The 144,179-nt window shown below is 44.6% G+C and overlaps 4 protein-coding genes across 5 annotated transcripts; 3 read left to right on the plus strand and 1 right to left on the minus strand.

Moving 5' to 3' along the window:
* Nucleotides 1-3,473: 3,473 nt before the first annotated feature.
* On the minus strand, nt 3,474-19,370 carry P32 (complement C1q binding protein P32). Of its 2 annotated transcripts, none has more exons than XM_084599404.1 (6): nt 19,057-19,370; nt 18,503-18,650; nt 15,777-15,870; nt 9,657-9,768; nt 4,924-5,012; nt 3,474-3,838 (listed from the first exon to the last, which is right to left on the minus strand). In XM_084599404.1, exons 1-6 carry the CDS (start codon nt 19,268-19,270, stop codon nt 3,689-3,691), a joined length of 807 nt encoding a protein of 268 aa, XP_084455530.1. In that variant the 5' UTR covers nt 19,271-19,370; the 3' UTR covers nt 3,474-3,688. The 2 variants fall into 2 exon arrangements, with proteins under 2 accessions (XP_084455530.1, XP_084455531.1); XM_084599405.1 differs by having other exon boundaries at nt 4,924-5,009; nt 19,057-19,369.
* A 19,142-nt stretch (nt 19,371-38,512) lies between these two features.
* LOC146197516 (uncharacterized) lies at nt 38,513-60,652 on the plus strand (the record flags this gene model as incomplete). The annotated part of the gene is made up of 6 exons (XM_084597193.1): nt 38,513-38,647; nt 41,371-41,529; nt 57,025-57,149; nt 57,520-57,658; nt 59,036-59,171; nt 60,500-60,652. Coding segments are annotated over 6 exons (789 nt in total), but the record flags the coding sequence as incomplete, so codon positions are not given.
* Nucleotides 60,653-68,052: 7,400 nt separating this feature from the next.
* On the plus strand, nt 68,053-90,833 carry LOC146197517 (uncharacterized). Its single transcript, XM_084599407.1, has 10 exons — nt 68,053-68,278; nt 74,499-74,649; nt 78,403-78,487; nt 79,188-79,274; nt 80,305-80,352; nt 81,378-81,433; nt 81,509-81,587; nt 82,009-82,137; nt 83,133-83,210; nt 83,352-90,833. The coding sequence occupies exons 2-10, from the start codon at nt 74,546-74,548 to the stop codon at nt 83,478-83,480; spliced, it is 795 nt and encodes a 264-aa protein (XP_084455533.1). The 5' UTR covers nt 68,053-68,278; nt 74,499-74,545; the 3' UTR covers nt 83,481-90,833.
* Nucleotides 90,834-135,112: 44,279 nt separating this feature from the next.
* On the plus strand, nt 135,113-142,898 carry LOC146197518 (Na(+)/citrate cotransporter-like). Its single transcript, XM_084597194.1, has 6 exons — nt 135,113-135,199; nt 135,406-135,437; nt 137,675-137,837; nt 138,857-139,024; nt 141,977-142,111; nt 142,782-142,898. Exons 1-6 carry the CDS (start codon nt 135,113-135,115, stop codon nt 142,896-142,898), a joined length of 702 nt encoding a protein of 233 aa, XP_084453320.1.
* The last annotated feature ends 1,281 nt before the right edge of the window (nt 142,899-144,179 follow it).

Genomic DNA, 144,179 nt, shown 5'->3' on the forward strand with positions numbered 1-144,179 from the left:
AATAAACACTTCATAACTGAACGCTTCTATTCGGTTTTTATTTGAGTTTCAACTACAGCGGTGGTGTCCTGACAGACGTGTTGATGTCACATGAGGTGCACAAAATTTTGCAGTATGGTTGATTCCTTGTTCTTTTTAATTCGCACCACCCTTGCAAGCTTACCCAAGAGCTTAAATCAAAAAAATAAAAGGCAGTGATTATGCGGCAAATCCTCCCGTACGTGCGTATGTGGCCAGAACTTATCTCTGATATCTCTGAGGGCTCTGAGGTCACAGTCGCCATTTTATGCTGAAGGAAAAAAATAAAAAAGACTGCATAAGAGAAAAAATGCAATTATTAGAACGTAAGTCAACTATTTGAGGTGCAATTAACTTCGTATTTCGCCGCGCTAGTCCGAACGGCGACGTGTAGGTGTCCACCGAGAAGTGAGGAAGGTAATGCGGTTTCCAATTTGCCCAGAAACCAATTTAAGAATATTACAAAATTGCGGAACGAAAAGGCAGTGCTAAGGCTCTTCGCGTCTATACGAGGCTTGAGCATCCGTACCTTAATTCAAATCATGTGAAACCTCAATTGCTAAACCATGCGCAACGGAGATTTCGCTCATATAACTAAGTTCAAGCGCCGCGGTGGCGCAGTGATTAAGGCGCTTAATATACTGTGCCCAAAGATGCGGGATCGAATCCCAGCCTCGGCGGTCGCTTTTCGTTGCACGCGAAATGCTAGGCGCCAGTGTGCTGTGCGATGCCAGTGCACGTAAACAACCCCAGGGCCCGTATTCCGAGTTTGCGTCGTTATCAAAGTGTCGCTATCGTACGGGACCGCAAGTGATCTGATTGGTCGAAATGCCGGTACCGGGTGTGGCCACAACGGAACCGGAAGAGGTGGCAACATCATGTTCCGACGTTTCCACCAATCAGACGACTAGAGGTCACGTGAGATAGCGACACTTCGATAGGGATAACGGCACAAACTCAGAATACGGGCCCAGGTGGTCGAAATCTCCGGAGCCCTCGATCCAGTACGTCTCCCATAACCTGGGTCGCTTTGGGACGTTAAACCTTACAAACCAAACCGAAAAAGATAGAGACCCTGCGCAAGCATGTAAGTCCACCACTTGTGATGTTACAAACATGAGCGTTTGGTAAATAAAGACGGCACTTGACCTTCAGCACAACTTCTATGCTCACCTCTGAACAAATAGCGGATAGTGTTCCATGAATGATAGAGGCGAATTGATAAGCAGAGCTTTACAACAAAATAAAAAGGGTGCGCACGCATTTTATGGCAGGCATCACCTTAGATTTAGTTGCAAAAAAGTGTTACTGAAAAAAAAAAAAAAAAAAAAAAAAACATTTGATGGAAGACAAGGGCGAAAGTACAGGGACTGAGAAATATTTCATTTTATAGTTACAATTCAAACATAATTTTAAGATGTAGATTCTAATGTTCAGTCCTACCTGGTGCCAAGGAAAAGACACGCATCTTCATCGAGCTGAAAAACCGTAAACGTAACGTTGCCGTAAACAAGCTTGGTGCCAATGTAAAAGGTGTAGATCGACTTATCAAACAGCTATAGCTGCTATGTTTGCACCAAGGTACCATATTTGAGCAGTTTTACTTACCTTCAAAGAAAGCCATCACATTATTACAAGTACCATCACAAGCAAACAGGTGGCGACTTTCAAAAAATGTTTATGAATCCAAAACGTAATATTCAGGATTTATTCCTTCACAGCATATATGTGCAATAATTGACAATTTGCCTGCATATATTTATTAAAATATGTATGAAATGAGGGCTATGAAGTTAAACTTTTGCTAATATTGCCTGCCATTTACCTTTGTATGTGACCAGATGCTGGTTAGCACACGTGTAAAGTTTGATAGGAGAAGGCACCCCAGAGAAAAACAGATTAGCAACACTGCATGTGGAAGTTTTTTTATGAGACACCTTTTGCATACTGTGGTACCATTGGGTTTTCAATGTGTGTTGCAGATTGATCTGCAATGCAACACATTGGGAGCTCAGCGCATGTTCCCTTGTACGGGGCACTTTGGGCATCTTTAATGCAAACGTTGTACTGTGTCACTGTTACTGAAGTATCAAGAGTCCAAGATTCCAGCATCAGCACTGAGAGCGAAAAATCAAGGGCATGTTTCTGGCAGGCGATGACCGCCACTGATGGTCGTTGGACTGGGCGACGTCATGAGACCGTGACATGGTCAAGCCGCGCGGCAGGATCTGCCAACTTAGGTTCGAGATTGGAGGGTGATGCGGGAATCAACCAAACTCTTTGGGACCATTGGAACCCAGCGCAGACATGCCTAAGCCACCCAGGCATGTTCATATGTCTTGGGTAAAGTAGCACTTCGGCCAGGTAGGTTAATCTTCTAGTAACGTAGTAATCTAAGGCGAGTGCAAGAGAACAGATCCACAAATAAATTTGCCAATGATGATTAGGTAAATACCAAGGAGTGTGCTAAACAGCAGCTGCACAAATAAAGCCAATAATTAAGCAAGTAGCAATGTTCATGTACGTAAGAGCACTTGCAGGGCAAAAACGATCATTTTACATGCTGGTTTAGTCTGGTTGAGCAACGTTGTGGAGGACTGGATGTTTTCTACCACCTGCAGTTTCTAACCCATACAGATTGCATAGTACACGGGCATCTTACCTCCATCAAACCCACATCACCTGTTGAATAGTTGGTACCACTTAGTACCAGTATGGAATGGGTGGTGGCACCATTTGGTAGCAGTTGTAAAGAACTACCTTACAAATAGTCTTCTGAAATTTTCTCAACATACTAAGGCAGCCAGAGCGGTTCCGAGTACTTGTCATGCAATGGAGTATACACCAGCTAAATACTTGCAAGATCAGGCCTTTGGCAATCTGCTCTACAAGTGAACATCGTTTTTTTTTCCCATTTTTTTGTATGTATTCAATCAATTTAATAATGAAGCAAGTTACTTTACAATCAGCTTCAGTGCCACATCAGCATCTTTTCATTACTTCAAAGTAGACCACACTGAAATCAATATATATCAACCCAAACATTGATTTCTGAAATATATTTGCCATTGTCCTTGCAATAGCTCCAAAAAGTTCAGGTGAAAAAACGAACTTTCAAGCTAAAAAGACAAAAGAAAAAATGTATTTCTTGAAAAATCTGATATTAGTCTGCAGCCAATATTTAAAGTTCAGTAATTAAACATAATTAGCTAGGAGAAAAATAGGCATCACATCATGCATTTGGTTTAATTCGGATATGAAATGCTTATAATATTTTAAATTTTGGCTCAAATTACACAGAAATGTAGCTGTTTAATGCTAGACTTCAGCTTGAGAAATTATTTGGGCAGTCTTGAGGTTTTTTGCAATGCAATGGAAAGATTACCATTTCCAGAATCTACTACAACACCATTTGCTAAACTATAGGAGAAATTGCAAGTGTGAAAGAACATTCATTAGTGAAGGACAAATGCATATGCTGCTTTCACAGCAATATTTATTGTTACATACAAATATTTTGTGTGTGTGACGAGTTTGAAACCTGCAGTACAAGTGTAAACTAAGCAGGTTAACATTCTGCAAGCTTCCATCTTGTTTGTTATACATAAGGTATGGATATATCTACAACTATGGTCCTTGCAAGGTTGTGTCTTTGAACTTAAGCACAGGTCTACTTTTTTGAAACAAAGGCCTTGAGCTTCTCCAGGAGGCCGATGTAAAGGCTGTGCTCATATACAGTGCAGAAATTTACAAGGTTGTAGCCAAATTCACTGGAAATTCCACGTTCCTCGAGCATGTTCATCAGCAGATCGTACAAATACTGAAAAAAAAAAAAAAAGCAAAAGGATTAAACAATACTCAACAACAACTACAAAGATCACAAACTGATGAAGCAGGTGCACACTATCCCACATGAAAAAATAAAAGACAGCCAAACGCTCCCATAATTATCGAAGTGCTATCACCCGGTCACTGGCGCAGCCATTAAAGTATTGCAACCTTAGTTTGTAAACCTGTGCTCTTTCATACACTTAGTCTGCAAATCATCCACTTCCATTCAGTATGCTCCTTGAGTCCAGTGATACACACAACGTATGACTTTGCAGCTGTAGCAAGGCTACAGAAATTATGTGATGGTCACTGGAGGGAAAAACAAAAATTATACTTAAGAAGTTTAACCTAGCACCTCCACCAAAAATTTAACGAGCTGTAATGTTGGGGGAAACTGGACTGCAAGGGCTAGGAAAACCAGGAACTTTGGGCTCAGGCAGTTGGTTTTTCAGTCTCATGCCAGCACACTGGTTTCAAGTCATCTTTAAAAAAAATTGCCAAACGCAGAAAAATATGTGCGCTTCAATATGATATTGAGGGTCACACAATATAAGACAATGTACATAAATGTTAAGCTATCTGCAGTTGGTAATGCACAACACCGACTTCAACACTGTTTTGGTTTCAGTAAAAATTTGTTAATTGCGCACAAAAATTTTTCACCATTACAATTCTGAATTACAATATTAGAGCAATACAATGGCGATTTGCATTTCGCCTCCAGTGCAACGCGGCCAGCATCAAATCCAGGTCGCTGGCCTTAATCGAGCACCCCAATACCACCGAGCAATGCTTTCTTTTTTTTTTTTTTTTGCTCTGCACAGTGCACAAACTCTTCTTTACTAAGAATGCTATAAGCCTGTAAGAAGACATGCCATAAACAATGCTACATTATTATAATGCAATCACCAAATCTCATAAGGACAAACGTTATAAAAATAAGAAATTGTTTCAAAACTTCCAACAATTCCTTTCCACAGAGATAATCTAAAGCAACAACAAATTGCTGTCGCATTTTGACAAGCACATATGCACAAATTCCAGTAAGTAAGCCTAATAGATGCAACAACTTACCCCGTCCATAATGTCTCCAGACACTGTGTAGACTTCGTCTGTCCATTCTCCTTCATATATAGCAAATTCTGCCACACCGAAGCTATCTGCTGGAGCAGGAGCAATGAAAGAGGAAAAAAAAGCATACATTTCATTTAACTTCTAAAAACGAACGCGGCCTTTGTATTTTCCCAAAGAAAAGGCATTACGCATTCTAATGCAGCTTACAAGGTCTAAGTGCTGGTTGTACACAGGGCCACTTGTACACACAAGCTGGGCAATGCACTGCATGTATGACCCTTAGTGATGACACCTGGTTTAAAACACGCCACACTGATGGCATTGTATAGTCTCTCTTTGCTTCTTTGGTGGCTGTAGCTTTCACTATCAGACCTCTGTAGTGCCTACCTCAAAACAAAGCAAAACCAGTAAGTGCAAACTGCTAGACTTTTTGTCTTGGTTCCCCCATCATAAGGCTGCATCATTGTCCTGCCAATCCACTACACGAGTATCATGTACACTGCACCATAGATTTGAGAGTACAGGCCATAGCAGCAAAGCAGAAAGCTAAAGCTCTTGCACCTGAAAAAAATAAGCCACGTCCAGCTGCTGCACGCTCTTATTTAGTGGCCAGTGCTGTAGACAGGGGCCTTGACTGTGAAGACGTTTGCCAAAGTTGTGAGGACCAGCAAGGCGAGATAAGAGAGAGCATAGTGTGATCCGCCACTACGAACTGCTACTGCATTGATTGTATCCAATGAAGCAGGCCTGCGTGCCGCCATCCAGTACATGGCACCATCCGGTGCCGTCAAGGCGACCTGGGGCATACGCAGTAAAACGCACAGTGGCAGATAACAGTAAGCAATTAGGCTATGCTATAACTCCCTAAGATTAGGCAATCGAAATGAGGCCTTGCATGAACACATCCAGCTTGTCTCAAACCAAGCATTATCACTAAAATTCAGGTAAAGTCTTGGTTAAAAGTGCAGAGCCCAGGGGGAGTGCTTCCGAGACATTTCATGCAGATTGTAATGCATTTCCAGCGTTCCAAATTTCTTGAAAGTAAAAAGCATTTTTGTCCTACCGTTTCCAATGGGAAGCACCTCCACTAATGCTATATCAGTGCCACCACACAGCTCAGAAACAGACCCCCTTGGGCTCTAAACTTTTGACAAAGGCTGTACAAGGCCTCCAGTATACGTCCCTGGCATTCTAGAGAAGAATTCCACCCTTCATGATGTCTATCAAGCTGATCTTTCTTAATTCCCTGAGGTTTCCAAGATTCTCTTGGGCAGTTTTATAAAATTCAAGTGACGTAGAACTTCATAAAGGTGGGCTGACATAATGCCACTCCATGCTGTCAGGCCCGTCACACAGAAGCAAGCATGTTACGCCGCTGTCACACGGGCACTTCGGATTGTGATCAAATCGACCGAAATCGAGCTCGACGCAAATCTAGCGTTGCTACACAACGAATTAAATCGTGATCGCCCACGATCCTGCTCTACCGCCTCGACCGCGATCGAACTGTCATTGCCACCTTCATTCGCAGACAATCAAATATACCAACTAAAGGTAAGGGTTACTGAAAAGATTTACTATAGAACATTCAATTTTAAAATAAATATTCACCTAACTTGAACTGCAAAATTATGTTCAAACTCTCTACACCGCATGCATGGTAAATAAACTTGCGAGCTCGACCACGTTTGCCAGTTTCCATGTGTGCTAGTCGCCTGGTGCCCTGCCTAAGTGCGCAATTGATGACACAAATGCTACTCTTCCTCAGACGCTGTGGTCAGAAAAAGGCGTTTTACTCGGGCTTTTTATATATATATATACACAAATCACGATCATACAGTGCCATCTCTCGTGTAGCTATCTAACCTGTCGATTGGAATCGAGTGAACATGTGTAGCACTACACTTGAAACTTCAATCACGATTGTTACTTATCACGATCCAAAGTGCACTTGACAGCGGAATTAAAAAATAAAACATTTATTAGCAGAGGTGAACAAACATCAAAATTTTGTATAAAAATCCAGCAGAAATCCAAAATGCAATTTTATTAAAAAGAAAACAGAATAGAGAGGGTTGTAAGTTACAGTGCGAATAAAATATTGCTGAAAACAAATTCGTTGGTTGGTTGGTTTGTGGGGTTTAAAGTCCCAAAGCGACTCGGGCTATGAGAGACGCCGTTAGTGGAGGCCTCCAGAAATTTCGACCACCTGGGGCTCTTTAACGTGCACCGACATCGCACAGGACACGGACGCCCACTCCGTTTCGCCTCCATCGAAAGGCAGCCGCCGAGGCCGGGATTCGATCCTGCTTCCTTGGGCGCAGTAGTCGAATGCCGTAACCACTGCGCCGCCCCGGAAAACCCACTCAAGATGGAACTGAATATTTCAAATCTCAACTGTAAAATGGAGCTGCATACAGGACAAAATAATGTTTCATATAAGGTATTTATATCTACTGATAGTAAGCCTAATTGGTATGAGGCCCAAACCTTGTCATTAGTGAGACCCTCTCCTAGCAAGCATAGCAGATAATAGAAATCTGTCAGTTATTCTGCAGAATCAAATTAAGTGCAATGAACCATAAAGCAATGCTAAAGATCAAATAAAACTAAAAGAGTACTGATACGGGCTGGTTGGTTCACATCGAAGCAAAAAATGCAACAGCAATATGAAGACATAACAAGAAAGGTGCTTGAACTGTTTCACTGCTTTAGAGAGTATATTTTGGTTTGGATAAAACACCTGCATCTCTGTATCAGGCAACATGTCAATTGAGCTCAAGCTCCCTCACAGAAGTGGCAGCTTGCTTCCTTTTGCACTCATGCCTCAGTCCATAGGCCCTTCCGTTCTTTGTCCCCTTTAGCACCTCTTTCTACAGCACGTTTACCACATGGACTATTTGCAACATTTGCTTAGTCAGCCGTATGCTGGAAAACATTCCGTGCTGACAGCGAATCACAACTAAATAGATGCACATCAGTGTGAAAGAGACACAATCAGCTTGGCGAATGTAAGAAGGTCATCCAGCTGATATTTGCTTCTGTCAGAATTTTTAACACTGCTTGCGTCAGGCCTAAGGAGCATACTCTGAGTGTATCAGACGATTTCAAGAATTTTGGCAACCAGAGGTCAGACTCAGAGGTGACAATCCCCTTGTTTGAGGAGCAGTCGCTTTTCAAATCTGACAGTCGAATGTGAAAGCTTCGGAGCCTTTCGAAGGGCATTCTCAAAGATCAAGCAAAGATCAATCTTGGGCAGCAGAACTCCTCCACGATGGTCCATGTCGACCTTTGTCAACTTCAAGAGATGGGCTGTCTGCTGCTATCATCAATGACCACAGAAGTTTCCCTATGCCGTAATAAGATATGGAAACTTAGGCAAATCTATCGGGAGCAGAGCGAGAAGCATGCTCTATCTGCAATCAACTAGTGCAGCTTGCTTAAAATTTTTTACGTGTTAATTTCTTACCAGAAGTTGTCATAGCTGATTTTGCAACGTTTCTTTGTGAAAGCATCAGCCGCTACGCTGAACACTCTCTTAATGTAGGTGCTCATAGTTACATAATACTTCAATACCAGTTTCTATGTCCATTATAAAACTGTGCACTTTTTTGCTGGTACTGTGAAAAGACGCTACAGGTAAGGCCGTTGAAAAACTTTAAAAAATCACAAGTAAACGTTTTCTTGGGAACATCAGGTGTGGATTCTGGTCGGAAACCATGCAGCAAAGTCCAGTTCAATTCTTCAGCAAAAAGAAGGTCCTAACGTCATTCCTTGCAATGTGCATGGTCAGGCAGAAATGCACACAGTCATGCAGCCGAACAATTTGACACAATCACATTTTCAAAAGCCTTTCCCCTTAGCCATTTTATTTTGCAAAGTTACTGATTACTGGTACAGAAAAAATTTAATTGAATTACCCAGAACAATAGTTTAAGAAAGTAATTACAAACTTACACAAAATGTAATTAATTACAGGTAATCGATTACACACAAATTTGGAGCCCACAAACATAGCCACTTAATAACGCAGTAGGGGAAGAGTTAAGAAGACATTCACATCTAAACAACCATTATTTATACAAGAACAACACAGAGCAACAGAAAGTGCAACCAACTAACTTCTGTTTTGATATGAAAATACTTTATGTTGCAAGGAGTACACACCTCAATAGCAAGCTGCTAAATCAGCAGCACAACACTATGAATCCATAAAATAGTTTGTAGTTCCATATCTTATAATTTTCTCACCTTGGCGTTAGTAAAAGCCGCTAAGCTCAAGCAGGTTCTACCCGAATTACAACAAAAGGAATTGCACTGCACTCTCCCGGTTGCACATTTAAGCATACAGCAATAACAGAGTTAAGCAAATTGAGTGAACCATGGTCAACTAAATGCTTGTACAGAAGCTGTCAATTAGTATGCATGATGCAGGCAACTAAAAAAGTATTCAAATGATTGGCTTTCATTTGGTTTCTACTGCAGCTGTTATTGCTTCAAGAGGCGCACAGCACTAATCTTCACGGTAGCCAGCCTGTAAACAGCAAAATCATGGCGCACGCTTGCATGCAGCCGTGAGGGTCAGGCCCAACCACTTTGAGGGGCCTTCATTTACACACCCACAATCTGCGCTCTACAGATCAGCATGCTGTTCAGGCAGAAGCAAACAGGAATTTGGAAAGCGGCACAAATGGGCACAAATGGGCCCCGCAACACGCAAATTCACCACCTACCATAGTTCTCTGTCTGACCCTCTGGTTCACCGCCCTCGCTGAAAGTGCAGCTGAAGAAAAGCTTCTTCCCACCACGCTCAATCTCTACAGTGAAGTTAGGCTTGGACTTCATCTAGAAACAGAAGTAGACGAAAAAGAAAAAATCATGTCAGGGCCACTGCAATTCGAACCTGCAAGTTGAAACAAGAATGACATTTTTAACATTCAGGGAACAGACCTGCCTTGGTCAATGTATGCAGCAGGTTTGAAACAAGTAGTTGCAGAAACTTATCAGCCGGCTATCAGCACTACAAGCCAGGCTAACAATCGTGCTATGCAGTCCAATGGCTACAAGAAAGATGCAGGTGTCCTTACAGACATTTCCTAAACAATGACCTTCTAATAGACAATATGGAATCAAGATGTGTTTGGAGAGGGGCAAACAATAGTCAAGTATCAATTGAATACAGCACCTCTGATAAATGACACCAATGTATACTGATGTGATCAGTGCACACCCACACTAAGTTTTAGCCACAGAGAACTGCACTGAAGTATAACGGGCTCCATTACCTTCGACTGCTGCGTATTGAGGATGCCAATAATTAACTGTAGAGTAGTTTCATTTTTGTGCCTACTTAAATAACCAAATCACTCCTATTCATGCTGCTCTTGAGCTTGGACAAGGGACCTGCAATCATATGAAATTGACTACTTCGTAGACCAAGCGAAATACACTTTGAATAATGGCTATTACTTTACTTGTCAGATTCCTAGTCAAAAAGAAGATTATCCAGAAGTAAACCGGGAGATTTAAAGCCAGAGCCGCACACATGCACACAAAAAAGAATAAAGCTCGTCATTAAGGCCAAATTCTTACAGGAAATGTTCGTCGAAACAAACATTCCCAGCACCAGCTAGAGGACTCGGTACATCAGAAGAGTGTAACCTCAGACAGTTACAAACATTGTCCTACAACAGCCTAGCAAGACTGCACACAATTAGGGTACTTTCAAAGCTGAATCGCCGTATTGTGGCCAGAAACCAGGCCTTTACCATATGGTATGGGCTTGCCAAGAAAACCAAGCCATACCTTGTAAAGAAGATTGGGAGGTGGCCCTGCACAGCTCCAACCTTACTGTACAAAGCACCTTGCTTGTGAGAGCTCAAGTTGTGGCTGCAGCCAACAAAGTCCTGGACTGAGGACCCGACCAAACACTCCCTTAACCCTTAACCCATTTTCCCAAATAAATGTATTATACTACTACTAAAGGTGGCAAGCTGGAAACAAAATACAGATGATCCCAGATATATCGAACTATTGCTTATATCAAACTGCCAGAATATCCCGTTGAAAATCCCACCCATGTATACAAAGTTTGTCAACCCCCATTAGTAAACTGTTTGGTGTATTGAGCTGCATGCCATGCCCCTACAAGTTGCTCCTGCAATGAATTCACAGGAATTCACTTAGGCTGCAAGTTCTGGGGCCCGTGCTGGCAACATTAGTAGTGTAAGAATGCATGACAATATGAAAGTGAAGCATGCTTCAGTGTGGCCGACATTCTGGTGCACTTATTTTTAATTCGACACTGCTGCCATGCAGTAAAGCCGTACGGTGCGCCAACTGTCATGCTGTGAAGCCAGCCTTGCTGACCGAAGGCAGAAATGAAATCAGACCAACCGCTGTGGCTTCTATACGAAGTTTGGTCTAGTGACACCCAATGGAGAGCGTGTGCCAGTATGCTACTGGGCAGCACATCGCTGACGTGGGTGCGCAGTATTCACGTGTCTAGGTTGGCGTGTTTTACTTATCGAATTCTCAATATATATTAAATCATTTTGCAGCCCTCTTTAAGATCTATATATGCGGGATGGACTGTGTTCCATTTTATGATCACCATGCGCCATAATTATCTGCCTTAACACCATCAATCATCAGAAATGTTTTTGCAAAAAAGTGGGTACGCGCTAGCACGCATTCTTGCCAACGCACACACACTGACCAGTGCAGAAAAACCTGCAGAATTGTTTGTCAGCAACTGTAGATATAGCAGATAATGAAACTGACTGGGTCGCAACACTCAAATCTTAAATATCAGTAGTGTGCCCACTGCATGTGCCAAACAGATGTAACAAACATAAAAGTAAATAAATTGACCATAAATGCAAAAAGCAAGATTATAAGAAAGTAATAGTCCACTTAGCAGAAGTGAAATGAAAAGAGGATGGCTACGAAAATGCAGGTGCCAGAAACCTCAACGATGCCGCTTTATACGAATGTGAAACACAAGCCTTCACAAGACTGAAAATGCAAAGTCAATTTTAGTACTATTTAAAACATCTACACTCACAAAAAAAAAGGTAATCACTGAAATATCAGGCTGCTAATGTCACCACCTCGAGTTTCTGGGGCAATCACACAACACTGCACCAGACTTTTAAATGGTTTCTCCAAATGAAGATTGCTGTACCTCCTGGAGTAAATGTGGGCCAGCAACAGAGAGGTCAACCCACAAGAATTACAAGGAGGATGTGAGATAACCTGTCTATCTAATATATATTGACTTCTGCCTTTCACTTGGAAAAATGAAATTGTTGTAATGGCGTGTACGGGCAAAACAGCATGATGCACCATTACATACTGGGTATAGTGGAGAGGAATGCAGTTGTAAGAATGCATTAAGTTTCTGAGTAAGTGCACCTTGGAAATTTTTTCCAGGTTAATATTTCACAGGAGAAGAAGAAAAAAAAAAACATTTCCAGTCACGTGGTAGCTTTTATAATTTTTATAAGCTTTTATATAACCAGCCAAATGACAGAATTGTGATTTTATCTTGTTCAAAAAAGCGGGGATTGGGTTGTTTTGGTGCGCAAGCCAACAATGTGGCGATGAAATGTGTGTAGCCAAGTCCAATCTGCCGCCGTTCAAGATACTGATGCTGCAACTGCAAACTGTGCAAAAAGCATAATACTCAACTTTCTGCGAAGCCATAATGCACCCAAACTCAGCAGTATACTGCCTTCAGTTCAGTCGTTCAGTCGTGTCAGACTCTTTGTGACCCTATGGACCATGTCACGCCACGCTTTCCGGTCTCTCACTATCTTCCTAACATCACATAACTTCATCTGTAGTGCCTCGAGGATGCCATCTAACCATCTCGTTCGCTGCCTACCCCTTCTCCGGCAACCCTCAACCTTTCCCAACATCAAATCTTTCTCCGGCGACTCCTCTCTTCTCATCAGATGACCAAAGTAGCTGAGCTTTAACTTTAGAATTTGACCCTCCAATGAGCAGTCAGGGTTTATGGTCGACAATATCGACTGATTTGATCTTCTGGCAGTCCAAGGAACTCTCAAGAGTCTTCGCCAGCACCACAATTCAAACGCGTCAATTCTTCGGCGGTCAGCCTTTTTCGCAGTCCAACTCTCGCATCCATACATCGCAACTGGAAAGACCATAGCACGAGTTATACGGATCTTGGTTGGCAGACTAATGTCTCTGCTCTTTACTAGGCGGTCAAGGCTAACCATTGCTCTCTTTTCCAGAAGCAGGCGTCTCCTAATTTCATGGCTGCAGTCTCCTTCCGAGGTAATCTTGGAGCCCAAGAAGAGAAAATCTGTCACAGCTTCCACTTCTTGTCCCTTGATGCTCCAGGACTTGATAGGGCAAGACGCCATGATCTTTGTCTTTTTAATGTTCAGCCCAAACTTCTCACTCTTCTCTTGTACGCGCATCAGAAGTCTCTTGAGTTCCGCTTCACTTTCTGCCATTAAAGTGGTATCATCCGCATATCTAAGGTTGTTGATACGTTTTCCAGCAATCTTCACTCCAGCTGAAGACTCGTCCAGACCGGCTTTCCTCATGATGCACTCTGCATATAGGTTAAATAGGCAGGGCGACAGTATGCAGCCTTGCCTCACTCCTTTCTCAATCGGAAACCAATCAGTAAGACCATGCCCAGTTCTGACTGTGGCCTCTTGCCCTTCATACAGGTTCCTGAGGAGACCGATGAGGTGAATTGGAACTCCCATCTCTTGGAGAGCTTGCCACAATCTGCTGTGATCTACGCAGTCAAACTCTTTCGCATAATCAATAAAGCAGAAGTAGATGGGTTTCTGGAACTCTCTTGCTTTTTCCATGATCCAGCGAAGGTTGGCAACTTGGTCTCTAGTTCCTCTGCCCTTGCGAAACCCAGCTTGCACGTCCGGAAGCTCCCGATCCACATACTGCTGCAGCCTACCTTGGAGGATTTTCATCATCACCTTGCTAGCATGCGAAATAAGCGCGATCGTGTGGTAGTTGGAACAATCTTTGGCACTGCCTTTCTTTGGAATGGGGATGTAAACTGACCTCCTCTAATCCTGTGGCCACTGCAGGGTTGTCCAAATCTTCTGACATAATGTATGCAGAATGTTAACAGCGTCATGGTTGAGGTTTTGAAGCAACTCAGCTGGAATGCCATCAATTCAGCTAGCTTTGTTCTTAGCAAGGCTAGCTAAGGCCCATTCAACTTCACTCTTCAGGATGCCCGGCTTGAGATCAGTGATCACAACCGTCTTATGTTGGGTTTGCACATTCGGGTCCTTCTTGTACAGTTCTTCTGTGTATTCCTGCCACCTCTTCTTTATCTCTGCGGCTTCAGTGAGGTCCTTGCCTTGTTTGTCCTTTATCATGCCCAGCTTAGCACAGAAGCTTCCTTTGATATCTTTGATTGTCTTACACAGAGCTTTTGTGTTCCTTAATTGGCTGTTGTCCTCAACTGCTTGGCACTGTATGTTCAGGAAGGCATTCTTATCTCTCCTTGCTATTTTCTGAAAATCCGCATTGAGAACCTTGTATCTTTCTCTTTCCCCCACAACTTTTGCCATCCTCCTTTCCTCAGCTATTTGCAAAGCCTCTTCAGATAACCAGTTTGCTTTCTTGCATTTCTTTTGCTTTGGAACTACCTTAGTTGCAACTTCTTGTATTATATCACGAACATCAGTCCACATCTCTTTGGGCTCTGTCTTCTAGATCTAATTCTTGAAATCGATTCCTCACTTCCACAGCATATTCTAATGGAATTTGATCCAGATCATACCTGAAAGGCCCTCTAGTTTTCTGCGTTTTCCTCAATCGAAGCTTAATTTTGGCAACAGTAGCTGATGATCGGTGCCACAATCGGCCCCAGGCCTTGTTTTTACTGCTATACTGCCTTAGGAAAAGCCAATGACTACATTAAGGCAGCACTAGACAATGTACAACTACAACGCTTCCTACAAACTGCCGTACCTGAGCTGCCGGAGTCGAGTTAACAAAAAACAGAAGAAAACTCAAGGTTCAGCCCACAAAGGCTACCTGAAGGGTGTAAGTATAGAAACACTATAGGCTGAATCAAAGTCACTGAAACCTTAGGCAGAACCAAGCCTTAGATCCATGCTTGAGCCACTCCAGGCTGCGGCAGCACTGCAGTCACATAAACCACAAAATGAAAGTCGTACTGGCAGGTTTAACAACTGCACTTGGCCGGCTATGCTTTTTAGACTTCACTGATCACAATGTGAATTGGTGCCACATGGTAGGTAGCTTCGAAGCTATGTGGCAAGACTAGAAAAAGGATTTGGCCAAATTTGGCCAAGAATCAGAGCACTTCCGGGAGATTCCTGTTTTGGTCGTACAATCATACTAAAGCATAAAAATTCGGGAGGCTCCCAGATAATTTGGGAGACCTGGCAGGTATGTATTTTCACGTTTCAAAGGCATTGTCTTTCTGGTGCCAAACAGGAGATAAGAGTGCAAACTGATGTATCTTGCCACAAAGTGCTGGTCTGCAAATACCTAGAACCATCAGAAGAGCCCATAGCTGAGAATAACTGGCCCCTTGCTTTACACGGTGTTTTTCTTGTCTGAACCAGAAAAAAATTCAAGCCACGTGTATGTGACCTGAGAACCAATTCGAAGACTTAGAACGTCATGTCATAGTGCATATCCTGATGATGCATGGATCTTATTAGAGTAGTGTGATTGTCATACTTGGTAAAATGGTATGCCTTTAGTAGCTATTGATTCAAGTGAGCTCGCAAGCTGCTACAGCGGTCATTTTCCCAGTCATATGTAGCACAGTGAGAACTGCAGACAACCGTTAAAAAGCAACAAACCTCTCCAGGCTCCGGTGCATTGTCCTGGTTGGCAGCAAATTCATCTGCATCTTCTGCATCCACAGAGTGGTTCACATTCAGTCGTACTGTAATCCTGGGAGAGCAAATTCAAAGAGATGAGAACATGCAAGAAACACAAACTGGCACTGGCAAGCTATCCTCACATTATATGAAGGCCTTGTTAAGTAGAGCTGTTACTTTTACAATGCTTCTACAGTTAGTGACAAGTATGAAGTAGTGTACCTCGTTGAGAAGAAATAGTAGTTATTCACCAGGCAATTTTGAAACACCTAGCTACAACACACCTTTTTCAATATGGCAGTGCTTGTCAGAAAGCTCCATATTAAGTTCTGGCTGTTGCTCAACTTCAAGCATTTTTTTTTTTGTTTTATATTGACAGTTACAGCACTGATTGTGCATTAATAAGCTGTGCCATCATTTTCAAATTTGAACTTCTTATGCATATGTTTTTCAGCTTTCAAACACTGCAACATCCTAGTTAGATTGGTGGGCGACATCAACCATATACAGTTACATTAGACATTGTTTATAACTTCTCTACACTAAACTGATGTTAGGCTGCTAAGCCAAATTTTCAAGTAGTTCTGTGCACGGCGACAGGTCCAATGCTGCACTTTCTGGAAGCATTTGTTTTTACTAAACAAATGCACAATGGCACATAGCAAGATCTGCTCTCACATTATGGAAATTAGACCTCCCTTCTATGTAACATAAAAAAAAAATGCTGTATGCCACATCCATAACAAGCATATACTTGCACATCTAAATGTGTCTGCGCATAAAGTACCCCAGCATTTGCCTTCAATCAAGGACAGCAGCATTTTTCAGCCATCTTGAGACCGATGCAAGGAGGCAAGTGTCCATGAGCAATCAAAACAAGATCTCATTGTGGTTAAATCATGAAACAGCCGTCTAGATGGACCAGCAAGAGCTAGTTGGTCGCAAGTGCCTAACGCTAGCAACCCTTAATCTAAATGTCCTGAGGCAGCTTGCCACACAAACGCCAGAGAAAATGATTGCGCATCAGTGTCCTAACCATATCGATGGCTGCTTAGATGCAGCTACAATGCTGTGTCTCAACAGCTTCTGATCTTTGAGGAAGGAATAAAGCATGGCTTTATCTCTCACACACACAAAAGTGAGTAAACAGAAAATGCAATGGTGCTGGTGCAGCGTGACAATAAGCCACCTTGTATAACCGAGTAACACGCCCTCTCGCTAAAAGATGAGCTTACTTGCCATGCTCACACACGTGTTAAACAGTTACACTTTTCTAAGAGGCAAAAAAAAAAAATATTACTGCAGTGTAACTGCATCAACGCCCACCATCCAACTTGTACATGCATATCTCTGAAGCAGACTAGCAATACATAATAGGTAAGCAAGCTATCATATTACATCAACCACAAAATCCATCTGTGCACTGATGGCCCCTTATTATGCTCATTAGTGCATTCAGTGCTCATTCAACATTTCTGCAAGAGGAAAGGTGCATTCCAGAGGCAACTAAGTGCGCACAAAGTGAATTGGGGGTGCGCCTCATCCACAAGCCATTTCCATTACAATTCCCAGCTTGACGCAGAGTGTCGGCATTACCTACAACTTCAAGTAATGATATGGCTACAGGTAGCTAAACAAACAGCTCAGTGGTTCATTTTTAAAGCGCTTAGCTACTGACTGAGAGGGCCCTGGTGAAATCCCGGCCGTGGCTGTCATGTTTCTATGGAAGTGAAATGTAGGAGGCACCTGCACACTTTGCAATCTCAGCATATGACCAACAGCAGCAGATAGTCTAGATTAAACCTCTCTCATAGCCCATGCGTCGTTTCGGGAGAGTGGCCCCTATGATCACAAAAAGCATGACGACAGCCTTTCCTCTCTCTCCCTTTCTTCAATCCTTTTACCACAACTTGCTCCAAACTCTGCTGTGAAATGATATGCTTTGTGCAACATTGCATCACTATGACATTGCAGGCAGGCAATTTATTTGATGATGCCTTGAACTCTGTCATTTACTGCCTCAGATGGATGGAGTGATATTAAAGGATCTTATCACAGCACTCAGTAGACTACAGTCAAACTACTTTTTGTCAACAAGACTGTTTCTTGGGTTAGATGGCAGAGTTTGCTCATGCTGATGAAGCCTGCAAAAAAGACAGGATGTGACAGAGGAAAAGGGCAAAGCGCTTGTGGTCATTGCTTGTCAGGTTTTCCATATTGCTCATTCTGCAGAACTCACGTGCAGGGCACCCGAGCAGTGTAGATCCCATAATAAAAACAGGAATTCGAAAGCCCCCCATGCTTTGTCAGGTAAGTATTCCTGCCCATCAAAAAAGTGATCAAATTGTATCTGATGGCACAGGCTTTTATTCCAACTCCACCACTTCGACACTGCTCCTCCAAGGGGTTTTTATTAGAAAACGACTCATTCGTATACCTAGAGGATTTACTATAACAGCTAGCAGCTCGATACACATGCAAGACGAACGCAAATGAAGTGCGGAAAACATAAGATTGACCTGTCCCCACCTCGAGTTTCTGAGACAACAGGGATGCAGTACTCAGAATTTCTTCTAAGATGGTTCCTGCAGCAATATTTTGCACAAGATAATGTCCCTCGTGGAATAAGCACGAATTGGCAATCACGAGTCAAGCCGTGCGAACAAAACGAGGTTAACTGATATGACATTCAAGAGTATGCTCACGTTTCTTGATTGAATGTGCGCGTCAGTGTGACCTCGGATCCCTCCAATTTAACGTCGAAACCTTCAATCTTCGGAAGCTCCGCCGACTTCCTCGCTTTCTTCTCGGCCTCGATTTCTTCAACTAAGAAATCAGCAAGCTCCTGGTCACCTGTAATATTAACATTTTACCTCAGGCTTCCGCCAAAATGCATACGACGGGCGGACAGAAGTTGTTGCCCTCATAAACATGAAAGAAATTGAAGGCAATCTGCTAATTTTCTTCTGTCTGTGCGTCCTCTCCACATTGAAAAAACTGCACTTAACTAACCAACACATACCGCTATCCTGGTCACATATCATTTACTTCACTCAAGCATCCTTAGAAACTTCAGCCTTCAAAAAAAATAAAAACGATCCAAAGGAATCCATCACAGCCTTACGCAGGGGAAGTACGCATAGGTAACTTTGAGCATGAACGAATCTATACCCGCAGCAGTCCGACTAACTATACGGCGTTCCCTATATCCCTCAGCACAATACTAACGCCACTTAGTATAAATACACCAAATGGTCACCTTTAGTGCTTGTTTGGCTGTAGCTGCACGTGGCTGTTCGAAGGAGGCCCGACGATCTTGCCGTGTGCCGGCACGCCAGCGTGCGGGACAGAGCGGAGCTGGACATGGACCTGTAGCCATGCCCACGTGAGTTGTTTAGAGCTCTTAAAACAGCGCCAGATATGGTCGGTTTCGTTAAAGCTCGCGACACGTTACCAATAACGTTTGCCGCCATAATTTTTGCGGTTTGGTAAAATCCTAAGTGCGCCACTCAACAACCGCACGCTCGCAAACACGTAGGCCTAAAGCAGGAAACTGCAGAATGCGAGAAACGTGCTTTTTGCAAAGATGCGTCGAGGCGACTTCCTTTTCCGGTCAGGTGATTGCATATTTAGTCATCATAATTTAGTGTTTAAATAAATTTTACTAATTAACAAAATCAACCATAATTTTTTAAATCTTGAATACCGCTCTCAATGTTCGATTCTACAGAATTGCAATTATTGCTCGAATTTGGCGGTGGCTATTATCGCGGAGGCGCGCTGTTTAAAATCGAGGCCAGGCAAGCAGTTTAAGAAACAATATTCCAATTTCTCCTCAATAAAGTTTCCTCCTCCTCCTCCTTGGAATTATAAATAGTCAGTGCGCGTCTAACTGAAATGCACTTACTGACCAAAGATGATGTGCAGGCGAGGCAACCCAGCAAGTCATGTAACACTGCATCACTGCCCCTCCATTTACGATATTTATACACGCAACAAACATCGACTAGTTTTTGCCCTCCGGCCGATTAGCGCGCAGATTATAACGAGCCAGCGCGCTCTGAATACGATTCGCGGGAGGCACTTTGCAATGTTAGCTACTGGCCTGCTGTCCTCCAGAACTCAAGAAATTGGAGCTCACCATGGTTTGCCAAAGTAAAATTTCTCGCCTGAGTGAAGAGTGTGTGCGTGTGCGTGTGCGTGTGCGTGTGCGCGTGTGCGCGTGTGCGCGCGCGCGCGTGTGCGTGTGCGTGCGCGTGTGCGCGTGTGCGCGCGTGTGTGTGTGTGTGTGTGTGTGTGTGTGTGTGTGTGTGTGTGTGTGTGTGTGTGTGTGTGTGTGTGTGTGTGTGTGTGTGTGTGTGTGTGTGTGTGTGTGTGTGTGTGTGTGTGTGTGTGTGTGTGTGTGTGTGTGTGTGTGTGTGTGTGTGTGTGTCCTGTTGTAGATCTCTTGCGGATTTGTGTAATCTGTCACACTAAATGCGCTCGGAGAACACCAAGGGGAGGAGCGTTTCATTCACGGTTACCTGTCCCACAAGGGCTTGGGGAGAGAGAAAGTAAGGAAGGAAAGGAGGTGCTGTGCAACTGCCGGTGTCATATTTTTGTGTGCTATATATGGCATAGGAAATCTAGGTCACTTTCTATGTCGCAGCGATACATATGTTGCGATCTATCTCCCTTTTTTTTTTTCGTTCAGGTGACATGCGACGGATTGCGATTATATAGTGCATGCATGTAATGTTGGATAAGATCATTTTCTTGGTGAAGACTGGCGACTCAGTTCTCCGATCAATTTTTATGCTGCATAAATGGTATCTTTTAACTGCATCACTTAATAAAAGGCTACATACAGCCCTGCAAGCGGCTTCATGTAGGGAACCTGTCTCAGAAGCCGGAGACCCGGCAAACGCATTGCGGTGGTGGAATGATTCAAGGGCCGAGGGCCGCATATTCGGCTAAGAGCGAGTGCTCGCCCTCTACGGAGGCCCATATGGGAGCTCGAATCGAATTGTCTGACAGTCAAATCCTACGCTGCCCACATTCCCCTCCAACTTCCTATAACCCTATCCTAATTCCTATTTCACATTACCCTACAACCCATCCCTTCCGCTACTTCCCAGGGGAGATACGTGGGGTCTCCCCGGGCCCGCTTCCTCGGCTGTGGGTCGCTTTAGTAGCACCTCCCCCTTTTATTTAATAACTTCCAACCAAAAACTTTTGTCTCATTGACCTATTCATTTATTTTTCGAATTGCGCAACTTTCTCTCCCCGCGACACATTAGTGGTACGGGCGGAGTCTGACTTTGGACTCCATCTTACCTTATGTCAGCAATAACGCAAATCTGCTAAAACGTGAGCTGCCTAGCAGTCCGTTACAGCACTATAAACAAATCGAGAGCATGAAAAGGATTAATATGCCGAAGTGTTGCGAAGGCTCTATATCAGGCAATCCGCAAACAGGAAATAAAGAACATGAAACCGCCGGACATAGTCCGCTGATCCCTGGCAAGGCTGTTTACTGACTTCTTAATCCTCCCGCTGTGCTGCTCTCCTCGTCTTCTCTGCTCCTCTCTGCTGTCTCCATTCTTTCTCTTTCGATCGTTCGATCGGCACCACCGTCTCGCTGTACGTTCACTATTGCGCGGATGTTCGACGTGTGCGCTGCTTTAGAGGCAGCATCTCCGCTTCACAGCTGAAGTCTACAAAGTGAAGCATCGTCAGAGCCCGAATTGCCCGAGTGATCCTCATCCGGACGATCCTCACCAAAACCTCGGAAAAAACGTAACGTTGTGCGTATTATCCGATTGGCTGTTCCCTGCAAACGGCTCTCTCCAATTGGGTTCCTTCTAATGTTCCTGTAGGAGTAGTACACCATCTTCGAGCAACCGAAGATAACACGGCTGCTTGCGACCAGATCTGCTGTCTTCTTTTAGGAAAGAGGGTTCGGAAGCCGACACGCAGGACGCGTTCGCACTCACATCGGTACCTACCGTGGGCTTTATTACTCTTCACAAGTGTTCATCGCTGAATGCTACCTGCAAGAGCTGCTTACATGACTACATATCATGGGCCGCCATTCCTTTTGAAGACGACGTCTGCACGGGCTCTGGTTTGGAACTAACGGCGCGTGTTGATCTTTCGCAGAACGAAGCACGCACTGCTTTCGTTTCGTCATTTTTTCCCCGTACGGAACTCTTCAGCAAGGCAACAAACCCTTCGCGGGGCCTAAGCGCAAAGCGATGCCGTCGGACAGAGGGCCAAAGTCCGGGAATGCAGTCATGAGTGTCTCGCAGCTGGACAGAGAGCTGCTGGCCACCTGCGAGTCCTGTTTCGCGGACGGCCTAACAGAAACCGAGATCCGGCACGCGGCACGGGATTTCCTCCACTGCAGTCAGAAGAGACGCACTGCCCTGCCACGTCGTAGGCTGGTGAAGAAGGCGATCGCTTGCACAGCCATTGTGGTTTTCCTTCTTCTCATGAAGGAATCCATCGAATGGAGGCTGTGTATGTACGGCAGGCTGACCATGATCGCTGTGAGTATATATAATGTCTCTGAGCAGCCTCGAGATATAAAATATTAGAGAATGCCACGATAGACAGCGTTTTCGATGATATCTTTTTTTTTCCCCCTGAGGAAGGAAGAACTGGTCATGAGATAAGATGTAAGTTGTTCCTTTAGGCCTATAATCAGATGACCGAAGGTTGTTTTTGACATATTCGTGATAATCAGCACGTCATTAGGCTACCGCGCGTGCATCAGTGACCACTTTTAAAAAAATTCCTAAATATAGAGAGTTCACGATAAAAAAAAAAAAAAAAAAACATTTTAGGGAACAAACTCTAACATTAAACCGGTTCTAATACGTAGCTAGTTAATACAATAACAAATAATTAGCTTTGTAATTAACGCTGATAGGTGGTATTGCCAATAGGAATAATCAAAGCCGTAGACAAGGCAATCTCATATCAGTTTTTTTTTTTTTTTTTTAATACAAGTTTTCTAAAGTACGCCTTTTTTTCCTCTCTCTCTCTCTCTCTTTTTTTTTTTTTTTTCGCTAAGAAATCGATACTTTCGCGTGAGACTGGCAGGAAGCTCGGAGGAAACTGCACGCGTCCCCGCTGACGTGTTGCAACTGCCTGCTCTATTGTGCAGTGTTACTCACTTTTTACTTCTGTGCCACTCTTAAATATACCGACCAATCAGTTCGCAATGACTATTTTTCTCTAGCACAAATCGGCGAAGCAAACATTATTTTTGATGAGACCGGCACAATAGCACATGCTTTGTGAACTGGGCGCCTTATGTCACTGAAACAGGTCAGCAGCGAAGGTGCAGTTTTCAGCGCATCGCATTTCCGCCATCTCTTGCCATTCAGAACTTAGCCTGACGGGGTTGAAATAGCCATGAGGTTGCTCAGTGGGCACTCGACTGCTGAATGCCAGGACGCGTGATCGAATCTCGGCCTCGGCGGCCGCTTTTCAATGGAGGCGAAAAGCAAGGCGCCCGTGTACTGTGTGGTGTCAGTTCACATCACAGAACCCCAGGTGGTCGAAATTTTCGGAACCCTTCACTACACTACAGGATCTCTTATAGTCTGAGTCGGTTTGGAACGCTATAAACCCCATAAACCAAACCATCACTGTCATTTCATTAGTGCTCTTCCGCCCTTGCAAGACAAGAACTAGTGTAATATGTTGCATAGCCCTCTACCGTCGCCGGTTTAAACCCGCCTGCCTGTCTTATTCAGTTTCTCTTAATACATAGTTCTTCAAAGAATGCTCACATTTAATTCTCCCATTCAGCTTGCTTATTCATTTGACGAATTCTACGAGGACAACTCTAAACACTGCGAATGGAATGCTCAAAGTCGGGACTCGTTCCACTAAAATACGTGACAGACACCCGAATTTCGGAACGAGCAGGCCAACTTCTGATGGCTTCACTCGCACTTGCCCTGGCTCGCCTCGGAAAGCGAAAATTCGGCATCCAGACACTAAATGGAGATTATCTATTTCCAGTGAGCTTCCTGCCCCTCTGTTTGGCGACTTTAGGAAGGAGGCAACGAAAGTGCACGGACCTATCAACTGACCTTAGCTTAGCCACCACCAATGCCTCGCGCGTACAAAGAATTGAGAGATGAGAGAAAAGAAAGAAAGAAAGAAAGAAAGAAAGAAACAAAGAAACAAAGAAACAAAGAAACAAACAAAGAAACAAAGAAACAAACAAAGAAACAAAGAAACAAACAAAGAAACAAACAAAGAAACAAACAAAGAAACAAACAAAGAAACAAACAAAGAAACAAAGAAACAAAGAAACAAAGAAACAAAGAAACAAAGAAAGAAAGAAAGAAAGAAAGAAAGAAAGAAAGAAAGAAAGAAAGAAAGAAAGAAAGAAAGAAAGAAAGAAAGAAAGAAAGAAAGAAAGAAAGAAATAGAAAAAGAGTCCCCCGTTGCAGCAGCCGTCATTCGCCACCGCAGCGGCGGTGAGTGCAATGACGGCATGCACAACGAATACGCTGTTGGCAAGGAACTTCCTCCGCAAAGGGCTAAATCCCCCAGGTTCCCAGCTCCTGAGGGCCAGGAGCAGCCACTTCCAAAATCGCACGCCTCATGCGCTCAGTTTCAGTTTTGCGTGGAAAAACGCGTCAGATTGCTTCGCGCTGCAGGGTTTTGTAAAATAAGTTTTATTTTCGTTTCAAAAACTAATATAGATTGTTTTCCCCACAGCTTCAGTCTCTCCCTTAGCACTAACAACTCAACTGCGTTAACTGCAATGTTAATTATTGAATTTTAAAGACTCACATAAAAATTAAAGAAAATTTTTACCGTAAATTACCTCCAGCGCAGCCGAAAGCTTGGTCTTGAATATATATATTTTTTTCTATTTAGAACTTCATTTCTTTATAAATTTTTGGAAGTGTTTGCTGAAATTATATATAGTGTGCTGCCAGTTTGTGAAGAAACACGATGTGTTCATTTTTCTCGTTCTTCATGTGGCTAACGTTTCTCGGCGCTCTCATCCCGCAATTTCCGTGCTGCATGTTGCTTGTTCTAATCACCCAGTAGTAGAAAACGCTCGGGAATCCTGGCTTGTAACCATCTGATAAAATCTAAGGTGCGAGATCCCTCTTCTTGTTTTATCATTTTCATTTAGTAATATGCAACAGATTACGCTTACTGCCGCAGTTCGCCTTTCATTGTACAGGGAAGTACCATTTCAGGGGATGCAAGAGAAACGAGTAAATACTTCCGTTTTAAAGCGCTACCCTTGAAGACCCCGTGCTCTAGAAAATGTGACGTTGGCGTTGTCGTCGTAGTGAGAAAAAAAAAAATGAGAAGGGTTCAACGCTGCTGAACCGAATATGGAGCGAAAGCATTTCCTGCGGGTGACCGAGCGTTCTTCTACGTTTTCTTCGCGGCTGTTCAAGGTCATTCGTGACTGCGGCCACGAATTACGCGACGGGCCGAAACCTGGTGTATAGTATTGCTTTCGCAATAAAATCACAGTTATGTCTCTGTGAGGTGATAGTTGGCAGGTGATATGACTGGACAGTGATTGATTGGTAGTCTGTGTGACGTCACGAGACCACAGGACAATAGCCGGGCAGCTCCTTTGAGGTGGGAGGGTGATAGCTTCGTGGACACTTCGATCCCGAGTCAGACACACTTCCCACGAAGACACGTTCGGCTTTGCTAAAGCGGGGCCTTGTATCTATGTGGGGTGGTACTTCACATAAAGTGGTAGCTTACGAATTTACGCTAATTAGTATGCGTGAAATAAAAGTGGCATAAATAAGGAATTAGTGATTAAGCTAATAGCAAAATGCAGATGCGCTAACAATAATCCCAAAGGGCAGACGGCATACAGGAGACATCAGTGACGTCGCGCAATACCTTTCAAGACAGAGACTTAGCCTAGTCACTATATTTTTTAGGTCAAAGTTTTGTCGTAGCACGATACATTTTTTGGGGGCAGATCGATACTTAACCTAACTTAACTTAGCTTAACTTAACTGAAGGTGCATTTAATTAAATGCGGTGCCCATGAGCCTGCGAACGCAGACTTTCAGTCAGCGGCCGCTTTCCTTCTCACCTTCTCTCTAAATGTCGATCCTCGCCCTTTGACGGTAAGGCGCTGGCACAGTGGCCACAGCAGCCAACGTTAATCAAAGCTTACGCTCCTGGGACAAATCGTGACCGCGCTCCTTCTTCCACCCACAATACAGCAGTGATGCGGGCGGAGTTTTATCATTTGCCTCAACCTATCTGTTCTCCTACCCCTTTTCTCATCCCATTTTCTATCTATACATCTCTCTCCCTCAATGCAGGCCAGCCAACCTGATGAGATTCTGGATTTAAATTCGTCTTACGTAAAAAAATAATTCATCTTGGAAACGCCGCTGAGGAATTGAGCATGAGCCAGGAGCTGGGCAGCTTGTACAAGCTTTCTTCAAGCCATGCTGTTTGAACTATTGAGACAGTATAGGCCAGTCAAATGCTGCTTTAACGAAGCGGCTGCTTGCTGGGCGCTGACCGTATTCCTGCCGCCAATCACAGCGGCAAGGTTCACTGCAGTCAGTCGAAACCCGCCCATACAAATAAATAGAGGGGGTTAAATCATTCAACGCTGCTGAACCGAATGTCGTGCGTTAGCTCAAATCACGAGAGCGTGGGAATCACAGTATCATTTACCGGGTTTAAATCGCGCTGTAACCACAGGCGGTCGCAGTCTTGACATACGCATCCGAACATATTTTCTATCTTGGTGGAAGCAGGCGGTGGCGGTCTTGCTTACGGCAAGTTTGCGGGCGTGGGCTGTTGGGGTTCAACCTGGCGGAACCTATATATAGTTTACAGAGCGGAAGCTCAATTAAGCATGGTCAGACGCGGTTTGTAGTGGTTTAGCTTCTCGATGGCTGTCGGCCAACCTCAGGTAAACCAAAGCCGGGTCTAGACGACCCGGAGATGTCGAGGGCATTTTGAAGGGGGAGGTCCCAAAAGGTGACCCTGGTGGTCAGAGGGGGCGGGGAAGAGAAAGGGCAGGCAGAAAACTGTAAGGCTGTGTGGCATTGAGTCAGGCAATGTTGTATGTACCGGTACGAATAAAGTTTGCTAGGTGTGTTCAGAATAAAAAGCAACAGGTGTGCAAAGAGAGGAAGTGAGCGGCGCCTGCTCCTTGCGCCTTACCTGAAGTCAAACCCCGGCGTCAATCAATTCAATTAAAGTGATCTTTATTTGTAGGAAACGAAATACATAAAGAATATTTGGACCGATAGCCGGGGGGCTAGTAGACGGTCCAGTACAGAATAAACTTGGTCAGGCAGCCGTAATGAGCGCATACAAACACACACACACAAACATACAAAAAAAAAAAAACGACTCAAACAGACAAGCAAAAAGAATCAACAGGCACGGAGAAAAATACTTTTCAGCAAGCAATTCATAGGTAATTAATACAAAACGCAAGCGCACACACACAAAAAAAAAAATGGGGGGGGGGGGGGGGGGGGGAGGGGATCATAACTCTCCTTGGCTGTTAATAAAGAACATTTTACAACTCATTTTAAAGTTACCTGCAAGTTTTACATTAATAGGCAACGTGTTCCAATGTTTTGCTCCAGAAAATTGTACTAAACGTTCTCCGTACACATTGTGGCAGGCAGGGAGGTTGAAATTGCCATTTAATGCGTGTCTTGTATTGCGAGATGGCAACAAGAAAATATCAAGTGGCAGAGGAATACTAGTATTAATGATGTTATTTACCAATACACAGATTTTGTATTTAAGCATTGATTCTAAAGAAAGTACTCGATTTTCTAGAAATAAATTATTGTTGCTGCAGTCGAAAGATACGCGGTATATTATACGCAATGCTCTCTTCTGCAGTCTCTGTAAGGGAAGTAGATAAGTTTTGTACGTTTGTCCCCAAGACTCACAGCAGTAGCTGATGTGGCAGTGAAACAACGAAAAATACAGGGAACGTAGTATGGTGTACGGGAAATACCTTTTCGCCTTGGTAAGCGCGTAGCAACTGAAAGCTAGCTTTTTAGATAGCTTATCTATCTGCTCTTGCCAGTGCAAGTGTTGGTCAAAGATGATACCAAGGTATTTGAAAGAACAAACTTGCTGAATACAATCGTTGTTTAGAGATATGTGAATCATACTAGGGTCAATGTTTCTTCTCTTGGAGTGGAATACTACATATTTAGTTTTATCTACATTTATTGTTAGTTTATTAGCACGAAACCATTCTGAAACATTAAACAGTTCGGACGTTATCGTATTTTCTAGGCCCAAGAGTGACTTAGATGTGAACAAAAGAGCAGTGTCATCTGCATACATAAAGACTTTTGAAAATTGAACGGCCTGCGGTAGGTCGTTCACGAAAATGGAAAACAAAACAGGACCCAATACAGATCCTTGCGGGACCCCGCAAGTCACAGGTAGTAGTGTGGAGTGTCTGTCACTCAGCACTACTTTTTGTTTTCTAGCGGAAAGGTAGCTATCAAAAAACTGGAGAGAGGCATTAGTAATACCACACGATTTTAATTTTTCCAATAACTCTGAGTGACAGACGCACTCAAATGCCTTTTTTATGTCGAGGAATATTACTATTGCAATTTGATTTTTGTGAAGAGCAGTGTTAATATGGTGAGAAAGTGATGTGACAGCAGTGGTTGTTGATTTGGCTGAGATAAAGCCATGCTGCTCAGCACAGATTACATTATTATCAAGCAGAAACTTGTTCAATTGTAAGGATATTAATTTTTCAAAAACAGTATTGATTATACTAAGCACAGATATGGGTCTGTAACTACTGGGGTCATTGGGATCTCCTGTCTTGTAGACTGGCACAACTTTCGCAATCTTCAAGCTTATTGGATACTGAGAGCTAACCATCGCATGGTTAATTATGTTGCATAAGGGGGTGCAAAGAATGTCGATATTGTCTTTTAGCACCTTCGATGGTATTCCGTCATAACCACAAGCTTTGTTTTCTCGCAGATTTTTAACTACTGACCTCATTTCTTCTTCAGTTATCTCCCGGAAAGCAAAGGTATTATTTGTTGCAATAGGTCTTCCTAGGTGAGGCGTTGTTGAAGGAAAGCCATTAACCAGTTTTTTTCCTCGATCGACGAAATTATTATTGAAGGTATCAGCCATCTCCTCTGAGATTAAGTCTGGAAGGAGATGTTCTTTTTTCTTTAATCCAACAACATCGCTCACAATTCCCCATATCTTTTTGGAATTTCCTTCCTGTCTCATAATTAGATTAGTGTAGTATTGTTTCTTTGAGTTCCTCATCATGGCGACCGATTTGTTTCTGTAGCATCGAAACTGTTCCCGGTAATACCTATTAGTTCGATTGTTTTTCCACTTATGATAGTATGAATCTTTCTTTTTCAAGACTTCAAGTATAGCTTTTGTCATCCAAGGGCATATACCATGGTCGTAGTTACGCCTAGTGTATGTGTAAGTGGATCGGTCAATGACGTCTGTGATTTTCCTTATCAGGTATTGATATTCAATATCTATGTCATCATCATGCACGCCTTCGAAATCTGTGCACTGAAGCAGCGATCGCACTTGAGCGTAATCGATTCGGGTGGTACGTTTTTTAAACTGCTTGGGAGGATAAAGCAAAGGGTCACAGGGATAAAGAATAAAGATGGGATTGTGGTCTGAGATGGCAATGTCGCACACACCAGCAAACACATTTATGTCCTTGTTGCAAAGCACATGGTCAATCAGAGAGGCGGATTGGTTAGTGACTCGAGTTGGCTCATCTATAACATTTGTCAAGTTAAAGGACTGTATCAGCAAGAGGTAATCACGGCAATCATCTTTCAACAAATCAATGTTGAAATCACCACAGACAATCAAAGACGATTTACCCGTCGCAAGTGATAATAGCGTAGTTTCCATTACGGAATAGAATTTGTTTAGACAAGCGCTAGGTGGGCGGTAAACAACACCTATAATGATGCCACACTTCATTTCAATGAACAGTGTTTCAACTACACCTGCTTCATAACTAGCATTGCATTTACAGCAGTAGTCGATCCCTTTTCGAACAAAAAGTGCGAGGCCACCACCACGTGATACACTATCCCGCGGTCGCGAGAGGAAATTGTACCCAGGAATTTCAACAGTTTCACCTTGCTTGAGCCATGTTTCTGTCAGCGCAATAACATCAAAACGATACGAGTAATGTGACAGATAAGCAACCAAATGATCGAGGTTTTTCCTAGCACTCCGGATGTTGCAGTGTAACACAGATACCTGACCGCGCCCAAGCCATTTGTTTTCGATTTGAGCAGAAGTGTAAGTCATTCGGAGATACAGCGATTACAGGGTAGCCTATTTATTACTGTACCTGGGCGAGGTCAGCCATTCGCGTCACCTGCAGTACGTGCGAGTTGTCTGTCTTGCGCATCAAGATTTTACCTTCTATGACCCAGGCATACTTCCAACCCTTCTCTTTTTTTGCCTTCAAAGCGTGGCCCAGCAGCACTTTTTTTGCCGGGCACAAATGCTCGTTAACATAGACTGGTGAACTCTTTTCTTCTGAGCTGTTGAAACCCAGGTGAAATGTGTTTAGTCTTTGTTTTTTGGCAGCTTTCAGCATTTTGTCTCTAGCGGCACGGGAATGAAATTTGACCACCACATTTGACTCTTTTTTGTTCATCGATGGCACTCGGTGAACGACATCAATGTCACTCTCACTGATTTCAATTTGCAAATGGCGTGATATATCTGTCAAAGTAGCGACAAGGTTTTCACCCTGGACTACAGGAAGCCCCTTGATTTCCAGATTACTTCTCCTGCTGTACTGCTGCAAGTCAATCACCTCTTTCTTCACGTCTTCTAGTTCTTTTGAGAGGCGATCGTTGTCTTTTTTTATTTCTACGCTTTCAGCTTTCACATATTTCAGTTCCTTTTTCATTTCAGCTATTTCTGCCTTAAGCTCCTCAAAAATTGTGTTAATGAACTCCATGGATTTCCGCACTGGCTCAAGCTCATCTTCAATTACCTTTTTGAGGGCCTCTTTCAGCTCTAGCTGATTTGTCTCAAAGTGTGCTGACATGTCAGCAAGTGCTTTCACGACTTCCTTTATAGTCGAAGGTGCCTTGTCTCCCATAATATCATGTACAGACGGACGGAGCAGTCCAAGAGCCGCTATATAGCAACAGGCACCTTAAGTAAAAGAAGGCTCGCACACGTACCTGCACAGAATGAAGCAGGCAGTTAGTTGCAGTTCAACGTTACGGCGTCCTGGACTGCTCCGGAATGGTGCTGAGGATGGGCTAGACAGCGGATTTTATAGCCTTCCTGTGACGTCGATGGCCCTTCGAGCTGCGCAAGCGCAGCTGACTGCCGGATGATAAAGTGTCGCCGACGGCCCTCCAACAGTCCAACAGCAAAGCGCAGGCACAACAGGTATCTGGCGGACGCAGCACGTGGACGCTCGGTGTAGGCAATAAGCAGGATTTCAGGCGATGGCTTGAGGACTTTTTTCCCGATGACAGGCTGCACAGAATGAAGCAGGCAGTTAGTTGCAGCTCAACGTTACGGCGTCCTGGACTGCTCCGGAATGGTGCTGAGGATGGGCTAGACAGCGGATTTTATAGCCTTCCTGTGACGTCGATGGCCCTTCGAGCTGCGCAAGCGCAGCTGACTGCCGGATGATAAAGTGTCGCCGACGGCCCTCCAACAGTCCAACAGCAAAGCGCAGGCACAACAGGTATCTGGCGGACGCAGCACGTGGACGCTCGGTGTAGGCAATAAGCAGGATTTCAGGCGATGGCTTGAGGATTTTTTTCCCGATGACAGGCTGCACAGAATGAAGCAGGCAGTTAGTTGCAGCTCAACGTTACGGCGTCCTGGACTGCTCCGGAATGACCTTCACGAATGACAGCAGTAATTTAACTCCCTAAAAAAATCTGCTATGGTGATACCACTCTTCGTTAGTTAGGCAATGTTTCAATGTGGAATAGAGATGTTCGTTTTGATTCATTTCCCCCTTCCCTTCTTTTCTTCAATTTCTTCCTCTCCCTTTTTATCCTCCTTTTCTTTCTCTCGCCCTAAAACGAACGCGAATAATCTCATAGCAACCGTAAGTTACTTAAGTAGGCTCAGAACATCTTTCTCATAGCGAGCTGCTACGCGGCCCCACTCGCACGACGGCGGCAGGGCCGTATGCGAGTCCCTATCTCGGTCAGCACAGAAGCGTCGGCGCGGACGCGCACTGTTTGCAGAAAGCATTACGGGCCGCTGAGCCAAGCGGTCGGCTTATGGTCCTGTGGGTTGGCTATGGGTGGGGGTTGGCTGTCAGTCCACTTCCACGCGTGCGCCGGCCTGTAAACATAAATAATAGCCGAGAACCACAATTCTCAGGAGATGGGCCTCGAAAGTACCAACATAGGCTGACGCCGCTCCCCTCAACTGTCTTCGAGCACGAGGCGGATGTTCTTGGTTATTATATTTTCAATTGTGAAACCCCACTGTTACCTAGGCCAGCACAGTTTTTTATATCGAAGTGTCTAAAGGTACGTCCGACGGATCCATTCGATTCTCGTAAAGATACGGCGGACGTCGATATACAGGCTCATGGCTATATGCACGTCGAACGCGGCCCCATTCCGCTTGCTACGCGTGAATGGATCTCATCCTCTATGATATCAGCTAGCCGCGACTCTCGATGAGGTGCTACGAAGAGTGCATCCGTTCTAACATAGATCACGGTCTTCACTTAGGGTTGTGTACGGCAAACATCGCTGTCAAGCACATAGCTGCAGGCGATATGCTACGTACTGCACCAGCTCCACCAGCTGGCATCGAGATACGCACATTCACGAGCAGCTTTCGCTTCGCACTAAACTATCACCTCGATCTGCCCGTAATGTGAGCGAGCTATTCCTAGCATTTACGCTGTCTTAGGTCCTGCATCGACCTCTGAAGATCTAGCGCCGGCACAACACACACACACCTCGTCGTGCAGCTGAACATTCGGCAGTCCAAAGTATGTATGTGAAATGGCATTATGCTCGTTCCTCACATGCAGACCGAGGAAACAGGATGTTTTTAGCTAAATTCTTCGTTTAAATTCTACCTCAGAGCCGTGGCAGAAGACATGCCGAATCTACTAGAGGCCTGCACATCGACTCGTCGAGGCGAAGACCTACTGCACCGCACCGCAAGAGTGCACAACCGGAAAGCCGGAAGCGTGAATGATCCCAATTCCCTGTGAACAGCAATGTTCTTTGGTATATAGGGGATTACTAGACTAAAGTGCTTAGGCTGCATCTTTTTCTTGTCGTTGAAGTTTGCGTACATGTAGTTTAAACCCCCGCATGCTCGAGGTTAGCGTGACCCGAGTGAACGGCCGCGCAGCTTTGAAACGATCGGGATCGATATGCATGCATCGCCGGGCTTAGGTACGCGGTAGAAAATGTGCGCTGCACATTTCGTTGAAGAAGCTGACTCTTGGAATTTTGCAGAGTGTGCCATGCAAGCGATCGTTGCTACAACCACGCATCCATGTTCCCACGGCTGGCCTACCCCGAGGCGCATAAATGTTCAACCGTGGACGTATCAATGATCGAAGAGAGGACAGATTTTCACAATATTGGGCGCGAAATCGATAGCTACCAGTGCTCAGTGTTAGAGAAATTCTGCCTTGATCATGCGCAATTCAGTGTTTCAGGTGTGGTCAGTAGCTATATAAGTTTGAACAGTTCGCCTTTCAAGTCAGCGGCGCAAGCGATGGATCAGCGGAACGATTTTCCACGCTACACCGCTGTCTTGCTAGAAAGCCTATCTAGGCGGCGTTTGACATTCACCTGCTTTTTGTTGGCCCCGTAATTGAAAGCAACGCCTTCAGAAACGCGTTAAATGTTCAAAAATGTATTCTCTTCAACAGTTTCACTCCAGGCTGTCAAAGCAGGCGGACGTTGATAAAACAGTTGAGCACTCCAGTCTTTAGAAATCTGTACAATCACCTTCAGTTTGTAAAATTATTGGAATAGGTCACTTTCCGATCGCTGGGACATAGACCCTCATGACAGCGCTGTCACGTGAATAAGGACCACACCAGGCCGAAAGCTTGTCTCATATAACATAGCTAACCAAGGTATACCTTACAGCATTGTGTTGATTTTTATGGTGCCTAAGCGACTAATGCTGCCATGCACCAAGAACAAGGTTTAATGTATTTATTTTGTGTGTAATGACTAAAATGTTCTTTAGGATGTAGCTTGTTTAGGAACATTTTAGGAAACCAAAAATGCAGGAAATTTGCACGTCTCTCCTAGGATCATGCTGGGATGGAAATGGATCTGTTGGAAATTGTACAAAATGTTTCCTCTTTTCTCGACTCTGGCGCATGTGTAAGATATGGTTTATTGTTAGTTCATCTCCACACTCCTTGCATATTGGTTTGTCCTCTTTCATAAGTATGAAGCTGTGTGTGAGGTTTGGGTATGTGTTTTGTGAAGATGACCTAAAATGTCCTCCATGTTGTGTTTTTGATTACTGCATGATTTCCATTCCTTAATGACAGGTTTGACAAGTATAGTTTGTAGTTTATTTCAATGTTTCAAAAATCCTGCCATTTCACTCACTTTTCTTTGTACAAGCTTCTTGGTATCTTCATGTAGCATATTCACCCTCTGTAATTTAGCATTGCGTCAAGGTAACCTGGTTACTTCTTTTCATCACCTTTCAAGACTACTGTCCCGATTTCATAAAGTTTCTGACGACAGGAACTCCTTGGAAGTCATAGAAATAAATGAGATCCACAATCATGAGCTATCTAGGGTATGCATATACATGTCCATCGCTCAGTGGAATGGCGTCAGTATGCTGTTAGAACAGGTCTTGAGATAACAACAACCATTGTCTGAGGTGGTCCTTTAATGGGCATTGAAATGCTATGTAACTCCAGGTACTGATAGAACTCTTGATCATGTTATGTGATGATGCAATCCTTGCATGAATATAGGTATACATTTCAGAATCTGCAGTGCACCACTTGACCATTTGCCACCAGTTTGTGTGAAAATGTATTTTTCATGCATGTTAACCAGTGTTTAACAGATGACCCCTGTGCACAAGCCAAAAGTGCCACGAGCCAAATGTCACGAGGCCACACGACATGGCAGGAGCTGTTAAGCCAAGCTTACAAAGTTATATTTGAAATATTTCAGCTTCAACGTTTCAGCTCCAATTAAGAAAGGTTGAGGCTTACAGAGTTCTATGCCAGGTTGTCTATCACCTAACAGGGCAGCCTACGACCGTATGCTAATGAGTATATCTGAGATAACAGAGACATGAATTAAGGAATTAGTAGTAATGTTTGCAGCAAAGGGCATGTAAATTAACGAGAATCCACAGTGGGATCTGCAGACAAGAACCATTAACGCTGGCACACCATACCCTTACAGGTGGAGATTAGGAGTCTCCCTAATTTTTTGTCTGCTCAAAGCTTGTCATTTCCTTCGTTCTTCCAGATGAGGAAGATGTGAAAATGATAGCATCTAAAATGCCAGAGACCATCGTTAACAAGGATGCTGATCCCAACAGCGTAAAAAGGAATTTCAGAAAAGATAGGTGACTAGTAATGCTGGCAACAGTTGAAACTAAGTGGAAAGGCATGAAATTGAAATGCAACATATGCAGAGATATGTTGCGAGACGACCAGTCTGTGGTGTGCGACATCTGTCTCCGTTAGTTCCATCAAGTGATTGGCCAAAGCAGATGGGGCTTGTGGTTTTGTGATAAGCGCAGTGTAGTAGCATAGATGCAACCTTGCCCATTAATAATTCGAGTGGAGTAAGTGCATTGTTTTGTTTTGTTCATGGTTTCCATGAAAACATTATGAGAAATATTTTCCTAGAGAATGTTTGCTGAAATGTGAATATAATGTGCAATAAAACTAGTGTTTTCTTGCTGTTTACTTTTCCTTGTATACATTAGTTCTGTGAAGAAAACCACAGGCTAGAAAGAAATGTAATGGCATGCATTTTGATACTTGGCCCCGTTGTGCTGGCTCAGTAGTTAGAGTGCTTGGCTGCTGAACCCAAAGATGCAGATTTGGTTCCAGCCACAGCAGGGACATTTTAATAGAGGCGAAACAATAGGCCGTCATGCACCGTGCGGTGTCAGTGCATGTAAAAGAACCCCAGATGGTCGAAATTATACCGGAGCCCTCAACTATTGTGTTCCTCATAGCCGTAGTTATTTTGGGATGCTAAACCAGATATATATCACATCATACTCTGAGTAAGATGCTATTCATGGTCAGTTAATCATACACTAAATGATCAATTTTTTTTCTGCATGGTACAGCAGCTGTTGTACAATTTTACTTTAGCCTTCATGAAGAATATCACACTGGCTCCACATGGCCTTCTGTTGACCCTTGATATGCGTCACAATCACACACCCGAGTATGTATTTGTCTAAAGGCACCTATGCATGCAAGGAGGGGACCGTTACTTTCCACTTGTCAGAACTGAAATGCATGATCCACATCATTTCTGTAATTCAACTGCTTGCTATTTGAACTGTCCAGCATTGATGCAAGTTTCATGGATGGAATGGATGGAAAAACTTTATTTTCGTCAGAGAGCATGTATGGATGGTTCCGTGTTAGATGGCCATCAACCCATGGCTGACGGCGACCTGGGTGGCCCACTCCACGGCCCTGGTCTGGACGACCGGGTCTGAGCTGGCCAACACGGCCTCAAGTTTCAAAGAACTGCAATTAGCAAATTAATCTAAGCAGCAAACCATGCCAAGAACTGCTTCGGTTTCATCTTTAGCAACTGTTTGGGAACTAAAATTAGCCAAATGTTGCAAAACATAGATGAGAGGTTACAAAATCTAAAAAACAATGCAGCCTACCTGTGGCATGTAGGGTTTCACATCCTAAAGTGACATATGTAGCTATGAAGAATACCGTAGTGGAGAGCTCCAGACTAATTTGACTGCCTGGGCTTTGTACTTTGAATTGACATCTTGCAGAAAACAGAAGCATTTGCATTTCACCTGCACCAAAGTGCGACTGCCATCACTGGTATTAAACATCACGACCTTGGGGCAAGTAGCCTAACGTGCCACTAAGATGTGCAGCGTGTACGTACATGCTATACATGTCAACCTTTCTAGCATTAAAGCTGTCACATGCATGGCAGATATTCATGTTCAGCTTTGGACTGACAAGTTTAAAAGTGTACTATTTGTGTTTGTCTAGCATGAAAAACAAAGGAAACTAAGGAAAAACGAAAAAAAAAAAATGAACATAATATGTTGAAAAAGCATTAGTCATTAACACATAAAGCATATTCGTTCCTTTATTAATGATAAAGTGGCCTTCAACAATAGTACAAAGCCTGAACATTTAGAAAGGTGCTGTGCCAGGCAGCTATTTTACAGAAACCTGAACCATTTCACCTGTAGTAATACGCATCCCGGCGGTGTGGGCTGGGCACTTATTTTTCGGTCCACTCCAACATGCGAAAACTGCATCGTGCATTCCCATTTTCCGAGTTTTGAGCTCTGTAGTACAGGCTAACAAATTGTCGATGACTTATTTTCGTCTGATTGTTGCACAGCGCGTGTAAATAAATTACCACTGCACCTAATAAACACTGACATGCACGTGCAACATCGCCGATCATAAACGGACACACTGATGTCAGTCCGGACATCGGCGCATTCATCACAGCACTCTTCGTAGTCTCACACAGCTAGCACTCTAGTAGGACGTAATCCGTACATCACAGCATCTCACGGTAAGCCCAAACCACACCTCCAACAAACACGAATTACGCGATGCTTGGGCTAGAGACACGCCGGCGGCACCCAGCTTTTTCAGCGCCGCTTGTATATGCACTACGTAGCACCAAACCTGAATGCGAGCAGAAAGCGATGCGTTACGTGACGCATCTCATCACAGATGGAAGTGACGAAACTTTGAAGAATCAAAACTACATAACTACATAACGACCGTCGTAGACGTTAATCCACATAACAACGAGGACCAAATGAGCGGGCGTGCGGGCCGCGGGCTGGCCATCAACACCGCGATTACATGCGCTTGCGCTCTGGTCGTGCTTGCCACCCTGCCGCGGTCCAACTCACGTAAGCCTATCATCATGCCACCACGTAGTATATCACCCATTCTAGGCACTATTCTTGCCACTGTACTATTCTTTGTAATTTCACATTTCACGCATGCAGTATGTAGTACATACTTCTTACACCTCGCAGGTACACCTCATACCAACTTCGATTTGGCTACATATGGCTACCATGTTGTTGCTACAACCACATCTGAATCCGGCTTTCCCGACGGATCCCAAGGCCCATATCGGAGAAAAATGCGTTGGGTCCGTCGGAAGAACCCTACCGATCGGGTCCGTCCGCCGTACCTCTGAAAAATATTTCCCGGATCCGTCGGACGGATCCCGAAAAAAAACGCACCGGGTCCGTCGGACGTACCTTTAAGACCATTGATCGGGTCCGTCCGACGTACCTTTAGCCACAGCCTTTTTATATTAAAGGTTTCAGTTTTAACAAGCCCGAGAAAGGAAACGTCCTGCGTCGCTTAGAGTGACTTGATACCAGCTGTTTCATTTGATTGAAAGCTGGGCCAGTTGGATGGCATTCATATTAGAGACGTGCAAACCACAACTACATTACAGGAGCCATGATCAACGTCTGATGACTCACGCCACGCGCTCTTGCAGCTGCTGCCTTATTGGGACTGGACGCCGTACCACTACGCATCCTGCTTGGTCACCAATCCGTTTTACAAACCAAAGACGGTCACCGCTGCTGACTGCCAGGTGAGTTGGATTTGTGACCGTCAGTTCTAAGCAGCGCCAATTTGCTTCTCCTGACTATGGATCAAATTACGGGCGGCAGCATATATGCCGATTACGCCACGCAATACCGCACGCTCGTAGAGTGGCGATGCTGCCACCAGAGGCCGTAATATATAGTATCGCGAAGCTACTCTCTTTCGTACGGGAAAAAGTTCAATGCACGGTTCGCAGCATTGAACGTGTGATGTAAGAGTAATTAAAGCCTCTCTTGACTCTTTTATTTGCTCCCTCTTCTGTCTCTGCATGCACCATCTATTATTAAATATGTTATTTAGAAAGCGCAAAATATTGATACTTGTACAGGGAGAGATAAAAAGATGAGCGCTTCCGAAATGGAATTAAAGCACCAGCTAGCCCAATACACTATCAACTGTGACCTTTTCACATCGAGCATAGGCGTGCACAGGTCTTTCCGCTATGTTGAAATAGGGGGGGGGGGGGGGGGGGGGGCGTGGTGCAGAGCTCGTTCTAATGCCGATTCCTGCTTCGCAGTAGCAGGAACAATATGATACGAAATTTAAGCCCCAGCCCTTATGTCCTTGAGAGCCATTGCTTCGTTTCCTTCGTACGCATATCATGTCGAGTTGTTTAGTTTAGGTCCGAAGAAACCCAGTCACCTTCAAAGCCTAACAGTTCAAGTTCGCTTCACTGCAAACACAGTTATTCAGTGGAGAAGACAGCTCTTCAGGGCTCCCTCTCTGCTTGCTCTCTTCGTGACCAGCACATACCCGATTCAGAAATGGAACAGAATTTTGCGCCAATAATTTAACAGCAACTTTATTTATTGCCTGATTCACCCAAGTCCGGAAAACCAGCGTCGGAGGCGGCTCTGCACGCTTGGACTGTCAGCGGCCGCCGACAATGAAGTCGCAAGGATATAAGCAAGGATATAAGCTCACGTCGAAACACTAAGTTTAAGAAATGTTTCCTCATTTGCAAGGGTTTTTCCAATCCATTTTTGCGGAGCTGAAGGGTTGAGAATGCGCTTGGGAATGAGTTGAAAGGGTAAGAGCGCATTTTTTTTTTTTCGTACATACGATGTCTCAGCCGCGGTGGTTCAGAGGTTAGGAAGTAAAAAAAAAAAAAAAAAAAAAAAAAAAAAAAAAAGTGTCCGAATATTATCTGATGTTGATAAGACCACGTCCTCTAAACGCGCCTTTTGAGCGCATAACATCGTCCGAGTTGATAACTTACACATTTTTTAAGATATTGCAAAGAATTAACTTTAATTCAGCTTCCGTCTATGAGTTTTATTCCACTGTCGCATATCTGGACATGCGTCGTGCTAACATAAACACAAGATGTTCCAATACAAGGAATATACCACGTTTTCGCACTAAATATAAACTACAAATGCTGTCCTGAAACCTGCCCAATATCTTAAACGTGCATAAAAACGCAATAGGATATATTAAAGCTGAGCTTCGGAAATATTTTGCTGAAGTGTGATTTTTTGCTGTACGTTGTTAAATGTTCATCTGGTTTTCTGTAATATTTCTGATAAGCATGTATATGATCATATTTTTGTCTATTTCCCAATTCTGCGATTGATATTTCAGATAGTTTTTTTTTTTTTTTTTGTCGCATTCTATGTGTCTATATGTACATGTGATTGATGTGCTCATTTCCTTTTTCATTTGCATTTCTATTTATCTATTGTACGTGTGACTGATGTTCACGCTTCCTTACCACTCGTATGCTATTGTGTGCAAGGGAGCCAGGGTCCGGTCAGCTGTTTGCCACAGTTTTTAGTCCTGGCTCCTCCATTTCTTATGGGAAAGAAAAAAAGTACCTGACTTGACTTGGCTCGCCTAGTGATCCCGAGGACACGGGTTTGATCCCGGCGTGCGTTTCGATGGAGGCTCCTTGCTACTTTTTTTTTTTTATCTTCAGGGCGAACAGAGCACGATAAGAAGCAACTTTATTATATTAATCAACACATGAGAAGCAGAATAATTAAAAGTTGAGTTTCAACCAACGTATGCAGGGTACCACCACCGCCTACCGCAGTAACTCTTTTCTCAACAAAGTTGAAATTAATTTTGTTTTATATACTTAGTCTATAAAACGCACACAAATCTCAGTGCATGAACATTTCGGTTCTTTCACCGCCGTCGAAATGCGGCTGTAGCAGCCGGGTACCGAATTTGTTACTATACTTAATGCCAAACATACGGAGAGAGTCAACGGCCATTGACCCAAAAGAAAGCATATGATACATTTTATCACTGTAAAGTATTAATTAAACGTGTATATTGCTACGCGTTACGCCATTACCCGGGCGATGCCGATATAGCTACGCTACAGACGTCGCTGATTTCCTCCTCCACGACGTGATACTACAACACGGTGCCTCTCGTGAACTACTCACGGATCGGGGTCGCTGCTTCCTCTCCAGAGTGGTTGACGAGCTACTTCGTGTGTGCACCGTCCGCCACAACAGTATGATTGACTAGAAATGAGAAGAGAAAACAACCACATGCCACCGACGGTATCCAAACCCATGACCTCCGAATGATTTCCTTTGTGTCAATGGTTGCTAGCGGCTCCCTTCTTATGTGTGTCATAAAGAAGCCCATAATTTTTCCTGTACTTGTTTACTTCATGCCAAGCAGCAGAAAGCCACAGCCGCTGGGCCGCCGCGGCAAGCTTTTTCACTCTAAAACAGCAAGAGCATATCGCAGGTGTGCGAGGACCTCCGGGGTGCAGTGCGCGCGGATGGCCTGGACCCAAAGGTCCTTCTAGAAGGTTACGTGGAGAACTTGGTTCCTGTCGTGGTCCGGGAGAATATGGGTGACTGGGTCGCCCTGCAGCCCTCATTCGCCCTTACCAACGTCACACAGGTACGCCATGGACGCCAGTTGCTTAGCTGACGTCACCGCTGCAATGAAAGCCAAAATGCGAAGCGTCTAATTAAACGAACTCAAGGGCGATCTGTTTTTATATTATAGTATAATTGGCTTAAGCTTCAACGTATCATGGAGGTTTCAGTAACGTATACTATGTCGCACCGACACACATTCTGCGTCAGTTATTATTATTATTATTATTGTTCTATCTGTGTGTGTAAAACTTGTGTGTGCATTTTCATTTTTTGTGTGTGTGTGCTGCAGCACGAAGACCATGGTTGTTCCTGCTCACATTAAATAAAGCTTGATTGATAACTATTATTATTATTATTATTATTATTATTATTATTATTATTATTATTATTATTATTATTATTATTATTATTATTATTATTATTATTATTATTATTATTATTAGTAGTAGTAGTAGTAGTAGTAGTAGTAGTAGTAGTAGTAGTAGTAGTAGTAGTAGTAGTAGTAGTAGTAGTAGTAGTAGTAGTGGTAGTAGTAGTAGTAGTGGTAGTAGTAGTAGTAGTAGTAGTAGTAGTAGTAGTAGTAGTGGTAGTAGTAGTGGTAGTAGTAGTAGTGGTAGTAGTAGTGGTAGTAGTAGTGGTAGTAGTAGTAGTGGTAGTAGTAGTAGTAGTAGTAGTAGTAGTAGTAGTAGTGGTAGTGGTAGTAGTTAGTAGTAGTGGTGGTAGTGGTAGTGGTAGTGGTAGTGGTAGTGGTAGTAGTAGTAGTAGTAATGCAGTGCGGATTCTCCCACCGTCCTCCGAGGGATTGGGCCAGAACATCAAAAGTACCCAACGGAAAGTATTGCAGGCTAATTGCTGGACCAGCTCATTACCGTCAATCCCTGAATTCCCAGAAACTCAATGCGGGAAAACAGTGGATGGATGCATTAGTCGCAGTTGGTACATGTTGTAATGAATATGAAGCGCGAACTGACGAGCTCAAAGAGAAAGCAAACTACTAACTTTCAGTTAGTACATGATGCATGTAAATTCTTGGCAAGCCTAACTCATGGAAAGCATATCTCAGACAAATAAAGTAAAATAAAATAGTTTATTTTCCAGGTGGAATGAGACAAGATGTACTGCATGATTTTGTCTAATGAGGCTCTCTTCGACAGATGATCACCAAGAACACTGCTGGTGTCAGAACCGAGCCTGCTCTGTGAGAACGAAACAGAAAAATCCTTGCTGTCTGCAACGAGATGGCGGATCTTGGCCACCACGTCTGCTGTAAGAGTCACAGATCCCAATGATCCAGTCTCGTCGTAGGGCAGCAGCTTCTCTAGGAATGCCGCCAGCTTCTCCAGCCGGCACAGCAGCACTGTTGACACCTCCTGCATCTTCTCCTGCAGGGCAGCATTCTTGGTCTCCAGTGCCTGAACAATTGCCTGACCTGGCTGCTCACTCAAAGACGATTCATTCTTGTGCTTGGAAGGCACCTGAGCTTTTGCATCGCTCAGCTCATTCTTCAAAGTCTCTAGCTCGTCACACGGCTCCTCCGTCTGTAAAGACACATCTTTTGCAAAGTGGCCAGCATGCTCCGAAGTCACTGGTACCAGCTGACCTGAAGAGTCAACAGCAAAGATCAACTCATCTGTGCTTCCCGATGCCTTTCTAGGCACCACTGAGGCTGGTGTAAGTGGCAAAGCATTCATCTCACTATGAATACAAGAAAACAAACTGCCCATGCTGTTGCTTCTTCTTCTTTTCGTCTTCTTCTTCTTCTCCTTCTTCTGCGCGGCTGTTCAAGGTCAAACGGGGCCCTTCCCGGGACGACGTGACTGGCCGAAACCTGGCGCAGTATTGCTATCGCAGTAGAAGCACTGAAATACCCAAACATTCAAGGATAATATAAAAAGAGATTTATTATACTACGTCAATTGATGCGTTATCTTACGGTCATACCAAAGAACAGGCAATTCAGAGCGAAGGAATTTTCGAAATATATAAATGCTACATGTCCTATACATTTGTGCAATGCATAATTTTCCTTGTACGTGCATGAAAATATGTCAAAGCTATTCCATTCATAGTCGTTTAGTAAGGACGGATGTAAATAATGGCGTCCTTTTTCTCCGTAATACAGGAGGTTATAGTATGGAGTATGGACACAAGCACCCTTTCTGCCACCGTAAGCACGAGCCATATGTTTCTTAATGTGTTATCGTATAAGCGCATTCTTTTATTTTTTGCATTCAGGCGACACTAGATGTGTATTAAATATTCTTCTTGTTTCTGCTGTACCTTTATAGCTAACTGATATTTACTTTGTGAAGAGGAGGAAGTGCATGGGGAAGAAGTGCATGCATGGGGAAGAAGAAGAAGAAGAAGAAGAAGAAGAAGAAGAAGAAGAAGAAGAAGAAGAAGAAGAAGAAGAAGAAGAAGAAGAAGAAGAAGAAGAAGAAAAAATTAGTGTTTTAAATATCCAACTCAGGTCCAACTCGCTGCGCGTGTTGGACCTGACCGACCGGACTGTTTTCGATGTCGCTGTGTTCGCCGCTGATCTGCCCAGTCCGAGTACCTGAATAAACCCCCATCTTACAATTTATTTATTTATCGAAGTACCTACATTCGCCCGCAGAGGTTGTAAAGTAAAGAGGTGGAGCAATATGTTGGACGTAGCTTGAGCGCCGTGGAAAACAGTACATAAAATAAAATAATGCAATCAACAACAGTTCAGTTCAGTTCAGTCGTTCAGTCGTGTCCGACTCTTCGTGACCCTATGGACCATGTCACGCCACGCTTTCCGGTCTCTCACTATCTTCCTAACATCACACAACTAGTGCCTCGAGGATGCCATCTAACCATCGCGTTCGCTGCCTACCCCTTCTCCGGCGACCCTCAACCTTTCCCAACATCAAATCTTTCTCCAGCGACTCCTCTCTTCTCATCAGGTGACCAAAGTAGCTGAGCTTTAACTTTAGAATTTGACCCCCAGTTGAGCAGTCAGGGTTTATGGTCGACAATATCGACTGATTTGATCTTCTGGCAGTCCAAGGAACTCTCAAGAGTCTTCGCCAGCACCACAATTCAAACGCGTCAATTCTTCGGCGGTCAGCCTTCTTCACAGTCCAACTCTCGCATCCATACATCCCAACTGGAAAGACCATAGCACGAGTTATACGGATCTTGGTTGGCAGACTAATGTCTCTGCTCTTTACTAGGCGGTCAAGGCTAACCATTGCTCTCTTTCCCAGAAGCAGGCGTCTCCTAATTTCATGGCTGCAGTCTCCTTCCGAGGTAATCTTGGAGCCCAAGAACAGAAAATCTGTCACAGCTTCCACTTCTTGTCCATTGATGCTCCAGGATTTGATATGGCGTCTAGGAATGCAAACAATTGAACAAGAACAGCATGCGCTCAGAATGGTGATGTAAATGTACACTAGAAATGAAATGCATGGTCATATGTAGACATATAACCCCAGGTGGTCGAAATTTCCGGAACCCTCCACTACGGCGTCTCTCATAGCCTTAGTCGCTTTTAGACGTTAAACCCAATAAACCAACCAACTAATATCTAGGCATATTCAACAATTACAGAAGGTTTAAAACATGGCAAGTAAAAGGAAAGTTTCCGAAGAAGGTTGACATACATACCAAGAACATCACCATCATGCTCGTGCTGCCTTTAAAGGGCAACTCCAGTGGTCTTTTCATCATTTTGTGTTTTTAGTTGAATTACATTCCTCGGCATGTCCTGACTACAACACAAAAAGCCGTTTTTCGAAATTCCGATTAGAAGTATTTTAAAAAAAGAAAAACAACAAATCGAAACCGAAACTACTTTCGCGGCCAGAAACGACGTCCTAGGTGACGAAATAGTGACGTCACACTCAGTATTAGAAAAACACTCGTACGTGCGTTGCATGGTGAGAATAAAGTATGAAAATCATGACGCACTGCATAAAATGTCTTAGGTACTTCAATATAAGGCTCACAATTTCATAATCACTCGGGAAGTGGACAGTAACGCCGGTATACTGTTTGTGACGTCAGAGACTCTCTGTTGCCCGCAGAAATACTCTCAACTTAAGCCATGAAACAGCATATTTTAAAGCCGTGTTGCGCGTGACCAGATTATCGTACGGCGCCCAAATTTTATAGATTGCTTCAGGACGGAGATGAGAACCTATAGTAAAATTTTTACTAGAATATTAGAATGTCAAAAAACCTCCGGAGTTGGCCTTTAACTGCTTTAACGCTCCGGTAAATTCGGAATCTGATGCAACCATAGCTATTTCACCTAGGAGTAGGTTTCAAGATGTGATCGTGCGTGGAAAATATGATTGTGCCATGAATGAGGTATGCGCACATCTCGACGCTGTGTAATATGTGTAGGTCTGGGGCACTTACGCCGCAAAATTCCATTCATCCGGGGCAAAGCAGTGTTTTAATAGACCGCGGATGCGCCTCTCGTCGGTCGAGAAAATCGCTCGCGGACCCGTTCTCTCGAAGGCGATGCCTTCAAAAGAATGTGTTTTAAAGTTTGCACTAGGCGCTGCATAAGCGGCGATGCATACATACGATATGATGCGGTTACCAAAAAGAATAAAAAATAAAATACATTTCCATACAGCGCGTTTCACGTAGCTTGAACCAAGAATTTTATGCGTGTGCAGCTCGTCCGGTCGAAAAACCGTTGCCGTTGCCGTACCCTAGATTGAAAAGAAATAAATAAAAGACGTGCTGGAAAATTTTGCACATGATTTCGTATCAATACAGTGGCACAACCGTTTTTGCTCAGCGTTCAGGGTGATATGTTAACATTTCGCTACTCATTTAGCATCCATCTGCTAGTGGAGTAGGCTACGTTTATTTTTAATATCAATTCGAACCAACGACATATGCACATTTTTTTTTTGTTTATTCAAATACCTCACGGGCTCCGATTGGAGTATTATGTGAGGGAGGTTACATAACTGGGGTGCGAAACAGAAGCATGTAGAATATGGTTATTTTAACATCGTTATTTTCAAGACGTTAACATTATACAATGGCAAACACAAGAAAAGAGAACAAAATTTGAAAAGCACATTATAGAACACAATTCAGTAACAGCACACTTCAGAACAAAATGTTGCTCTAGACCTCTCCCGCCCTGTGTCACAGATGACGCATTGAATGCTCGTACGAAGGCCTGGGTTCGGCCTGTTGAGCAAAACTTTCGGTGCGGGAGGCGACGAGCTGCCGAGGTTATAGGCCTCGTCTGGGGGCAGTTTCTCCGGTATTTTTTAATGCTGCCCAGCTGTCGCATGGCGGATTGCTATAATCGATCTAAGAAGACGAACGGGCATTTCTTCAGTTTTGAAAGCTGCACTGCATGAGTTTTGGAGGATCGCAAAGGATGAATTAAGCGAAGATGTCATGCGTTGGGGACTTTATAGTACTATACTGTATACTATATTGTATACTCTTGAATTCACGTATTTTTGGGTGAACGAACAATCACTTCGTTTGCTTCATTGCCCTTCCAAACGAATCGCATTCTAATGATGACCGTATGATGACCGGTATGCAATTACTAGCAGACGTCTAGTAAGAATATCTTGTTTGGCAGTTAGCGCAGCAAATTTTGTTAAATAAGTCGGCTTCTGTCTCAAAACAGCGCATAAAGACATGACAGCAGCATGATCGCTGAAGTACAACAGCGTTGGAAGGAAGAGAAGACATTATATTGCGTCCGAGTGCCTTCCTTTTCTCCCAAAATCAAATAATTATAATAGTAATAATATAATTGGTTCACAATTTCACATCAGGAAAGGCGCAGTATCTGTCACACTTTTTTTGTGACACCTGAATCGCGCCGTAAGGGAAGGGAGGAAGTTGGGAGGGAAAACGGAAAGAGAGAAAGTGGTGCCATAGTGGAGGGCTCCTTGAGTAATTTGGACCACCTGAGTAAGGATCTTTAACGTGCACTGGCATCGTACAGCACACGGACGCCTCTGCGTTTCGCCTCCATCGAAGCGCAGCCGCTGGCACTGCATCCCCGCGGCGGGGCCAAAACCAAATCAGAGCGCCAATCCCACACTTGAATGAGCACTGCAACGAATGCGCGCCAAGGAACGCAAAGGCGAAAGCCTTTATAGGCTCATGAGTGTATGTCTGTGCGTGCGTCCGTGCGCAGAAAGTGTTACATGCACAAATAAACTTTATAGACCTCTAATGTCACACTTTGTCAAATTATTTAACAGGAGCTAAAAAGTCAGTAAGCAGTGAGTCACAGTTCAGTAATGACTGCGCAAAAGACTCAACAACTACCGCGCTATAAAGGTTTTCGCCTCATCCCACTTCAGTGGTCCAAACTGTCCCTCGAATTTTTGAGAAATGTAGGCGAGCTGTCTTATTTCAAGACAAGATACAATAATACATAACTATTGTCTTAGGGGGACGTGACTAAAGGCAGGGAAAAAACTGCCTGACGAGGTCACGCCACCCTGAGGCAAGCAGTGGTCGACACTCAAGCACAGGTCAAAGACAGATAAAATTTGTTCTTTTACAGGACAGAAGTTTCTACATGCACACAAATGTTGAGTAACAAGTTTACAGCCAAGCGACATGGGGAGCCGGATGCGCAGCTGGACAAGAGCGCTGACGTTAGCGATTTGTGGCCGGTGAAGATGTGAAAACCACGGTCCCTCGAGAGAATGTCGTAAGTGCTTCAAGGCCAAATATATTGCGAGCAGAATTATCTTCCAAATGTGCTGTAGCGGCGACGCCAGCTTCTTGGAGAAAGAGATCGGCTGCAAAGTGCACCGTCGACGAACTGGCTCAAGACCGCGCCGACGGCGGTGTCCGATGCGTCAACCTTGACGGATGTTGGGGCGTCAGCTTTGGGATGGACGAAGTGTTGCGCTGGCGATGGTTTCTTTGATATCTCTAAACGCTGTGTATGCAGTGGGGTTCATGCTTATAGGATACTTCGATGACGTGTGGTCCGAGAGAAGGTCGTGTAGAGAAGTATGTGGGCACAGCGAGGAATTAAGAGGCGATACAAGTTGGCGAGGCCAACAGCAGAGTATAAAACATTTATTTGGGAAAATGGGTTATGGGTTAAGGGCAGGGTTGTCCGAGTCCTCAGTTCGGAACTCCGTTGACTGATGCCACTGCCCGAGCTCTCGCAAGCAAGGTCCTTTGTGCCGCTAATCGGAGCTGGACGGGACCACCTTCCAGTCCGTCCACGTTTGGTTTTCTTTACGAGGTATGACTTGGTTTTCTTGGCAAGTCCATACCATATGGTAAAGGACTGCTATCAGGCCGCAAAATGTGCATTTAGGTTAGAAAATAGCCAGAATAATTTTGTGTAGTCTAGCTGGCTTTTGTAGGACAATGTTTGTAAACGCCTGAGATGACACTCCTCTGATTTTTTTAGTCCTTTAGCCGGTGCTGGGAATGTTTGTCTCACTAACTTTGGCATGTCATAATATCTCGCGATATGTAGTGAGGAGCTGGGGTGGTAATGAGAGGTCCTGGGAGAGGAATGCTCGTGCTGCGGCATGTGAGGGGAGTGATGAGAGGTCCCGGGAGAGGAATGCTCGGGCTGCGGCGTGCTCATTTACCTCTACCCTTTGATGACCAGGTACCCATATTACTTCTTTGTGTGAGAGCTGGTGTCTGGCTTGCGATAAGATTTTACATGCCAAGGGAGGAACCCGGCCTCGCATGTAGTTTCTGTAGGTTATTTGGGAGTCGGTGACGACGTACGTATATGGAATCGGTATGTGTCGCGGCTAATGCGTTCGCTGCCTCCTCAATTTGTGCGACGTCTGCATTTCTAACCGTCAGCCCCGCCACCGTATGGCCTAGACGAGTGACTGCTACTGTTGTGATGCCGTCGCAGGGACTCGCAGCATTCTCGAAGAAGGCTCCTTTGTCCTTGGAGTAGTTTTATCTATCATCCTGGCTCGTGGTTTGCGTCGTGCCTCGTGATATGCTGGATGCATATTGTGTGGTAGGGGCATGGTGTGCCAAGAAAATCGCGGTTTCCTTGTGGTGCCTGCTTGAGGAAGCACGTGTGGCTATGACACAGGTCGGTAGTGGGCGAATACCACAGTCGTTGACGTGATGGCCGAGGAAATCCAGTTCCGCGAACTCGCTCTTGATGGCGTTGACAAGACCGCATTTTCTGAGGCGTGCGAACACTTGACGCAGTTGGAGCTTGCGGTCCACAGTGGTGGGGATGAAGACGAGGATGTCGTCCAGATAAGCTAAGCAGCACATCAAACTTCCTAAGACCTTGTCAACGAAGCGCTGAAAGATCTGTGCCGCATTCCAAAGACCGAAAGACATGCTGAGGTATTCGAAGAGACCGAAGGTTGTAATAATGGCGGTCTTTGGAATATCCGAGAGCTACACAGGAATCTAGTGGTACGCTTGTTGAAGATGGTGCAGCCATGTAGCGCCGACGTAAAATCCTGGATGTAGGGAGTTGGATAAATGTCCAGTATGGTGCCCTTATTAAGAGCATGGTAATCGTCGCATGGTCGCCAGTCGCTGTTCTTGGGCACCTGGAGTGGCGAGGCCCATGGGACTAGAGGATGGGGGGATGAATTCAAGGTCGAGCATGTGCTCAAACTCTTGTTTGGCGACATCCAGACGATCGGGTGCAAGGCGACGAGCCGTCGGATACGGGATGTCAGTCGTAACGATATGATGTGGCACGCTCTGAGCGACCGGCGACTGAGGAGATGGTGGTCGGAAATTGTCCGGGAAGTCGGCAAGTACACATGATCAAGCGTTGGGAATGGTGGTGCGCACCTGGAGTAGCCGGAGAAGTGGAGCGCGACAGGAGATGCCTTGGACTCAGAGTCCAAGATGCGACTATGCCGTACGTCAACGACGAGCTTGTGGTGCCACAAAAAATCAGCCCCAATAATTCTCTTGCGCACGTCCACGATTACAAAACCCAGCGAAAGCTACGTCGGGAGCCGATGTCGAGAGTCACCGACTTTCTACCGTATGTCCGTACAGTACATCCGCTTACCGCGGTGAGAGGAGGCGAGTCGGGAGGACGGTGCCGCTCAGCCAACGTAGGGGGAAGGACACATATCTCGGCACCGTTGCCAATGAGGTAGCGAAATTTTGTGATGCGGTTGGCGACGTGCAAAAACGGTTCTTTGTCAGACGAGGCAGCCTATCTCACTGGAGTCTTCAGAGGTGCCGTCTGCATCGCTGTTCGAACAGAGGACGACGTGTCTCTGTGCTAGGAGGTGATCTGGACACTACGATCACGCGATTTGATATGTGGCAGAAGTGCCTCGCAGACGTCTTGCAAATAACGATAAAAATTATTGACATGGACGACTCGTGTGCAAAAAAGATTCAGCTTCGTTATTGACTTCCTTACTTCGTGCGATAACAAAGCTCTAACTGCCTTTCCCGTCAACATATAATATTTGTTTATTCATTGCCACATGACGGTCTGTTGTCCTTTGCTGTGGCTGTAATTGGAGAGTATGGCGGTGTTAATTTTCAAAACGGCTGTTGTGTGAGTGTGAATTGTTTTTTAGAACTTTTATCTCGCGTCTTGACGTCTACTTTTGTTGCCTTAGACAATGACATTTACCTGCAAAAACAGGGTGTTGGCATTGGGCCGTACACTGCACCTATTTTAAGGGCTTTGTTCCTTGCTCGGTATGACAAGGCTCTTTGTGAGCGGTTGAGAGAACTTAGGATTTGAAATATTTCTGCGATATATGTTGATATTTTTTTTAATTGTTTTAGGTACGTCTTTTTTATTGACCCTTTTGTCAACAGTCATTTAGACGAGTCTCTTGCTATTGTCTCGTCTCGCGTATTTTAACCTCTTTCAATGAATGTTATAAGCCTTTCCAATTCACCACCGAATTTCCCGAGCAGAGTAGCATCAAGTTTTTGGATTTGCGGCTGCGTTTTAAAGATCACGAGTGTTGGATGTATGAGCCAGAAGCGAACAAGCCACATATTTCAGCGCACTCAAAGCTTGTTAAGGGGCATATCCTGCTGTACTCGGCGAGTCCTATCAGCAAGTGATGCGACCCCCCCCCCCCCCCCCCCCCCCCGAAGGAAGTCTTCAATCGCAGGTGGCTCATTTGGAGGCGGCGGATTACCGTGATCGTTTCCGTTACCGATGGACTGCATCGCAAACGGCAATATAAAGCTAGCGTGTTTTTTTTTTTTTTTTTCCTGTTCATGTACCTTAAAGGCCGTTTACGGGAATTACATAGGGGTCTGAAAAACCCATAAATTCATTGCAGTACACAACAGTGAAATATAGAAACTAAAAGGCATAAACAAACATGCTCTGCGAGAAACAAAGAACATATAAGTGGATAAAAAAGTCCTTGAAACACATACACACGTGGACCACAATGCTGGATGCAAAGTTTAAAATAATACTATTCTGACAACAATCTGTTACGTATAACCATAGAGTAAGCACTTCAGTTTGGTAACGAATGCGTTGTAATTTTTTTCGAAAACGATTTCTGCTGGTAGTTTATTCCAATGGTAAATGCCCAAGAACGTGACAAGCACAGAGCAAAAAAAAAAATTTAAAAAAAAGGAGACGATAGCTTTCATCCCCTGTGTGCACGAGTTCTAGCACAATCTTACAAGGTGGAGCAACGCTCCGACGTTTAAGTCCTCTTCATCGCGCCGAAGAAACTCATGGGCCTGTATAGGTTAAGTTGTCCAGTGAAATCGCGAAAACCGGTGTACACTATCAAAAGCAGGAATGACTTAGTACGTTGCCAGAGGGGAGTCGTGTGCAAAATTTCAGTTTTATGCGGTAGGCTCTACATTGACCAAACTGGAAGATGCTTGAAAGTCCGGCCACGCCCATCCACCCTGGTGTTTCTTGTATGTACATCTTTTATGTACATACAAGTATGTATGTACATCAGATGGAGACCGGTATCACGTTTTTTATAGGCATCACTTTTTGGTTATTGGTGTTGCCTGAGAGTGTTCTGGTACATTCTCAATGTTCGGTTACATGCAACTTAACTACCCCACAAAAAAGTAGAAAGTTGGACAGCCGTGAATGTAGCTCAGTAGGTAAGAGCACCGGACGCGATATTCGGAAGTCATGGGTCATCAAATAACGCGCCACAATTTGGCGCGTTATTTTTCCTTCTTCTACTTTGAATTTACTCCGTAAGGAAGAGTACAGTACAAATTCACGTCAGTATCAAACCATAAATAAAAAAAACATCTACGCTTTTCTTGGCTTAGCCGAATGTCGGCTTTCTTCCTTTATGTATCATAACGAGCCCCTCATTTTCCTTTTCATATGGTTCTTACTAGCTTGCTAGCGTCTCGGTTCTGGCAGTCTTGAAGCCATATAGGTAGCGCATGAGGGTTCTCGCACAGCTGCCGCCCTGCCTGTCGGTCACGTTCCACGTGCCACTTACGGCAGCACAAGACGTTCCGCGTCCGCTGCTATGAATGAGGGTGGCACTGGTGAACACTCTCAAAGTTCGGTTACAGGCAATGTTAATACCAAAAAAGCAGAAGATTGGACAGCCTTCGATATAGCTCAGTTGATAAGGGCACCGGACGCGATACTCGGAAGTACAGGTTCGATTCCCACCATCGACGCACCGTTTTTCCTTCTACTTTGTATTGAATTATCTTTCTTCCTAAAATTATTATAGTACTAATTCAGATCAATAGCAAAAGAAAAAAAAAACAAAATACGCTTTCCTTGGCCTCACCGGCTGTCTGCTTCTTTCCTTCGTGTATTTATATATACCGCTCTTTCATCGACGCCATGAATATCATTTGAGTTGGCTACAGAAAAACAAAAAAGAAACAAAAACAAGGCATATTTGGAGGCCAAGTGGCCTCCAAATATGTCTTCTTTGACCAGCTGCAAGAAATGTCTAAGACATTCCAAGGTATTTCTCAAATTTGCCGCCCCAGCCAATCTTCGGCTGTATCCAACTATACTTAAAAAAGGGAATTGCGCTAAAAAACACACGAACGAGAAGAGGACATGCACGGGCGCAACCATACGGGCGCTACCGTCCATGTCCTCTTCTCGTCCGTGTCATTTTTAGCGCAATTCCCTTTTTTAAGTATGTATGACCGACTAGCCCAACAACGTGCTCTGTTAAATTACGTATCCAACTATGCTTTCTTCGTCCAGATATCCACTCTGGTTGCTTATTACAGCATGTTTCCATTATTATTGTACTGCTTTCTTCACAGCGTATGGTAGTACTTAATTTCGTGGCCCGTGTGTCGTATATAAGGCGAAATCGCTAAACATGAGCAGAAAGGACTCCGACATGAGTCTCAAGGATAACCGAGAATTTTCCGCACACCCGTCAGCAACCCTAAATTTGGGCCAACAAAGAAAACCGTCAAAATCATCTACCATCAATAATACGAGCGAACGTCTGCCTCAACTACTTGCAGTGTTATTTCCTCTACCAGCTTTGAATGGAAGACGTAGTTGAAATGATGAAACAGCTGAAGCAGGGATGTTTACGACAGCTATAAATTCTGCCTTGGCACCGTCTGCTGTTGACGCACAGAAAGCAACGTTAACTCAGGCGAAGATTTCTGTATACCTCAACACATTTATTGTTGTTTTCTTCCTCGACAAGTTCATTTTCCCGCCTATTTTCTTGTTTTTCTCGCATTCAAAAGCAGCGGCAGTCGGCTTACTGGAACTGACATTTTCGGACGTTTGTTTTAAGCAGCCTTTATAACTAGAATGAAAGAAGGAAAAGCACGTGAACAGTGTGAGGCCATATGTCGTCGCTAAATTTACATTTTAAAATCTACAAAGGCCGTCGCCGCACGATTCATATATTCCTTGCAGCTGTCACATAGACTGCGCATCAGCTTATTTGTGTTTGTAAAACAGCGTGTCCAGTTCGCTGAGCCTATTCTGATTTTCTTTTTGCTCCTATCAAAGCGCCACAGTCTGGAAAACTTTGCCTGTTCGTGCCTGTATACGCCTCTCAAGGCCAGACGAAATCGATGGGGGGAGCGTGCCGCGAGCTGAATGAAAACGACCCGATAATGAGACAAAAAAGAAAACGACAAATAACTCAGATTCAACGCCTGCGCGCAGCTAGCCTCTTCTAATTAGATATGGGTACAGCAGCTCGCGATTGGTCCCTCTCGGCAGAAACCAAGTCCATTCGGAAAGTTAATAAGTACCAGAACGATGATTAGCCGGGGCATATTCTGATAGCTTTGATGGTGCAGGTCCCCGATGAGAAAATTGGTTCCGCGTACCCTGCAAATCGTACTCCCGACGCAGATTAGGTCGAAAAGTGTACGCCGGATCAGTGTGATGCAGATGTTTTTTTAGAAGCACCCGAATATGACGCCCGAACGAGCATGGTTTAGCAAAAGTTTGATCATCTGAAGCGAATTAATTCCGGATGATGAGCTTATTTGAGAGTCTGCCGTCTTTCATTCCCCTGTAATGATCTCTGCGTCCCTATTAATTCGCAGCATAAAGACCCCGCTCTACTAAAAGTCCGGCGTCGGCATTGTCATAGAAAAATCACGAGCCTGCTTTTGGCATGGTGGTATAGCCACAAGTACATATGACCAGGTACTGATTGGTTGGCGGATTGTGTGACGTCACATAACAGTTAATGACACCACATGCTGGCTCGAAGGAAGGGAAGCGCGAATTGAGGCAGGGCGTATAGGAAAAGAGGTAAACGGGATCAGCACTGCTAGTAACTGTGAAGTTTATTAAAGTTACTTAAAAATTATTAGATATATTGCTGTCCTAAATTTAGTTTTTAGACTGTACTAGGTAATGACCACGCAAATAAAGGCTATCGAAACCGTTTCCTTCGATAAAAAAAAAAAGAAAAAACTTACAATACCGTGCAACTCGGAGTCAAACAATAATTCATGACCATTCCCTACATCATACACGAAATTAAGAGCCATTCGTAAAGTAGCTGAGACTGAATTTACTTAGATTAAAAAATTGTTGCGGAAACGACGGGGCATATGACGGACAGGTCTTTTTACACAACAAATCGTGGTATTACACAGGTTAGGGCAGAAAAGATTGGACAAAAACTGCGTGGAGAGGGATCTCTTGCCGTATGATTTTGCCCGCTCAAAGGTATATGAAAAGGGCCATCGCAACCCTGTGCTTGGAGTCGTCACTCCGGAAGTCGTGCATACATGAGATGTTTGCCAGATTTTATAACCAATTGGACAGACTTGTTGAAGCCGGCTTCCCTGAGTCGGTCCTTTAGATGCCAGTGGCGGAAACACTTCTGAAGAAGATGAAGGCTGGTGCAAGCAGGAATCAACTGGCGGGAAAAGAAAAGCCTGTTGTGGTTCCATGCGTTCAAAAAGTTTCTCACGGCCTGAAAAAAAGTGGCAAACCGGTTTAATGTACCAGTGGCATTTTCTGCGCCCGCAAGCTTGCCCAGCTAAGCAGTCGCATAACGAGCGAAAGCCAAAAGATTGGCTGTCAGAATAATAATTTCCAGCAGTTCGCTAAGTGCGCCACCAGTGTCGTCTATGAAATTCCATTGTCTTGTGGAAGATCTTACATTGGACAGACGGGACGTTGCGTGAATGACCGACTTAGAGAACATGCAAAAGACATTGAAAACAATAAAGGTGAGCGACTTGTTTTGCACTGTTGGACTCGCACCAATTGCGTACCACGGTTCCGCGACGTGGGAATTCTGGGTAGAGGCAGACATCGGACGTCTCTTGAAACTCTATAAGCTTTTTATATAAAAAAGCAGGTTCGAATTGTATCAGCGACATTTCGGCCTTTCTTTATGAAGCTGAGCAAACATTTCTGTCACGCCTGCTTTGATAAGATTGATGCCTTTTCTTTGATACCTTGTACGCGAATGCATTAGTTGCGAAGGCTATATATGTTAGTTGCTTTCACCTGATTAAACAGCTGGAGTAAGCGCCCGTGGTGTCCTCTTTCTTGTGTCTGTGTAGCGCTTAATACCCTGTAATTATGTTTGTGTGCCTATAGTGCGCAGTTTAAACGATGCCCGGGGCAGTCAGTGGCTAGCTAAACAGTTCGCGTAAGAAAAGACAAAATAAGAGCCATTAGAGCAACGGGCACTGTAGACCTCAGTTTGTCCTCGCTCATTTCGTTGCTGCGACGGGGACGCGTGCAGCAAGCCATGACGAGACCGCTCAAGGAATGCGACAAGGTAAAAGGCAGACGATGCTTCTTGCATTTTTCTTGCGTATTTGGGATATGCTCTCGTCGCACGTCACCGGCAACCTCATTCGTATGTACGAACAGCTGACTGAGCTAACCGCTGTGGTCTTCACCGAGTAAATTTGATGAACGCGTCAACTTGAAACACATGCAGTTTTCCGAACGTGGGCGCTCAGCAGCGTATTCACGTGAAACGAGTGCATGTTGAAGCCGGAATGGTCTTTGGCATGCAGAACAAAGCAGCAATTATTTTTAATTTCTTTCTTCAGGGAATTCTTTCTTTTAATGGTACGTGTTCCTTGGCGCGAACAGGCGTACCTGGATGACGAGGAGCTAAAGGAGGCGGCCATATGCAACTTCCGCAGCAACCTGCGGCAGCTCGGCTTCGACGCCTTCCTGCGCACGTTCCCGACCATGAACGGCTGGTTTGCCCATTGGTGAGCTCCTGCATCACGCATGCGCAGAAGAGCCAGAGAGTCCAACTGTATGCTGCTTGGGCCGTATCGTTCGCCCAACTGTTAGAAGGCTTCACCATATGTGACGTGTAAAGCGAGAGGAAAAAAACATCGGGACATGGGTGAAACTTCCGACTTTAATCACGACGCATGAAGGAAGCTTGGGGAGTAAGCGCATGCATATTCCATCGATTATCAACCAGCTACTTCGAGTGGGTGCGTGGGTGCATGAGTGCGTATAGTCCAGACTGTATTCTGTCTGAAGTCTCAAATCTCAAATCTCAGCAATTTTCGACTATGTTTAGTGAGGCACTTCACGCGCGTGACACTGTATACCATTGCGCTTGCGCAGGGAGAACTGCGACCGCGCCGGCCAGAAGCATCTTCGTCAGTTTTACCGACGGCCCTCTTTTCTGCCTCTAGCCGTGGAGCTGACGCGCCCCAACTGGGTCGTCGCCTCACGCGGGTTCAGCGGGCGCCGCTTCAAGCAGGTGCGCCTTCATTATTGTTCTGCCCACGCGAGAGACGAGGCCATCTGCCGACCAAGCAGGGGCCTGACAGCTGCTGTCCTGCTAAGAGTACTGCGCGGATGCTCAATTACTGCAGACAAAGAAGAGACCGGAATGAGTTCTCACTGGAGCGTCGATGAGACGATGTTTGAAAACGTTTCCCAGTATTTTATTGACGAGAAATCAAATGCCAGTCTCGTGACAGACAACATGTCTGAAAACATGTCCGTGGCGCCTGAGATCGTCTGAAGAAAGTGTGACGTTCAAAAATGCGGCATGATATATTGCTGCAGTCACTAAAGATGTGAGGGGGGGGGGGGGGGGGGGGGGTCGTCAATGAGTTGTGCATGTTGGTGTCACTCTCATCTCTAACCTGTGCATGTGTCTTTACCTGTATGGATGCTTTCAACAAGTGCTACGCGCATAGTTCGAAGCACGTTTTCATTTAGGTTTCCACGAAGCGCTTAACAGAAAATCTCGACGCTGCCAACGCGAATTGGAAGTAAAATGCAGTCTCGTTGCATGCTTGTGGAAGATTTCATCTCACGGTGACGGATATGCAGTTGAGTGTTCCTTTAATACAGCTTAGAAAATATCCAGCGACAATAAGAGTATCATGTCGCAGATAAGAATGGTGAAATGCTTTGCTGCAGGACTGGCTATTCTTTATGTTCTGTAAGGCCGTTAAAATCGATTGTCCCCGATGTCAGGTCTAACTGACCAGTTCGTGAACCAAGACATTTGTCAATAACTCCTCCGAAAATTACTGCAGCGCCATCCTCTCAGCCCCGTAACCTTAACCTTTTTTAACAGCACGTGATATATGACAAGTTCAGCTTCCATTACCGGTTGACGCAGAGCCGTGCTCGCTCACCTCCAGATAGAAAATCCTAGAGCGGCCTTAACTCAAGTGAACGAGAGCGGGCCAAGAAGTGCGGGCTAATTTTGTAATCTTCAGAAATTTCTGTCCTTCATCGATGATCGTCCTCTATTAATTCCGGCTAGCTAAACACCGTCGCTACCCCCATATGGTTTAAATTACGTTTTATTCTAGAGTTCTTCTGTTACTCCGGCCACTGGCTGGCCCGTTGTTGTTGAAAGGCGCTTCTCACGCCATGCCTTGCATTCCATCTCTCCCGCCAGCCCCCTCTCCAATCGATTCTTTAAACTACTTTGCAGACCGGCTGTGGATGACCACTTGAGAAAAAATAACAATTGCGCATGTGTTTTGCATGTCCTGTCGGGTATATGTGCTGTTTTTATTATTATTTTTTTTTCAGCTTCACCTTCTCCGAGCTATGCACTAACTTCCGTCACAGCGTGTTTTACTATAATGGACAACGCCTCTCTTTCGCCCAGCTCGACATCGAGGGAGGGAGCACCCTTGTGTGGATTGCGCAAGTAAGAGGTCTCAACTACATACGCCTCGTGCCCGAAGCCGTCTGCTCAGACATCTGCCAAGAGCTGGAGCTCCTCCTCGAAGCACACGAAATACGTAAGGGCTGCAAATGTCCGCCCAGGAGCCAGGCGCGGCGTCCCGTTATAGTACACTTCAATCATACTAGTATATAGAAACCCTGCCCGTGGGGTCTGTTACTGTAAATTGGTGCTCTGAAGTATGTAAGCCACCGTGTTTCCTCTGGGACTCTATATTTAACTGTTCAAACAAGGTCACAAAAAGCAGCCGAAGGCTGACTCCAAAGTTTGCAATTACCGTTTGCACCGCCGTTTACTTCTCCAATGATCCGCCGCCATGATATATGGGAGCGACGAACGCAGTTACTTGTCGTGAGCAGTCACGTGATTTAGTTGCCATGATAACTGACGTCCGTGGCCGCTCGTTGCTGGCCCGAGGTGAGTAGGTGCGTTACCTCGTGGTTCACGGGTTGGGGGTCGCGTGCGCAGATTTTGTGAATTGAATGCATGCTTGCGCAGAATCATGCCTCCAAATAATTGGGTGTTTTTTCTCTCTAAATTGGAAATAGAAGAAATCGAAAACTGCAACAACGCGATTTCGAAACAATGTGATTCCACTATGTATATGGACGATTTTACAGGAAGGCGATGGGCGCTGCCATGTTGGGGCGCTGGGCTGCTCCCGTAGCACAGGAAAAAGTTGACGAAACCCCCGTTAACAGCCCAGTCACTCCGGTTTCTCCGAGGGTCGTAAAATGGTCTATAGCATCTGCCTGCATAAAACCTGTCTTAGAGAAAACAATTTTTATTGTGTTAGCAATACCACTCCAGGTTTCGCCTCGTCGCGTAGCACCGGCCGTAGCCACGGTTGAGCTGAGCAGGTGGTGCGCCATTGCCTAGCAACCGAAGAAGAAGAAGCAGGAACAGAAGAAGAAGAAGAAAAAAAAAAAGGAAAAGGAGAAGAAGAACGCTCGGTCACCGGCAGCTAATGATTTCGCTCCACATTCGGTTCAGCAGCATTGAACCCTTCTTATTTATATGTGGGCAGGTAGCTTACACTCCCGCGTCATACTCTTAAATGATGAGCTTAAGTGTCCCCAATAATGTAGCACCTTACACTGATAGGGTGTGATAGGGGAATAATGTAGCAGGTAAAACAAGCTTCCGCCGTTGCCATCGCAATTCAACTAGGGTTAACCAGAGTTAAACCACAATTAATGTGCAAGAGTGGAAGCGTGGGCGAGTTGGTGATGGTTCGATTGGTGCATAGCGCTAGAAAGACACAATTAATGTTTTTTCTCTATATTGGAGCTTTCAGTTCTGTCGAGCGATATCCTATAGTGCATGCAGTGTCATTGTGTGCGTTTCATGTTACATACTTATTTAGGACCTTTTTATTCATTTCAGTGCTCGTGCATACGACGCTGTGGAAGGTGCATTATCTTCCCGGAGAAGAATCGGAAAACATCGCATTTGCGGCTGGTGGCTTTATCTCAGATTGAAGTTCCTCTCAAATTGCATGTAAATTACAATGGAGATGACTGTACGAATAAAGGTGCTGATCTGACCTCTACCGTTCGTGCTACTCGATGAAACGACCACGATTTCATATTCATACGCACCTGTTTGTGTACGTGTTCACTCATCAGTGCACTTTCGATTAGTGATGTGCGAATATTCGAACATCATAATGTATAGCTTGAGAATTGTGTTAGCTATTCCATTCGATTGGCATCTTAAGTTTAGTATTCGAACGCCTAAACAATAAAAAATGACGGAATTTTTCACTCTTCTGAACCGCTATAGTCAAGCATCATATAATTTTCAAACGACGCTCACTATAGTTACATTACTTCCAGCCGGTCCTGTCAGTTAACTTGTTCCTCCTTCGAAGAATTGACTGCAGATGCATGTTTTGGTTATGCGCTCCTATCATTTTCGATCTCCACGGTGAAAGCCGCGGCGGGCATGGAAAAGAGGCATACATGCATATATATATGGAGGAACGGGTGAAACTGCGGCCGATGGCCGTTGTTTCGCGGTGAGCAGTTTACTACTTCAAAGTCTTCGTCTATTAGAACTTACAAATTGCGTGTTTTAAGCCACAGGGAGAAGCAAAAAAATGAACGATGAAAACAAAAGCATGTTAGCCAGCTTGCGGCTATATCGCGCAAAGAGCGACTGCGCGCCGTTGCCCGTGTCCTATAGCTTCGCTTTCGCGCCTCCTTTTTTGAGCTCATTGCGGTGCTTTGCCCTGCAGCCGAGCCTAAATACATGGGCTAAGCAGGCTACATGTAATCAAGAAAGCAGGTTTATAAGTGGGTCTTTATAGCCAGCACTTTGTCTTTGGGACATAGCTTTAAAAAAATTAACACAGCGCGAAGAAACCGGACACAAGAAGAAGACACCACAAGACGGGACGGGCGCTGACTGTAGAAGAAATAAGTTCAATTGGGATCTTAGTCTAGGCTGTTTGGTTCGTATCTTTCAAAAAGTTACAATTAGAAAACAATGAAGCTTCTGCCTACTGCCCTTTACCTCCATCCATGGCCATGAGCCTTCCTATTCAATAAAGGACGTTCAATCAATCAATCAATCAATCAATCAATCAATCAATCAATCAATCAATCAATCAATCAATCAAAAAAGTGTGAAGAAACCGGACACAAGAAGGCACACACAAGACTGGGCGGGCGCTGCCTGTACAAGAAATACATTCAATACGTGAAAGAGCTTGGCCGAATTACCGCTTTTCCTTTTGTCGGCAACGTGCTCAGCCGCTCCTTTCCTATAGCAACATGTCATGTGGCCGCCTTACACTTAATAACAGACCATGACAGCAGTAGCTAGGTTATATTTCATGAAAAACATTTTTTTAGAATCTGATAACAGATTTTTACGGAATGCAGTTATATTACTTAAAAAACAACTACACACAGTAATTAATTTATTGATCTGTAAGGCAAGTTTGCTACTATTTTTACTACATGACTCATCTTCATCTATGTAACGCCATAACAAACACTAAATACATATGAAATTATGCTCATGATGGGTAAGATGGAATTGGCGTGCTATGAATTTTTTTCTCTTGAGGTCTTTCGTTCAAATGCACTTTTTTATATACTTGTTCTTTCAATAAATCATGCAGTTGATAGTCAGCGCTGCTCTCGTCTACTCGCTTGTCCTATGTTTGTTGCGCTGTGTATTAAAAAAAAAATGATGCACCAACTAGCTCAACTCTCAGTTCTATTACCCTTTCTTTATTGCACAGAGGAACATATCATCATCATCATCATCATCATCATCATCATCATCATCATCATTTATTAACCCTTAAAGGTCCCGTTCGGGACATTACATAAGGGGGGGGGGGGTACAGGGTTGTTCAGCAGTCATACATGATCATAAATATAAAAGTAATGTAGAAGTATAGAAAAAAAAAAAAATATATATATATATAAAATAACAAGATAAGATAAAGACACAAAATAGAAACAGCAGGTAAAACAGGGTGAAAACATGTTACATTGCAGCAGCGAATGTATATTGTGCAGAAATTATTCGGTTTCGTACACGACGGTTTTCACAACGCTAAGGCGGTGTATGGTTGCGGATGCTTCCATGGTTTTAAATGTTTCTTAAAGGAGGGATCCAGAATCAAATACAGAATTTGTTTGAAGGGTTTCCGTAAATTAGGAGAAGGTGATATACATCAGAAGCTACCTTTGCAGGTGTACAAAAAAAAAAACATGCACAAGAATAGTTAAACAGCAAATAAAAAGAATATAAAAACTATAAAGCATATTGCGAACAAGTTCGTGTAGATTTTTTTTTTTAAATTTTACTCAGGGTTCAAGTGTTCGGCGTACTTGTTTGAATGAAATGACGCGTCTAATGAAACAGCATCGTGATAGCTCGCTCCAAATCTGCGATGTAAAAAACGAAAGTCAGCGTGATCCGTACTTGTTCGGAAAGAAGGGGTGAAAAAAAAAATCAAATGTCTAAATAAAGAAACTTGTAACAGAACCAATCAAATAGAAGCCGTTGTCAGGGCAGTGATCATAGTGTGAGTTTTGTGGGTCCTCTTCCTCGCATTTCCAGCTATATGCAGACTGTCGGAATCGCATTTGCATGAGGACAAAAGCGGGTGAAGAAATGGAAATGACTAAACAAACGGGGCCACAGGCGAGAACACGGAGAGCTGCGCTGACTAGCAGCCAAATGACCTGTTGCTACAGGGAGGGCAGCAATATAAATGGAGCATTGCGAGCCGATACTAAAGATCAAACATCAATCGAAGAATGCCAGCAGTCAGACAGTATCAAATGGTGTCAACGAAAAAGGAAAGCAAACTCTTGTGGCATAATGAACTACCGACGCCTGGCTGATATAAGTGTCGCTGTAGTTGTGTTTGTTAAAAGCCTCGCAGATTATCCGAAGTTCTGGTGTCTATATTCGGCTAACCTTATTAAACATTTAACACTCTTTGCAGTCTACACAACGCAGTTTACTGCATGTCCTACATATTTGCAGTGAAGGAAAACGGCAACCTTCTGAAATATTGAATGCGCACGTTAAATATCTGCCGCAGGAATGGTGAGTGCTGTGTACGCAGTCCGCTGGACATCGGGAGGTTGTGTAGTACGGCTGTTTATAAAACTGCTGAAGAGCATTTGCTCGGCCTAATGCGATAACATGGTATGCGGGTGTGTCATCAATGACGCGAATTATTTCAGATAGAACTGCACTAATACGACAGGCTTTAAGTAACAGGCGGTGTTAAACCAGCCGCGGACTGCACAAACCGACACTCAGTGCACGTCAGATCCAACAAAGTAGCCTAAGCCGATTTTTAATTTTTATTGTGTCACCGGAGTTCTTTGTGCATTGTTGTGGTAGTATGTAAGTATTGTATCTTACTCCAGCGTACTTGGCACGTAAAATGTATATTTCAAAATTCGTGTATACTGCAAATGACAGATGGTTTAAAACAACCTTGTACGCCGAGAATTCAGTGGTTTGAAATCAGTCTTCGTATTCTCTCACAGCCACTTCGCACTCATCCAACGTCGCTGAACACTGCTTAATTTGGCGAGAAGCAGTTAGTATCGTTGGTGGTGATTGTGAGAATTACGGAGAGTTTTTTTGTTTGTTTGTTTCCCAGGTGACTACTTATACCGCATGACTAACTTTTGATATCCGTGGATACTAAATCTTCAACAGAGTAGGAGAACATTCCGAGGGAACGAAAGCGTAGGGGCGGCAGGAAATCAGATGGGACGATGAGGTCAGAAAGTTTGCAGAGGTCTAGTGGATACAGCTAGCACATCCTAGTTAACTGGAGCAATATGGGAAAGGATTTCGCCTTGTAGTAGATGTAGTACGGCTGATGATGATGATGATGATAGTATAGCGCGTCCAAAAGCGACATGTGGACTGTGAAGAACACAAGAGTGAAGGGCTGCGGAATGAATAGCTTAGACCACTCGGTTCTTTAATGTGCGCTGTCAGTGCAGGATACAAGGGGCGCCTCCATCGAAATGCGCCCGTCGAAGCCGAGATCGAACCCGCGTTCACGGGTTCTAGCCTTGATTAGGGCAGCAGAGCGGCCTTAACCAAAACACACACACACACACACACACACACACACACACACACACACACACACACACACACACACACACACACACACACACACACACACACACACACACACACACACACACACACACACACACACACACACACACACACACACACACACACACACACACACACACACACACACACACACACACACACACACACACACACACACACACACACACACACACACACACACACACACACACACACACACACACACACACACACACACACACACACCGCGGCATAAGGCTGGTGTTACGTCAGATTCGTAGCTGCATTTCATCAGCACTTCACCCGACACCGAATATGGCTCCTATGAGTGGTGCTCTGCGTCTGGCGCTTCGTGGTCACATAACATCCATGTCATCATCACTGCCTCGACCAATGAGAAATTTTGGCACAGACGACGGCGCGAGATTTCGGCACGATGCGAATTGCATGCAATGTTCAAACACGACGAATGTCAAACCAAGTATACATCACCGAGACTCATTTGTTGAGGTATAAAGTGGATGAGGATGCAGTAGCATGTCGTAACGAGAGCTAATGAAGATCGGATATCCCGTCGTGCCTAGCTCCACACCCGTCGGGGCTACCGTTGTCAGATGGGAAGGGTACTTGACACCCGAAAGTGCCATGCCGTCACAAATAATTTATCGACCCATCATCATCCATACAGCACCTCCGGCATTCTTCATCCCCCCTCCTCCTCCCCTTCCGATAGTACCTGGGAGGACGTTTTCCGTTTGAAGTGAGGGCCCTACCTGGGCACTGGGGCCGCCGCGTGGTGCCACCGCAGGAGTGGGCTGCAGCAAGCGCGAAAAGGGCCTGATTCGCCAACGAGGCGCCAGACCCTAGTAAGAACTCGAAAGTTGTCACAAAGCGCAACCATTGCCTGCAATCGAGCCATATCGAAATAGGAAGTGTCATTCTACCCGGACGGCCGACGCCAAAGTTCCGAGAACCTCTGCTCATAAGGAGGTGACGTTCCCGCCGTGGCTCGCTAGCGTCACATTTTCTAGCCGTTGTGAGTCACCGAAGCGGCGACTGGGATAACAGCATGCTGCACAACAAATACAGGTACTCACGCGATTTGCTCTTAGGGAACCCGTATATGGCGCCAGATTTGTCTTTTTTTTTTATTGCCAAACTTTAACAAACATCAAAATACATTGCAAAAATAAATAAATAAATAAAACCCGCCAACTCCTCCGAGTACGGCTTTGACACAGTAAAACTCTTTAAGCGCTACCAAGGGTTCTAGCCTTAGTAACCAGTCCGGGGTACATTTTTTAGATTTCAATACCCCAATAAACTGATTGTACACGCATGCCAGATTTGTCCTAACAGCAGGCGTTTCGGACCGGGCATAGCTGCGTGAGCGAGCGAGCGATGCATTGAATGCCATCTTCATCAACTTCCATTCGTGCGCGATGGATACCGAAGACATCGTTATCGGATTTCCCTCGGTGCCGTGCGTAGCCAAACAGTTTCTCTCTTTTTTGGATGCTATCTGGACATGCAGGGGAGGCTAACGTTCGAGAATATGGCTTCTTGTGATAATACATATAAAAAAAGTTACGGAGGAAGCTTAATACTTTCTAAGAATGGTAAAGGCGAAAGCCTAGATAAACATTCTGTGATCTGCTGCTAATGTTTATGTCGCATTTTCTACTGATCTGCTGTTGAACATTGTGATCAACGCCCTGCTGATCTACAGTTGAACTTTCTGCTGATCCGGTGTTGAAATTTCTGTTAAACGGTCTGCTGATGTTTTGAATTTTCTGTTGGCCTGCTGTCGAACTTTGTGCCGTTCTTATCTCAGACTTCGTATTGGCATTTCGTTTTAACTTTTTGAATCTTTTATTGACGCTTTATGACGTCAAAATCTCCCTGTACACACTTCAATCACCACAGCACATATATTCCATATGCACATTTCCAACGAATTATTTCTCTTCATAAAGAGAACAAGTCCACACGCTATGCCCAGCAACTGTAGGCAGGTGCTCGGTCCGCGACGGTCAACGGGGGACTAGACTGGGCAACAGCATGGTAGAAAACCTGTACGTTGTGCATTGCCATATGTTTCTCCATGGACGGCTGCATGGACGTGCCGCAATGACAGAGGAAATGGCAAGCTTTACGAAGCTTTCGGCGTAGTCCAATTAAAGAGTAAGTGTTATGATTCTGTTGCATGCGATGGAACAATCTTTCTCTCCGCCCACGTACTTTTCTCTTTTCTGGACTGTCGCGCCGCAAACTACCGTGAATGCGTAACTCGTGAGCGCGTTCATTGTGGCTGCAAATTTCACGTGTACACATATATAATTTATAGACCGTTTTCACTTGGACGCTGTCATGCATATTGCCACTCGACTTCCTCATCAGCAAGAGAGGAGGAAAACAGGACGTGGCGCAAGATTAAGTACTAAGAGTTCCTCTGAATTAAACTACTAATGTAAACGTTTGAATTCTTCAAGTAACCCCTGCATGATTTTTTTTGTTCCTCTTAGATGGATAATCATTAGCCGACGTTAACTATTTAACTTTTTCGATATCGCTCTAAACACTCAGGTGTGAATGAAAAAGTTGTCGAACTCTACGAAAATGGTCCGACACGAATGCTTTTGACGAGGTTGGTTGATTGGTTGCACAACTTATTTCCATCGGAAATGGGTGTCCTCATCCCCGTCGCCGGCACGCGTGCCGGGGAAGCCACGTTGCTGACGTAGCCTTAGGAGCCCACGAAGTTAAAATAAAAAAATAAAAAAAAAAATCACGTGAAAGCGCGCTCCGTGCGCGCGAATGCTTCTCATTGGGTGAACCATCCGCATAATTACATCATGTAAATAAAGTTTGCTCTCTTTCTCTTATTGTTACAGTGCTCTCATCCGTGACTTGGTAAAACCAGCCAAACGCTGCCCCATATTTGAGCCTTCTGCGTTGCTCACGACAGAGCTTAACTTTGACGCTGACCGCTTTACAAGCCCTTTTTGTTGTCGCAGCTTCTATTGTAGATGATTCTATGCCACTCATAGCTCAGATTATCGCTGTTCTGCTGTTCTAATTAAGGTGGTTATATAAATATATATAACCTCCTTGGTTCTACTACGGCTGGTCTCGAGGGAGAGCGCGCTTCTCTTCTCGCGCGCTGGGAGCACACAGAGAACCAAAATGGTGGAGCTGGTTTCTATCACGTTGCTCTCTCCATATGACCTGTTCGTATATGAGAGAGCAGAAAGCAGAAGCAGGAAGCCGCGTTCTGTCGCCTAGCAACGAGGAGATTTTTCTTCTCTCTCTTTGTCTTGTTCGCAGTTGTCTCCTCTCTGTGCGTGCGAACGTCGTGACCCTCCGGGCTCCGTATTTATCATCCGGCTCAGGCGGCCCAGGTGCTTCTTGATTTTGACGGGCGCCAGCATACGTGATTTCCTAGCAGTTGATCGCAAGCGGGCTCTGTGTAAACATATGTTATTCGCGCATCCTGCAGCTTGGAGTTGCTTCTGATCGCTTTGGATCCGCGCTTTCGCCGTGGTAAGCAGACCTGTTGCAAGCGATCTCTGCCATGCTGACGCGTCAAGCTTGGTTGAATTTGTGACTCCGCATTTTCAAGCGGCATATCTTGATGAACTGGTCTTTGTGGTCGAGATTACCGCTTAATTGATCGCTTTTCACGTGAAATCACGTGCTAACTTGTCGTTTCTGTGTCCCTGTCAGCAGCTCCGCTTCCATGCGCGCGCATATGCCTGCCTTTTGCTTTAAAAACAGGACCTTTGCAAACGTGAGCAGTCTCGGTAGTGTATTCGCGATTGCAGTGCCGTTTGTATTAGTTTGATACGTAGACGTGAAAGGTCTTCTAAAATAATGTGCCATATCAATTCACTATGAGACACACCTTTCGTTGCGTGGATGTATGAACTTTCGTATGACTAACACATACCCTGGATAAGATCAATCCTTCCGGATAGTATGAATACCATAGTATGAAGATATTTCCTGTGCTCGATAGAAAACCAACGCTTGCACATACAGTAATGTGTTCCGTAAGTGAGATCGATTCTCAGGACACGTGATTTAACAAGTATTAAATTACGGGTGCTGGCGAGGGGTCTCTTGAGAATGCACGTCCGCGAAAATAAAAAGCGTTAATGAGCGACATCTGGACACGTCGACTAAAATAGCGCGCATTCACTTCGGTCCATTTTACGCTTCTCTGGTGTTGTTGTTTTTTGCTTTTTTTTTTTTTTGTTTTTCTTTGTGGTAGTTTCAGTTTGATTTGGTTTGCTTCTATAGGGTTTAACGTCCGGCCCAGAAAAACGGCTAAAGTTAGCTGCCGCAGTTGGAGAGTTTTTTTTTTTTTTTTTTTTTTTTTTTTTTTTTTTTTTTTTTTTGCCGTGCTTAGATATAGCACAGTAGGGACCATAGTACAGGAGGCATTTGTGCTTCGCCTTCACTGAAACGCGGCCGGTGTCGATCCCGGATCTCCCATGAGCGGGCTGGCTGAGCTCCGTGGCTGAGCTCGTGACAGCTTCGTTCGTCATCATGGGCGCAGCATCTGTAGAAGCTTGTGCTGAAATACAGTAGCCTTGATTGGAATGAAGTGATGCCTGCTAATATATGGCTTGCAACGTGCTGAGCGCTGTCGCGTACAGATCTAGGCTGACAACTCATAGCAATTTGATGCACTTTCATGCCCAATTCCAAGCGTGGCGCACAGCTGCAGCAATCCCTTTTACTTCTGTTGTCACTGTAGTGTGTTGGCAGCGAGCTAGACCACATATTCCCAGACAACTGTTTTACATCCTTTATATGCACAACCACAAAATGTACCTCTCAAAATATTTGATAGACAGATGATGTCTCGCAATGACCACATGCAGACTATTCTATGTTTAGCAGATGTCCTTAATGCCTTGGAAGAGGACTTTCTTACATAATATTTGAATCAGCAGATGGACAACACACACGCACATGAGAAAAATTTAAAAATTTTGTGGCGTACTCCTTTACGTGTATTGAAGGGGTGAAGCAAAAAAAAATTTCAGGCAGTAAATTGATCATAAAGGAGATGATTCACCAGGACAGGTAGCAATGCTTCCAGAGTGGAATAATCTAATATTATTCCTACGGCACTCAAGCCAAACAATCAGTTATATATGAAACAATAAGTGACAACAGAAAATGTTACATTTAGAATGGAATAATGTAATTAATATTTATTATTCCTACAGCACTCAAGCCAAACAATCAGTTATATATAAAACAATAACTGACAACAGAAAATGTTGTAGGATATCATCACGCTGCAAACATGTACTCATTCATACATGATTTTAAATTATTTCTAAATGTATATATAATTTATTGTTAAGTTGTCACATGCTATGCAGTGACTGATTTGAAAGAAGTGGGAGGGACTATATATAGCAAAAAGCTGTTCTTTAACCCCACGCATCAGGTGGCGCAGCTTTCTGTCTTCAGACATGTTGGGATCCGCACGTCGAAATAGTTTCATCACGTCCTCAACATACATCATGACGGACTCGTTTGGCATCTGTTTCCGAGATTGTAGAGCACGTTCTGCTCGTTCGAGCCTATCCAGGCTGACATACACCTCTATGATAAGACGGCGGAACTGAGGCCATGATGTTAATGTGCCTTCTCGGTTCTCATACCATGTCAAAGCATGGTCTTCCAGGCAGAAAATGGCATTCCGTAGCTTTAAGTTGTCATCCCACTGATTAAAGGATGCGACTCGTTCGAACTGAGTAAGCCAATCCTCAACGTCTTCATGCGCAGTGCCATGGAACGATTTCGGCACTCGGGGGTTTTGAAGGTAAACAGGAGTACCTTGCATGACCGATGTAGTGCTTTGCGTGGCTGGCCGGAGGCTCGTTGTTGAAGTGGGCTCCAAGGGCCCGTGTTCCGGAGGAAGGCCCAGGCTCCTCCGGCTGACGCGATGAACTGGCGTGTCCACAGGCAAAAGCTCGGTGTCGTTGGTTCGCGGAGGGGTGTGCGACATTGAGAGGACAATTACTCCGCACCTCCACAAAAACTGTCACGAAGACAGGGATTTATGGGAATGGGCAACAGGGGCAGAGACACACAGTCAAAACAGAGGTTCACGGGAAACGGTAACACAAAGACACAGGCTCAAGAGTCCACAGTCCTAGCTAGCCGAAGCGCGCGAGAGTCTCCAACTTCGTCTTTCAACCGCTACCTCAAACCGTCAGGTGGCAATATTGCAGGAATGTCTTTGCAGGCTACTTTGTTTATTACTGAACTTGATTTTAGTGCAGCACAGGAAGGAACAAAGTTGGCAGGACAAAGTGCTAATACCCTGCAAGTTTGTTTCTTTGTGTCAGCTTTCTGCTCTAAAAACCAAATCTGAGCTTATACATCTCCCTCATAAGGACATCTATTTGAGCCAGTGACACTAGCCGGTTGAATGTAGCTCTTTCACACGATTATGATCTCTTGACAGCAAAAATGAGAAATCCAAGTAATCACATCATGTTGCTAATATTCTGTATTTAAAAAAATTGTTAGTTTACTTTGCGATTTTTGTGTGAACATTATGCAAACTTATTCGGTAGGACTGCAAGTGCTTCTAAAAAAAACCTCCTTTTTGAGCCCTTTTTATGGGGCTTCATTGGTGCATACTCTAAGGTCTATACCATTTGAAAGATTTACAAGGCATGGCTGTATCGTTGTGATGGCACAGGGAGCCTGTCTGATCATTGCCTGTGAATGTTTGCAGAAAGCCACTTGTTAGTGTCTCAGCGATGTGCATAAAGTGATAGCCTGATCATATCTCGAAATCCATGAAGTGGTTGTCTGATAATTGGCAATCTCCTGAGACTGGTCATACAGATATTTTGTGAATGTCTCAAAATGATGTTTGATATGGAGACCATTTGTGGACCTCCTCTAAATATTTGTGGTTCTCTGGGGTGTATGGTCATAGTAAGTGTGATAGCATAATCTAGGAGGACTCGGTAACACTTCATTCCTTCCAGCCATTTGAGTGGAATCAAGAAGGCATAAAAGGAAAATTCTGTGCTCCTCATATTCACTACACATTTTCAGACACTAACATCCCTGGTTTTGCAATTCGGTGGCATATACCAACTTGTAGTTTCTGAATAAAAAGTTTTATTTTGTATTTTTCTCTGCCAAGAAAGTTGGCACTGTTTGTTGTAAATGCTGAATGTCTAGAATGTGTTAAATGTAATTTTTTAGATGGTGCTACACATCTACTTTTGATGTCATTATACATATGTCACGATGATGACAATCCCTGCCAGGCAGATAACAATAAGCATTACTCATGAGCATAAAATATTGTAAGTAATTGCCAGATGTAATATTAAAATGATCCTGCAGAAAGTGACGCTATTTTTGGAATAAAAGCTGAAAAAGTATCTATAAACTCATATGCCAGCACATAAGCAAAGAGTATACATTGGTCATAAGTGTCTTTAAAAATTGCAATTTTGGGGTGAAATTACAGGACTGACGGCTGTGAATAAAACATTTGCTACTAAGTTGGAGGTTGCTTCTTATGGTCCTGCATCATTTTCTGCAGGAGAAATGGGAACCTGAGTATGCGTTTCTCGGGCAAGCGAGTTGTATTGAACTCAGCTGTCTGCGAATATATGTAGTAAGGCTAATGCCATAAAATCTGTATGTGCGACACTACTTGAATGGCATTAAAGCTTGAGGCATTAGGTGCTCAATTCTACTAAATGCACACATGTGGCACGGGTATAACTCAACCTAGTATAATAGCATCATTCTATATGTTAATAAATTTAAATTTATTATTGACACAGAATGAATGTATAGTGCCCAGCACTACTACTACTACTGCTTATCGCACTATTTGCATTATATATGTATGTTACAATACTGCTTTTAATGGAAAGCATGCAATAAAATAAATATCAAACTAGCTGATGTGTGCTGGTGTGTAGAAAGTTTTACTTGGAGACGCAAATAAAATTACCCAGCCATGTATCCAATATGTGCTTCCAATTTATTGCTGGCGAGGTTGCTTGTTTGCATGTGTTGGTTATCATTTTATTTTCTACGCCCATATTATTGCTCAACTAAATGCTATATAATTATATGTGTATCATGTTATGTGAGCTCAATTTGGTCATGGCAGCCTTGGTAGGCCCTCAATGCTGTTGCAATTTGTACTGAAAAGTTACGTGATGATTCAAAAAGATTTTCTCAAATTCTGTGTATTGTCGGTCAGTCTTTGCACTTGAAAGGCCTGAAAAATTATATCAGCTTCATCATTGAGTGACCTACTTTATGCTATTATTTAACATATCTTTTATTTGTGTTAAGAAAATATAAAAAATACCACTTATGTACTTCATACAGCACATATAATGCTTCGAAAATTCAGCAAAGACACCTAAGACTCCTTTATGTATGAATGCAAAAGCATTATAGTCCTGATGGGTGAAATGTTCTAAAGTAAGGTTTTCAGTATCTATTGAAGTTTTTGCTGGTAGTATTATATTCAGTGTGTGTGCATGTGTGTGTTTGTGTGTGCATGTGTGTGTCTGTGTATTCCATCTAGACCCATGTAGACTGCCATGCTTTATGTAGCGTCTGGGATCTGTATTGCCTCAAACCTCAGCTTGAAAGCATAAAATTAGAGGTACATGTTTAATTTGTTTGAATCCTGGTCACAAGCTAGCCTCCAACTTGGCTAGCATGTGTATGCTATATGTAACGAGGAATTGTATTGCACCACACGGAGTGCTGTACAGTAAACAGTTGCATCACAATTTTAATATGTATGTCAATATGTATGTCAAGAAAACTGGCACCATAGGGTGGTCGCCCAGTAGCGAGTATACATAGACAAACGACACGTGCAGGATCTTCTGAAGTGGTGGTGCTCTCGGTCACAGATAATCTGGATGCATTCAATGATATCATGGTTTCTTGGCTTGCTGTAAGTGTCATATGGCCGCTTGATGACATCATTCATTTTTCTTACCATTGCTGTGTGTTTTAGGACTATCTCTTGGGCACGAACAGTTCTGGCTTTTCTCGTAATGAGACATATATGATGCTTTTGCATTAATATATCAACTACTGGTGTTACTATGAATTGAACTGCAATTTGGAAATGCCTTGCAATCATTAGTCAGACAGGTATTTTTTAATTTCCATGGGCCAAGAAAGAAAAGATCATCTTATTCTCCTTGTATTACTTGCCTTACTAACTAGAAGCGCGTAAGATCACTGTTGTTGGACCAGTGCAGTACCTGAAGGTTGAAAGGTTCAGAGGCTTGATAATGTTAAAGAGTATACTTTTCAACATTATTTGCCAACTGACTCAGTCAGAATGTTTGAATTTTACCCTTCTTCAGGTACTGCAGTGACCCAACAACAGTGTGACCGTACAAACTTGGGATTTTTATTCATTTCTTGCAAGTTTGTTGACTACTTGCTATAATGAGCTTAATTAAGTGGTCAGTACAGAAAAAAAAAAAGTAAACGACAAGGGCAGGCAGTTAGTCCAGAATTAGTCTTTTACAGCTACTGCTTGCTGCTGGAAATAGAGTTAAAAAAGGATGATTAAAAGAGGATTTATTAAAGCAAAAAAAAAAAGCAAGACATTTGCTGCAATTGCACTGAACACAAAAACATTAAGAACATTTCAGGGTCACAGCTTGGTGTAGTCACAATTTGCATGCACTACATTGCCACAAACTCAACTGTGCAGGTGGTGCTCGCAGCACTGCAAGAGGACATCTTTATTTCAGCTGTGGAATGAAAACGGATCGAGGAGTGCCTCCACTGCTTTTTGCTTTATTTGTACTCATCAGTCAAACCAGCCATGGCAATGAAGTGGGAGAACCAGTTGATCCACAAAAGTAAGAAAAATGAAATCAATGCCTTCTGTAATGTAACTATGAATGAGAGGGCATGCCCTCTTGCCTAATGCAGCTTTGATATTGATAAGTGCTTCTGACAAATTCACAGCGTCTCAGCAGCACTCTCACTTTGAGTTGTGGTGAGCTCTTTGGACAAAGACTTTGACAAAGACCGCACATTTCTGGCCTTTGATTGCCCAAACGAGAGATGCGTATTAGAGGTCATAAAAATCTAAATTAGTAACCACTTCATACCAGAGTAACGCTTCATTCAATTGTGCCTTCTGTCAAGAAACTGTTGTGTGACATTGTCTTCGCAAAGTCCACCAAGAGCTAAGAACATATCAGAGGTTCATCCACAGAAACTTTATTGCTAGTAATTGAGACTACTTTTTTGAGATTTGATACTATTACTGAATATGAATACATACTTGTGTACACCAATGACACTTTATTAGAGATCAGATTTCATCAAACACATATTTTTTTGCTATGTGCACACCACTTTTGCATGTGAGCATGGATTAGGTGGTGACAATATGGTTTTAACACTATTTTTATCATGTATATAAATGCCTATTCTTAGTGTCAGTGCCTGTATATGGCTATTTCCAGTGTTTGTTCCATAAATACCCTATTTTTTTTGCCTTAAAAGACACTCGAAATACAACTCTGGCACACATTCAGATTCTGTTCGGTTTTGGATCAATTTTGGATTTCAGTAGCTATATGTGGCAACATTCGATGGCTTCATGAATTTTCTGTGACATTGATGCCAGCTTAGTGCCAATATCATGAGCCAAACTTTGTGAAACAACTGTTTTTTGCTACTATCTCTCCTGATATTCTACTGTGTCAGCTTGCAGTGTTTCGCTGGTAAAGTGGTAACGAGTTGAATGGTGGCACATTTCGGAAACTACACTGCATAAAATTCTCTCAATACAACCTCCAAGACCTTATGTACTTGTGCACCACCAGCTTCACCTTCTCATGAGCACTATAAGCAAACTGTCACTTGTGGGGTGAAACCAACACTACTAACATCGGACTAGTCCAGATTGTACAGCTGCGTATCGCAGCTTTTCCTCATGAGAAAGTTGCTGGAAAGATTCGGTTGAAGTTGCAGCCCATCTTGAACGGAAACTTAGATTTTTCAGACCTGAAGCACATTTTGAGAGTATCTGCTGGCAGACATTCTTGAATGCAAAAGAGTGTAAAGCTCTTGAATGTTTATGTTGAGCATCCCTCTTCAGCCTACAAGCTTGTTCAGAGTGTACAGTTGGTAACCCTGAGGCAATCAAAATTGAGGTGGTACTTGTATAGTGCTGCCTCTATAGTTTTCAGTGATTCCTAGATGGCCAGTATTTCTGGTGTTCAGACCCTTTGAAAAGTAAGCATCGTTGCAAGGCTGTGTGGCTCTAGACAACAAAGCATTGTCTATATAAGTTGCTGCACATTTAATTATGTTGAAGCATCATGCATGTGCAAAATAGATAAGTTTAATTCCTGTGTGAATGAATGCTTTGAGCTCATTTACATGATTCTTAGAAAATAACGATAGTTTTATCCATGCTTAAATAAGATTTCTGCTCATGACTGGCCTATTTTCTGATGCACAACATAAAACAGATAGTCTTTTAATAAGTACCTCAAGTGTTTTCAATAGTTGCATTTGCGATTGACTGCTTGTTGCTAGTCATGCCAAACGTGTTTACAAAAGGGCTGGTAGCATCATTTCCTGTCGGCACCATATCGCATTGTGAGCTAAAAATCACGGGCATGGCACTGGCAGGTGGCACCTTGCAGCTGACATGGCCGAACACTAATTCTTCGATGGTTTGTGCAACTTAATGAGACCACATCATATCAGAAAGTTGGGAGGAGCTGCCAGCTCAGGTTGCTCATGTGAGGTGGGAAGGTGGGAGAAGAATCAACCTTATTCCAATTCTCTTGGATACAGAGACAGGCATGCTACTCCTAGGCCATGCAGGCACATTCATATGGCTTGATTAAGGTGGGGCTTTACATGTCTGGTGGTTGCGCAAGCTATTGCGTCATACCCTTAAATGCGGGGCGTAAATGGCCCCATAATTTTTTAATATGCGTGCACTTGACTCAATGCATGGACGCTATAGACCTCTGTATGGACTTTGTTGGGATTTCAACTCATTATGGCAGGCAGAACCTGTAGCTTTACTTCTATCTGAAGTTTTAACTTCATGTACTGGTGATGACCTTAAAAGGCGCAGCTCTTTGGCACCCGTTTCTGTTTCATGGTGTCGTTGTCGGCGTTGTCCCTCGTAACCAGCTCCATAAATCAATTAAATAAATATATAAATCGTCTCCACCGGGAATCGAACCTCCATCCCTTGAATCCCTCGCCAAGCGCTTTAACCAACTGAGCCACGCCCAGGATCGTGAAACGTGTATCATAATTCTAGTCTACCGTGAGGATGATAGCAGTGATGACAATGATGCTGCAGTTAGTGATAATGACAATGATGACATTAGCAATGATAATGATGGTGCATTTAGTTTGTAATAATAATGACAGCAAACGCGATGCACGTGTGCACCAGTAACGCTTAGGCTTTTGCATTTCTGCAGTATAGATTCCACAGTGCTCTCTAAATTTTAGAGCGCAACACTTTGGCACCAGTTTCTGCATTTAGTAATGTAATCATCGGCATCACCGTTGTTCCTTGTAACCACTTTCGCAGCCAAAAAAGAAATGTACCATAGGATAGAGCATCAAGGAAAAGCCCACTATATGTCACTCGCAGAAGGGGAACTAGTTGTTATATAAAAAAAAAGAATGGTACCATCAGACAGAGCATCAAGGAAAGGCGTGCAATTGACAAAATAGCTTGTGGTTTAATTAGGTAATTGCTTAGAGCCAATAACAATAATAATTGGTTCACAGAAAAGGAAAAGTGCAATGTCTGTTGCAGCTGTTCTGTGGGCACCTTAACAGCGCAGGAAAGGAAAGGGGGAAGGTAGGAGTGAAAGCAGAAAGAGTGAAAGCGGTGCCATAATGGAGGGCTCCGGAGTAATTGACCATCTGGGGACATTTAACAGTGCACACGGATGCCTCTTCCTTTCGCCTCCATCGAAACTTAATTAGAGCCAATTAAGTAGTCTACAGGTATCTGTCACTCGCGGAAGAGGAACTAGTTAGTATGGAATATGTGCAAAAAATAAAAGGTTGTCTCTAACTTTATATACATGTCTTGCTCGAATTCTTTGCCTCAATTTATCGAAAAGCTGATACAGCTGATGAGCTTCACTCAAATTTCGCATTAGGAAGTAGTAACATAATCGTCGACAAATGTTTTGGGACTGATGTTTGAACGAATATTTAGGGGAAACTCCCCAAGGTGGTGTCATTTTGTAATAAGGGAGCAATTACTCATTGGCATCCAACCAAGCGCTGCTGTACGGCTACAAAGGAAAGCTGTACCCTTTGTAGCAGTATGACTGCGCTTGGGTGGATGCCAATGGGTAATTACTCCCTTATTACTGATGTTTGAAGAATGCTATCTTGATTGAGTACTTCAAAGTTTCCTTAACGTATCAGGTTACAGAATGTTGCCAATCTGCTCTGGACACCAAGTTTAATTAGAACTTTCTATGTAGTTTAGCTCTTCGTATATCAGTTTTGACTGGTTTATATTTGCAACAAATTTTGATATCTGTCGAATAAGGGTAATATGGAAATGGAACAAACATGTGATTTCAACTCATCTTTTACAGTCCAGGGGAGGTACCGGAGAGGCTGCAGGATACTGTCCATGGTGTCAAAATGGGAGTGGTGAACCCTGATTGTGATGATGCAAAGGTTAGTATAGCCTGAATTTGATGCTTGAGCTAGCCAGCATTCGTTTTTACTTTTAGAAGAACTCATAATAAAATAATACTCATCAAAAAGAAATTTAGTTTTTGACATAATAACGATCCATTTGAGATGTTTGCACTCAGTGAGTAATTTCACTGTAAAAAAATTTACTTCCTCCTGGATGCCATTTTATCTTGACCTAAAATATTCTGAACCTAAAAATAATTGCGGGCTTTAGAATTGTCTCCTTCATGCAACCTGGCATCACTTTAGATGTGCAGACCTCTATTTATTTTTTATTTGCTGAGAGGCAATAAAGTTGGCCTTTTCTTTTTTATCAGAATTTTGCTGCCTGCAACATTTACCATTTAACAGCCTAGTAGGCAATTAACATGTCTTCAAATTGATCTTAGTTGCATTTTGCTTTCAATGTAATTTTTATTAGCCTAGATGTGGGCAATTTATTGGAATGTAATTTTGTTAGACGGCTGCTGTGTTGAAAACTTGCTCAGCATGGCAACCAGTGTACACATGGAACTTTAGTCAGCCTTTTTCTACTACATGCTTAACCGTAATAGAATGCCCTCATGTCTTGTAAAGCAGTAACAGTTTTTTATCTTTACATGAATATAAGCGTAAAATCTTTTTGATTATCGAGTACAAAACTGACTAAATTTGTGTCCTTTCAATCGCCTTTCTCTAGGTCAACATCTCTGTTGACTTCTTTGATGACCCAACAGCATATGTATGCTACCACCCAAAGGCGATGTATCCACTCGGAACAGTCGCTGTAAGTTGATGTGTTTATATTTTTATCTATGCTGCACTCACACAGAACAAAACACAGTTAAACAAAGTACAAGTTAAAGTTTCAATTGCCTTTTCACTATAAAAATAGCCAAGACTCATGTCATGTGGTTCTGCGGTGCATAATTTCATGTCAAGATATTCGTGAGTCTTATTGGTGTCACATCACAGGGGTGTGCTTGTGTATATTTGATACAAGTAATGTAAAATGTAATTTTGGGCATGTTTAAATCACCTGTGCCATGGCATATGCAGGTGGTAGTTATTGCATGAGGCCTGCTGAAGGCAGTGAACAAATTATTGTTTATAGCTGATGTTAATCTTATAAAAGAGTTGACAGAACTGAATGAACACATGAACACAGAACACACAGACGAAACAGAAGAGGACGCAGACACATATGCTGACTAGCAACCAAAAGGTTTATTATGAAGAAGGCAGCAAAACAAATGCTGTCTTCTCTGTCACAATAAATCAGCCACAGAGGTGGCTGTAGGCACTTGCAAGAAGGGAGGCAGCAATGAAGATGCTGCCTTCCTAGTCGCAATGAGCTATTTGGTCGCTAGTTAATGTCCGTGTTCTCTTCCATCCTGTTTAACTGTTAGCACAGTTCAGTCATTTTCTTCAATACGCACCTATCAGGCCAACTTAGCGCCTGTCCTGTTACTTTGGTGTTCCTTCCTTGTCCTCGTCACTTTCGCGCCGTCTTCATAATCCACTTCAACCATGAACCAACTAGCCCAAAGCAAAGTACTTCTTTAGCCCTCTCCTTGAACTTGCAGTTTTTGCTGAAATTATTTGTGCATCACATTTTCACCATTTTAGATTTGATCGTAGTTTGATTTAGTGAGACTGCAGGTAAACTGATCATTTGTTGATTGAGCTGTGGGGGAAGCCTTGTATTCTTGCTTATGAGCATGGGTTTGGAGAAAATATGAACGGGAACACATAGCTCATTCTGAATATGGCGCCAGGGGCTGTTTCATTGATCAATCTTGTTTTATTCTTTGCAGCATGGTCACTCGAAGCAGAGTTGTGATACAGTTCCTAATGATTACCGCGTAAGTAAATAATGCACTTAAGTTCATCAAATGATGGTGTTGGTATTGAAACATATTGCTTTTATATGTGTGCTTGGTATGTGCTAGTTAGGAGTAAACAGCTATTTCTTGTGGCTGCTATAAGGTGCAATTGGTGCGTCCCTGGGATGTTGTGTATAAGAAATTTGATTTAAAGTTGGTGTGTCCATGCGTCATGTGCACTTGTGTGCGTGTGTGCACATGTGTTCACGTATGTGTTGTACTTCATTTGCTTTACTATTTTTATGGTTAGGACTCGCCACTAGTAACAGAAAATTGTTGGCCATTAGTATGTCGAGGTTTTCTATTTTCTATGCCCTCTACTTGACATGATACGAAAACCATTTTAAATGTGTTTTTGCTATTGCATCAAAGTAAATTAGCTGGGGTTTAACACCACTTAAACCAATTAAGCCGTACAAAAGCACTGTTTGGCATGGTTTCGCTTGGCGGTTTAACATTGAGAGACTGGCACAGAGTTTGGCAAAGTGTTAAACATCGTTAGTTGGTTTGGTTTTTGGGGGAAAGGAAAAGCACAGTATCTGTCTCGCTTCCCGATGGACACATTTTGGACACATTTAGAATTAACAGCATGCAATTGAAGGTACATATGTAGTCAGTTCGAGTCCGTCTCACAAACTAGCCTTCAACTTGACTAGCAGATGGATGCTAAATAAGATGACAGCGAAGAAAAATGATATGACACCAATCTGAATGCTGCACAAACAACATTTGCATCACAATTTTAATCTGAAATCACGTTATATTTTTGTGGCCACTTCTTGCCCACTCTTTCTTTAAAACTTCTTGCTCACACCACTTATGAGGGAAGTAGAGCTTTTGCCTTAAAATCTTTCGAGCTAGCAAGTAGTACATGTGTACGATTGCTGTCTGTATGAACACGCAGTCCAAAAAAACTAGTGTTTTCAGTCTCGCTTCTATGCATTTGAAACCATTGCTTTTGAGTGCACCTGTGTCATTTTTACATTTTGGTTTCTTTGTTGCAGCCTAGACACTACTGTATGAATTATAAAATCAAGTATGACTCATACTTGCCAACACAGTAAGTGCTAATCTTGTTGTGGTCAACATTTTCTGCACCTTGGAATCCCTTTTCATAATACATTGCACATTTCAGTGAAGGGCATCGACCTCTTTGGCCTGTGTTTGGAGAGTACAAATATGTTCCACCTCAGCGTTGGCTTCACAATATCGAGGTTAGGAGCTACTTTTGATTGCCTTTCATGTTGGTGCTTGTGAGTGGGGTGTGCCCCATAGTTTTTGACAAAATATGACAAAGCCTAGCCTTCTTGAGGCAGTCAGTCAGTCAATTATTAAACTAAACTGTGGTCAGTAAGCTTTTGGTCACTCAGTGTTCTCTGCATGGGGCCATACAATGCATGAGTCTCCATGCGTTGCCTCACTATTATTCTTATTCCTTTTTTATATTGATACTTATAATTTATTATGATGTTATTATTTTTATTATGCACTGCAGCCTCATAAAGTCCTTTCATCTGCATCCATCCTTAATTTTTTTGTGCATTTGAAGATTGTTGTGACCTTTAAGACAAAAGGGATATGTTTAAAATGTTTCTTTTTTAATTGCATTATTCTTTCATTATTCTTCACTTTCAGCATGGTGGGATCGTCATGTTATACCACCCGTGCACACACCCTTACTATGTAAATGCACTTCGCAGCATAGTCGTAGGGTGCATCCGCAAGCATGTCATCACACCTTATGTGCATCTCAGCCCGGAAAGAGTAAGTGCATATTTTTGGTCCTGTTCATGCTTCATAAATCCACAAACGTTTAGTGACTAAATATTTCAGCCTTTTTTATGATGGTGTGGCAGAAGTAATAACTAATAAACATGTGCGTTGCTAAACACTATGGCTCTCGAGTGTGAGTGTCACCAGCTCCTAGACTGATTTTTAACATGGCATTTTTATTAATGGAATTGTAGAATACGAAAAGGTCAGTTAGAAAGAAATTGACCGACAATCACGATACATGGGAATGCAAAAGTTGAGCTGTGCTCTGCAAGTATTTTAGCTTTGCGATATATTGTTTTTTCATATTGCTTGTGGTCATTACTGCAGAATTTGGCTATGCACACTGCTTTTTATCATGGTGAAAAGAAGCTGATTGCAGTTAATACTGCAGCCAAATGACAAGTGTCAGAATGAAATTTATTGAGTCAAACTCATGTTGCATGGTTGAAAAAAAAAAAAGAGGATGTAAGAATTACTTACACGTAAAATGGATGAGCTTTTAGCTGCTGCACTGAGTGAGTGTGAAGCAGTATTGCGTGCTACTTCATGACAGGTGTACCTTGAAAAGTGGCAAGCTGGAAAGGAAATCATATTTCACTTTTCCCAAAAAATATGTAGGTTTGTAACCAGAAAGCTTACAATGAATTTTGTTTCATTTGAAGTCACTTAATTTAACCTTCCGACTTATTCATACTGACATTCTTGTCTGGCTAAACATCAATTTTGTATTGAAAAGTCTCTTTATTTAGACCTACTTGATTTAAACCTATTGCTTTGTTTCATTATTTTATAATTAAAATTTTACTTATCACAGCCCAGTTGTTTTACTAAATCTAAAGCTGTTAGTTGCGTGATGCATATTGGTGTACTCTTACATGAAGTTGCTGTTTATCTCAGCCATTTAATGTAAAAGTATTTTTACTGTGTGAAATTGTGCAGAGTGCTGTGCTTCAAGTGTTGCTGCCATTTTGAATATTTTCCAGCCTTTGGCTTTAGTAGCCTGGGGATGCCGCTATGAAATGAGCACCGTTGATCAGGAAGAGGTCGTTGCATTTATCAAAGTGAGTAAGATGGCTGTGTTTCACACATGAATTTAGAAATGCGCAAGATTGGTTGCTTTGTTATTTTTACCCTAATGAGGTTATACATTCATGAAGAGAGCCTGATGAGCCATGAGATATAATTTCCTTTCTTGACTTCAGGAAAAAGCTCTGAAGGGACCCGAGGCTTTGTATCCAAAGGAAGGGCAGTATACCCATATGCTCGTCAAGACATCAGTGCCCCCTGTTGGATCTGACATGAATGATACAGTTATCTGCCCTGGCCTGTGATGAGGTCTCCGAGCCATGCGTGAAGATGGCGAAGCTTTGCTTCATCAACCTGGGCCCAGAACTTCACTCCAACATTATCATCTTCAGGGAAGCACGGCGGTTGTTGCCACAGAGGTGGGCCATGGTGGTATTTAATATGGGGCATCTTTATGAGACACAATGTAGGTAGAGGGTTACCCTCTGGCCGCAAGCTAGCAAGCTGTTAAAAGATAAGCGCACATATTTGTAAGGGAGTACTTAATGTCCTCATGAATGCCTCTATATGGCAGCAAGAAAAGCCTGTTTTGAGTCGGAGGAGGTAGCAGGTTATTTGCGCTGACTTGTACTGTGAATTAATTTTAAAGCTGTTATAATGTGAATGCTTGAAATGTTGGGCTACTGTGGCATCTTAATTGTTGATGAAAAATTTGGCTTCATTTTCTCTGCTTAGAGCAGAGTATACTGGCTGCGTTGTTACTACAATGGCTTGAGCTTCAATATCTGGTGCAAAAGCTATTTATAATTTGGCAGGAAAGGTTCAGGTTGGTGACGTGATGGCATGCTTTTTAATTCCGTAATTGCTTGAAACTCACACTTAAGAATTTTAACAAATGTGTAGTGCTTCTTGCCAAAATTGCATTTGGACCAAAGGTCATAAAGCAACCTATTACACTAATATGCAAGCAGTAAGAGAGAAAGGCAGATAGCCATCGCCACAGGTGAAGTCCCAAAATCTGTTATTTGCAAATTTTACTCAGTTGTTAGTACCAAAGAGTCATTTTTCTCTTTTCTCAAAAGGTCTGCCTCTACTGATGTGTTGGTTGCGCCGCACTCAAGTAACCAGGCACAAAAGTTGTGTAAGCAGCTTTCTAGTCCTGCTGCATTAATGTCTAAGATAGTGGCCACATACATAAGCGGCTTTCACCATTAAACAAAACCAACTGCACAAGCCTTAGTATATGTCATCGTTATCAAGGTCTGCTCGATTTGCCATCTTGAAGCAGCAAGACATAATTTAATTTTATCTGCTTTTAGCAAATGTGAAACTGCAGATCTGATATAGCAAATTGCTATAGCAGTTGCTTGATATACAACTGATATATGTTGCCACACTACAGTTTTGGAGCACTCAAATGTAGAAAGGAGGAAGACATTACGTTACTACTTCTGCTTTTTCCAGCATAGCAAAGCAATGGCAAGTGAGGCATCTTTGGAAATATCCAATTCTGATATTTAGAGGTGTTATCTTAGCCTCTATAATAACCTCTTACACAGGCCCCGAATACTCCCTCGTCTGCACACATAACAGAAATCTAGGCTACATGAATATTCTTTGGCCTTGAATCTTCTCTAAATATGCAGAGAGTGAAGAAGTTAGGTTACAGTTGTGAGCATTTTACATTTTATCTCAACTTGAGACTCTAGCAGCAATGCCCTGCTTACAATGGCTGCAGCCAGTGCCCATGAAAACCCAACACCACTGTCTGTTACCTTAGGTATGGATGAATTCAGGTACTGACTTCCACTATGTTGGATGCAGTATTTGTGATGACGCTCTAGGCTTTAGCGGAAGAAAGCTTTGCATCCGTGCTTTGTTTTTGACTCCTACACGCTAAAGTCGACTGATGTGTTGACTGAGGTGTACAGAGGGGCAGTCTGCCAAGGCCATGGAGGTGTTCAGAGCCTGAAGCAATCTTTGACATTTATAGTGAGATTTTAAAAAGCGGAGCAGTACTTGCTTAACAAAGTATACAAAGTAACTTGCCACTGGTGACCAATGCATACTATAACCACAGTCCTAGCATTCCTGTTTGCTCTTGTCATATACTGAGAACACATGCATTGCACCTCAAGGAATTGTTTTACAAGTTCCAAAATACTTCAGGTTTGGCCGTTCTTAGGTAAAAAAAATTGCTGCTGCATAGATTCTGCATCTCTGATAATGTAAAGGGAGGTACTGGATGTATCTGTGTTGTTATTATTACAGAGTAGGCTTTATCAGTTAGCCCAAAAACATTTATTGCACTATACCGAAGTCATGTTAGGTAGATATATCAAGTTCATTTGAAATATAATAGGTTGCCATCACCCAAGGTACCAAATAATTTCATTTCTTAATGCTCTAGTTCAGAAAATTTTATTTCATGATATGGTGTACTATTATAGGTTATTAGCCTATGAGGTGTTGTGTCAAGATTATGCTGCAATTTCAATCAGGCTGTGAAAACTTGTGCCTGAAGAAAAGTGAGTCTTAATCTCATCACTCCACCTGATTCTTTGCTGCCAATAAGGGGGTAATAACCAGATTTGTCAACAATTAGTATTCATAGAATGGTGGGCCATGCTTTGCAGTGTGAAAGGGGCACATCTTAAACCATTGGTAAGATTCAAGGTTGTGACTGTTTAGTAATTTCATAAAGAATGGCTTTTTGTCATCGTGTATATGTCATGCACAGGCTTTTAGGTGTCTGAATATGTACCTGCAGCTGGACACATCAGTGTTGTTTGGGCTATAGTGGTAACTGTCCATAACAAAACCCTTCCTGTCTATTCTGAGCTACAGTTAGGGAGGCTTCGTCTGGCAAGAGGGCATTTATTATGATGACAGCAGTGTTGTACCTTGCATACTCTTACACTGTCAATTTACTCTCACTGCATGTCCTTTACCTCACATTCTGACATACTTCTTTCTTTTGTGGATAGGGTACCGATATTAATGGAGCTGGACTGTTATCAATATAAGCTGAAATAGGAATAGACAAAATGTAAACATGCTTTGTTCATGACTACTTGAATTGACAGTGTGGCATTGTTAGGTGATAACCTGATTATTGAGCTCTAGTCATGAGTCTTCATGTCAAAACACAGATGATGTCAATTTTTTCCTGGGTTTGACTTCAGAAGTTCATAAACGCATGTGTTTTATTTGACATTCACATTTTATTTATACTGATTAATAATGTTAAAATTCATCCATATTTCTTGCTTGGACAAAGTTTATGAAGAATGACAATGAAAAAGTTTGTTGGATTGAAGCTGTGGAATCTGAAATTGCCAGTTTATGTATAACAGTTTACATGTTATTTATATACTAATTTGTTTAGTCATAATTATGGCATGAAATATTACCTGTGCTTTGACCAGGGTTTCTCAGAGTGTCAATCTGATCTCGTGTTTTTGAAGCAACCAGCTCAGGGAAAACACATCTGTGATGCCTTTTATTAGGCAAAAGAAAGAAGGGATCATCGCATAAATTTTCTAGCTAGATGCTCATTTTGTTGTAGTTATTTTATCTGGATTACAGCAAGTGAAGAAGTTATACTCTGTCTAGTGCTAGGTTTTTTTATACACACGAATAGCACTTTACTTGCTCACTGCAAGAAAAGGGAGTTTCCTGTGACTATATATACATGTTAGAATCTGTACCCTAAACTTCTCTCCTTATTACTATATCTTACTACATTTTTTTCTGTTGGGACCTAATTGGAATTTAGTTACTCTTAAATACCTGACGTTTGTTCTCATCAGTATACTTGTACTTATTACACCTTGGTGATTAGAAGTGCCATGCATATAATGAAGGTATATTTAGAAAAGCTTCAAACCTTGATTGGACAAGGCCCAAATATACAGATTCCACTGCTTCCTCCTTTAGGAAAAATGGCTAAAAATTTTTGCTCCTACATCCAATGGCAACATGTTTCTATGCACATGAGAGCTGTGGTACTGGTACATTTATTTCGTGTATGTTTGCATTCCAATTTGCATGTTCTTGAACATGTTTTTCAAAGCCCAATTTATATTCTTTTTAGAATTCGCTTAGAGAACTTCTATACCTGATTAATTGCAACACCTTTTTTTCAATGCAGATTGTAAGCGGGTGTGAATCATGCTGATGTTGCTGAAATATTGCTTTTCAAATTTCAAATTTGCACTTGCAACTTGGGGCAAGACCAAGTTATTTGTTGTGTGTTTAAGAAGATTTATTTGCCAGAGTTCATTGCCCAAACTATACTCTTTGTTTTAGCTGTCTCAGTGTTAATGTCATTTAATCTTAATCATAGCTTCAATAGGGATGTTAACTGTTTTATGAGGTTAGCAAGTTTGTCTGCTTTGCAGTTTTATCGCTACACATTTCTCCATCCAAGACAAGTTTAATCATTCCTTTCATAAGGCTCCTCCCATAGTGAGTGAATTTTTTCTTACTTTCTCATTGATTGGCGTGGTATCAGGTGCCAGCACTTAGCCAGCTTTATCCAAGAAATTTGTTTCTTTTGTCAAATGTTAATATAATTGTCACATGTATTATGCTGCTGAAATGGTAATATGTTGGGCTAACCACTTAAGATGCTTTTAATCAGTATGCATTTTGCTTAGCTAACAACTGACAGCATGCCTCTGCAAGTACAAATTTCCATATTATAGTTGGTTCAAGTCTTTTTTGTCCTGAAGGATTTTCAAGCTACTGATGCCTCTGAAATATTGTCGTTTATACTGTTGTTTGATAGTTTTTTGGGGACCATTTTCTGATACTTTATTAAGAGGAATTCTCAGATAAGAACAATACAACAACATATGTTTGGTTTTCCATAGGATTCATTGCAAGCTAAATTTGCTTAATACGAGCTGTTTCGCATGTCATTCAGAGAAGACAAACTTTTGCAGCAACTGCGAACCACAGTGACCTCATGCAACAGTACTCAGTTTCCATGCAATTGAAAAAATAAAAAGAAATTTGATGGACAATCTAGCATATAGTTAGGCACGGACTATTGTGTGGAGCACCACTTTTTCTAGTTTAGCACTGCTTTGATCAGCTGAGCCACAACTTTATTATCCGCCGACTTGCTCACTATTGTTTTTGTCATCTAGCTTGGCAATACTCTGCATCAGACAGTCTGAACAAGCCCAGTTTAATCTCTGTGTGAAACAGTGAAAGCAAGCACAACCTGTTCTGACACGTGCTAGGCTTCGCTATGACACGATTTGTTCAAGACAGCCATCAGTTGGGTTGGAAAACAAGGCGTTGGCAGAGAAAACACATGTGAGGCACCCAACATCATCCTCTTCATGGGCCACTTGGAGGCCAGGTGTCAAAATACAGCAGCACATTAAATATGGATCGCACCCATTCTGGTCTTTAATGTAACTTTGTCATAGGAGGTGGAGGCGGTAAAGACGACAACTGTAGCGCAGCATGAAGGACTGGCATATGTATAGAAACCGGTTGCTGAGATGGTGCAGTGGTCTAGCATAGTGGCTAGCAAAGCTTATTTATTTGCCTCGTCCTTTTATGTACTGCATTTGTGAGCAAACGTGTTTAGAGCACTTGGGCAGTGTGCTCCGGAATAAATCATAGCTCATTAAGGGCAATTTGCTTGTTACTTGCTTTTACTTTTTTTTGTAGCTTTGCTTCAGTGCAAACACTAAATGTGAAATGCAGTACTCGTTGTAAAATTTCACTTCATTTGCTCTGCTCTGTGATTATTGGCCAGTCTAGAAGAGAGAGAAAAGGAGGTGGTGAAAGACGAAAACTCTACCAATGCTGTTATTAAATTGTATAACATGAGCTTGTTTCATGCCCATTCTCCATCTTCGGTTCACTTCATGCATAGCACAATATACGTTCTATTTGCGACTATACTGTCATTGTAAGGTCATTTTTTTTTTTTTTTTCATGTAAAATATATTTGTAAACACTTGTGCTCATATATATTTTCTGATGGACACTTTTGTGCAATCAACAAGTGATAATATGAACCAGTTCTTATGGTCCCTTCAAATTCGCCTTTAAGGGAGTTTACTGGTATGAACTAGCCGAAGGCTTTGTCTGTGGGTGTCGTCTAAAGACACATCTGGTACTGGTCATAGTTGTTTAGTCTGTGAACTGTAGTGTCTTTTACACGGCATGTGCATATGTTGATGTCTGTAAATGGAAATGCTTGCAACTCAAGCAAAGAATCAGTGCAGCTCTCCAGTCTCCTGTTATGAATGGCTAGTTAGGCACTTAATGGGTCACTATCACTTTGGCAGGCCACTCATATTTCCCTCTGTAGAATGGCATGTATGTTATGGAACTAAATGCTCTTTGTTTGGAAAAGCCAGATAAATTAGTCATGTATAAACATGTATAATAGAAAATCCCTATGAAATGGTAGTGATCTACAGCCCTTTTGACATGAACATGTGATGAAAATGAATACCTAGAGAAACATAGCCATTTGCTTTCCACTTTCAATTGCAAGAATACAAATGTGAGAAGGAAGTGCTGAATATTTTTTATTTGCATTCACTAGCTAATGAGGTAGGTTGCTTGAACCAAGCCACAAGCCAAGGTGGAAACTATGGGCCTTTGGTCTTATGGGCTTTTGGTCTTGTATACTGTCAGCAAATATTGCTCGCTTCTGTGTGTTCTGTGGCTACTGCAAGCATTCCTCTCTCTTTCATTCCAACAGCTGATGCCAGTGCAATCTGATACTGCTGCACAATTTGCTAGTCATAGCGTGTTCTTTCTATAGTGGATTTTTACAAGCTTCTGTGAAACTTGTTTTGCTTGAAGCAGCTGAGATCTACATGCCACCCTGTCAACGAAGTATTGTGCATTGTATGTCATTGCGGTTAACAGTCAGTGTTCGTCACTGTAGTTGCAAGCCAGTGGTATTTCAAACTGGACTCTACTATGTTTCATAAGCTGTTTGCAGCACTACAAAGCTAAGGCCAACTTGAGCTAAACGTGGTGTTGCGCACTACATATTGGGTTTCTACGTGCCTGTCACCAACAGTGGCACAGGAGCCTAGGAGCCCCATCTTGTTATGTGCGTCATCCTGATTGGCCCAAGTCACTCTTGCCTTTAGTAGTGCCACAACAGCTTGTGAAATGGAGTATAGGCATTCCAATGTCATGTTGTTTCACGAGCATGCACATTTTCGGAGCATGTTTGTATGGTGCTAGCACATTGTCAAAATGATAAGCAAGTTTTCATTGCTTCTTTTACCTGCGAAATCTTACAAAGTTTGTTGTGCACTGGTCGCATGCAGATAATTTCTCTGGAAGTTAAATTTAATTTTTGTATTCTGAGAGAGATATTCAGTTCAGCCTTTTTGGAAGAACAAATATCACAGTAACGAGATTTTTATCCTGGATTGCATTTACAGTCCTGGTGAGGCGTTGTGTCAGTCCAACTCTATGAGCACAATCTATAGCTGTTCAGCGTGCCAAAGGGTAAGACGTACTTCTACAATGTAAATCTATTTTTCATACGTCTTTATTTTTTAAGAGTGTATACAAGCACATATATGCATGTATGTTAAATGTACGCAGCAGCATATATTGTTAGTGTGCACAAAATATTAAATCGAACAATCTCAGTCTCATTTCATTGTCTGTCTTAATATATCACCAATACTGCTTGCTTGTTGGGAAGGCCCTGCAGGCCGGGACATATTCAAGGGATGTGCAGTACATGCAAAAACTTATCGCCTAATGCATATTCAAAACCACAGTGTACTGCAAGTCCATTTCTGATCAACTCTACATTTGGTGTACTTACCTAGGCATGGGAATGAGGCAGCGGGATGCACTTGCTAGGAGAAAGGTAAGCAGAGTGTCTTGTCATTTCCCTGAAGGAGGATCTAGCACATGGCTTTTAAACATGTTTACGGAAATTAGCTGATCGCATCCCCAAGCATTTCTTCGTGACCTGCATGATTGCCTCTCGTGTCGTGGTGCAAGCCTTTGACTTCTGGCTGTGTACCTCGCTTCATTTCTTTCTAGTCTTTTGTGCATGAAAAGTCACTTGCTCAACAACCTACACACTTTATTTAAAATTTCAGGCCCTCCTTCTATCCTTATTATCTGCAAGAGCAATGGGTGGGATCTAGTACACCACCCAGCCAACCACCAACGTTCATCATATGTACCACTGCGTTAAAAGGTCTGTCCAGCAGCGATATCCATGTAATGTCACATGGATAAAATTTGAATGAAGACTAGTGCAGACATCATGAATACATATGCAGCTGAACCCTGCAATAACGAAAGCCACAAATGTGAATGCCTCAGTGGAACAAAATATTTTGCAGTTCCTGGCCAATGTTCGTAACGCTCAATTATTTAATTTCTCTCAGCTACTAAATGCTGTAAGACTTAATCTCACAACATTGAATGGTTATGAATTAGCAGTCCACAAGCTTTCTTAGTGTGTAAGCCATAACAATAAAATAAAAAATTAGAGAGAAACAACTTTATTTCACCCAGATGTCGTGAATTGGGGCGGGTGGGTCCTCTGCGGCCCCCAGGTGGGGGCGAAATCCTGGGCCCACGAAATAAGTGCAAGTTTTGTGTTCTTGTCTGGCTTGGCAAGGAGTTGGTCTCAGCTTTCTGTAGAGGGAGCTGGCAGGAGGGCCCTTGGGGGCGGGTTATTTTCGCATCCCCAAACCTAGAGGAATTAGCTGTGGTTTGAACCACAGGTTGAACCTTGAGTTATGCAAGAGCTATTTGCATAGCTATGCTTAGGTTCGGCTGGAAAGTAAAGACATGGCTTTTGCACATAGTAGCTTACTCTATGGTTTCAGCTTTATTTATGCCATAGGGGGCACTTTTGACCACTAAATTCCAATGGGACGAAAGCGTCTGTTCCACGGTGACCTTAAGCCCTCCATTATGGCATCTCTTTCTCTCTATTTTCACTCCCACCTTCCTCCTTTTCCTTATGACTCGGTTAAGGTGTCCGTGGAGAATTGTGACATATACTGAGCCTTTTCTTTCCTGCAAACCAATTTAAAATGCCGCTAACGCCTGCTGCACTTAGCTGCTGTGTGATGCAGTGTTCTAGGGAGCGCCAAATGAATGGCGCCGCACGGACGCCTGGATCGAACGCTCGGTGGGGTTAACTACGCCTGGTAACGTCATTATGACGTCACTTCTGGTTCCTAGACATGACCGAATGGGCCGCCACGATGACGTCACAGCCGACAACGTCACCATGTGATGACGTCATAGCCAGTCATTGTCATTACTCATGAATATTTAGTCATTACTAATAAGTACTATTTAGTGACTAGTTAGTCCCAATTCAATCCAAACCTGTTCAATGCTGAGTATACGCTCGCCCGAAATGCGCCGCTGACTAGCCTATCATCATCACTACTGTCATCCTTGCGCTAGAGAAAGATGCGCCACTCACGTTCCCGGGCTTGGCATAGTTGGTAAAGAGCTCGGCTGGGGATCTGAGGGATGGAGGTTCGATTGCCGGTGGACGTTTTCTGTAGCGAGAGCTAGACTGCGAGATAAAAGAACTTGCGCCTCAACCACGCATTTTAGGGAAATTAAAGGAATTTTCGGTTCAGAATCTTGGAGTTTGGCAGTGCTGGCATGTCTCCAACGCATTGCGCACGCCCCTATACTCGTTCGCAACTTTCGCGGACCTGACATTTGTACGCAGCTGTCCCCTAGCACAATGGCTTAGCGCTGCGCAAGTGTTGGGTAGCGACTATATATCGACCACAACGTCCTTAATTATACCATCGTCCATCGCACCAAGAACAAAAGGACTTTCGGCAAAGCAAGGGACTGGACCGAGCGGAGAGAAGAATCGGGCCACCTCTCGTCAAACCCCATTGACAGCATGGAAGTCCAGGTCAATGCGCATGTTACCCTAGCTAGCAAACATATATCGATCATTACCACAATAAACGGTTTACCTGCGATAGACAACTACCTGATCTTCATTTGGACTGCACGAAAAGCCCTCACCATGCGATGGGAGTCACAAATTAAATCGTAAATTGAAGCTGCAAATTGCCGAAATCACTGCGTGCGCCGAAAAAGTATGCCAAATACTGACAAAAATTTACAAACCTTTGCAACCGACTCGGTAGAAATAAAACTTTTTGTTGGGTTAGTTGGCCAATGATAAAAAAGAATGGTAAAAAAAGTTACGTTGGTATGGACGAAATATATATATCAAGAAAAGGAAAATGGACAATGATTCAAACAGTCATGCGCGGAAGCAGTGGCAGGAAAAATCGTATGTAGTCAACCTGTTTTTGTTTTTTGTTAGTTTTTTTTCCACCTTGTTTTGGGTTTTTTTATCGATCTTATGGCCCCTAACACGTTTGAGGGAACATGAGCGCCTGCTCGGAAACGGCACGGGATCCGATCTAGCGGTTCATTGCAGCAAATGTAAATCCATGTCTCGCTTACTTGAAGCCGTGATTCTATATAGAATTCGAGACAGCGTAGCCCGCGTATTGAAGGAAGCCTTTTTTTTATAAAAAGAAAGGGCTCAGAGTGTGTGAGTGACACGTTGAAATTGCTGCATGAGAGTGAGCTTCCCTTTTTAAAAGCACATCGTTAACCTTTATTTATTGACTGCCCATGCGTGATTCATTCATTGGTCATGTTCGTTTTTGTTATACACCATCCTCTTTTAGCCTTTTCACCGTTTTGTTGTTTTTTTATCGCTCGGCCCTTAGACGTTGATTGCATCCGATTTTCCCTGCCACTGCTTCCGTGCATCATTCATTATCCATGTTGCTTTTCTTCATGTATAATTCATCCGTACCAACGTAACTGTTTTTACCGTTCTTTTGAACTGCCTTCATCTTTTACCTTGGTTTTATCGCTCTTATGGACCTTTACACCATGTGATGTTGACTACATGCATCTGATTGTTCCTGCCACTGCTTTCGTATATTGTGCACGTTTTGCTCAATAAAGATTAGTTTTGCAGTCAGTGCTGTTTCCTGTCACATCATTGTTTCGCCTTCGGGCAACTTGATTCGCGCTGCTATTTTCATGACACGATAAAAAACGGAGCACCTGCTGCGTCTGGCGAGTCCTCAGAACCCTCATAGACCCCATAAAAACATGCCTTCACCAGTACTCTGCATGGTTTCTAATAAGAAAGAATAGGAGCTCGCCAGGGATTCATTACAGTGTGCTTGCAGTGCACAGATCCCCCAGTATGTACGCGGACTACGAACGTGACTACGACTGAAGAGAAAATCAGAAGTTGAATACCCTCAGTGCGATAGCCGAGGTCCAGTCAGCAATATCAGCCACGAACAACAATTTTGCAGTGCCCCGTGCCCAGACCACATCATCGACAAACTATTTTTCTCAACTCGGATACGAAGCATTTAAAAAAGGGCTAGCCACTTCAAGGAGGGAGAGCAGGATAAACTTTATTTTCGTCGATAGCAAGTAGCGGACTAGAATGTGGGTGTATCATGTGGTCATGAGCTCGTGGTGCCCGGCGACTTCTAGGGCTTTTGTCGCGTGAACAATGCGGCCTCCCATTGGTCTAGATTCGACAAGAGGAGGGGAGTAGGCCTAGTGGTGTAGGGTTGGAGAAAGTGTTTGGAGTTGCCTCCATGCAACCTCCCAGGACATGGTGGGAGAAATATGTGCGGGGAGATAGGGAAATCTACCTGAGCAGTAGTACATGGTGCTATCATGAAACAATCATACGATACCTCGCTGTCAGCAGAACGGGCGATGCCACAGCTCTGTCGACGAATCCTCGGGTATAATTGTGGGCTTTCTTATTCCCTGGGTGGGATGAGTGAGCAGGGACCCAGAACAATTGTATCTCGCGGAGTTGTAGATTGGTGAAGTGAAGGAGGGACAGAGTGGCAGGAGAGACCCGATCTTATGCGAAATTACGAGCCGCAGATTTAGAATCGCTGAAGATGGTTTCTGCAGAGGTAGAGGCCATATCCAGGGCTATGGCCGCCTTCTCGTCCTCTCCAGATGATCTGATGGGGATGGATCATGCAACCAACGGCCGTCCGCAGTGGTTTACTACCGCGAGCGAAAAAGCATTGCAATTGGCGTATTCGGCTGCGTCGACGTAGACCGCTGTCCGATCTGACAAGTACTTTGTGTGCAGGGACTTAGCCCTGTCCTTGCGGCAAGCGTGACATGATACTCTGAGTGCATGATTTTAGGGGGCGGTTTAACGGTGAGGTTACCTTGAAGTGAGGCGGAAACTGGGTCTTGTCGGCGACGGTCGCTTCGAAGCTTATTCCTTCGCTACTATCGAGTATGTGGCGTCCTGAGGGAGTGTGGGTGAAGCGACTGGGAGGTAAGATGAGCTTCTACGAGCTCAGTTGCAGTATTGTAGACATTTAATACCAGGTGCTTGTCGGTGGTGGTTCGGTAAGAACGTGGTCCCGCTTCTGGCAGCTAAGATAGAAGAGACGGTATAGGTGAGGCGATTTGTAGGTGTCAGATCAGATGACACCCCACAGTTATGTTACGCCGACGCCATGTTGCCGCTGGCCTCCTAGCTCCTTATTCTTCTCATTCAAGCACGCGTGATGTCTTACGCAACATGCATGTGACCGAAACTGAAACTAGGAGGAAGCGAAACTGAAACTTCCACAGTTACTTGAGCGACACAACATGACTGATAACAAATGTCGGAACCAGGCGTCGTAAGTCAGTGAGTCAGCCTCCCTCATGCCTCTGTGTTTGTTACAGCAATGCACCGAATGAGACGAAGCCTTAGCCTTAGTATAACCTTTGTGCCCGCTCTGGTAGAGGGGCAAAGTATCTCGACAGCGGGATTATAATGTCTTGTGTGGAGAGATTTGCGTGGAAGCTAATCAATGTGGGAGGTAGAAGGTGATTATCTTCATTATAAATGCTAAGCCAGTTGTGAATGACGTGTTCCATCAGTTTCCCAGCTCAGAAAGTGGGAGAGGTGGGACGGAGGTGTTAGAGAGCCTAGTTTGCCGGGCTTCGATATGAGAGTCACCCGTGCATGTTTCAATGCTGCAGCGATTTCACCTTCTGAGCAATTATTCATAAAGGCGGTGAGGGCCTCAATGGACGGGTCATCCAAATTACGGAGAGCTTTGCTGGAAATGCCGTCCGGTCTCGGATCAGAGTTTGAGCGGAGTTGAGAGCGAGGCCTCCGAAATCTCCGCATCAAGGGGAAGGTACTGAGATATTGCACATGAAGTTAGTCGAGATCTAGTTTAGAGCAGGGTGTTCATGAACAATGTAGAAAATGCTGTCTCGTTGAGCTTCCAGGAGCATTGCTGGTGGAAAAGGAACCCTCCCCGACTCCTGCAAAGCAGTAGACGTCAGATCTATTCCCAAACTGAACAAGCCTTAAGGAAACAAGTGTCGCCTCATCTCCCTCACCTCGCGCATAGAAAACGTTTAAGCGAGTCATGAACTCATTAAGGCTGACTAGACACATGGAAAGCATACGGGCGTATGGGCCCTCACAGCATATATTCTGATTCAAGGATCACCTACCCAGGCGAAAATCCTAACTGGTCCAACTGGTTTAAGGAGCAAATTTCCAGTTCATCCCAGTTGGTTCGCAGTGGGATAACAATGGATCCCCAACTGGTATTCAACTGGGAATTTGTTCCTTAAACCAGTTAGACCAGTTAAGATTTTCACCTGGGTAACCATGCAAGATGTTCTCCTTCAACTCCACCATTACATACTAAACCACCAGGACCCCACATCTTGTTAGCCTGATAGACCTTGTGAGGTGTAGGGACAGCAGGTAGGGTATTGCATACCATATCGTGGAAACATTAACATACGATCGGCGGCACGTGAGAAAAAACACTAATTTAACAATGAAAATCGGAACGTAACACATACAAGCACAAAGAAAAAAAAAGGCGCGGAAGATAAAGATAGAGTAAAGAGAGAAGAAAGGTTCACTCAGATTTTTGTGTGCCAGTGTTCATGCCTGTGAATGGTGGTGCGTCCAGCCAAGAGGTGTGGCTGGGCTTCGGCGGTGTCGGTGATTCTGGCTGCGGCCAGAATGGAGGTGTGGATTGACGGTGGTGTGTGCAGTAGGCCTCAGCGCTGCCATATGGTCCGTCAGTCACGCGACTCGTTCGTATAACTCGGGTAGCCGCAGCAGCCTCGGTGGAGACGCGGGCAGTATGAATTCGGTCACCTTGGTGGCGGCCTCGGTACCAGAGCTGCAAGCCATGAGAGGTGCAAGAGAAAAGCTGCACCTGAGTCTGAAGGCTCAGGATGACGGTCGGTCCAGGTTTGGAGGCTTGGACGTCTGTGGCAGAGGCCCAAGCCTGGGAACTAGGGGCGCCAACAGAGACGCACAGTAAAACCTTCTGTCGCCTACCGCTTTCTTCCTAATTCTTTTTACAGGAATATCTTACAGGAATACGTCTTCGATTGTTGATGAAATTCAAAAGCTTCAAGGAACTTTGCAGCTAATTATGTGACTCATTTTCGGCATTAGTAACCGCCAATCCGGTTTGAGGGAAGAGAACACTCTCCCCTGAGTAGAAGTCTGTGATCAGTCACATAGCCTACATGTGCCCTTACCAACATCTGAAGTATGCTAAAAAAGAGAAAAGGGGGGCCGTAATCAGGAAATGCATCGAACAATCAGTTGAACTACCCATTCGCACAGCGACTGAGAGAGTCTTAGGCCTCCGTTTTCATATACAACACCCTAAGTGAGATTATTGAAGTGATCACCATCTCAAAATACGAACGGCTGTCGGGCACACCAACTGGCAGACACATTCTGTCCACACTCTGCATAAATTGCGAACGACAACTGACTTTCCCAAACATATACAAGATCTTTTGGTCATCACACCGATACCTTGGAACATGCACTCAGATTTCCACACTGCAGTGCAGAAAGAGCCAAATCTGTGGCCAAACGTTTTCCTTAGTGATACGTCTGCAGTGTACAGGTGCGGACATAATAAACGGAGCACGCTTTTTAGTTCAAATTAAGATCACGCCTTCTGCACTGAAGATAGAAAACAAGATTTGTACAATGAAAGGGCACTGGCGTGTACTATCGGTTCGCACGCACCACGACGTACTGCGAGTTTCAATTATGCAACGCGTGAAAAAATAAAATATTTTGGCTGCGGTTGGACCATTGTCCATCCCGAGTAGAACTGGAAAAGCAACGAATTACGAAGATTTGCTCGCCTAAGGCGATCAGCCTCTGCTCGGCTCAACTTGTCCATGGCTGACTGCGCCGGTACCGGCGCGGTCCAGCGTATCTGAAGAGCAATGACGTCACTGCGCATGCGCAGCGCGGCGAACGCGGTGGCGGAGTCACCTCGCAGGGGAGGAGTTGGCTGTGCTCCGTGTGACGTCACTCGCTAATGCGCAGCTTGCCTCATCGGGGGCTCCGCGAAATGGCTCACCGACTAGCGTGGTGTTGCTTTCGCAACAAAATTGTTGAACGAAAAAAAGTGCTCCAATTACTTTTGTCCGCACTCGTAAGTATGTCAATGCAGCAGATTCCTCGGCTGCAAAGATGGTAGCTGTGGTCTCCACAGAAAATGGTATACATGCATTCATAACTGGGGACAGTATACATACTCAGCACACACATAAAGGAGAGAAAATAGCTATTGTTCTAGGCATTTCTGGATCCTGGGCAGAAACCATACAGTAATCGACTCAAAACTGGCGATGCGTATACAATTACATAGTGGGAAGGATCTCTTCACAAGCAGCGCGTATATTCTGCAAAATTCACAGCCCCCCCCGGCACATTCGTTTAACCTGGACGCCTGCTCATGCCTCCCTTGCTGGTGATGAAGGTCTATATACTCCGTCAATGACAGATTGTCTTTTTATAGAGATATTCTGCAGCATTACAAACTTGTCAAATTCAGATTCCCCCTGCAGACAAAACGCTCTCCAAACGCCAGGCCAAAGCATGGCGTAAGCTTGAAACTAGTACCTATCCAAATCCCCAGTTATATAGCATATATTTGGAAGGACTCTATTCAGACAAATGCAAAAAACTAAAATTGTGAAACCAAAGTCGATCTAAATCATATGATCTAGAACTGCCCACAGTCCCTACCCGCGAACCACTTCATACGCGACTACGATCCCGACCTGGGGACAAAGATCAAGCTCTTCCAGCTGGTTAAAAACGCCGCTGTCCAAGGGATAGCGGCCGTCGTTTAAGCTGGGGGCGGCCATTCGGGTCGCTCCTCTGTATCCGCTGGCAATAAAGTTTCACCACCACCACCTGCATCCCCGCCAAGTTCTCCACGCGCTACCTTCTGCATGCGGTACGTTATCCACGTGAGATGTTTATTTACCGCTCTTTCTTTTCGTCTCCTTTCGTGCTCATTGGTCCAAAATAATCATTGTGTGGCGCTGGCTCTTTACAGACCGGAAGAGTGCATATATTCTACAATGTTACCCACGAAAGCATTCTTAGCAGGCTGGCAAGTACGTGGCATGGCAGACAAACATGCAACCAAGTCCGGACCTTCCTCTTGAACAGAAAGGCTGTTCTGAACATTGAGGGCACAAAACTGTGTTAATTGAATTATGCCCCAGAGCACTCCGCAAGGAGCAGTCCTCTGCCCTCTCCTCTTCAGCATCGCCTTCATCGATCTTTCGAACATATTAAAAGACCTAGAAGGCACCTTCCACGAATTGTATTCCGATTACATGTTTCTCTAGAGCCCATCCTGCAAGCCGAAGCAAACAGTATCCTTTATTTGCTTTCATTTATGAAGCGGCAAATAGTGTTCCAATCTACGAAGCAAGATGCGGCTCACCTGCGTTCTAGGAAAATCAAAACTTTCATACATATAAACTGACACATACGCAGGCAGCGATCACAATGCCCAGTTGCCCCAATGTAGATCTTATACGCAAAATAATTAACGCAATTATCGCTACGGCAGAGATTAACAAGGCAGCAACGCAGATCACAGTAGAACATGCAAAAAAGCATTATCCGAAAATGTCAGAGGATAAGTCAAGCACTGGTCACCTCTCGATCCCCCCCCCCCCCCCCCCTCTCTTTCTCTCTCTAGCCAATATGGAACACAAAAGAATTGACACAGCAATCGGGAAGGCTTATATGACGGTATTCTACCCTTGTGCACATCACTGGACAGACCATTTAGAGTGCACAACACCGCGGGGCCAACACCCTGTAAGCATTAACCATCTAGCTCGCAAAGAAAAGTCCAGCACTACTAACAGAGTAGACGATTGCTATTCTCGCATAGATATCGGATTCAATTAACAACCTACTGACAGCGGACGGACATACTAGGGAAGATTAAATCCCGCATCCATGTCCCGAGTCCAAACGCCAAATGCCTTCCAAATAATAGGACGAACACCCGGACATCGATGCAGCAGGAGTGACAAACGAGTGTATATGCTATCACAATAATCATGCCCTACGGCAAGGTGGTCAACTGCATCTACTTCTAGATTACCAACCTAATGGCAATGGAAGAAGCGATTATAGCTCTCGCAGCCAGCATCAATCACAAAGCACACTCAAAAACACTCAAAATACTCAGAAAAAGCCTGCCGAAGCTACATCATATATACCGCTACTGCACCGATAGCCTCCTTTTACTGCTAAGGTAAAACATCTAAACGGCACACGCTCAAATCGTCCACACTCCAGGACACCAATCGGTCATAAGCAAAGAATCTGTCCGCCAGCGTGATCAGGTGACATTCGACTACCCAGCACCCGAGCCTATATCTTCAATGAACCGCTTCCATACCACGAACTCACCGCGAAGTACCGCACACCCGACCACTTCACCAAGCACGATGAACACGCTCCGTAGACTACAAGCCCACTCACCACACTGAAACTCATACACAAGTGGTATCCAATGACTTGATCAGAAAATGATTTCACTGCGAGGACATATTTTATCAGTTGGCATGGGCTTGCTAAATCAACTCCAATATCCCACTCATCTCCAACCCACCGATGGAGGCTGCCCTGTCCGACCGTGGCGCCAACCAGTCAAGTGGCTGATCGGCCCGGCCACGAGAGTAGCCCCGGGCAACGGGTTCCTGAAACTGGTTAGCCCGGTGACTACGTCCAGCATAAGTGCTGTTGTCCTCATATCAGATGGCACGTACCCACACAGGAGGATCGGCCAAGAATGATACAGATTTTTTAGATGTATATTTATATGGCCACAAATAAAATGATTAGAAGTAAACAAAAATATAAATTATCTAAACAAAAAAAAAAGAAGATGAATCATCTAAACAAACAACAGAAACTACAACGTACGCAGGAAATGAACACTGTGATTCGTAGTCAAATGATTAAAGAATATTAGCACTGCAGACGTTTAGAATCCGATAAGAAATTTGGAATGGCGGTGAAAACAGACTTGTAGATGTACCCTCACGTGGTGGTGCCAAACTACAACAAAAGTGGGCTGCTCGAACTAAGGCCAAGCTGTTGCAATCGACTTTTCCAAAAACCGTATTCTGGTCATGGTCAAGCGGCGGCAAACCAAGCCACTACGTATGGCTTATCTTCCTTAATCTAATCACTGAATTCAGACCGCATCTCATGTTTACAACTCTAGGTACAAGACTACTCTCCGTGAACCATGATGCCACTTGGAATCAAACTCCGTTTTAACAAAATTTCTTCAAACCGGCATTTACGTTGAAAATCTGCTCTTCTCGAAAACCGTATTTAGCGTCTCGTGCACTTATCTTCTTGTGCTACCCCTGCAGCGCTTATTTTTTGCAATAAAACTACACTTTTCGATAGACGACGAGAACGAGTACAAGCAGGACCATTCGCGCGCACTGCCCCTTTCACGCGGTCGCACGTGTCTCCGCCATAATCCAACGAACGGTCCACCTCGCAGACGCTGAGCAATGAATCCCGACGCGGAAGTCGCCGGCAGTAAGTACTTGAGCCTGTAAGCGTTCCGCCCTCAAGCTTCTGCTGCTGTTGCCAGCATGTGAGGAGAGATGGTAATGAGATATGTATGTTAAGAGATCCCAAACTGGGTTCCTTGAGCACCCACACCGGCTTGTCTCTATTTTCTGCTATATCTATAGCTTCTTAATTGCGAGCGCATGTGGACTAGAGTACCTGATTTCCTGAAAATGTGTACCTAAGAGTACACATTTTTAAGCGTTAGCTCTTGTTCATGCTCTTGTCAGTTTCGCACTGTTGGCGTCGGCGCCGTCCTCAGCACCAACCGGTACAATTGAAGGCTGTTGGGGGAGGGTTCAGTGAGGAATATATTTTGGCGACCTTCTGGTGTACAGTGTGAAAGAGTGAAAGAAGCGTGCAGCGCCTAGCATTTCTATTTACAGTCGGTTACGAGTAAAAAATGCAGCGGCGAATTCCTCTCAAAGGGGGCCCCTCAGTGGCGTCGACAGGTTGGTTGGGGTCTTTGGGTTATTCTCGGGGGAGGGGGGGGGATACCGGACACGGGTTATGCTGGCCTTAATTCGCGGCGGCACTCTTGGTGTCCGAGGGGAAGGGGAGAAGGGATGTTGGGAGGGGAGGGGGGGGGGGGTCATCATCGTGGAGTCGCTCTCGTCGTCGTCCTCGTCATCGGCTCCGTCGCCAGCGCTGTGGCCAGCAGGTCAGCAGGCCCGGTGGTAGGCTACAGTTGTGCAGCCAGGCCGGACTCCTCCAGGAAGGCCAGCAGGAGCCGGTGGGCTGCCAGGGGGCTCCTGGCCGGGAAGAGCAGGTGGTCCTCGGTGGCAGCAGGAAGTCCGAGGGCCCGGTAGCCTGCCTCCATCTTGCGACGGTGGTGGGCGTGTGCCGGGCACACACAGAGGAGGTGCCCCAGCGTTCCTGCATCACCGCAGGAGGGGCATGCTGGGAGGGGGCCCGGCCACGGACATACAGCTCCGTGGGCGTCCAGGAACCTCCGGTGCGGAGGCGTAGGAGGAGAGCTCGCTCCCTGCGGGCGAGCTTGTCAGACAGGCGGTGGAATGTCCTCCCTCGGCGATGCGCCGATCGGGATGCCGGGCCCTCACCGCCTTCTTGAGGGGGAGCCTGGAAAAGTCAAAGGCAGATACATGGTTAGTCATACTTACCTGGTCGGAGTGGGCCGCTTTGGCAAGTGCGTCGGCCTCATCGTTGCCCTGGATGCCCGCATGGCCTGGGATCCAGTGCAGTGAGATGACGAAGCCGGCATCCTCCAGGGCCTGGAGGCGCGCTCGTAGGTGGCAAGCCGATAGCTGGAAGCAGGACGGCTTGCGCATGAGCTGCAGTGCCGGCCTCGAGTCGCACAGGATGGTGTAGAAGCCTGGGGGCTGACCAGTCTCCAGGAAGTCCGCTGCCAGGTGGAGGCCCGCCAGCTCGGCTGCAGTAGAGCTACCTGGAAAGGAGAGCCTGCAAGAGCTGGACACCCCCACCTGTGGGGCCGTCGTAGCCGCTGCAGCCTGGCCCGTGGAAGGCAGGACCGAGCCGTCGGTGAAGAGGAGGGCGCTCCCTTTGCACTCTTCAATCAGGGCTGCGGCAGCCTCCTCCCTGCAAGTGAAGCAAGAAATGATTTTTCCCCTCTCATGCCAGTAGGCAATGCAAAGGGCGTTGTGTTCGCAACCGGTGTCCAGGCCCAGAAGAAAGAAAAGTATGCAGCTGCCCTACAAGGGAGACGTACAGGCAAAGGCTGGTGTCCCTATAGGGGAATTTCCCATTTTTAGTAAAATGCATGCAAAATGTTCGAGCCTCTTTTCTTTGTGGAATCGTTTTATGACAATTACTGCTTATAACTGCGCTATTTCTTTGGTTTGGTTTGGTTCGTGGGTTTAACGTCCCAAAGCGACTCAGGCTATGAGAGACGTCGTAGTGGATGACTCCGGGAATTTGGACCACCTGGGGTTCTTTAACGTGCACTGACATCGCACAGCACACGGACGCCTTGCTTATCGCCTCCTTCGAAAGCGGCCGCCGAGGCCCAGATTCGATCCCGCATCCTTGGCAACAGTAGTCAAGCGCCGTAACCACTGGGCCACCCCGGCAGGGCTTATTTCTTTCATACTTCAATGTTGTGCTAAGGTTGGATGATATATGCTCCCACTTACGGAATACATGGCGTGTCTACGAGTTACGTCTTCATGTCTTTCCCCTGGCATTAGATGAGGAAGCAATCCAGCAAGTTCTTCAATTGTTTTACTATGGCGACACTTTATTTTAAGCAAACAGACGGCGAAAAATTGTCTAAAATCACTGTATACTAGAGATGAAGTTCGGGTTCTTTTTTTCCTTCTTGCTTCTTCGTGGTGCACGTATATTTGACGTAGGACGAGTAGCAAACATGAGGTGGCATGCAATGACACATGGAGGAGCAGAGTAACTTGCTTTAATCTAACCCCTTAACAGAAACAGAAACGTATACATACCAAATTAACCAACTTCTCCGGCATTACTTTCACTAGAAGATAGCTTCAGGCGAAGATAACAATACTTGAACTCTATACGCACGGATAAATAAATATCATCAGAGTTTTCTTGATTCAGCGGTTATTCATCGGGAGAGAGCCCTGATGTTTACTGTAGAGGCGTTTACCTATAGAAGCGTTAAGCCTAACGTGAAACTCGCAGCTCAGAATCCCTTTCCAAAGACTCATCCGTACTGGTAACCGCCGTCCAAATTATTGGACTGCGCCCTGGAAATGAGTACGGAGATGCGCAGAGCATTCTTGAGCGCTGTGATGGCTTCAAGGCTGCCGTTTCATCCATGCCGCGATTGCTTGCAGGCGCCTCTATGCTTCCGGAACAGCCGGCAGCGTCGGGGCAAGCTATGCAGCCCAAGAGGAGGGATTCTTTGTACTCGCTTCGTAACTGGACACCTATAGATGACAACCGGTGTCATAGCGTGTCGCACATGAGCCTACTGATGCCGCTCTACCTGTCACCTATGCTGTACTACAGGAATGCGGTACGCATTTCTTATTTGTAGCGATAAGCGAGCACAACCACCGTGCCTTAGTCAGCTTGCCTGATGTGCACGGGTATATACAGTTACAAGCAGTATAAATGCAAAAAGTAACATTGTTTGCTACCTTGAATACATTTGCCCGAAGAACTACCATTCCGCTAGACAAAAGTAAATCTGCACTTTTCGCGGACTATTCCCAAGCAAGCGGCGTAGGAACTATATTTGCCCTGGACCTTATATGCATGCCATAAACATGTTTGCGACAACGCTTGCACCAAATTATCCGAAGTAACAGAAGAGTTAACCATAGGCCGAGTTTTATTACCACCAAGATATAAATTCGTAAGCTATATACTGCAGCCTATAGTAACTACAACTAAATCGAACATCACCAAACTAAAATGTCTGCCTTCAGAAAAAAAGAAAGCCAGGCAGTTGGAAAACGTAGAATAACTTTCTTCGACGCAAATTGTATTCAAAAAGCATAATATTGTCAAACTTCAAAACTAGTTTGATTTTAGAATCCACAGCTTCAAGATAACATATTTAATGTCAAATCAAGAGACCAGCTAGGAGCGCCTAGTGATTACTGAGACGAAAAGAGCTCGAGTAGAGCCAAAATGTATACATGGTACAAATGTAAGACAAAGAGAAATGCCCCCCTTCATGGGATTGAAACACCGAGTTTTACTCGACTCAATGTCCCCAGGTCCCTTGGCAGGAATTGCATGGTCATTGGGCATTGAGTCGGAGTAAGTCAATAGCAATATTCTGTGTACGGTCATGCACATACCGGCCTTCAAAATTCTTTCACCTGTGTACACAGACATACACATAATTCTTACGTCCATCATTAATCTTCCACGGCTGATGCTGCGAGAATTTTTGAAGATAATGTTGCCTTGACGTTCAGGCATCCCAGTCCGCGCCTTGCAGATCTCATTCCAAGCGGCTTGAAACTGTTGGTCTATCTTCAAGCAGTATATGCAGTAAAACAGTATATCAGCAGTAAAGTGAATGCCGCGCGAAGTCGCCGATGGTTTCACCACAGCTCTCAGACAACGCGCGCTGTACCTATGCTTTCCACGGTCGCTGGGGATAGGATACGGCGGGAACCTACCATAAGAGAGGAAAGCCCTCGTGGTTGGTGGTACGTTCACACAACTACCCGAAGGCGCTTTTGGCGCCAGATAGAAAACCGGAGGGCTTCAGTGTCCATCCTAAAGTTCCAAGGTAAATAAAAATTTCAAACATTCAAGTACAACACTTTGCCCTATATCCTTCACAAATGAAACAATGACCCAAAGCCTACATTAAATTTCGATCCTTTTTCTAATTATCAGTAGGCTGCAAAAATCGCGCATAGCTGCAATTTTTTGTGCATCCCGTGTTTATAATTAAGCCTGATTTTTTATTTCCCTGTTAACCTGTGGAGCTTAGCTACATTTTGCAAATGCATTCTTGAATTGTCTGTGCGAGTTTCTATGCCGGACCTTCATGCATATGTTAGAGTATATGTATATTTGTGTTTTGAGAGAAATTGTTAGCAGGGTGTCATTATTCTGTTTTCTTTAAGGGAGCGTCTAATGGAGATGGGAGAAGCGCCCCTCTTGCCTCGACTCGGAACCTTATTAGCGCGGTTTCCCGCTGTCCCCTTGCCCGAGTGGGAGCGGCCGGAGGTCACAAGACTCGCGAGAGAGAGAATAGGCTTTCGCCGCGCTGGATAACGTGTAGCGCACATCTGGTGCACTTTGCGAAGGGTTCGCACTAGAGAAGATGCAGTGATTGTGTTATTATTTTGACTTGGGGAAATGGGCGCGCTCGTGAATCGATCGGCCTAGCGCGTACTGAGCCCGAGCGTCTGGTGCTGTTTTGGAGCTGGTGCAAGAGGCACCAGCTCGACCGTGTGGACGCGGAGTGCCTTGTCGCTCTGTTTAGCAGTCAACGCGGCCTATCGCAACTAATTGTCATTCGAGTCTGACTGTTGCTCCCTTGGGAAAGCAAAAAACGTTATTTTTGTATTGTGCAAAATGATTACTAGATTAGTTAGGTGAATTATTATTTGACGATCTTCGAACACGTTTTCGTACAGCGTCTTTAGTCTTGCAACTTGGCTCAGCTACAGAAAGAATATCAGTAATAGGGTGTAAAGAAATCACATTCTGCAAATCATCCCTTTAATATTGCATTTGTCTGAGCCGATTCGTACAGTGAAAGCGCCAAATAATTTACGGTTTTCATCAGCTGCGTGACAAGTAACAGTTTCTTAGGGAATCTATACGGGCTGCCGTAAACAAAAGAAGAAACATTATTGCTGATACTAGCCAGCTCTACTGGATGTAGTATCAGGATAATACGAGCCTGACACAAGAGAAGTATAGATAATACAATTAATCATTCATCAATGATCCCGCCATCGATTCGCTTCAGGGCCGCGTGCTTCCGATAGTTCGACAAATGCTTCCTACAAAGGTTATTTTTCAACAGTATATTTGGTGGAGACGGGGAGCGTCAAAATCGCTACTTTTCCATGGTCGAGGACACCCAAAAAAGCGGCAAATGTGGTTTAATTGCTAACCTACAATCCCGAGATTCGAAGCTAACATCGTCTGATCCTGAACCATTTTGCCCCCTGCGAACAAACTATAGATCTTTCTGGCGCGGCCCGGACCTGCAGGTGGCTGGGGAAGCCGCGCTATATTTCGTCTCTAAACGATTCCGGCGCGCTGTCGCAGGCAAGGAGAGGGCATAGTGACAATTGAGCCTTGCCACATTTCATCTATTTTGGTACGCGTAAAGAGGAGAGAGCTGCAAAGACGAGCATCTTCGTCTCCTCTTTAGTAAGCTTCTTTACTAGCACCCTCTTCTAGATGAGAGTTAGGGGTGGCTTTCAGCATGCACCGCCGAAATGGACTTTTCCTAAGCACAGTCGGCCGGGCAGAGTTTTGACGCGCCGTGTGACTATGCAGTTCATTTCATGCCTGTACTGCCTGCTGCTGGTGCTGATCATGTGGGCGCTAAATGCGGCGCCCAAGCCGATCGTCGCCGTCCTGTACTTGGTAAACCTGCCCATGATGAACCTCATGTCTGCCGAGGAGCTCGCCACCCAGTACCTCACTGTAAGTACTACAGCCCGAACTTCCGAATGATGGTATGTAAGGTAGTACCGCTACTGGATATCTTCGGGACTCTATGAGCTGGCTGCAGCTCTGCGGTTGGGCGATTTACTGGCTTCGATACTAGAAGGGTACGCTTGTCTCTGAATTTCACTGTTTAACCCTACCCTAATTAACGGTACGGTGTGACATGCATGGTAAGGTAAGGTTTTAATGCACCTCAGCGCCTCGGGATATGAAGACTATATTGAGGACTGGATAAATTTAGAACGCCTTTAGATATCAACGCACACTGGCATCGCAAGCACACGTGGGCCTTATACGTTTCGCCTCTATCGAAATGCAGCTGCCGCGTCTGGTATCAAAACCGACTCCCCCGGCTCCGTAGCCGAGCGCCGTAACCGCTCAGCAGCCCTGGGGAGTTGTCCAGACAACTGCACCCAGTGCTATGGTTCGGAGTGTCACATGAATAATAAATAGTAATTGGTTCACAGCAAATTAAAGGTGCAGCATCTTTCACACTTGTTCTTTGGACACCTGAACCAATGCTGAATCTGTTATCAGAGCGCATACTAGGTGTTAGAGAGAGGCTACGAATTCACAGCTAAAGATGCATGCCTTAGTGGTCTAAAGCGTGGGGACGTGCCCTCTCCGTGCCGTTTTGTCTTTCATTCGCACAATCGTTACATCTCTTTTATTGCGAAAGAATTACTGCTCCAGGTTTCGGCCCTTCGCGTAGTCCGTGGCCGCAGTCACGGATGCCCTTGAACATCCGCGAAGAAGAACGCTCGGTCGCCCGCAGCTAATGCTTTCGCTCCATATTCGGTTCAGCAGCGTTGAACCCTTCTCATTTTTTTGTGTTGATAAATGAAAAATCATAAAATTGTAAATCGTAGGGCTCAACGTCCTGAACTGACACTCGGAATATGAGGGCCAGCGTAGTGGAGGGCTCCTCATTAGTTGCCACCGCCTGGATTTATTTTATGTTCAGAGACTTCGCACAGCGCACGGAAGCTTTTTACTTTTCGCCGCCATTGCAACGTGGCTGACGTAGTCGGGATATGTTCTGTGCTTAGTAGCCGAAAGCGTTCTAGTTGGTTTTATGAGGTTTAAAGCCCCAGAGAAACAAAGCCAGGCAATGAGGGACACCGCATAATAAAGGACTGCGGATAATTTCTACAGCCTGGGATGTTTCAACGTGCACTGACACCGCACAGTACATGGCTGTCCTGCGTTTCGCCTCCATCGAAAAGTGGTAGCTGCAGCCGAGATCGCGCACAAGTCCCTTGTCTGAGTAGTGGAGCACCTATAAATACTGAGCCACCGCGGTAGGCTTAACGCGTTAAAGTGAAAGCTCGCTAATTGGAACCTCGATAATTCGAATATTTGTTTAATCCGCTCCACTCCTCGGTCCGTCCAATCTCCTTAAAAGTCGATGCATAAAAAGCTCGTTAATTGGAACGCGATTCGGTTGCACCCTAGATAATTCGAAGTACGTACGCACTGCCGCATCTGGACAGCCTGGTGCCCACAACACACGGACATAGAAACGCCTCCGCGATAGGGCTGCACAGTTGCCAATCTGCGTGCCTCCAAAATGAGAAGAGAAGGTCAAACCAGGTGAAAACATGAAAGAATGGATAAAGCCAAACTACCACCATGACCGGCGCGGCGCCGGAGGGTAGGAGTTGTCTGCCCTGGCGGCGGCAGCGACTTGCTCTGTGTTCCGCCTGACGTCTGAGACTCGGAAGTCTTACTGATGGCGTGGTCACAGCAACGCTCCTGTGGCTATGTCGTCAGGCGGGCGTACGGTGTCGCACCGGTTAGGCCGCGTCCAAGTACGATTGCCATTAAAAACAATCCTTAAACCTGAACTGCGTGTTGTAGAGTTGACCGCGCACATCTGACATGCCTGAAAAATAGGGTGTGACGAAACGACCTCGTCTCAGATAATAGGAGACTACTTAGTTTCGGTTTTAGAAGGTTTTCGCCATTCGTGCTACATATGCAGCAATTCTAGTCCGCACCTGCCCGCAGCGACAGTGGTGGTGGTTGCAAAAACATTTATTATCAATACCTCCAGTCCTGGGCAGTAAACGGCAGCTATCGGCCGCGCATCAGCCAGCTGATGGATCGAAGTTACGCGGCGTTTCGGAAGCTTGTTTGCGGTACTCGATATTTTCCAGGCTTCCATCCGCGCGGTTCGTCCACTGCCCACGAAAATGTGGGCCCGTCAAGTTCTGATCCGTGTCATTATCATCATCATCATCATCAGCAGCCTGACTATACCCACTGCAGGGCGAAGGCCTCTCCCATATTTCACCACTTCACCCGGTTCCGTGCTAGCTGATCGGTGTGTCGTGCGGTAAAACCTCGCTCGCGACTCCGGCTTCTTGTGAGGGGGCGCCACTGCTATCGCGTCACACGTATACTGTGGAGGATGTCGGGGAAGCCCTTACGAGCAGTTCTGCTCTGATGCTCTCGACAGCGTGCAGTCAATAAAGCCTTAACGGGAGTGGGAAAAATAATCACAGCCGCGCTAATTTCGTCTAAAAAGCAAGTGACCATTGCCCAATTTTTTGCCAATACGTTTACAGTAATGCAAGAAGTTCTTGTCAGTTTTTTCGAGGCCATTCGATAATTCGACCTTCGGATATTTCGAAATTTTTTCAAGTCCCGTGAAGTTCGGATTGACAAGTTTTTACTGTATTCGGCGTCGTCGTCAACTATGCCGGTGGAGTGAGGGTAATATGTGCTATAGACATAACATTTAACGGATGCTCAGGGATACCTGCTAATATTGCCGAGGTACGTCGAAGCACATGCTTCGATTCGGATTAGGCGGTAGCTTTTACTTCTCTTTTATTTTTTTGCGAGCCCGGTCTGATTGCTCGATGATCGCAGCTGGACGCGCTGCTGCTGGTGATCCTGCTCTACCTCGTCGTTCTTGTGGACTCACTGTCGGACCTGGTGAAGCGCATCGCGTACGTGACCTGCAGCCGCTACGGCTTGCGGCGCCACGGTGTCTTCCTGTCGCTGTGTGGCGCCACCTTCTTCGCGGCTATGGTGATCTCAACGGTGGTGCTGTGCGTTCCGCTACTGTACATAGTGGACCGGGTCTTTTCAGTCATCTACAAGGAGAGCATGGACCAGCAGCTGACCACCGACTCGCCGGCAAGCCGACGCAGCTCCGGCTCGATGGCATCGAACGTCGCCGGGCCGGTCAAGCAGGACGTCGAGAACCTTTTCGAGAAGCTCGCCAAGTACGCACACCAGCTTCCTAAGAGATCATCTGAAGACAAGGTGAGCGAAGGAAATTTTCATCTCTTGTCCACTGAATTGGTCTACTGCCAAGTGCACTTGAGGACCGCTATATAACGTAACGTTCTATACACGTAACGACGTTAAATTACGCTTAGTTCAGGAAAATTCTTAGGCGAATTCAGGATAGACGGGACGCACACACGAGTGTTTTTCTTTGTTGTGTGTTCCCTCTTGTTAACTTTTAAGGCGAAAGAATTTAATAGCTCACACTGTTGGCGTTCGTTCCTCCGGACATACTATAACTGTCAATCAAATGACGTCAGGATGACGTCATAATAAAAATAATATACTGTCTCTACCGGGAATCGACTCACCATCACTTGCATCCCTAGCCGAGCGCTTTAACCAACTGCGCCACGCCTAGGATCATGAAATGCACATCATAATTTTCTTTGTCTACCGTGAGGATGATAGTAGCCATGACAGTGACGCCGCAATTAGTGACAATGAGGACATTAGCAATGATAATGACGGTGCACTTTGTTGATAATGATAATTAGAGAAAACGTGATGCAGCGTGTGCACAAGCAGAATTTTGGCGCGACAAGGAATGGGCGCCACGTTGTACGACTGCGTGACGGCCGCGTTCACCGTAGTCCATAGTAGACCAACAGCGACACATGCGCGCTCAACATTCACATATTTCCGTAGTCTGACATATTTTTCAGACCGACTATACATCGACATGGTCGCCCTTCTTGTCCTCGGTAGGTCGACGGCTGCGCAAAAACTCGGTCTCTATATCGTATCCACTAGCCATAAGCAAAATGATCGGCTTCATTTAACATATGAGCACTTCAATGTTCGTCAGCAAAAAACGTTTGCAGTGTTCTTAAATCTTAATCGCCGAAAACAGTCATCCGCCATGATGTAGGCCTAGCGAGTACTCAGTGTTCATGCTTGTAAATCACGATGCGGTACAGGTCCTCACGGAGAACGTGTAGCAGATACTGTTTCACGCTTGGGGTTTCAACATTTGTGGAGAGCTAATTCCCAAGCTTTAGCGAATCCAGTGTAGTTTGAACAATGAGTTGAAAGCGACTATTGCTAACGTCGTAGAACGCGCGTACAGTTAACGAGAAGCACCGGTGTTACCCAGACCGCATATATGGTACAAAACATGCCTGAATATGTTTTAGGTGGCCAGTAGCAGCCGTTTCCGTCGCTTGTGGGCAACAATTAGACTGTTTCAGTTAATTTAACCGATTAACGCACATACTGCAGGGCCCCATAAGAGGGATTCACAGCAGACATGTTAAGGTTGATCGTGGAGATAAACTAGCGCATTTTTTTTTAAATGACAGACTGGTCTTAACGATAAGAAAAACCTTTTTTAAGCTAAAAAACAACAACTGAAATGCAGGTGTCGCCGCCCCCGGTCATTCTCTTTATAGCGAACTGCGGAGTGTCAAGACAACTGCTCTTTCTTTTTTAACGCTTACCTCAGAGGCTAGCCGGGTACTACCACCATTTTACAAGCTGCGATCACAGTCCTCATTCAATCTTCGCTTCGGGAGATCGAATCAAGTGGCGGGAGTGGCAGCGAAGATGGGTCGGAGTCACCCTCAGCGTCTCTTTAACGTTACCCCTTCATTTTTTTTTCTCACCGTGGTCTGCATGTTTTCATAGCTTGGCAGTAATCACATTACCACACAATGAGGCTGTTCTCGCCAAGCATGATTGCAACGACGGTGTGCATACGCCATAATGCAGGCTTCGCTCGCGGGACATCACAAACAGAAGCAGCAAAAACACCAGGAGAAACAGGACCAGCAGCAACCGGAGAGCAGCCCAGAAGGAGTCCCTCAGGGAGAACCGTCCGACGCAGGTCAACCGGGTGATGATGCAGCAGCGGCTGTCGGTGGGGGGAGGTGTCCTGGCTTGGAGGCAGGCGCCGACGGTAAAGAAGCGCTCGGTACGACCAAATCCTCTTCCATATACTTGTGTGCGCGGCTGCCGGGGCTTATTGACGACAGCAATGGCGTCTCTGTGCCGTGGTTGTAATGCGCGCTAAAGAAAATTCATAGTCAGAATTAACTCCACGCTCTTCGCTTCGCCGTAGACCACAAGTGCGGGGTTGCGCATACAAAAATGGTCTATGTACTTCAATGGAAAAGTTTATGGTCAGCTATGTCTATCTACGGACTTTTATAGTAGGCTATAAAGTGCCATTGCAATATCTATAGGCAGCTATAAAAAAATCTATACCACTTTGTAGCTTCTGGACCATAAAAAATTTCTTTAGCCAACTATAGAAAACCATATGTCATTAGTCATACAGTAATCTTTAGCTGCCTATAGAAATTTGTATGGCTCTAAAGCTACAGATTGAAGGCCAACGAATCAGTTTTAGCAAGCTATAGAAACGTTTATGCTGCTGGAGCTATAGATTATTAGTTATACAGTTATCTTTAGCTGTCTATAGAAATTTGAATGCCTCTAAAACTACAGACTGCAAACCATATAATCAGTTTTAGCAAGCTATAGAAAGGTTGATGCTCCAGAAGCAACATAATATTAGTAATACATATATCTTTAGCTGTCTATAGAATTTTGAATATCTATAAAGCTACAGACTACAAGCCACATAAGCTGATTTAGCTGGCTATGGAACAGTGTATGCTCCTAAAGCTATATACTATTAGTCATGCAGTTATCTTTAGCTGTCTATAGAAATTTGAATGGCTCTAAAGCTAGAGACTGATAGCCATATAAGCTGCTTTAGCTGGCTATAGAAAAGTGTATGCTCCTGAAGCTACAGACTTGTAGTCATACAGTTATCTTTAGCTGTCTATAGAAATTGTAATGGCTCTAAAGATACAGACTGATAGCCATATAAACTGCTGTACCTGGCTATAGAAAAGTGTATATATGCTCCTAAAGCTATAGACTAGTAGACATACAGTTATCTTTAACTATCTATAGAAATGTCAATGCCTCTAAAGCTACAGACTGCAAGCCATATGAGCTACTTTAACTGGCTATAGAAAAGTGTATGCTCTCGAAGCTATAGACTAGTAGCCATACAGTTATCTTTAGCCGTCTATAGAAATTTCAATGCCTCTAAAGCTACAGACTGCAAGCCATATAACCTGTTTTAGCTGGCTATAGAATATTGTATATACCAAAAGCTATAGACCAGTAGGCGTACACCCTTATATGAAAGAACATATATCGTTGGTTCGAATCCCTCGTGCGACTTGTACTCTAGCTTGATTAAGAGTTCTGTGTTGTATGCAACGAGAAACCGTATGTCATCAACTACAACGCTGCACGATAAATGGATTGCGTCACAATCTTGGTATAACTGGTGGGAGCACTGTCGCCGCATGGAGGTACGCCTGTGGTGAGTACCTCCGACGCATGATGGTTTTAGTCGTGGGGACTGCTGTCCAATTTTCAGTTGTTCAGGCATCGAATTGAAAATAAACGTCCGAAGATATAGAACATGACACACATGCACATACACACTTGCGCATGCACAAACACACGCATGCGCGAGTGTTTCTATAGCTGACCATAGAAAATGCTAGACTGCAATACTTAACCTTAGGACGCCAAAATTAGTCCATAGGTTATAGACTTCTGTGGCAAGCTATAACTTTTTGGGCCAAACGTCTATAGCCGGCCATACATGGGATTTTCTATAGCTGGCCATAAAAGTTTGTACGCAACCATAGAAAATGCTAAGGACTGCAATACATAGGGAGCCATAAGTCTATAGAATACGTTAAAGACTTCTATAGAACAGTCTCTAAAAAAACTTAGACTACCATAGGAACGGCTATAGCTTTTTGGGCCAAATATCTATAGCCGATAATACAAATAATTTTCTATAGCTGACCATAAACGTTTATACCTGACCATAGAAAATGCTAAAGACTGCAGTAAATAGGGAGCCATAAGTCCATAGAACAGGTTAGACTTCTATAGAACAGACTATAGAAAAATCTAAAGACAGCCATAGAAGCGGCAGATATTTGGGTCAAATTTCTATAGCCGACCATATAAAGGATTTTCTATAGCTGACCATAGGAAATTTTTGTATGGAGTAGAAACTCACAAGACTATTCTGATGGTTCTCTATAAACTGTATAGCTTCCAAGATTCGTAAGTGACGTCTAGCAGAATGAACATGCTATATCAGGGAGTCATTCTTTTTCTAAGTCGGAAACAATTACGTGAAGTACACTTGGATTCTCTTTCATATTGTCATCCTTTTTATTGTCGATATTGGGTTGGCCACTGAAACCTATGAATAACTGGTTCAGAGACCATTTTTTCGACTAATGAATAACGTTTGTTTATCTTTGTCATTCATTGTACTTGCGTAATTTGTCTTAATAATTGTTTCTCACTTTTTTTTGTAACATTTGTATATTTATGCTGTGTAGTTTCACTGCTAGTCGAACATACATTCTAGATAATGAAAGCGAGGAAATTCAAACTCAGGTAAGCAAGAGACTAATGCTTGTTATTTATAGATTCGTTTCTATATTTCACCCTTTAGCGTCGGGACAAATAAATAAGCAACGCCTCTCCCGCAATACTAGAATAGAAGTATGCATTTATAAATGGGTGAATTAACTGCGTAGCAAACGGATGCTAAAAATTGGAAGTGCCGCCAGAAATACGCATGCGTCATTTGAGCTTGTAGGACAGATCGGAGACTCAATCGTGCAGCACTCTGGCTTCGCCTACTACGCTACTATAGGAAACTGTGCGCGGGCTCGGGCCGTCCCGAAAGCTCGTATCCGGCACGGCCCCCGCGGACTGGGCTCAGGCTGCACGAAAGTCATTTGCCTGCAGCCGGGCCCGGGTATATTTGTCTCGGGCAGGTCGGACTGGGCTGCCCAATGCCGTGTACACGCAACGCATGCCAAAGCGCGAATATCGCCGTAGTGGGCTAGGCGTTTCGAATGCACCACCATCGTATGGTGGTGGTGGTGGGGGTGGGGCGCAGTTTCTCCGGAAGTCGATCCCTCTTCCCAGGTCTAACCGCTCGTTGCTGTGTGCCGTGTTCGTGTCCGTATTCCCCTGGCAGAAGCTGCCAACTTGGGTCTCTCGTTTCACATGGGACGGTTATGTCAGAATCAGCCTGCTAGGCCTGGCATTCACGTTACCTCTATAGGCCACTAAGGCACGTTCATACGGCTTGGTTAAAGCGCGGATTTATATATGGGGAAAAAGAGAAGAAGAACGCTCGGTCACCCGCAGCTAATGCTTTCGCTAAATATTCGGTTCAGCAGCGTTGAACCCTTTCACTTTTTTTTGTTATGAGTGGCGTGAACAGGAGAGGTGAACAGAGCGTGTCCACACAAACTCTCAATAGAGAGAGAAAAAAAAAAAAAAACATTGCCGTGACTGGGTTTTGAAGTTGGGCCAGAACAAACAGATTAGCTTCCTTGGCCCAGGCGCGGGAACACTGTACGATCGCCGCTTTTTTGTCTCTATTGCCTTGATTTCACAAAAATACAGATTGGCTGAAAGGTCAAAAGCGATCCAATTTACAAGCAATACACTTCATTACAAAATGTTTTAATTGGTCACTCTCTGCAATACACTGACAAACTCAAGTACACATGCCTGAGTTCTCAACACTCATTATCGCCCTGAGCAATAAAACTCGTCTTCATCAAGTTTCACCTGCAACACACATTCGTGCTGTGCAGTGGACATCGTCGCCTTCATGGAGTTCCATCTGCGCCACTTTTTCATTTAACCTAGGCTGACAGACTGACTTTTTTGAAAAAACGTTATTGAGATATAATGGAGGGGTGTGTGTAGGTGGGGTCTCTAGTTAAATACGCCATACACATACGCCATCTGACCGAGTGCGGCCGAGGTCCGTAACGTAGTGTCGGACGAATCCACCAGGCGTCTTGACAGAACTAGCAATGGTTTCACTTTACTGCACCTAAGCAGACTTAAACAAGCGCCTGGAATATTTTAGCTATCCGATTGGAGATAAGTGCCATGCTGTTGCGTCTCAAGCGTCTTTGTTGGAGCGACGACGTCTTGTCGGCGCCCTGAAAGGCACTTGTGAAAGTACGCGTGAAAGGCACACAGTGAACGAGACGAGGTGACCGAGTGCGCAGTTTTGGAGAAGCAAAGAAGTCGCGAACTCAAAACATACTTCTTGCTAAGAAAGTATTAATCATTCCAACAGCCAGTTAGAACAGCGAAAGAAACTTCAGCGCTACCGAATTATAATGCAGGAGTGCTGCACATGCACAGTTTTCACCAGTGCATAGCTTGTTCTTCTTGCATAATAACTTAGAATGATAATTTTATGTATACGCCCTGCTTATATATGAACCCGTTTACAGGCCTTAAACAGTTATCTCGCTGAAAATATATCTTTAATTCATTCATCTCAAGCCGGACTGAGCCCGCGCCTTAAACCTGCGCACAGGGCCGGGTCGGGCTCAGGCTCTTCCAGTGTCCGGCCAAGCCGGGCCTCCGATCGGTAGCTTAAGGCCCGAGCCTGGCGCGGGCTCAGAATTTCGGCCCGTGCCCATTTCCACTAAGAAGACATTTGTTGGCGCATGCTTCGTTCTAGCGGCAGCGCAGTTCTCGTGGGTCACCAGGTGGCACCACGAAAGTTTGTTCCAGTTCGTCTGTGTTTTCTCTCGCTTCACTACCCGCGTTGGCAACGAGAGCTAAGAGCAGTTCATGCTTAATAATCTCCTCGATATCACAAAAAGCAGCTCGATTGTGTGTGCTTGACACACAAGCTGTACAAGTGAAAGTCGTTTGAATGCCGCTCTTTCGTGTACTATAAAACGTTTCCTTTTTTGTGATGGTGCTTAAAATCTAGTGGCATGGAATCAATGTTGGTTGCCATTTGGTTAATCCGATGAATATTCCGTATCAAGGCTTCTTCTGTAGACGACACAGAGGCCGCCGTAGTGTGCAAACTTAGTTTCTTGACGAAACAAGGATCTAGATATGACCAAACAAGAATCGATGGGGTGTAATTTCTCTCAACAGTCGCCAATGGCAGCGGATTGTTCACAGCTCCGCAACCATATCTCTATTAGACAAAAATCTACTGCGCGATATTCAAGATTCGCCATTGGCCTTATCATTAGAGATTTTTAGCGTAGGGTTACAGCACTATTGCGAATGCCAGCCGCCAAATTGCGCATACGAATATGATGTAGAGGGGCCATTTGCACCTGCAGTTGGTCCGGACCTGACATGTCGAGACCCCCTCCGTATATGTGCAGCTTGCGGATGGCGGCGTAAGTTATGCTAAATCTCTATATTGCTACAACAGCTTTGATACGTTTTGTTTTCAGCAGCTCCAAAAGAAAAGGAGCTGTCCGCACAGCCTTCCAGTCATGTTAATGACACGTCACATCCTCAAGGTGAAACCAAATCCCCTGCGCCCGCTGCCGAGGAAGACCAACCTCCGTCCAACAGGCCGCCCCACGGGCGCGGTGACAAACCTAACCCCGGGAACAATAACGAGAATAACGGTGAAGCAAACGAGCATCACGCCGCCGGTGTTCACGCACATCAAGCAATCTCGGACGACAAACACGCTGTCGCCACTGCCGATGATCGTGGAAATGAAGATGCTGCAGTCACAAAACATGGCGGCAAGAAGGATAGTCCTCACGGTGGCCATTCGAAGCACGGTGGCAGGGCTGGAGGCAAAGATGGCCCAAAGGAGCCTGGCTCGCATCTCGTGAGCAAGAAAAAGTCCAAAAGGATGAGAGGCCTGTACAATGCGTTCACTGCCGGCAAAACAGTATCGCCTGCGCAGGCCAACCAGTGTAAAAACACAGAAGGTGAAATAATGAGTCCCTTTAGTGTCGAAGAGGCTGTGAGCGGCGAATTACAGCTTGGTCCCGAAACAGGACTGAGTCCAACGGGGATTTTGAGCCTAGAACCTGAAGCATCGGTGCTGACTGGGCCAGGGGGCCAGCCGCAGCACCTTAGTGAAGCATTCGAGTCGCGCCGCCATGGTAAGAAAAGGTTCAAGGGTCATAAAGGTCATAAAAAGGCCCACCATAAGTCAGAGGTCGGGAAAGGTGCTGCAGTGGCTGCAGAAGCCGTACAGGCCGTGGAAGCGACCGAGAACTGCAAAGCACCAGGTACTCATAGCTCCTCTGTGGGCTCTTCCGTGCCCGGAGATGGCACGCGCGGAATCGTGAAGTCCTCGGCGCTAGACGGTGCTGACGTCACGAGCCCCATTGTCGCTTCCAGCGACACTGATCCAGAGTCGGTGCCTGAGCCGGCCGCCTTCGCGTCCCCGGCTGGACAGGGTCCTGGAGACCAGCAGATCAAGACGCTTTCGGATAAGACATCCAGCGCCACCGAGAAGCTCGCGCTTGTCATTAACGAGAAAACTTCTGCCTTGGCGGCTGCTAAGGAGGTAAGCAATGAGGGCATTGATTAGACCAGCAATTATTCTAATTTCTCGAGACAGTTGCACGTAACAATGCGAACCAAGAATATGGTTTATAATTGCCAGTGTTACAGGCTGAAATTCGAGTAACGCAATAAATGAGGGAAAGAGTAGGGAATTAAAACTAAAAGAGATGACGGAGTCGAGTTTATCTTTTACTCTCTTCCTCTGACGCTCTACACGTCTATTCTGCATCGCACGTGCTTTTTCTATGCCCAGAAGGAAGGCTCCCCTGAAGAACGGTCGCTGACTCCTGCCGAAGCGCCTCCGCCTGCGCTTATGCAGCGACGAGCCTCCATCCTGAGGCAGCCAGGTACCGTGCCTCGCTTCGGGCCCACACCCGGCGGGGGAACCCTGACCAGGAGGAGGACCTCAGTTGTCGACTTCGGTGCCCACGAATACGCCGCATATGTGTGAGTGTACATCCTTCTCGATAATGCTTGCGGTGCGAGCACCACGGGGGGAGGGGGGGGGGGGGGGCATATCACTAGCGCAGTGAAAACAATATACAAGTTATCTCGTCGAGACGTGTTTGTGTGGCCGTTTAATGCTAATCGTTCCTCCCCCATGTCGGGACCGTGGGTTTGGCAGAAACTCTACGTGAAGAGTGAGAGAGTATCCCGTGCGTTGATCTCCGGCCCTTCCAGGTCGTGTTATGGAAGCGCCCCGGTTCAAATAAGGCCTTCCAGGAATCCGCTGACCATGCGCAGCTGCAACTGCGACCCTGGAGTTTTCTGCGGGCTGGTACTGAGTGAAGGCGAGGGCGAGGGGGACGCCGCGGCCACAAGACATCATAGTTTAGGATAACCCGGCCGTTTCGGGAAATCTGTATATGATCGTGGAAAAACTAGGCGATTGTCTTGTGGGTCTTGGATCATCGTATTTAAAATCGCCACAATTTAGATAAGTGCAAAGAGTGGCTTTTCTCCCTTCCCGCTTCCCGTGTCCTGCCCGCGTTCTTTATTGGCGTCGAAAAGGAACACGCATCTCCATGCACCTGGTGCTCGCGCGATCCACTTCTCGCGTGCAATTGCGCTCTCCTTCTGGGTGCTTGCGCTCTTTCTTCCGGCGCTGGAGTGACTTCAGTGCTTCATTACTTCACCGTTCTCCTACGAGACCCCCCTTGGTTGAGGAGAGAGAATAAACCATTTGTTTTTGAAGGGGAATCCTCCTTTCAGGTTAGGTAAGCTGTTGTGGCTTGACGGCTCTGACCTCTTGGATCTGGGCGAACTGGTAAGCTCTCTCCGTGAGTAACTTTTGTTGCCATAGGTCCGAAGTGCACATCGCACGTTCCACTAGAAAGAGGCAGTTCACGCTGTAGATAGGTTACCGACGATTAATTCGATTCATGCGGTGTGTACACGTTAGAATTAGAGAGAGAGAGAAATAACATTTATTGCACCCGTCAAAAGGCTGGTGAGGATCCGAGGCGAAGCTCTGTCCCAACCATGTCCTCCCCCTCAGCCGTCGACCTGGATCCCTTGGATCTTAGCAGCGGCCAGGGCAAGACGGATGACTTCTCGTTGCCCTTTTTCGTCCTGCTTGAGAAGTAGTGCCTCCCAGGACTCATCTGTTCGGTCAGGTTCTAAAAATCTAGGACACGTCCATATCATATGGATCATGTCCGCTATGCCATTGCAACGTTTGCACCTGGGGCTAAAAATTTCCAGGTGCCACTTGCTGTAAAGCTGGGGGTTCGGGAATACTCCAGTCTGTAGCTTACGCCACATAACCTCCTCGCTTTTGGTGAGTTGCTTACACGCTTTCGGTAGTACTAATCTGCCTAATTTGTAATGATTTAGGATATCTTGGTAGGTGTTAAGGTCATCGTCGAGCTGCAGGGGCTGTACTGCCGTTTACGTCTGCTGCACGCAGCTACAGCTGATATCGACGACCCATTTTAGTGTTTGAATTCGCTTTCACCATGAGTTTGTGGCATATTGAATATGATGGAGGTGGCCTTTGGAGAGTGGACGTTGGTGTGCGGATGTGGAAGGGCGCTGAGAGATGATCTTTCCTGATTGTGCCCAGAAGTTTGAGATTTCGCGCTGGACAGCTTTTGCAATAATGCACGTACTAAAACACAGTACAAAGAGTCGCAATAATTGCAGTTTATGTGAAAGCTTCACATCAGAGAATTACAAACACGTAGCGAAGGGGGACAAGAGAACTCGAAAGATGAGATATGAAAATGGGGTGGACTAACCACTATTTTTTCTGACTTACGAAGTATGTTAGATTTGGCGCAGCCATATGTAAAGTACGTTTCGATCCTGTCAGACATAGATACTGTCAGCTAAATATATTGATCGTGTCCTGATAGTGCTTGTTGATTCTGTCAATGACCTTCAACGGTACTATCTTATGACCTTTTGTTCCATTAAATAAAACGATCTTAAGCAGTGTTCAGTCCCTCAAAATGCTATGGTGCATCATGTTTTGGGTTTGCTCTCAACATGCAAGGCGTCCGTTTATCGCAATCGAGTATGGACAACCGTGCCGTCCACAACTGTGCACGCGCGTGCAGGCCGGGTGACGTGGTGACTAAGCCTCGCATCTTGTCGGACACAAGCCAGTCGAACCAGAGCGCCGCCTCAGCGCTGGTGATGTCCGACAACAGGGGGATGCAGGCTCGCAAAAGCATCTCCCTGCGCAAGACGTTACGTGATGACTCGCGCGGCATTCGGATCTCTATCGTCCAGAGTGAGTCCCGCTATGTTGTCATGTATACTACATAAGTATGGTTAATCACGGCCGGTTTCGGGGGGGGGGGGGGGGGGGGGGGGTGGGGGTGCGCGCTACAGTATTCAGACCTTCTTTGATTTAATGGTGTGACAGGCTGCGGTATAATTAGCTTTCCTAACAAGTATTGCTTGCTCAGACAACGGGTCAGTTTCCCCGTCGGTCGTTTTCAGTTTCTTTCAGTCTAGTGCAGGCAACCGTGTACGGTTGGTCTGGTTTGGTCGGGTTAAATCAATGAAACTGATCAATTAAGCAGAGAGAAAAAATGAGCGGTGGTAATTTGCGAGTAAATAATCAAAATGTGTTGCAATGCAACATGTCATTCAATGTGCAGTCTCTTTTTATGCAGAATAGAAAAGTGGTTTAGTGACTCATAATTTGCATTTACTGCTCGTCCAACTGGCTAAAGAGGCTGCTGGGATCCAAGACCTCCCAGCCTGCATCTGATGCGGTGGCACCCGCCCCCTGAACTGCGTGTCAAAGAGGGGGGAGGAGATCGCCTTATTCGTTGGATATTAGACTTTATTTTATCCATCTATCTTACTGAGGCAGCCACAGCTAACAATCTTATGCACACTGTGAGCACACTGCAGGGTTCGCCAAAAGTTCTCAGGCTACGTGGTTTTTAATCGGCATATATATTATAGTACTTAATACGCCTATGAAGCTTGCAGTTTCCCAGAGCTAACAGTGACACTTCTACCATGAGAGAAGTTTTGGGGATGCTGTAGATGGACCCACTACAGGGCTTAAAAGCAGACCATGGTGCTGGGAACTTTTGATGGGGAATGTGGTACATTTGTGCTGTGTTTGAATTGATTTTTTGTGCGTTTTTCCTGCAGCTGCTTTAAACGAGGAGTCCTCGAGAAAGAAACGACAAATGAAGTAAGTGTTTTAAGCTTTTTCTAAGTAGCTTACACCTAAATTACAAAAAAAAAAAAAAGTGTGGGAGGGATGTCGATGACTGATATTGCGCCACGTCAAAATACAGCTCTAGCTGTCATACAGCGAAAAAAGAAACGCCCATAGACTTTCCGTGCGAACCTCTGATAACATGGGACAATTCTGTCCAACCGGAGCAAGGTCGTTGAAAGCCTTTAGCTTATGATTGGTTTCAAGCATCGCCTCCTCCTTGACCACGTAGAGGAACTTTAGGCTGGGCTGGGCTTAAGCTCAGTCGTGGCCTTTTATCGCTGCCACAGTATTAAACAGGGCATGTAGTACTTGCGAGCAGGCTAGTTGGATAGACGACTCCGAAGACCTCTGGCGCTGCATAGTTATACACAAACACAACACACACACACAGACAAGAGATTAAAGTAAGACGTTCACACCGATGATGCGCTCGCTACCAACTGGCTGTTATTTGTGATACGAAGAAGAATGCATCGCAAAAACGTAGGGTTACAATAAGAAGACACAAATAACAGCCAGTTGGTAGCGAGCGCATCGTCGGTGTGAACGTCTTACTTTAATCTCTTTGTGTGTGTGTGTGTGTGTGTGTGTGTGTGTGTGTGTGTGTGTGTGTGTGTGTGTGTGTGTGTGTGTGTGTGTGTGTGTGTGTGTGTGTGTGTGTGTGTGTGTGTGTGTGTGTGTGTGTGTGTGTGTGTGTGTGTGTGTGTGTGTGTGTGTGTGTGTGTGTGTGTGTGTGTGTGTGTGTGTGTGTGTGTGTGTGTGTGTGTGTGTGTGTGTGTGTGTGTGTGTGTGTGTGTGTGTGTGTGTGTGTGTGTGTGTGTGTGTGTGTGTGTGTGTGTGTGTGTGTGTGTGTGTGTGTGTGTGTGTGTGTGTGTGTGTGTGTGTGTGTGTGTGTGTGTGTGTGTGTGTGTGTGTGTGTGTAACAATGCACCTTTCCTTCAGAGACAGGATATAGAATCAGTTCTGAGATGTCGCACGTGACTGCAGCTGATGTCTGCAGGCAGTTTTCCTCTAGGCTTTCCACTGAAGTGGCGATGTATAAAAGCCCGTCTAAAAGCTGCCCACAAATGCTCGCTTCAGCACGTTTTCGCTCAACCTTTCTTTAAAGTGCTCCTGTTAGCGGAAGTAAAAAAGTTGGCTGTTTGGACCCAATGGAAAGATAATATATATTATGGTGCTTAGAGTCACAATTTAATAGACGCGTACCTCATTTGCGGATATCTCTTTTTGAGTGCAAGAAACAGAGCTTCGCGCCATCACAACGCTTGGCCCCTTAATGTTCTACGCCACGTTTAGCGATATTTTTGGGACTGGCCATGATTGCACTAATGCCATGAAGTGCGGCGTGTTGCGTAGTAATTTCTACACCCTGGCAATCTTTAACGTGCACTGACATCACACAGCACACGGACGCCTCTCCGTTTCGACTCCAGCAAAACGCAGTCGGCTCCAGTTCGAACCCGGGTACTCCAAATAATAGTTGGGCATCTTAACCACTGCGCCATCTCAGCTGGGCCTTTTATTCGAACCCACTTTAGTTTTGGTAGAAAACAAGGCGCCTTATTTATCTCGCTTCTCGAAGGACACCTACACTATATTGAACGGCACACTATTGCAGGCTTCCAGGTTCATATGTCGTCACTTAAAATCCATATCGCGAATTAGCTATCAACTTGCAAATGGATACAAATGGGAAACGAAATGGTTTGACACCACCCTGAATACTGCGTTAAAAACAGGTTCGTCACAATTTGTATACGCAATCGTGCGCGTATTTTCTCCAATACCGTTTTGCTCAATTCTTGGTTACGGCGACGGAGACGCCTGTACACGATTTCCAATTGCAAACATTTCGCCTGCAGGTAGATAAGTTTTTCGCTGCTGTTGAAAGCTTTCGCAGTGACTCTTTCCGATGGAGGCGAAAAGCAAGGCGCTCGTATACTGTGTTCTTATTAACAGCTGCTCTGGAACTCCCTCGCAGTCGTAAATCTTTGTCGCAGTGAACTTGAGGACAACTTCACCCAATTATCATTCCGCAAGAATTTATTCTGGAGCTCTTTTGGGGTACTGTGCCTACTGAGATGCGCATTTCTTCCTGAGAAAATTGCACCTAATTTTTTTTTCTCGCCATTAAACTCGAGCTAGTGATCTCTGCACCCGGAAAAAGACAGCGTAACAGCCGATTTACGAGAACTGCAGTTTAGCCTATAGCGTCTGAGATCTTCGAAAAAAAAAAAAAAAAAAAAAACTGGATCCAGGAAACAGTAGGCTTTGCGGCTGCCTCGCTATGTTTAACGTTTGTAAAGTGAATGTGGTTTTGATAAGAAAGGGTTACAAGAATTGGTTAAGCTAGGCAACGGCTAAGTTAAACAGTTCGCGTGAGCCGGCTGTTTGGCGTAAACTGCGGGATCTGTAGCGCACTGACGCATCCTACGCTCTCGCTGCCGCGTGGCCCTCATAGGACGAGCTTCGTCCGACGCGGCATCTTCGAAAGTTGAAGGCCCACCTTGACTCCGGTGTCGCTGTCGTCGTTGCGAGGCCTTCGTCGCCTGTCGCATCTCAGCACCGATCGGTTTCTCACTCGGCGGTGAGCGCAACTTCGTCTTGTCTACTCCCGTGTCGGGCCTCTCGACCGCGACGACTAAGGGTATAACTCCGTGTAAGGGCTCATGCTGTAAAGGTTTCTTGGCTCATTTCGTTTCCTATTGCATCGCCCGCTAGAGTGCAGTCTTGTTACGTCACCTATAAACTTCTCGCTAGGCGATCAACATAACTTAGTCTTGCATACTCGGATGTAACGCCTCACGAAGGCTACTGGTGTCCTCCGTATGATTGGAGACGGCAGCTGCTGCGAAATCCACGGCATTGGATTTTCAGGTTTTTCTCGTTTCTCCGGTCACCCGCTCTGAGGGAATCGATTTAGCTTCCTCGGCGAAAAATTGAGTTGAGCCATTCGCTCGACTAATGAGGTCTAAGACCCAAAGCTATGAGATAACGTGGCCTCGGGCCACAAGTGACTGGCGGCAGTCGTGTCAGCGATAACATCCCTCGGAAGCCTATGCAGCATCGATAGTGATGGGCGACAGCGATAAAGGCGAAATGAATACCGAACACGCGGGTTCTTTGTTTTCTTTTCTCTCTATCTTTGTCTATGAAATCATCCCTCTGGTTTCTCCCCTTTTTTCCTTCCCTTTTTCGCTTATCGCCATTCATCTCCCTTGTCTTAGCTTGCTTTCCTGACTGCTTCGATCGGTGATCATGGACGGACTTCATCCACGTGACGGCCTAAGGGTGTGTTGTGTGTAAAGGCTCACGCCGTAAAATGGTCGTGTCTACGGGTATAGCGCACGTAACAGCGTACTACACGTATTGATTGACATAATATTAGTCAATACACGCGCCACATAAAGTGCCACTAGCGGTTCCAAAATCAAAGTCAGATTTACACCCTATATCCAGATTACATAGAGCCGTCTACAAAGACAGGATGAATCAGTGTCAAAGGCGAAATCAAAAAGTATAAATGGAAGAGAAGCTTAGAAATGGCATACAATGACATGGAGTGCAGCAACAGTTCATTCACCGACGACGAGCAGCTCTCGAAGACGAGGGTCCTTCTGAAACAATAGCGGGCTGTCGCGTGATCCAGTGTCGCCGGCGGCTTTAGGTCCGTGCATGAGCGCTTGACGGAGGTTTGATCTTCTAAGAGCGGACTGAAGACGTCTCGTCGGCTCCTTTTAATGCGAAAGCACTTCTTCACTCATTAGTGACATGGGCAGGAATTGTGGACATGATTTAGGAGCAGTATCTGTGGATAGCGTGTGTCCGAACAAACTGTGAGTAGACAAAAACATCGCCGCCACTCGTTTCGAACCCACGCCAGAACGAACAAATATCAGATTCCCTGGCCCAGATACGAGAGCACTATACCATTGCCGCAGCCGATCAGGCCTCGTGTAAAACTGCAACCCACTCTCGCGCTGTGCAGTAAACGTCGTCGTCTTCATTAAGTTCCAAATGTAACGCACTCAATATTGTCGGCTTCACGAAATTCCATCTGCGCCACTCCTTCATTTAACCTAGGTAAATACCTCATCTGCCCGAGTGCGGCCGAAGTCCGCTAGCGTAATGTGGGCCGAACCCACCAGGCGGTGAGACAGAATTCGAACTATACTTTCGCATTAGCGTACCTAACCAGTCTTAAGTGCGCCCCTGAATTTTTTAATAATATGCGGAGCTAACAAGGACGCGCGTGGGCGCTGCGTTGTGCGGATTTGGGGTCCAAAGTAAAAGCACGCTCAAAAATAGCACCACTTAGTTCATAGACAAAGAAGGGATGGCATAGACACGGCGCGTTTCGACACCGCATGACCTTCATGTTGAGCTAAAAAGAAAATCGAATACAAAAAAAAAAAAAAACAGGAATGCACGCCACAACTCTGGTCCTGCTGGGGGTTAGCTAGCAAGGGATAAAAAGTAGAAAGCAAATCAAAACAGGCAGCACGTACACCCTCACTCGCGCACTGCGAGGGAGCTTGCTAACTGGCAGAAACTGCCCGAACTAAAGTAATGTGCACGTACGCAATTTTGCACGCCCAATCCATAAACACAGATGCTACACGGCCATAGCATAGGTTGAACACTTTGGGAGTCTGACGGGTATTTATGTTCACAAGGCTTATTATACATGCATAATTGCTGCCACTTTTTTGGCACACCGGCGAGACGCTAGGTCTAATAGAACGACCGACACAGCTACTCGCCTTTCGAAAGCAGTGACCGCGGAATACACCCACGGTTGTGACCCAGTCAGACTTCGTCAGCTTTCATAAGCAGTCAACAATAACTCCAACTCGATAATAACTGGAAGACGAGCTACCTGAAAGACGGCGGTTTTCAGGTTTAGGAAACCACAGGAACTACAAAGATTGCCGCGAAACAAAATGTTCATGCTGTCTTTTCGTTACGTGACTAGTAAACGCCGACGCAGTAGAAGCGATGGTATTGCGTCTACTTTAAATCCTCGCTTGTTCTCGGCATTTTTGCTCAAGCATGCATTTGTTTTTGACTGCATGCATTTACGTTATGCGTTCCATGTGGGTCGGTGAGGAAAATACAAGGGAAGCAAACACTCGCGTTGGTATAGTTGCAGGAATCCCATGCTTGGTTGATGAAGAAGGCGGCCAGATAGCCACGGCTGCTCAGTCGGCGTAGCGGACTGATGTGATACTGCTTCCCTGGCCAAGCGCTGGGCTGTTCTAAATTGCGCGAGCATTCGCGCCTGCTCTTTTGGGCCTCGCCGTCGGCAGCACCAGCATGGACAGCAGGCACAACATGCCGCGTATGCTGAAGGAAGTTGAAAGCGATAGACAGCTCTGCGTTCAGCTCGAACCAACGAATTTTCATGACATATGGGTAGCACGCCCCTCTCTCAGTCCCAGAGTACTGTGTTCTAATTCCAGCCACCCCCAAAGCAATCGGGTTTTATTTTTGGCACAATTACTTTCCCTTGGTTACGGGACCTTCCTGGGCAACATGACGTAAATCTGAATTCGTTTTATTTGTTCTGTGGCCTACATTCCACTACAACCCACGTACTCTGGGTTTGCCCTCAGTACTTCCCTCCTCCAAGTTTGCAGCTCTCGAATCAACATTAATGGGATACCGCATTTCGGACGCGAAGTCTGGGTCGTGACAAAAAAGAACCTTCGAAGTCGCCGAGCACCACGTTTTCATGACTGATAGAGCTGTACCCACTACACCAGTATACTACGTTTTGTCGCGCCATACACTTTAAGGGTAGGCGACAGCTTCACGGCTCCTGTTCGCGGCTCCCTTTGAGGATTATCGTTTGCTTACATACACTTTACTACTATTCGTATATCACTGATCCCTTAATCTCTGCCTCTGTTATCTCGCACATAATATTTCGCATACAATCGCAAGCTACTTCGCTGTGTGGAAGACCACCCGACATAAATGTAAAGTACTGTTTAACCAAGCCGTACACAAACGTGCCTATATATACGTGGCCTAGGTGTAGCATGTCTGACATGAGAATACAAGGGTCCTGGAAGAGTGCACTTCGAAATCACACTTACATCTGAATTGAGAAGTTGGCGGTTCCTGCCAAATCGGCCGTGTCAGGTAATCGCGTGACGTCGAGCAACCCGAAGACCATCCATAGCAACCTGTCATGGTCATTCCCGTGTTTTTTCACTTAAAATGCCGACGCCGGATTTTCTGGAGAACGGGCCCTTTAACGCTCTCTTGTTAAAACCCATATTTATATGTAAGTAGCGCCTTTGTCGTGAGAAGGTGGTAGCCGACATGAGCCAAGTTTAATTTATCAGCATCTCTTTGAGCAAACGTCAATTCAGTCGGTGCGCCGGCCGCCTCCACTGCGTATCACTGCTTATGCGCAGGCGCCGTGCGGACATTCACAACGCGTTCCTGGTGGGACCATCATTGATGACGGTGCTGGGCAGCCTGTGCAGCTACTGGACCGGACCGGCCGCCACCGCGCTCGCGATGCTCTCCAAGTATGCCACAGAGTGCTCCTTTGGCCCACGCAGAGCGGCGCTGCATGCTCGGATGGATTATTTCAGCAAATATAGTTTCACATCTAAGCGCACAATTTTCGAGCTAAAATTTAGAAGACTGTTCATGGTTCTATAGAATTTCTAGTCTCAGCGGAGCTAGACGTTAGAAAACGAAAACCGTGTTTACAGTAGACTGATGATCTAGCTCCATGCGGACGCGTCACGCATCACAAGGTATGGCGCGAGCACAGACTACATTAACGACTGAAGATGACGATGAACACGGCGCCGGCTCAGAACGCTGTTCGGTGGGTCTCCCAGGGAGGTGTGGTGGCGCGGTAATTCCTCGAACACCTGCCAGTCGCTGGCTCTTGTTCGGCACGCCACATTTGCCATTTCGTTCCACTCCAAAGCACAGCTATCCGCTTACACAAGCTGCACTCACCAGGAAAACTGAAATCTGGTTTGTGGGGAAATTAAAGGCGCAGCAACTGTGCGCGTATCGATGTACATTTATATAGCTCTGGGATGGAAAGGAGGACGGTGGGAGTGAAAAAGGAAGAGGGAAGGGGTTCTGTATTGGAGGCGTTAGATTTCGGTCACTTCAAGATCCACTGACATAGAGCAATATGTATATATGCCTTTTGAATTTCGCCTCCGGCTGCTTAATAGCTAATATCCTCGCTATTTTAATTGTGCCTCTATTGTGTGACATATTGTCACGTAGTGGTGACAAGGCCGTTGACACCAAAAGAAGACACAGGCTTGATGGTACTGAAATTAACTCTTTATTGGGCTGACTTGCGCCCGCAAAAGAACTAAGCAACTCGGCGGCGGCAATAGCAACAAACATGCTCGTCGATCGTCGAACAAAGAATGCTCGTTACACTCGTCAACGCTCAATTTAAAGGCCGCTCAGAACAATCTAGATAACGTCACAAACTGCTACTAGCATAACATGATGAAAAAAACAGCGCTACAGACGTGGACGGAGGTGAAGAACAAACAGGACGGGCACTGCCCTTCACCTCCGTCCACGTCTGTAGCGCTGTTTTTTTCATCATGTCACCGTACCAACTCGCCCAGATGTCTCTTCTATTACTAGCATAACCTGGAACATTGTAGAAACATACGCAAGTGATCAGAATCTTCGAGACAGATCTCGGCGCATCTTTCGCGACAAAGAAAATGATAACGCGTCGTATCGCGACAACGAACATGAACAAACACGGGATACAGAATTGATACGCGTGCCAGGATCACAATGATAAGCCCGCATGCCGGCGGCTGTTAAAAAAACAACAAATACAGTTTTGAAGGTTTCGCGGCAATGTATTGATTAGTGTGCACAGTCGCAAGTTACCACGTTGCATTCCGACATAGATATAGACCCTCATTTAATCAGGCCGTACGAGCGTGACTGCATGGCCCTAGGAGTATGGCTCGGGATCCAACTATCGCGGAGGGTTACATTCACAGCCCACACTCCTATTCTGGAAAGAGAAGCCCTATAGGTGGCAGCGCCAGATGGCTCGACCGTGCGATCACGTGACATCACACAACCCACCGACCAATGATTGCCATGTCACCTGCCAATAGCATGTGCCAGTTGCATCTTCGTTCGTGTCTTACAACGCCGACGCTGGATTTTCTTCAGAGTGGAGCCTTTAACGCTATCGCGTCAAAAAGCATACGTGTGCTGTGTGATATCAGTGCACGCTAAAATTTTCCAGGAAATAGGTTTTGAGAAAAGCAAGTGTTAACCGGCTCCCTTCTCGGTGGACACCTTAACCACGTCGTAAAGAAAGAGATAAAGGGGGGATTGAAAGAAAGCAGAGTGTTGTGTTAGGCTCCGGAATAAAGCAGACTAGCTGGCCATTCGGCTCACGGGCTGAGAGTCTACCCCTAAGCCACCGCTGTAGGTTTGCAGGTTTTTTTATTTTGCTTCAAGGAAATGTCTCTCTTCCCGGCGTACACTTAAACGGCGGTGCAAGGGAAGGGAACAAGAATGGGTGAAAGACGAAATAAAGAAGTGCAGCAATGCGGGATTCCGGAAGAATTAACTTTGAAGGAGGAAGTCGAGATTCAAAAGGCGCCCGTGTTCTGTGTAATGCCGGCACAAATTAAAGGCATGCAGCTAGTCGAAATTTATTTATTTATTTTATTTATTTATTTGAACATACTGTTCGTCTCCTCTTGGGACTGTTACGGGAGTGTATTTATAGACAACAAGATGCAAGTTAACAACACAATAATACAAAAGCCAGCAATCAGGTTTAAAAGACAAGAAATCAGCATTCATATGCGGACACATCGAGTGAGAAGCAGAAGACGGAAGATAGCCGACTCTGGCCTTCAAAGCATGCGTTCAGACACGTCTCAAAGTATTCCTTAATATAGTCATACTACACTGGGTACATGACAGAGTGAGCAAAAACATAAGACCAATACAGAATGTGGATGGTCATCAAATCTGGCTTGATGACCAAACTGATGAGGCTGCAAGCTCCATGAATTTTTCTAAGGAATGCTGCGCAGTTATACATTTATCTAGGGCGTTCCATTCCCTTACTGCTCGCGGAAAGAAAGAAAAAGCTAATATTTGTTGTTAGCACAAGAGTATTCATTAATCGTAAAATCATGCTTGTGACGTGTTTCTCTAGAACGGTTAAAGCGAATGTAAGTAGCAGCTCCATGTAGGATCCATGTAGAATGCATTATCAATTAATTGATAAAAACTTGAGTCTGTGGAGTGTTACGCGACTTGTTAATTGTGTCTAGGCCTGCGCGAGAAAGCAGCTCCGTGGAAGAGTCAGTGCGCCGGTATCTGTGGTAGACAAAGCGAACCGCTTTTCGTTGAACTGATTCGAGCATGTGTACATCTTTTGCATATACGGAAACCAGACGACGTTTGCATATTCTAAAATTGGACGGATAAGGACCTTATACGCGAGTAACTTCGTATCTGAGGTTGCAAAGCGCAAGGCGCGTTTAAAGAAGTATAAACTACTCATGGCTTTTTTGGTAATGTTTTGTACTTTAGTTTTGGAGATGAGATCATTAGAAATAATCACGCCAAGGTACCTATTTCTTTTCAGTTACTGTTTTAAGAACTTCGTTGCCTGCTCCTTAAGGGAAGCTAAGTTTTGTTTTTTTATTTGTGAATGACATCACTGCCGTCTTTTCCATATTAATCACCATTTGCCATGTATTACACCACTGTGTGACGTTGCTTAGAGCTGTGTTTAGCCCTTTTTGGTCTGCTTGAGTGCTTTTCTTTTTTTTATATAGCACGCAATAATCAGTAAAGAGACGCACCTTTACATACACGTGATATGTTATGTCATTTATGTATAGAATAAATAAAAATGGTGCAAGCACAGAGCCCTGTGGCACGCCAGAAATAACCGGAACAATATCAGAGACATGGTCATTGTATTGCACGTATTGTTAGCGTTACGATAAGTAGCTGGCTATCTACCTCGTAACGAGACTGTCGCCAAGTATCTCATTTAGTTTGAAGTTCAGTTTAACATGGTGTTACACGATCAAAAGCTTTCGAGTAATCGAGGAATATTATATGGGTTTGGTTTTGGTCGTTGATTCCCTGCGCGAGGACATGAAAAATTTCTTTGAGCTGGGTAACAGTGGACAAGCCTGCTCTGAAGTCATGCTGGTTATGATGAATGATGTTGTTGGTCTCGGTATGTTCTTTAAGAAATTTTAATGAAATATGCTCAAGTATTTTGCAACAGGTATATGTAGGCCGATAATTAGACGATGCTTCTCTATACTATTTCTCATTTCGCTTTTTTCTTTATCCCGTCCTTCACGGTGCACTAGAGTTGTCCACCGGATACTGTGTCATTTATTTCCTCAAAACAGTTTTTTTTTTTTTTTTTTTTTTGGGGGGGGGGGGGGGGTCAGCTTATTTTCGTTCTTCCTCAGATGCGTCAGCAGTGGGCTGCTACTATCCCGAATGCGCCACAAGTACTACTAGATTACTACTCGATTCTAACACGCCCTTAAATCTAACGGGAACCCATTTTAAGGCAAAAGCCGTTCTGCCTCATGGGGCGAAAATCTATGCGCGTGAGCTGTGCGTCGCATCTGTGCGCTCATGCGTCACTCGCAAAAAGCGGACGTGTGAGGAGGGAGATGAAGAATGAAAACAATTGATGGTGATAGGTAATGAATAAAGGTTATAAGCATCGATATATTTACTCATGCTAATCACTAGTAATGGTGACTAATAATAACCAAAATGACTTGTAATGACCGTAACTTATCGGAAATGAATAAAAATGCTTAGCGATGACTGGTAAAGACTGCAATGACTAGGCATGATTCATCATTACTGCTACCGAGTGACGTATGATCTTGGTCATTGCTTCGCGGTGCTCTTCAGTTGCTCGACTTTGATCTACCGCGCATGGAGGAGTCGTATCTGGCTGCGCAACTGGACGAGAATTATTATTATATTGAGGCGGCTGTCTGTGACGGCTGTTACTGAGCGGCGATAACCAGCTAGAAGAAAGAATTTGCGTACTAAACACGTAAGACGTTTTTTGTCGGCACACGGTGAAGAACTCTAAGTAGCCTAAATAAATATGGAACTCTGTTTTAACTACGGCGTCCATAATTGCCCAGCGTCACTTCGGGATGTTGAGACCTACAATTTAATTTCAATGTTCCTTTTCTTTTGAGATAACCGTCATTGCTGACTCTATAACAGCATTTTTATACATCACTGAATCTTCTTCCAAGCGCTGACTACACCGTATTCGCGCATATAGACTGGGGCCTGTGTAAGTGTAGCGTGTATTGGCTCTCACACAGCAAGTAGTTAATTGCACGGGGTGTATGATGTGCAGAAATGTGCCCTCCCCGGAACCGGACATGACGGCCTCTTCCTGGTGCGTGATGACACTGCCTGGCTGTGTGGCAGCTCTGCTCGTCGGATACTGCTACCTCTCGTGGGCGCAGGTGCTCCCTTAGTGAGTATATTTATGTTACAACCGGGAGCGATCGTATGGGGACCATTTGTTGATGTCATCTGCCTGGATCAGAAGGGTCGATGTAAGTCCAAGGCGATGCGTGGTAAAAATAAAAATCGCCGAGTACGTACACGGCGAACGGGCTCATTTCAAGGTCTAAGAGATTTTGCGAGACTTTTTTTGCATCTTGTGCAGGCCCGATTGCGGCATGCACGCACGACGACATGGTGCTTTGTTGTACACGAATATATGTGATGTAATGGTATTATGCAAATTCCACATCAGTTCGGATTATCACAGCACTTCTACTGTCCATCACAGCACTTCTACTGTCCAGTGCGCTTCCTTCCGCTGGAATCAGGCACGTGGCAGAAATCGTATATAACCGAACTTAGCGACTTAATTGGTCTCACTTTCTACTTGTACCTGCGATTGGAAATCTTCGTGCATTTAATATAGCACATAAAAGTATGAACATTAAAAAACACAAAATGCCGCAATTTTATTATTCAAACCTCTAACGACACATGTCTGCCAAATCTATCTAGTTTGTCGCTTGAAGTAAATAGCAGATTGACAAAAGGTGGGTTTTGCCAACTTAGATCTCCTGTTTTTGTAATTGGCCTGCTGCACAAAATTCTTCATCGTTTATACCGTTTATATCAATTATTTTAAATTTTCTCCAAAGCGCGCTTTGGCCACTGAACTAATTTTGAACTTCGCAGAGTAATTTTGTTTTTGCTCAGCCACCCAAATTTTGGGGGTAGGCCAAGTCCTTTACTCAAACCGTCTCCAGGTGGTCGAAATTTCCGGAGTCCTCCACTACGGCGTCTCTCATAGCCTCAGTCGCTTTGGGACGTTAAACCCCACAAACCAAACCAAACCAAACCGTCTCCGCTTCAACTCAAGAGAGCAGTGCGATAGCAGAGTATTTGGATCCTTTGCAAGCGGACGAAATTTGACGAAGGCGACCTGCAATCCACAGCGTGAGAGAGATGTCAGTAAAACAAGCGGTTCGATCGGCTCCTGCGATAGCTAAGATGTTCCGTACTCCCTTACGATCGTGTACTAGGGTTCCAATCTATCCCTCTGCGACAGTTTTCTTTTCGTTGTTGTTTCTTGTGGTTCGTGGTTGGATCTGACAGTGTTAAGATGTGATTTGCACTCAAAAACTGATCTGGCTATTACTAATGGTCAGCTACCAGTCTCCTAAGTATAATAAATAAAAAAATAACCATTCGTATTGTCACGCATCTAACCCGCTTACTAGTTATCATGATTGTTTAGATAATAGCCTTGCCGATGTTCCCAGCACTTGTCTTACAAAACCGCAGAAGACATCCATAGGAGCCTATTTTTAAGAATCATGAGCCAACTTCGCTTAAACAGCCTCTATGTGAAACTGCCAGCTGCCCGTGCTGTACAGTTTCATTCCTGTAGCTTCTGAGTGCGCTGCCAGCAGCGATGAAAGAAGGGGAAGAAATCGGACGGTTAACTCAGTTAATCACGGAATATCGTGCAGCAGTAGGGCATTTTGACAGGATTGTGTTTGCTGTGTCTTAACTGTTGAATGTTATTTTGCTGTCTTAATCTGACGGCCATGCTTCCAGACCATACATTGCATGTGCTGCAGCACTAAAAGTTCAGAAAGCATTGCAGAATTTGCAGTTGAGAAATGCGAAAGCCTGAGCGTTGGTGCTGCACACGGTACATCGCGCGCCCCTTGACGAACACAATCAGCGTTTCGTTGAATGCACCAAAGTTCACAGGCGTTCTATAATTGGTTTACAGGAAAGGAAAGGCGCAGTATCTGTCACACTTGTTTCTGTGGACACCTGAAATCACTCGGAAAGGTGAAATGTCAAATCGGCTTCAGACATCGAGTTTTTGCGATATTGCGGGTAGTAGTGCTGCGGTACTAGGGGAGCAGAAGATGCACTGCCAACCAAGGGCACTTCTGTACTCCCCCTTCCTTTTACACGCTCTAATGAGCTCGAGTGCCGACATTTTTATGGAGACCAGGTGACCGAAATCCTTTCGAAAGCTTACTGCCATGATGCGGTTATTAAACTTCAATAGAATGACTGTCACCTTTGTTACCCACGCAGTGAGCCGGAGGACACCAACACCGAACACTCAGCCGCCGTGCAGACAGCGTTCGGGAAACTTAAATCGCTCGGAACACCATCGTGAGTACACGGACCCGCACACTTGAAAGAATCAAGACAAAAAAAAAATGATTTTGCATTTTGCTCTCTCGCACAGTCTCGCAGGCGCCCTCGTCATACACGGCTCGGTGCTGGTGCTCGTGATGTGCGTGCCGGCAGGCTTCATAGGGAGCGACATCAGGCAAGTGTGTCTTTTTTGAGCTCTACTAAAGGTATACCTATTACGGCAGCGAAAGCGCCAATGGCAATAAAGGCGACAATACAGCGTTCCTTGACTAGTTGTGCACACATTTCAGGCTGACGCTGCTGAGCGTGCTAACCTGGACAGCACTACTGGTCAGCGCATGCGGCTCGCTGGTCGCCAAGACTTGGCTTGTGGTGCGCCACACGTGGTCCAGGGTGCCCTGGGGCATCGTCTTCGTCCTCGGTGGCGTCCAGGTGGCCACCAAAGTAGTGGAGGTACCTGCTACGCATTTGCCTGCTTTCGAAACAAGGGTTGACCTCCGGAGTATATAGGGCACTCTGCGCGAGTTAATGGAAGGGGCAGTTGCCCTATCACGAGAGAGATTTGGCAAGAAATAAGTATGCTGAAAGCTCTTTAGCTGAACAAATACATGGCTTGGAAGAGACCGCCGCCGTCCGCTTTTTCAAGTAGTGGCCCATAATCCATCCCTGACTCGGGCACTGCAGATGCTTAACAATCGACAGCGTGATTGGAACAGCGTCAATACAGATTCGTGAAATGCCGCTCTTAGAAAAATATCTGGAGAGAGAGGTCAATGAAGATTTAAATTTTTCTCTTCTTTTTTTTTTCTTTTTTTTTTTTTTAGAAACCCACGAAAATATATCTCAAGGTGAAAGGGAGCATAGAGCACTATAAGTATGCAATAGATATGAAGTGATAAGAGGAATGTAGCCGGGTGGAATATGATTCCTCGACTGACTTGTGAACGGGGTACTGTGCTTAAAACTAGATAGGGTATAAAGGCTAGGATTAACCAAAGATGGCGGGCAGATTAGACTACGAAAAATTGACGGGAAGAGTTGGACAGCCAAAGTCTCTAGGTTTTGCTACATAAAAGAAAAAAAATATGTACCGGTATTTATACAGTTATGAGGAACTGAAAGAAAAACGATGCTTGTCATAAGGAACAAGAACACGGAAATGACAGGAAAAAGGCAAGGAGACAGCGTGGGGCGGCACTGACAACTGGCATTATTGAAAACATTTGGCTTCTGTGTCTGTCTGCCTGTACAGTATTGTGCTTGTGTACTGTACTGTACTGTACTGTACTGTACTGTACTGTACTGTACTGTACTGTACTGTACTGTACTGTACTGTACTGTACTGTACTGTACTGTACTGTACTGTACTGTACTGTACTGTACTGTACTGTACTGTACTTGTGTGCTGTGCTGTGCTGTGCTGTGCTGTGCTGTGCTTTACTGTACTGTAGGATTAGTGCTCGTACGCGCAGGATTACGGCTTGCTGACCCAGCTATTCAAGCTTTTTAAGCCAAGCTTCTGGACGGCGCGGTCCCACGTCGAGGTGCAAGCCATTTTAGCCGCCATCTCATCAGTGCTGGCCGAGACCACCAATAATCGGACGCTCAGCCTGCTGATGATGCCCATCGTGCAGGACATCGTGAGTCTGCCACTCCAGAAGCGAAACTATTTCAGTTAGAAACTGGCATTTTTTTTTTTTTTTTTTTTTTTTTGCCGGCACAGATCATACAAAACACGGATGACTTTGCACTGGCTTCTCAGCTGTTGCCATGTTGGTGGGCCAGGACTGGGGTGAAACTCTGAGAGCCAATTCCACCCGCCTTTCACCAACTGCTGTTGTACTAGTTGTGGAAGCATTTTGAGCTAGAGGACAGCTACTTGGTACATTCCACCGTTGGTATTTCATTCGCAAATGATAGATGCTAAACTCGCACTCTCTTTCCGATAACAAGTGGCCTTCCGATGCTGCAAAGGAGGGTGCACACCCAGTCGCACATCTGAAACGGACGAAAAGAGCATAATATACCGTTATGATAGGCCATGCTGTTAAGGTGCGCGAATTTTTAAACCAAATCGAATAAGAATTGCGGAACTCGCTACCAAATCGAATCAAATAGCGATGGAACCGAATCAGACAAGGATGGAATGTTTGGGCTAATATCGGCTACTTCTAGAGATATTAATTCGTACAAAACGAGCAATAACGCGTGTCACCTTTGTACCGTGGGCTACGTTTAGGTGCATTAGATAATATAGTTAAAATATAGCTGTTGATCAAATATTTTGGGGGAATCCCCCAAGGTGGAGTAGATTTGTGATAAGGGAGTAATTACTCATTGACATCCTTAGCTCAGCCGTTAAAATACGGCACACAACTTTACTATAAGGGACCATAATACCAATAATGAATGTTAAGTCTATGAGCGTAAAGTAGTGCGTGGAGACATATTACCTTTTACCATTGATGAAAAAAAGAGAACGGACTAGAGTCAAACCTCAGAACATCAGACGGACGACAGCTAGGTGTGAGGAGGTAATTTAAGCCGTGGCCTCCAAGAGCGGGAGCCAAGGTAGAGTTTGATGAACTTGTATGAACCCTGCCACGCCGTCAATATATTTGGTTGTGTTTCATATGTTTCAGCGTTATGAACGCCGCCACGTAGTTGGCCAGCACAAGAGTTCTCTCATCCCACGCATGCTGACCGCTTTACGTGGTGTCAGTATGGCCTCTGTTTTTTTTTTTAATTTCTTTTTTTTTTCAATCTTGGAAGAACAATACTATGATGGGCCTTACTCGAACCTTGTGACAATTAGTCAGTTATTCAAAACGATCAGCTCATATTGGATTAATTTCGAATATTTTTTTTAAAGATATTTGATTGGTTTGAAGAATCCAACAGGAGGATATCGATACGCTGTTCGAGACTTTCGAATATTCGTACACCGCTCCAGAATATTCAAGCCATTGCCAGAAGCATTGAAAGACCTTTTCGTTAATTTTAGTGCCTGCGGAATATTTCAGAAATAGCGCGCTTACCTTGAGAGTTCTTCGTAAGTTTAGCGTCTTTATGCTAATGTTACGTTTCATATGTGTTTTTCATGGTGCAAGCCATTTTAACCGAGAGGGAACGGTAGCAAATACAGTTCTTTTTTTATTTCTGTCCCTCTACTGAAAATACGCCTCCTCGTGCTTAACTGTGGAGCCGACTCTGTGCTCAAGAGGAAGCGCAATTTAGTTCAGAAAGTGAGCTCCTCGCGACACTTTTCTGACAGGAGGTCATGTATTTCCTGACAACTATGTATGGCTCGCCTAAAACACGGCGCTTTTGCCGCTTTCAGGCTCCGCTTTTCTCGAGATGAGCGGAGGACATATTTTGCTTTCTTTCGCTCTCATAATCTCCTTTTCCGTAGCGGCTATTTCTGCAGACGTTCCCAACGTTGTCACGTTCGCAGCTCGTAAAAGACGTCGCGCCTGGAGCCGGGACCTTTTATATATGTGTTTCTTTTTTTCCACAAGTTTCAAGTATAGAATATGCGCCCCTCTCAGCCAGGACTACTCGGCCGTCGCTTTCAGAATAGCGAGTTGAAGCTCTTCGCCAGCCTATTATCTCGCAGCAGTGACTCGAGGTGGTAAAGCATCTGTTCCCCTTGCCGCACGAATGCGACGCAAGAACGCTCGCGCACACAGACCATTTGCACTCGGGCCTTCAAAACTACACACTAGCACACCAGTAATCCAGGATCTCAGACGTCGCCCATTTTATCCTGGTGCTATACATTTTTTTAGCAATAAGAATTTATAGCCTCGTGCTGACTTACTGTAGTGTTGACGTAGTCGGGCACCTAACGCGCATGCGCAAGGGACAAGTGCGCCCCTTATGGGCCCCTCTAGGCCCGAAACTTGCTTAAAAACAAATTTATACAATAACTGTTTGCTCACATAGACGAGACTTAAACATTGGTTCGCTTATTCGTGAACTTCTTTTGTATACACTCTTGCGCGTATGCCGTACGACAACGAATTGACACTTAAACTCCGCCTTTAAGGGCATGACGCGATAGCGTAGGCTACCAGCCCACATATAAAGCCCCTCTTTAACCAAGCCGTATGAACGTGGCTGCGCGGCCTATAGGAATAACGTGAAGGCAATAGTGCTGGCTCTGATATCACCCTCCCATATGAAAGGAGAGACCCGAGTTGGCAGCTCCTGCCAAACGTAAAGTCAGGCAACCCTACGCCTAGTTAGTGCTCGGCCATGTTAGTTACTAGCTGCCGCCTCCCAGCGCCATGTTCGGGATTTTTCGCTCAACGCCGACAACGACGCAGAGGGCGCCGGATTTTCTGGTGAAAGGGACCTTTAAGGACATTGCTTTAAAATTACGCCAGAACAGAAGCTAGACTGCAATTAAATGATAGTGTAGTTTGCTCTGTGAAGTGGAACTAACCCTTTGACGATTGCAGTTCTCATCCCTGCTCGTGCAGTTTTTTCGTGCGCCAGCATACGGGATGAAGGCACGCGCTCTTAGAAGCATGCAGGATATATCAAGAAAGTACCATATATAACGTCCGGTTTCCTGGTAATCCCTGCAGGCGGAGAGCAAGAACATGTACCCCATGTACTACGCCATCCCCGTGGTTGTGGGCGCCTCGAGCAACGTCATCATGCCGATATCCGTCCCTATGGTGGTGATGCACGAGCTCGGACGCGTGCCTTTCTTCCGACTCGTACGTATATGATTATACATTATACACATGCCCTACAATCTAGTTACGTTATCTCGCTCTCTCCTTCTGCACTGCAGGGGTGAATTGTTGGATGATTCGGTGCAATCTTTAAACACTTAAGCCCACATGAGCAGAAAAAAAAAAAAAAAAGGCGATGACAGGAAATTTCCTGATTGGTCGAGGGCTTGATGGTATCATGAAGTTTCCGGTGCTGATTGGGTGGAATAGTGCCGTCATGGGACTATGGGATGTGACCCTTTTTTACTTTCTTCCTCTAAAAGAAAAAGAAAAGATTTGTTGACACAGCCGGTTAATTTCAGTAGGCGCGTGAGAAGCCTCGGAAATGTCTGCATGTTGGCTTCCTCACACGGAAGTGGTCGTGCGCTGTTTCTTGAAAAAAAAAAAAAAAAAAAAAAGGAAATCTGTGCGAGGAAGACAAAAACACTGCAATCGGACGTTCAACACGCTTTTGAACTAATGACTGAACAAATAAGCATTAATGTTTGTCGTGATAACTTTCAGTAGCTCCAAATCCGAAATACTAACGACTTCACACTTTATGGTCAAGTTTGCTTTTAACGTTGTTTTTGTGGGGTTACTCTCGTTCGGATTCCGTCGTTTTTTGTTGTTTGTTTTATGTTAATTCCCAGTGGTTTATGGCGTGCTGCAGGCGATGCTTGGAATGGTATTGAAGACTGTTCTTCTCAGCATGGTTCTGCTCACTGTCAACGCCGTGGGCAGGACGCTGTACGACTGGGGAAACCAGAACGTCGTTCCCGACACATGACGACGAACTCCGCCGCCGAGCGCCAAGCGAGGCGCGCTGGGATTCCCTTTTAGGCTCCTTTATTTTCTACCCGGACACGGACGTCGCGCTTTTTTTTTTTTTATGATTGCTATATTACCAGTTCAAAGATTATTTTATAATTTATTATTATGACGTTATGTTCAGTACTCTTTCGTTCTGTTTTATAAGCAGCCGATTGTGCGAAACAGCTTTAAGAAGCATATACCTAAAGTAAAGCTTCGTCACCAGTGCGGCACTATTCGCGTCACTATTGGCGTGGAATGTATTGGTGACGTACAGTTGTTATTAGCGTTCACGCGTGCTGGGAGAGACTGAAATGAAGCCATCTTGGTTTGAAAATCCCCAACGTTGCAGTATGCACTGAGCAGCATTTGTGGAGTGAAGAGAATAACGTCGGCCTCAAATAATCGCTCCGTTTGGTGCGAAGCGAGCCTGTTTTTTTTTTTTTTTGTTTTTTTTTTTTTGTTGTTGTTGTTGTTGTTGTCGTTTTTACGTTGTGTACTAAATTCAGCCGCTGCATGAGATGAGCCTGACCGCAAGAACTAATAGCTTATTAGTTCATAATGCTCGGTTCAACGCTCACGCCGTGTGGTCTCGCGAAAAAAAAAAAAAAAAAAGGAATTGTTCAAGTATTGCGAGAATGACTATAGTAGTCAAGAGCTGCCTATTGAGTACTTGTGTGTTCTCTGGAACTACCCGACTAATAAAAGTCGTCTGGCGTTAAACTGAACTTCAAGGATATTATTAAGTCGTATAAACAATAAGAGCAATATTAGCGGTGCACGTTACGTTTAACTATGTTCTGAAAGTATAGACAGCATGATGACTTTGTAAAAGCGAAAATGTCTTCTATAGATAACGCACATTTTCCCGTCATCTGGCATTCGATGCCTTTTGACATTCTTTCTGCCCAAATTAAAAGGGCGTGCGGCGTAGTTTTCTTGTAAAAAAAAAAAAAAAAACGTATATCACTAAATGTAGGAAACGCCGTTTTTGCCATTTCAAAAAGTTGCAAGTTTGGAGAAGCTCCTTCTGTACTATGTCATGCATTGTTTTTTTCACACTAAATCTATGCAACTTTTAGAAAAATTATTAGAAGCTCCTTTTGTAGCTACAGTTGATTTAGTAAAAAGTCACTAAATTTGCTTCAGTAGCGGTGCGCTACAAAAATGTTAATTTTCAACCTTACATAATGACATGATGCCTTAAGTTATTTGCATTAAAACTTCTCTTTATTGTGCGCGCTACGTTCTTAATTTC

Source organism: Amblyomma maculatum, chromosome 3 (assembly GCF_055883805.1).
Source record: "Amblyomma maculatum isolate TAMU_Amacu chromosome 3, ASM5588380v1, whole genome shotgun sequence".
Classification (NCBI taxonomy): Eukaryota; Metazoa; Arthropoda; class Arachnida; order Ixodida; family Ixodidae; genus Amblyomma; species Amblyomma maculatum.

Coding starts and splice junctions, on each gene's coding strand:
- LOC146197517 (XM_084599407.1), top strand. CDS start 74,546: ATGAAAACGGATCGAGGAGTGCCTCCACTGCTTTTTGCTTTATTTGTA. Junction 81,434..81,508: donor GACTCATACTTGCCAACACA/GTAAGTGCTAAT, acceptor TGCACATTTCAG/TGAAGGGCATCGACCTCTTT. Junction 82,138..83,132: donor TGCATCTCAGCCCGGAAAGA/GTAAGTGCATAT, acceptor AATATTTTCCAG/CCTTTGGCTTTAGTAGCCTG.
- LOC146197518 (XM_084597194.1), top strand. CDS start 135,113: ATGACGGCCTCTTCCTGGTGCGTGATGACACTGCCTGGCTGTGTGGCA. Junction 135,438..137,674: donor CATGCACGCACGACGACATG/GTGCTTTGTTGT, acceptor CACACATTTCAG/GCTGACGCTGCTGAGCGTGC. Junction 139,025..141,976: donor TGCCCATCGTGCAGGACATC/GTGAGTCTGCCA, acceptor TAATCCCTGCAG/GCGGAGAGCAAGAACATGTA.
- P32 (XM_084599404.1), bottom strand. CDS start 19,270: ATGGCGGCAAACGTTATTGGTAACGTGTCGCGAGCTTTAACGAAACCG. Junction 18,651..19,056: donor CAGCCAAACAAGCACTAAAG/GTGACCATTTGG, acceptor TTAATATTACAG/GTGACCAGGAGCTTGCTGAT. Junction 15,871..18,502: donor CGCACATTCAATCAAGAAAC/GTGAGCATACTC, acceptor TTGCTCTCCCAG/GATTACAGTACGACTGAATG.